The sequence below is a fragment of the Suncus etruscus genome, chromosome 1, assembly GCF_024139225.1.
Source record: "Suncus etruscus isolate mSunEtr1 chromosome 1, mSunEtr1.pri.cur, whole genome shotgun sequence".
Classification (NCBI taxonomy): domain Eukaryota; kingdom Metazoa; phylum Chordata; class Mammalia; order Eulipotyphla; family Soricidae; genus Suncus; species Suncus etruscus.
Genome location: NC_064848.1, coordinates 147,385,010 through 147,529,188, shown reverse-complemented (window position 1 = coordinate 147,529,188; position 144,179 = coordinate 147,385,010). Strand labels below are relative to the sequence as shown.

General features: G+C 38.9%; 1 protein-coding gene and 2 pseudogenes across 1 annotated transcript; 1 reads left to right on the top strand and 2 right to left on the bottom strand.

Annotated features, from left to right (window-relative positions):
• Window positions 1-48,020: 48,020 nt before the first annotated feature.
• AKR1D1 (aldo-keto reductase family 1 member D1) lies at window positions 48,021-136,004 on the bottom strand. The gene is given in 10 exon segments (XM_049776044.1): window positions 48,021-48,383; window positions 49,708-49,790; window positions 62,275-62,440; window positions 63,362-63,471; window positions 80,618-80,689; window positions 80,691-80,741; window positions 86,150-86,227; window positions 110,033-110,149; window positions 115,878-116,045; window positions 135,842-136,004. Coding segments are annotated over 10 exon segments (981 nt in total). The 5' UTR covers window positions 135,935-136,004; the 3' UTR covers window positions 48,021-48,340.
• Window positions 59,641-59,971, bottom strand: LOC126012947 (HAUS augmin-like complex subunit 2; annotated as a pseudogene).
• LOC126012931 (ubiquitin carboxyl-terminal hydrolase 16-like) lies at window positions 65,764-67,152 on the top strand (annotated as a pseudogene).
• Window positions 136,005-144,179: the final 8,175 nt, after the last annotated feature.

Below are 144,179 nucleotides of genomic sequence, written 5' to 3'. Positions count from 1 at the left end.
TTATTCTGGGCATGTTTTTCTTCTCTCTCACTATCTTTCTCTCTTCTCCTTTTTTTAGGGTCTTCAGTGTATATCATCATGGCATTTACAAATAGAGACAGTTTGATTTTCTCTTTTCCAATTTAAATTCCTTTAATTTCCTTCTCTTTTTTGATTGCTATCATAGAACTTTGTTTTTGGTTTTGTTTTTTGGCCTACACTGGTGATACTTAGGGGTTACTCCTGGCTATGCACTCAGAAATCGCTCCTGGCTTGGGGGACCACATGAGACACCAGGGGATCACACTGCAGTTTGTCCTAGGCTAGCGTGGGCAAGGCAGATGCCTTATCACTTATGCCACCACTCCAGCCCCTATTGCTAGAACTTTTTTTTTTTTTTTTTTTTTTTTTTTTTGGTTTTTGGGCCACACCCGGTAACGCTCAGGGGTTACTCCTGGCTATGGGCTCAGAAGTTGCTCCTGGCTTGGGGGACCATATGGGACACGGGGGGATCGAACCGCGGTCCGTCCAAGGCCAGCGAAGGCAAGGCAGGCACCTTACCTCTAGCGCCACCGCCCGGCCCATCTAGAACTTTTAATAATATGTTAAATAAAAATGGAGACAATGACATAATTGCATTGAACCTGATCTCAGTGGGAATGTTTTCAATTTTTCACTATTAATAATAATATTGGCTATGGAATTTTCATAGCTGTTACTATCTTGAAGTTTTCTTCCACACCTATTTTGCTGAGGGGTTTAATCATAAATAGGTGTTGGATCTTGTCAAGTGTTTTCTCTGCACCAATTGAGATGATCATATGATTTTTATCTTCCCTTTTACCAATGTAGAATCTGATGTTGATTAATTTGCATATATTAAATCATTTTTGCATTCCTGTGATGAAACCCACTTGATAATGATGCATAATTCTTTTTGATGTGCTGTTTGTTGGATTCAGTTTGCTAAGGTTTTGTTGAGTATTTCTCAATCAATGCACATCAGTGTGATTAATCTGCAATTTTCTTCCTTGGCAGTATCTGTCAACTTTAGGAATCAATGTAATATTAGCTTCATAGAGGGCATTAAGGAAGGTTCCCATTGTTAAGGCCTGAATTCTGAATAAGGAGGGATGCCATTTTGTAAAGGCTACATGGCTGGCTTCTTCTCAGGTTCTGAGCAGTGAGAAAAGCCATTTTGTAAAGACCACATGGTTTAAGCCATATATTAGTTTTTCACAAGCCTATTTCCAGAGACCTCACCCCAAGCTACCTGGCCATACCAGGCAGCTTATCAGGGAAGGATAAGAGATCAGTAGGAAGTTACCCCTAGACAATCATTTTAGAGCCAATCATTTTAAGGATCATCAGAAAGCTGGAACCTCCCTATATCCCTTCTCTATATAATCTTCATCATGACCTTGGGTGGGGCTCACCTCCTTCGGGGGATGTATTCCTTCTCTATATAATCTTCATCATGACCTTGGGCAGGGCTCACCTCCTTTGGGGTTTGGCCCTGGCTGGCCAGTCTGGGGTGGGGTGGGTTCTTGTTGGCAGATAGATTAAGTATTAAACTTAATTCCAGTTGTGTGGTCTTGTCCTTCTACTCTGGAACCCTAACACCATCTCTTCAATATTTTGGAAGAGTTTAAGGATTAATGGTGGTAATTCTCTGAATGTTTGATAAAATTCAACAATAAATCCATCTGGCCCAGAACTTATATTCTTGGGAGGATTCTTAATTGCTGTTTCAATTTCCTTGCTGTGATTAACCTGTTTAGGCTTTCTACTTCCTCCTCATTCAGTATTGGGAGACAATATGTTTTCCATTTCTTCTAGGTTCCTAACTTAACTGAGTACAGTCGTTCATAATAAGCTCTCATGATGTCTTGGATTTGGGGGTTTCTGATGTAATTTATCCCCTTTCATTTCTGATCTGATTTGTGCACTTTTTCTTTTTTTTCTTTGTGAGTTTTGACAGTGGTTTGTCTATTCAGTTTATTCTTTCAGAAAATGACCTCCTAGTTTCATTGACTGTACTGTATTCTTTGTATCTAAATCCTTTATTTTTGCTTTGTTTTTTATTCTCCTTTCTTCTTCTTGTTTTTTGTTTGGTTTTGTTTTTTGAGCCACTGGGGGATCGAACCATGGTCCATCCTAGGTTAGCATGTGAAGGCAAACGCCCTACCGTTTGCACCAAAACTTCCACCCCTCTTCTGCTTGTTTTTGAGCTCCTTTACTGTTGGTTTTCCAGATGGTTGGGTTTTTTTTTTTCTTTCTTCTTATTTATTTATTTAGTTTTTTTTTCTTTTACCACTTGGCTTCTGGGTCCTATCCACTTCAATTTTTTTTCTCAATTTGTAGAAATATGAGGTAAAGCAAAGTAATTCATGTCCCAATGTTCTGTGAAAAAGGCAGGAGCCCCTATCTAGAAGATACCAATTAAATTAAATGTAAAGGGGGGGTTCAGATGTTTAAAGTGTGCCTTTTTGTGGCTAATTTTATTTTTTTTCTTCTTTTCTTATGTAGACTGTTACCACTATGAGTTTCACCCTAATTACTGCTTTTTCTGTGTCCATAGATTTGGTAATTTGTTTCTTCATTATTATTAGTCTCCAGAATCTCTTTAGTTCTTCTTAGATTTCCTCTTTGATCCAGCTGTTATTGAGCAGCATGTTGTTTAGTCTTCAGGTGTTAGATTTTTTTCCACATTGTCTTTTTACAGTCAATCCCAATCTCTGAATCATTAATAAAATGCTTGGTATGATTCTTACGTTCGTGAATTTCTGTAAGTTCGTCTTATGCCCTATTATGTGATCTATCCTAGAGAATGTTCTTTGGGCACGTGTGAAGAATGTATATTCAGCTTTTTGAGGATGGAAAGCACTGTATAAATCTGTTAGTCTTAGCTCTTCCAGCTTCTTATTTAGGACTCTAGTGGATCTATACAGTGGTAAGAGTGAAATGTTGAGATCTCCTACTACTACCACTTTTCCATCTATAATTTTTTCTAGGTTTGTGAGCAACAGCCTTTGCTGACTCTACATTTGGTGTGTACATATTGAATAGAGTTAGTACTTCTTGTCTATTTTCCCCCTGATCGATAAATACTATCTATCCTTGTCTCTAATTACTTTCTTGAGGTTGGATGCAATTTGTTTTGATATAAATATAGTTGTACCAGCTATTTTTTTCCATAAAAGATTGTATAAATGTTTTCTACTCTTTACTCTAAACCTGTGTCAATCCTAAAATTTTAGATGCATTTTCTATAAATAACAAATGAATGGTTTTTGTTTCTGATCCAATTCTATTCTGTTCCTTTTAATGGTAAGTTTGGTCATTAATATTCAAGAAAACTATTTGACAGAAAGAGCTGTCATGCCATTATATTGTGTAGGTTTGTTGCTGTTACAATTGATTATTTGGTTTATATAAGTGACCTTTAAGTAGTTCATTTGGAGATCATTTAGTTCTCTCAAATTTTGCAAGTTCTTTTTTTGTCTAAAAATGTTTTATCCCTCCTTTTCATATAAATGAGAGGTTTGCTGGGTAGAGGCTTCTAGATTAAAAATTTTTTTCATTCAGTAATTTGAATATGTCATTACACTCTTTCCTTGCTTGGACAGTTTTGTATGGGAGATCTGGTGTGATTTTTATGTTCTTCTCTTTATAGTTAAGATTTTTCTTCTCTGTTACTGGGTTAAGAAGTCCTTTTCACTCTTACTTTTTTCTGTTTTGATTACTATATATTTTGGTCTAGTTCTATTTTGGTTTATTTTGTTTGGCACTCTTTTTGCCTGTTGGATTTGTTCAGCAGCCTATTTCCAGAGAATGGAGAAGTATCCTGTTAATCTCTCTCCCACGACTTATTCTTCCTCTTTCCCTATTTCCTTTCTTGTGGTATTTCTAGTTCAGAACTTATTTTGCTTGTCTTTGTTCATTATTACCTTACATTTTCTTCTATTCTGTTATCTCTATTTTATTTTTTGATTTCTTTATTAATGCAGGCTTGTAATTTGACTTCAAGTTTATCTATACATTTCTCTGCCTATGTGATTCTGCTACTATGGGTTGCTAGTATGTTCCTTAGTTCCTTCAATTTTATTTGTATTGATTCTCACATCTTCTGAAAGAATTCTTTGAATTGCTCACTTATTGATTGCTAAATTTCAATGGCTAATTCCTTCTTGATTTTTGTTGCTAATGCTTAAGTATTGATTCTAGGTCCTCACCTACAGGGCTTAGATGTTTTGATGGGTTTGGAGATTTGCCTATGTTTCTCTCCCTGTCTGCGACTACAGTTGACCTAGTTAGACACATAGATTTCATACTTTAGCTATTTTACTAAATGTAGCAATGATGATTCATTTTATGAGTAGTATGGTATTCATACCTTTTTTGTTTGATTTTTGGGCCACATGCCGTGACACTCAAGGGTTACTACTGGCTATGTGCTCAGAAATCGCTCCTGACTTGGGGAACCATATGGGACGCTGAGGGATTGAACCATGGTCTGCCCTCCTACAAGGCAAATGCCCTGCTGCTGTGCTATCGCTCCAGCCCCTGCATACTATTTTTTTTTCTTTTTCTTTTGGTTTTTGGGTCACACCCGGCAGCGCTCAGGGTCCACTCCTGGCTCTATGCTCAGAAATCGCTCCTGTCAGGCTCATGGGACTTACTATATGGGATGCCAGGATTTGAACCACCATCCTTCTGCATGCAAGGCAAACACCTTACCTCCATGCCATCTCTCTGGCCTTACATACTATTATTTTTATAATAGAGTGCACATCCTCTATTTTTTTTGGAATGATTATTTTTAAGTCCTTGGAGTGATATCCAAAGGTGGAATTGTTGGGTTATAAGGCAACTCAACTCTAAGTTTACTGAAGTCTCTCCATACTATTTATCAGAAGGGCTGAACCAAACAACATTCTCACTGCCGTGATTGAGATGAACTTGTTTATCTTTTAAGTATAGGTAGGTCCCCTATTATTGACTGGTGGGTTGTGCTTTCCAAAACCCTCAGAGAGGGAAAGGGATTCCCATGCCCCCTATCTGGGCCAGATAAGAAATGCAGGTCTGGCAACAATTCTGACACAGGAAATAATCAATACACAGTTGGGAAGGTATAGCAGGCCAGTAACTCACATTGCAAGCTGTTCACCCACAAGCTAGTTGCTCCACCACGTGGAACCACAAGCCTAGATGGCAACTTTTCCTCCTGGCCTCCTGAGTAGCCATTATTAGGATAAACAAAGCCCAACCCCAAGGGTAGGGTGAAAAGTCAGATGAAGAGGCAATGGGGAAACATCTTTTTAACAGGAAAACCAAAGGAACCAATTGAGCGATATCTAATAGAAGGCAATTTAATGACCAATCTAAAGGCCTCTACCAACACCCTGCAAGCAGCACAATTTTGGGTTTTATTTACTGATATATTCAGCAACTCTCTGACTTTTGATTGAGGAGGTGCAAGCTATTGACAATTAGGGAAGTTATTGTCATAAAATAACTTACTACCTATTTTCTATACGAATGAGTGATTTTATAATTTGCCTTTGATTTTTGGGCCTTCCCTAGTTTTCTCTGATTGTATTTTTTGTTTGTTTGTTTGTTTTGTTTTTGGGTCACACCTGGCATCACTCAGGGGTTATTCCTGGCTCTACGCTCAGAAATCGCCCCCAGCAGGCTCGGGGGACCATATGGGATGCCAGGATTCAAACCACCATCCTTCTGCATGCAAGGCAAATGCCTTACCTTCATGCTATCTCTCCAGCCCCTCTGCTTGTATTTTTATTTCTTCCTCCTTGTAGTGATGGCCTTTATCATCTCTCTTTGTTTTCTTCCAAGTATTTTTGTCTTGAGTTTTCCACGTGGTTTAAATGTAAAGTCCTATTCTTTATCATTTTATATGTGGTGCAGGCAAGACTCAAGTTCATTCTGGAAGGCCCCATATATGCTTTTTCTCTTTCCTCATTTAATATTTCTTATTTATTTTACTACTCTCAAGTTGAATTTTTTGCCTACTATAGAAAATCACTTATGTTTCTCAGAGTTGGCTTAGTGGTCATAAATTCCTTTTGCTGTTGTTCATTTGAAATTTTTTAAATTATTTTTCAAATCTTAGAGATAGCCTACTTGGGTAAAGACTTCTATGTTGAATGGTTTTGGATATATATAAAATGTGATTTGACTTCTGTGTAGATTTTTATTTGACAAATTTTCTGTAAGTGTTATGGGAGTTTATATGTGAGTCTTTGCTTTTTTTCTGCTTTTAATATTCTTCTCTCTTGGACTCTTTCCATTTTAATTACAGCATGCCTTGATGTAGTTCTGGTGGATTTATTTGTTTTCAAGAGGGGTATTATCTTTTTATCTTCTTGAATCAGAGAATATGTTTTTTTCCTCAGAATGGGTTATTTTTGGTTATTATTTCTTCTACCACTCTTTCTTCCCCTTTATCTTGTTCTAGAGTAAAAATTTTGTTTCTCTTAATTTTGTCTCACAAATATCTTTACTTTCTCTATTGTTAGGGCTTTGTTTGCTTTGGAGGTATACCCAACAGTGCTTTAAGCTTACTTCTGGCTCTACACTCAGAGATCACTCATAGTGGGTTTTAGGGCACAAATTGGGCACTGGAGATAGGATCTAGGCCAGCTGTTTGCAAGGCAAATGTCCTGCTCAATGTACTATCTCTTCAGCTTCTTTAATTTTAAATTCTTTGCTTTTCTTTTGCTGGGAATTTCCAGTCATAAGTGCTTTATAGCTACTACAGCTTTGAGGCCTAGTGGTCTGAACTGTGAATATGGTTTATAGTTGCTGAAACCTGGAAGTAAATGTGGTGTCACAGTCTAGTACTCTAAGCAATTACTAGATATCACATACAAGAGCATACAGGAACACCCAGAACTGGGTAACAAAATAATAGCTGCTTGGCGAGCTCTTGACATCACTAGGAGATTTGCATTTGCCAGCACCCAGCAATAATTTTAGTGCCAAAGTTCAGCAAATCTAAGTATTGTTCTGTTGTGTGACATTGTGTGTTTGCCAAGGTATATGGCACCTAATCTAAGTGAAGTCTGTGTGGCTGCCAGGGTATGCTATGAATATGACTGAATAGACTTGGATCATAGCCACAACTGTACTTTGATGGGTGTTTGTCACATTCAAACAGGTATGAAATAGAAGATTTCAAGTGTTTAGGTTGAAACATTATGCCAATTTTTAAGGAAAATGACAGCAGTGTCCTGGGAATTTGGAACTTGAAGTTTCCAGGAATAGATATGTGCCATATGTCAAATTCATTCAACTTGGGGGCCTGGGCTTCAGATTGCAAATGCATCATGACACCTGAGCACTTGTACAGAGAGGACCCTAGTGACAAGAATTCTAGATGGCCAGACCCTGGCAAAACCCTGCTGTCCTGATAAGGAGTTTAGTCCTATGTGAAAATGGGTTATCTGTGTTAGAAAGTAGATGAGGTTTAAGAGGAAGCAAGAGCCTTAGTTATGGAGCCTGTCATCCAGAGCTGAAAGTCCACAACAGGCAAGGATTTCTTACTAGCTAGTAATGTTTTGCCTGCTTCCAGTACTTATCTGTGGACTGAGTCTGTTGGTTGATTTAAGCATGTGTCACTTAGCCTCTAGTTTGATACTCTAGCCTCCAGAATGGTGTCTCCTAATGAGTTTTCACCATAAACTAAATTGGTTTCTGATCCCCTTCTTCCATACTTTACATTTCTAAGACTCACCTAGGCTAGATAGGCCCATTGTCTTCACTGGTCCCATTTTGGGGTGGTCTTGTTACCTAATAAAAACTACAGGTTTGTCAGGTCACTCTCTCTCATGTGCTCCATGAAGTGGAAGTCTCTCAGACCACATGTGTTTCACCTTCCTCAGTTTGGTTTGGATTATTTCCAGCAGCAACTTTTGCTCCATACCCACTTTCTCTGGGGTGAGATTATGGTGTGTGGAGCCTTCCAGTCTCCCAGCCATATTGTTGGAAATTGCCTCTTACTGCCCATTGTTGGCAGAAGCCCTTTTGTCTAATTCACCACCTCCTGCCTCCCATTCAGACAGTGCAAAAAACAGTATGGCAAAATGGCAATACAGGGGTTCAGTGTAATCCCTCTGTTTTCCAGAACAGTCATTCAGTGTCTTAGAAGCTTGTTACTTGCCCAAGACTTGTTTCTCACATCTAGTTCTAATCTTCTTGTGCAGCCAACCATTGTTCCTGAGGAACTCTCTCCTGAGAAGAATCTCCAGCTCATTCTCTAATCTGAGGGTTCCTTCTTGTTCTGTGTGATGGTCCTTGGCAAGACTATGTATGTATTCAAGCCATTTTGGGTATATAATATTGCTATTTTCATTAGAGAACAATGACTAATGATCTGCCTCTTCAATGATCTTGACCATAATCTTGTACCTGTGACTTCTGAATGACAATTTTAGTTATGGAGGAAATGAAATGAAAGGAGCCAGACTTCTGATGGATCATCCTCTGATTAGTTATGCTGTTAGCATATTGTGGTTACCCTAGCTGCCATCTAACCCTGTTTGCATAAGAATATATGAGATCATTTTAGATAGCTATCTGAGGGCATGTGCAATTTAATTGGTCCTCTTATAGTTACCTCACACCCGCATTTGTGTATTTGGTCAAATTTGTTCTCAACCAATTACCTCATAAGGCACAACCAATCAGATAGAACAACTAAGGAACAAGGACTCATAGTGTATCCAAACTTAATGTATTGTATATCAGGATGCTAAGAAGTGGTAAAAGAGAGGGAAGAGTGTGGTAATGTGATGTGAAAGAACAGAAAAGTAGCAGGGAGTAATTAGCAATGAACAGTGAACACAATGCAAAGAGAAGCGGACGTAATTGGAATTTCTGTTCAGGGTAGGGTGGTTTCTATTTCTGCAACTGCTGCAGTATGCAAAGACGTACATATACAATCTGTTATGTAGAGTTAATAAATAGAAAAACTATAACACAGAAAACATCTATTAATATTTGTAACCATTTTTAGGTGCTGAGAATTACAATACCGACAATTTTCATTTTTGCATCATTCTAACATCACAGCTTTCACCAGAGAAATAGTTTCCCTTCACCAGAGTCCCAAGGTTTCCTTATAACCCATCATCTACCATGTGAGTCTAGTTCTATAGACAAAATCTACAGATCTGATGACTTTGACTATTTGTCTTTCTTTTTAAGCACTTTGATTGACAAAGTTATTTAAAACTGAGTTTCAGGTATACAATTTTCTAGCACCTATCCCATCGTTAGTGTCAACTTCCCTTGACCAATATCCTGATTTTCCTTCCCATCCCTTTTCTTGCCTCTTTGACAAGCATATTTTTTTAAGTTTGGTTATTGTAGTTTTGGTCTCATGCTTTCAGTTTTGTTGATTCTATGGTTCCAGTATATATTAAATAACATCCCTTTACCACCAGTGTGTGCAATCCCTTCTTTCCTTTATCCCTGTTCACCTTCCATCTGCCTACTATACCTATCACCCCTTCAGTTTTTTCCTTCCTTATCCAAAGTTTTATAGTTCTCCACGTTTGGGAGAATCTAGGTATCCTTACTTTGAAATCTTGCTTTGGTTTTTCTTTGTCTTTACAAGAAACTTTTTAAAACACTCTTTATTCCATATCTTACAGATAACCAAGTTCTTCCCATATTTGTCTTTCTTCTTCTGACATACTAGTTTCTTCCAAGTTGTGAAAACTGCATGACTTCATCCTTCCTTACAACTATAGCTTTATAGTCTTCCATTCCCTATATATGCACATATATGCATACATATATATCACACCTTCATTACCGACTTACCTGTTGTTGGACACCTGTTTTGATTCTATATCCTAACTATAGTGCTAATTACTGCAATGACTAATAGTGTGCATATATCATTTTGAATAAATAACTGTGTTCTGATAGTATATAGCAAAGAGTGGATTACTGGGTTGTAAGGTAGCTAGCTATTCTTTCTGAGCCATCTCCAGACTGTTTTCACAGGTGTTGAACTGAAAGCATTTCTACCAGCAGTGGATGAGATTTCCTATTTCTCCACATTACCTCCAACATAGATCACTCTTTATTTGCTTGTTTGTTTGTTATGTGCCATTATACTGGTGTAAGATGATTTATCCCATTATTGTGTTGGCTAGTCTTTCCCTGATGGTAGTAATGATGTGTGCTTTTTCACATGCCTGTTTTCTTCAGAGAAGTGTCTGTACATTTCCTCTCCCAACTTTTTGATAGTGTTTTGGGATTTTTTGTTTGTTGTCTTTGAGTCTTATATATTATGGACATTAACTATTTGTTTGACATGTTGAAAGATATATATTCTCCCATTGAGTTGACTGTTTTTTAGTTTTAGTTCATGTTTATTTGCATGCAGAAACTCTTTAATTTGATGTAGTCCCATTTATTTTGTTTGTTTCCTTTTGTATGGAATTCTAGCTTGAAAACACCATTGAAGTGTTCTACAATGTTCTTCAGTAGACTTTAGGATTCTTGTTTGATCTCAAGTCTTTAATCTACTTTGAATTGACTTTTATATATTTTATATGTTGTATATATATTTTATATATTATATAAAATATGGATCAAGCTTCATTCTTTTACTTGTTGTTATCCAGTTTTTCCAACGCCATTTGTTGAAGATGAAATGCTTATGATCTGGTTCTCTTGTCAAAAATTTGTTCACCAGAGATTAGAGGGTTTGTCTTTGGGTGCTCAATTCTATCTTATTTGTCAAAGTTTTTTTCTTATTCCAGTACCTTGCTATTTTGATCACTATAACTTTATAATAAAGATTCATAATAGGTAACAAGATACCTGCCTACTTCCTATTTCTAAGAATGTTTTGGGTATTTGACATGTTTGATTTCATAGACTTTTATTATTAATTAAAGAATGTCTTCTGACTTTAGATAGGGGTTGCATTAAATCTAAATAATAATTTAATTCTTACAATTTATGAAGGTGAGGGCCGGCGAGGTGGCTCTAGAGGTAAGGTGTCTGCCTTGCAAGCACTAGCCAAAGAAGGACTGCGGTTCGATCCTCTGGCGTCCCATATGGTCCCCCCAAGCTGGGGTAATTTCTGAGTGCTTAGCCAGGAGTAACCCCTGAACATCAAAATGGGTGTGGCCTGAAGAAGAAAACAAAAAATAAATGTGCTAAACAAAAACAAAAAAGAAGAAGAAATAAATATTAACAATTTATGAAGGTTAAATATTTTTCATTATTAAGATAATTAATATATTTCTCATTTTTATTTTTTATAATTTACATATTTCTTATGTGATATAGTCTTCAAAGTATAGATATCTCACATTTTTGTTAACTTGATTCCCAAGTACTCGATGTTTTTGGACATTATTTTTAATGAAATAGAAAATTTTTTATCTCTTTTCCTTCCAATTTATGTATTTCTTTTTTATTTAACATATGCAAGAGGTAATCATACCCTTACATATATAAATAGAGTTAAAATTTCAAAGATTTATAAGTCAATGGTAAGTTTATAAAAGAAAATTTTTCTAAAACTACATATATTTCTTTTTTACAGATATATATATTATTTGGGGGTCATGATCAGTCATGATCAGTCAGAGCTGACTCTTAGTTTCTTCACTCAGAGATTATTTCTGGCAGGATTTGAGGACCATATGGGATTCTTGGGATCTACTCCACATTGACTCTTTGCAAGGTAAGCACCCTGTTCACTCTACTATTGCTCTGGTCCTGACAGCTTTATTAATTTTAAAAATCAATGTGAATAATTATGTGCTAATGCATATTAAAATTTACATAAAATACTTAATTCTACAAATGAAAATTTTACTAGAGTGAAGATAATTAAGAGAATTTTAAGAGAAAAAATATGAGTAGATCTATAAAAGTGTGTTTTGTCCTAAAAAATGAATACTGTAATTATGTTAGAAAATACTATATTAAAGGGGCCAGAATTGTGGCGCGCAGCTGACCTAGGATGAACAGCGATTTGATCCCCTGGCATCCCATATGGTCCCCAAGCCAGGAGTAATTTCTTTTTTTTTTTTTTTTTTTTTTTTTGGTTTTTGGACCACACCTGGTAACGCTCAGGGGTTACTCCTGGCTATGTGCTCAGAAGTTGCTCCTGGCTTGGGGGACCATATGGGACACCAGGGGATTGAACCGCAGTCCATCCAAGGCTAGCGCAGGCAAGGCAGGCACCTTACCTTTAGCGCCACCGCCCGGCCCCCAGGAGTAATTTCTAAGCGCATAGCTAGGAGTAACTCCTGAGCATCACCGGGTGTGGTCCAAAAACAAAACAAGACAAAACAAAATACTATATTATAGATAATGCTTAAGTATCTACATTAATGCTATAGTAAAATCTCTATAGTTATAAAAATCACTTAATCCGATATAGGACATTCAAATTAAATTAAATGTTAATTATTGAAAACATGTAAAAATTTCTTAGTAAACAAGGATTAAGCAAACTTTTCTTAATCTAGTAGAGGGCAGCATAAGCACTGAGTGAATACTATTCTCAATGCCAAGTGTTGAGAAGTTTGTCATCTTTACAAGAAACTTTTTTAAACACTCTTTACAACACTTGTTTCAAGGCTATGAATTCCCTTAATTGTTACCTTTTCCCAAAGCTTTATATTAACCCTTCAAGTTGGAATGATAATCTGGATAAAGTGTTCTTGATAATGTCATTTCATTTACATTCTGTGTTCTATTTCTACAGATCTATCCCCTTTGGTAGATATGCTATGAATTTTATGGTCTTTCCCTCACATGTAAGTTCCTTTTTAATCATTTTGCTTTCAATATTCTATTTCTGTCTTTGACTGATGTCAGTCTTAGTGCAATGTGTCTTGGAGTTTTTCTATTTGGTTCTCTTTTATTTATTTATTTTTTGCTAGGACCCATCAGGCCTCAATTCTGGGAAATTCTTGTATGTGATTTATTTATATATTTGTTCTCCTTTAAATTCCCCTTCCTGTTCTCAGGGACTCTAATTTTTATATTGCTACTCTTGAAGTCATCACATATAGTTTTCTGGTGTGTTGTTCATTTAATTTTTTCTTAAATTATTTTCTGGAGGCTTCCTACATCTCATGCCGGAACTCCTCAATCCTTAATTTAAATACTTTTATTCTACTTCCCAGTACAGCTATTGAGGTTTTCCAAATATCATACATCATACTCGACATTATGTCACTTCTAAATGTAGTTTGTCACTTGGGCTTTCATACTTCATTGACTATGTCATTTTTGTTTTAAGCTCATCAGTGTACTACTAATCTTATGTGCTGTCTCCAGAAGTCTAGTGCTGGTTGGTATCCCTTATAACATTTCCACGATTTGTAATATGAATTACTTTGCCTCTTCCCAGGTAGATAAAAAGAGGATAATATTAGTTTATAGATATCATAGTTGTGTAGTGGAGGGCAGTTGTCTTACTACATCTATCATATTTTCTCTTGCTGGCTTATATAAATTGTAGTGACAAATATTAACATGGGAAAGTAAATAAATGCTTATTTACATGAAATGATGATATAAGTAACTCAAAGTCCTGATTACATTTTGAGTTTTTATTATTTCTTAGCAAAACTACAGTACAGTTTTTAAAAAGTACTAAAACAAAGGAAGTGGACTATATATGAGTCTTCATGAATAACAAATTGTGGGAGTGCCAACACTGAAAGTCTAATGAGAAACAATCAGTAAGATTTGTTCTAGTGTTATGATGTGAGTCTAGAACTGTCTCCAGGGAATAATCTTTGTCTTTCTGGTAGTGTAAGGAGAAAAACAATACTTTTATGCATTTTTGTCTGACTTTCAGATCAATGGAAAGAAGGCAGAGATGTTTTCTTCTTTCTGTCTTCTCAGTTGCCTTTATCTTTATTCTTATACCAAAGTGGTATGTTCTAGGGTAGCTAATTCTGGTTTCCTTCAGTCACAAGGCATTTATCTTTACATGACCAATGTGTTACAGTGGAAATGGCTAGTTTCCAGTTTCTTGTGAGTGATGAATAAGAATAGTACATTGACCATCATATGCCTTCAGTGGTAAAGTTCTTTATAAACAGCTCACAAGATTTCAACAGCACCCTCCAATCCATAAACTTAAGGAATTCAATCAGCCATCCCATGATCTGTATGTATACTTTTTGCTCATTTTAAAGTTGTTTCTATTATTGTTTGATTACACCCTATGCATGTGAATTAGGTTTTGTAAAAACAGTCTGATTGGTTACACCTTATATAAATGAGATTTTGTACAATTATCAAAATGATTATTTATTCAAAAAAGGGATAACATATTAATGACCAATAAGACATTTGGATTATTTGAACCTTCCTTCATTTTCTCTGCAAGATATCCTTCTCTAGAAGTTGGTGCCCTAAACTGGTTAGCCATTTGCAAAAAATCGAACTCAGACCCCCAGCTAACACCATGTACAAAGGTAAAATCCAAATGGATTAAAGATTTTTATAGCAGATCTGAAACCATAAGGTATATATAACAACATGTAGGTAAAACACTCCATGACATTGAGACTAAAGGCATCTTTTAAGGAGGAAACAGCACTCTCCAAAAAAGTGGAAACAGACATAAACAGATGGGAATATATTAAGCTGAGAAGCTTCTGCTCCTCAAAGGAAATAGTGTCCAGGATACAAGAACCATCCACTGAGTGAGAGAAACTATTCACCCAATACCTGTGCTGGCCTGCAGCTCCAGTTTATTCATGGTCGTGGAAAGGGTCTTCACCTGCAAGAGAATAGGGTGGAAAAAGAGGAGCACCAAGATAGAAGTCTGATCAAGGTGTCAATTTATTTTCAAAGCAACTAAAGCTTATATAGGTTTTACACAATAGGGGGTGGGAACAAGGCAAACGTTTGCTGAGCATACATTCCAGTGAGTTTTGCATGAACTCATTAATTTGTTACAAGTTTAGAACATCTTGTTGCTACAGACAATGCTCTATATATAGATTAGAACTTCCTGAGCCAGAAGAATATGGTCTTGTGGCTTTTGATCTGCGTCAACTCATGGCCAACTGGCACGCACAATATGTACAGTTCAACTAGGGGACAGGTCTGCTACAAAATGGCAGTTAGCTGCAAAATGGCTGTGCTTAAGCTAAGACTATGAGGGAGAGTCTGGCTCCCCACAGTTCCCTCTCTGTAATATAGTAAAGTGGAAAGGCAACACAAAATTATGGGCGATGCACCTGTCTTAGGCTACCTGAGAGAGGGGCAGGTGTCTCACCCGCCTTGTGACCCAAGCTAATCCCGTCGTGGGCAACACCGCTGCCGAAACCACCAAGGAGAGGCCTGTTCCGCGAGGTTATGAAATTCCTCAAAATCTAAAGAGTCAGGTGGAACAACAGCCAGTTGTTGATAATGTACTGGAGCATGCTTTTTTGTGGCACTTTCCACTTGATGTTTAACAAAATCTGTTAGCTTTTTAAAAGCCCATGGACCAAATGAAATGAGGCAGAGGAAGCCCAACAAGGGCCCCACAATGGTAGGGAGCAGGGTGGTGAGCCAGGGGGAGGTTGAAAACCAATTTTTATACCAAGACTCACTTTGCTTGGTGGCTTGGTTCCATTCCTCAAGGCTTTTTTTCTAGCTCTTTAACACTGTTTCTAACAATTCCCGTTTTGTCCTTATAAAAACAACATTCCTCCTTAAGGGCTGCACAGACTCCCCCCTCCTTAAAAAAGGCAAGGTTGAGACCACGGCGGTTTTGCAAAACCATTTCAGCAAGGGAGGACAGAGATTGTTCAAGAGCATCAAGACCAGTTTGAACTGTTTTGATATCCTGCTGAACCTTATGGGAAAGAAAGTGATAATTTTATTGAGAAGTAACTAGGGCAGCAATGCCAGTACTAGTGCCCACGGCGCCAAGGCCGAGAACAACAGCGAGAGTAATGGCTGTAACAGGTTCCTTACGGGCCGAGGAAAGGGCACGAGGGAAGTGATACCAGTGAAGGTCATTAAGGGAATGAATAGTGAAACGGGGGAGAAGGAGAACAAGGACACAGTAATCATGATCCTTAAGGAAAGCAGGGACAATTATATAGGGAGTAAGACCAGAGAAACAAGCAAAGAACAAAGGGTCAGGGGCCACGAGATACAATGCCTGGGGAGAAACAAGAATTGAGGAATTATATACAGCGTCAAGTTCAAGAGGGGGAGCATATGAGGGCCAAGAAGACAAAGGCCGGAGCCAACAACCTGGCCAAGAGTTATGGAGGTGGGATGGTCAAAATCCCAATGAAGGGAAGAAGAGTCATTGGAGAAGAGCAAGTCATCGGAAAAGGAGGCCACCCCTTCATAAAAGGGCGGTTGGCCCAAGAAACAAATCCAACAATGATCATAATGGTGGTCAGGCAAGGCAACGGCAGAAGCATTAACCAAATCAAATAGCATCTGTGCAGAGGAAGGGGGGGGCCAGGGCTCATAGTGGGGTGAAAATAAGGGGAAGGAGGAGAGGGCGGGGGCAGAATATGGGGAAGGGAGGGGGAAGAAGAGAGGAAAGGAGAAAGAGGGGGTGGCAAAGGCCAGGCCAAGAAGGGGGGAAGGGGGTGAAACAAAGGATTGGGGCCAACAGCGACACGGCAGTATTGGGGAAAGGAATGTTGAAGGTGAATGGTGAAAAAAAGTCCAGCTGTAGAAGGCTTTTTGTAAAGCCTGAGTCCCCACATGAGTCCCATAAAAAACTTTTTCCAGTTGTAGTCAGCCCGAGTTTGGGAAGTGAACGTGATAACCAGGAGATTGCACTACCAGGAGGCACATAGAGCTCGTGATTGAGGTCCAAGGGTTCCTTTTTGACAGTGATATAGTCCCAAGAGGACATGGGGTCCCAGTATCCATCACCAGTAGTCTCACAGCCCCAGAAGGTGCAGTAAAAGCTAGAGGTGTCACCACATTTATAATCAAGAGTTTGGGGTCGATGAGTTGAAGAAGGGCAGACATAGATGGCAGTTTTGCTGATGTTGGAGCGGTTGTCTGCATTGCCACAGCCAGGCACATTGGAAGCAAAGGCAAAGGCAGAGGCAACATGAGCCGAGGGGTGGTATTTGGGATCGCCCATGACAACGGCAGTATTAATGGGGCGAGGTTGAGGCCAGAAGTGAGACGGAGTGCCTCACCAGGGTCTGGCGCCTAGGGCAAGTGCACAAAGGTCAACTTCAAAAGTGGGAAACAGAGAAATCGCAGCAATATTTGTGGAGGAGTTGACAACATCTCCAGCCTGGTTGATGACTTGCCAGGTATAGTTGTAAATTTGATATTTGCCGGGAACCTTAGCGGCAGTGGCAGCCATCGGGAGGTGGAGGAGAAGCAGACTGGGAAGAAGCAGGAGAGCCAGAAGAAAAGAGGTGACATTAGCAGCAGTGACTTGAGGATCAGGGTTGGGTGGAGAGCTTGCCTCAGCATCTGAAATAGAATTAACTTCAGGGCTGGAGGCTCTGGGTGGGTTAAAGAGCTTAATAAGTCGACCTGGAAGCCAAGAGTATTGTTGGAAATGGGGTCATGGATGCAAGCATGTCCTTTACCCCAAATTAGGACTGGGTGAGGCCCCTGCCAGGATCCCACCATAGGATCTTTCCAAAGGACTTGTTTGAAGGAGGTGGCTGTGGCAGGATCCAAAGTCTGTCCGCAGCAGACTGACCATCTTGGTCATAAGAAAGAAAATTAAGAACAAAAAGAGCATGACTGAGTAAGGGGCGAGGGTTGCCTTTGTGAGAATAAAAGGTAAATTGATTGGAAGAAAGTTTAATTAACATGGTTTTGAGAGTTTGATTGGCACGTTCAACAGTAGCTTGGCCAGTGGGATTGTGTGGGACGCCAAAGATTTGATTAATGTGCATGGCAGCACAAAAGAATCAAAATTTGGAGCTGGCATACCCAGGGCCATTGTCTGTTTTAATGGCTGAGGGCTTGGGCAAAACAGAGAGTCAATGCAAAACATGAGAAATAATATGTGCAGCACTTTTGCCAGTTTGAAGAGACGCACAAAGAAAACCACTGTAGGTATTCACTGTAACATGAATATACTTGAGGGACCAAAAGAGGTGAGGTGAGTAACATCCATTTGCCATAGTTCACCAGGTGTGAGACCACGGGGGTTAACTCTGAGGTGTGGTTTAGGCAAAAGGGTGAGACAGGTTTTTCACTGTTTAACAATGTGTCTGGCCTGCTCACTTTAATTTTAAAGTGGAGGCGTAAAGTTTGGGCATTAAGGTGATGAAGAGAATGTTCCTGTGTGGCTAGCATGACAGGATCAAATTGAACAGTAACTGGAAAAACCTGAGTGGTAGCATCAACAAAAGAATTGCCTTTGGTGAGAGGTCCAGGGAGAGTGGAATGTGCCCTAATATGTGCAATAAAAAAGGGGAGGTTTGGGAAAGGATGAGTTGCTGTAAGAGGGAAAATAAAGGGGAGGCATTGGTGGAAGGTTTAATGAAAGGGACCATTTCCAAAAGGGGAACTGAGGTGGCTATATAGGAACTGTCTGTATAAAGATTAAATGGGTTATGAGCCGTGGAGAAAACTTGAACAAGTGCAGCAAGCTCAACCAATTGTGCTGAGGAATAAGAGGATAAAAAGGAAAAAAATTTTCCATTGACACTATAGGCAGCTTTGCCAGTAGAGAAACCGTCTGTAAATACAAGAGCTGCAGCTAAAAGGGGTTGGGATTTAGTGATAGTGGGGAAAACCACAGGCGTGAGCGTAAAAACCTGGACAAGCTTGTTAGGGGGGTAATGAGTGTCCAGTTTTCCAGGGAAACCGCAGACAAAGGCAGCCCAATCATCCACTGTTTCTGTGAGCCACTGTACTTGGGCAGCCGTGTATGGAGTAACTGCAATATCAGGAAAGCGGCCAAAAAGCCGAATGGTATATTGGCATCCAGCTTGCAGTAATGAAACCACAAGGGAGGGATAAGAGGAGAGCACTTTAGGTGGAGCTGCAGGCAGATACACCCCAAAAAAGAGGACGTTCCTGCCACAAGAGGCCTGTGGGAGAGAAAGAGGAAGAAAAAACAAAAACAAAAACAAGGGTTTGTCAGGGGAAAAAATATGAAACATGCTGTTGAGCAATGGCTCGGTCAACCAGGCGAAGAGCCTGTTGAGCAGCTGGTGTTAGCTGTCTTGGAGAATTAGGGTCTGAGGGCCCTTGAGAATGTCAAAAAGAGGTTTAAGTTGTCCAGTGGAAAGGCACAGGTAAGGTCTAAGCCAGTTAATATCTCCCAGCAGCCGCTGGAAATCATTAAGCGTTGACAAATACTGCAACCAAATAGTAGCCTTTTGGGTGGAAATGCTATGGGGAAGAAGTTCAAACCCTAAAAAGAGCTCAGGAGGAAACTGCTGAAGTTTTTCAGGGGCAATAGTAAATCCTGAAGAATGGAGGGTGGAAACAAGTGAGGAGGAAAGGGAAGAAAGCTCCGCATCTGAGGAGGCAGCTAAAAGGATATCATCCATATAATGAATGATATAAGCATGAGGGAAAGTACGACGAAAAGGGTCAATGAAAGTGGCAACAAATTTTTGACACAAGGTAGGACTATTGGCATGCCCTGGGGCAAGACCGTCCACTGAAATCCAGGAGAAGGGCCTGCATAGTTAGTAACCGGGAGACTGAAAGCAAAATGCTTACAATCATCTGGGTGAAGGGGAAATGTAAAAAAATAATCCTTAAGATCAATAACAAGTTTTAAAAAATGAGAGGGAATAGCAACTGCAGAAGGCAATCCTGGTTGAAGGGCTCCCATTGGAACCATGGTGGAATTAATAACTCTAGCATCATGTAAAAGCCTCCATTTACCAGAGTGTTTTTTAATAACAAAAATGGGGGTATTCCAAGAAGAAGTAGAAGGGTGAAGATGTCCAGCAGCCAACTGCTCCTGCACAGTGAGGCTGCTTCTCACTTCTCCGAGGTTAGTGGCCACTGGTTCACCCAAATGGGCTTGTTGTCAAGCCAAGTGATTTTATCAGCTGTGGAAGTTAGGGGTGTAGGAAGAACCGTGACCATCAGGGAAAAGGTGGGGGTTTATAAACTAAACCAGCCTGATCATGTTTGGGCCTGGGGGTAAGTGCCTCAGTCATACCTCGTCCAGTTTTACCAAGGCCTTTGCCAGGGACATAACCCTGGTCAAACATCTGTTGGAGGACAGCTTTATTTTTACACTTAACAAGATAGACCTGCATTTGTTCAAGAATGTCTTGGCCCCAGAGATTGATGGGGAGATTGGAAATGATGTAGGGTTGTAGTGCCAATGTCACCATCAGAATCCTCCCAAGTTAAGACTTTTGCACTTTGAATGAACTTTTTGGGGCGTGTAATGATGTCCCAGTGGGGGCCAAGGCCAAGAGGAAGGCCAGGTAGATGGGGACATGCAGGATGTTTCTACACCAGTATCCAGGAGCCACAAAAACTCTGGCCCTCAATTTTGAGTGAAAGAGGGGGGTCGGATGTTGGTGAGCACCTGGATCCAATAGATATTAGAGGAGCCAGGGAGAGAATCGCCATGTCGGTGTTGGTGGGCAGGAAATGAAGTATCAAGGGGAAGTGGCAACACTTGAGCCAAACGTTGTCCCTGAAAAAAGGTGACTGAGCCATGCAAGGCGGGTGGCGAGAACTTTTATTTCCCTAGTGTAATCTGCATCAACAATGGAGGGGAGGACTATGAGGCCCGCAATGATTGTAGAGGCTCTGCCAAGAATGAAAAAGTAGATGGGGGGCGGGGGAGGCAGGCCAAAGAAGCCGGTGGGAATGACCTGGACGCCATCCTGGGGCGAGATGGTGAGGGAGACAGTGGAATAAAGATCAAGGCCAGCATTGCCGGGGGAAGCCCAGGTGAGCAAAGAAAAATCAGGGAGCGGCTTGGATGGAGAAGTTAATACTGGGTGGGAGGAGGGACTGCATTCCACTGAGTTTGAGTTTGAGGGGGATTTGAGGGGGATGCTTGGAATGTGGGAGATGGTTGTAAGGGGTATAAAGGTGTGGCATTTGAGAGCCCCATAGCCGGATGGAAAGACTGAGACAGTGGAGCCTGGGGCTGGCTCCGCTGCCCGTTTCCTGACCGTGGCTGGAGAGGGTGACCTGTAATATCAGTCTTAGAGTGGCAAAGATTATACCAATGGAAACCCTTTTTGCATCGGAGACACACCGTGGAGGGAACAGCGGGGCGTGTAGAGGAGGGGCCGGCAGCGGGGAGAGACTCATGCTGACCAGGGCAGTTTCGGGCAAAGTGACCTGGGTCCTTGCAAAGGAAGCAGGAGCGCCCTTGTTGTGGTGTGGTTTTGTTTAGGACAGCTCCAGCCGCAACTCCAATGGCTTGAGATAAGCGAGTGGCAATGGGGTCAGCATCTTGACAAAGCCTAATCATATCATTTAAAGTTTTATTTTTATATTTGCATTGGAGAATGTCTCTACAGGCAGAGTTAGCATTTTCATATGCAAGCTGTTTTACCAGATCATTATCACAAGCCTGCTTGCCCAGGGTGCACTTGGTGGTCTCCAGGAGATACCTAATGAATTCAGTGTAGTCCTCCTGAGCACCCTGAACCACTTGAGAAATGGGTATTAAAGGGGATTCCTTAAAAGGGACATCCCTCCAGGCAGCCATGGTGGTAGAATGTGTGAGCCCCAAAAGGCTGTTAGGGAGTCATGGCTGTTCTACATCCGTGGCATAAGGACCCACACCACATATTTGTTCATAAATTTCCTGAGAGGAGTGTGGGGGCATAGGATTAACATCAGCCAAGGAGCGGTGGTTTTCGAAGCGTGCTTGCCATCCCAAATATTGCAGGGGAGTGAGAACTGCCTCAGCTATTTTGCGCCACTCTGAGGGCAAGCTTTGGGCAAGGCTGTCCAAAATGCATTGTGTAAAGGGAGAATTGGGTACATACTTTTCCACAGCAGCATGGAGATCTGCCAGAGTTTTATGCTATAAGGCACGGTACTCTCTGAGAAGTTGACTGGCACAGCACTCATTGCCAGGCAAGGGGCCAGCCAGAGCAGGGGCAGGAGCCGGGGTGGGGGCAGGGCCAGCCGCCTCGGCTCCCCCCCATTCCGTCCTCAGGGACCGGTGGCAGTCCAGCCTGACACAGGCTGGAACAGCGACCCTGAGGTGCAGGATCAGCCAAGGCAGGAACTCCCTCCGGGACAGGACCGGGTAAATGGGTAATGATGGGGAAGGTGAAGGCAGAATTAGAAACAGACAGTTGCTGTGTAAGAGCTTGAGCCTCAGCCTATAACTCAGCGAGACAGCTAAGACACGAAATATGGTCCTTAAGGGCGGACTCCTGAGACTGCAGAGAATTTACTGCAGGAATAGTAAGGGGAGGATTTGTGGAGTAGGAAGGTGGAGGAAACAGTGGGGAAGCAGAGGCAAGGGAGCGTGGGGGCCACTTGGGTGATCATAACGAGCCGCCTTCTCCTCCAGAGTGGCTGCATCACCAGGATTGAGGGTTTTGAGGAGTATCAGAAAGGACAGGATAGATCTTTTTTGGAGGGGGGAGTGAAAAGAATTCCAATAATGGAGAGACTTGACAGGATCGATTAAAAAGAGAGGCAGCAGGGACAGAAGAAAGAAGCGGAACAGGGAAGGGAGAGGAGGAAGGGGAAAAATGGCGGAGAGCCACTGAAAGGAGATGTTTGTGCTTAAGATCTGTTTCTGTGGCCTCAAGAATATCTCGGATAAGGCCCCAGTAGGAAAAAAGAATATTAGAAATGTTTTCATCCTGTAGACCCTCCTCCACGAGGAGAAGGTTGATTTTGCGGCCAACCTTCTGTCAAACCTGGTGACTGATCTGGGCTTCTTTCCCAGGGCCACCAATGGAAAACCAAAGGCACTTCTAATGAATAAAGAGAAAGAATTCTAAGAGACTTTTCTTTTTAACTCTAATACCCTTTTCCCTGATAGTTTGTTTGATGCCTGCAATAAACTGCACCTCTATCGGACACAATGAACAATATGTGAGATCTTACCTCCTCCAAGCTTTCTGGAGAGGCTCCTAGGATACTTTCGGTGTCCAGTGGAGAACCATTTTCCACGCCCCACGTTGGGCGCCAACTGTGCCGTCCTGCAACTCCAGTTAATTTGTGGTCGTGGAAAGGGTCTTCACCTGCAAGAGAATAGGGTGGGAAAAGGAGGAGCAAAAAGACAGGAATCTGATCAAGGTGTCAATTTATTTTCAAGCAGCTAAAGCTTATATAGGTTTTACACAATAGGGGGTGGGAACAAGGCAAACATTTGCTGAGCATACATTCCAGTGGGTTTTGCATGAACTCATTAATTTGTTACAAGTTTAGAACATCTTGTTGCTACACACAATGCTCTATCTATAGACCAGAACTTCCTGAGCCAGAAGAATGTGGTCTTGTGGCTTTTTCCCCTTTTTTCCCTTTATTTAAACATCTTGATGACATATATGATTGTGATTAGGTTTCAGTTATGTAAAGAACAACCCCTTCACCAGTTCAACATTCCCACCACCAATGTCCCAAATCTCCCTCCATCCCACTCCACCCCCACTTGTACTCTAGACAGGCTTTCCAGTTCCCTCATTCGTTCACATGATTGTGGTAGTTCTCTGTGTAGTTATTTCTATAACTGCACTCAACATTCTTTGTGGTGAGCTTCATAAAGTGAGCTGGAAGTTCCAGCCCTCCTCTCATTGTCTCTGAGGATTGTTGCAAAAGTGACTTTTATTTTTCTTAAAACCCATAGATGAGTGAGACTATTCTGCGTCTCTCTCTCCCTCCGACTTATTTCACTCAGCATGATAGATTCCATGTACATCCATGTATAGGAAAATTTCATGACTTTATCTCTCCTGACGGCTGCATAATATTCCATTGTGTATATGCACCACAGTTTCTTTAGCCATTCATCTGTTGAAGGGCATCTTGGTTGTTTCCAGAGCCTGACTATTGTGAATAGTGCTGCAATAAATATAGGTTTTTGTATTGTGTTCTTGTGTTCTTAGGGTATATCCCTAGGAGTGGAATAGCTGGGTCGAATGGGAGCTCAATTTCCAGATTTTGGAGGAATCTCCATATCGCTTTCCATAGAGGTTTGACTAGACGACATTCCCACCAGCAGTGGATAAGAGTTCCTTTCTCTCCACATCCCCGCCAGCACTGATTGTTCTCATTCTTTGTGATGTGTGCCAGTCTCTGTGGTGTGAGGTGGTATCTCATCTTTGTTTTGATCTGCATCTCCCTGATGATTAGTGATGAGGAGCATTTTTTCATGTGCCTTTTGGCCATTTGTATTTCTTTTTTATCAAATCATCTGTTCATTTCTTCTCCCCATTTTTTGATGGGATTAGATGTTTTTTCTTGTAAAGTTCTGTCAGTGCCCTGTATATTTTGGATATTAGCCCCTTATCTGATGGGTGTTGGTGAATAGTTTCTCCCACTCGGTTGGTGACTATCCTGGGCACTATTTCTTTTGAGGTGCAGAAGCTTCTCAGTTTAATGTATTCCCATCTGTTGATCTCTGCTTCCACTTGTTTGGAAAGTACAGTTTCCTCCTTGAAGATGCCTTTAGTCTCAATGTCATGGAGTGTTTTACCAATGTGTTGTTCTATATACCTTATGGTATCAGGTCTGATAGCAAGGTCTTTAATCCATTTACCTTTGTACATGATGTTAACTGGGGGTTTATGTTCGCTTTTTTTTGCAAGTGGCTAACCAGTTCTGCCAGCACCACTTGTTGAAGAGGTTTTCCCTGCTCCACTTAGGATTTCTTGCTCCTCTGTCAAAAATTAGGTAATTGTATGTCTGGGGGTCAATGTCTGATAACTCAAGCCTATTCCACTGATCTGAGGGTCTGTCTTTATTCCAATACCATGCTGTTTTGATAACTATTGCTTTGGGGAAAGTAATGCCTCTCATTTTTCTTTTCCCTAGGAGTGCCTTAGTTATTCAAGGGTGTTTATTGTTCTAGATAAACTTCATAAGTGTTTGATCCACTTCTTTTTTTTTTTTTTTTTTGGTTTTTGGGCCACACCTGGCATTGCTCAGGGGTTACTCCTGGCTGTCTGCTCAGAAATAGCTCCTGGCAGGCATGGAGGACCATATGGAACACCGGGATTCGAACCAACCACCTTTGGTCCTGGATCGGCTGCTTGCAAGGCAAACACCTCTGTGCTATTTCTCCAGGCCCTTGATCCACTTCTTTGAAGAATGTATTTTTAAGGGGATCACATTAAATCTGTATAATGCTTTGGGGAGTATTGCCATTTAAATGATGTTAATCCTGCCAATCCATGAGCAGTGTATGTGTTTCAATTTCTGTGTGTCCTCTCTTATTTCTTGGAGCAGGGCTTTATAGTTTTCTTTGTATAGGTCCTTCACATCTTTGGTCAAGTTGACTCCAAGATATTTGAGTTTGTGTGGCACTAATGTGAATGGGATTTCCTTCTTGACTTCCTTCTCTTCCATTTTATTATTGGTGTATAAAAAAACCATTTATTTCTGTGTGTTAATTTTGTAGCCTGCCACCTTGCTATATGAGTCTATTGTTTCTAGAAACTTTTTGGTAGAGTCTTTAGGGTGTTCTAAGTAGAGTATCATGTCATATGCAAACGATGAGAGCTTGACTTCTTCCTTTCCTATCTGGATTCCCTTGATATATTTTTCTTGCCTGATCGCTATAGCAAGAACTTACAGTACTATATTGAAGAGGAGTGGGGAGAGCGGACAGCCTTGTCTTGTACCAGAATTTAGAGGAAAGGCTTTCAGTTTTTCTCCATTGAGGATATTTTCCATTGGCTTGTGGTAGATGGCTTCAACTAGATTGAGAAAGGTTCCTTCCATTCCCATCTTGCTGAGAGTTTTGATCAAGAATGGGTGTTGGACCTTATCAAATGCTTTCTCTGAATCTATCTGTGTCAACTCATGGCCAACTGGCACATACAATATGTACAGTTCAACTAGGGGACATACCTGCTGCAAAATGGCAGTTAGCTGCAAAATGGTTGTGCTTAAGCTAAGACTGTGAGGGAGAGTCTGGCTCCCCACAAATGCTCATCAGATAAGAGGCTAATATCCAAAATATACAAGGCACTGATGGAACTTTACAAGAAAAAACATCTAAACCCATCAAAAATGTAGAGAAAAATGAACAGGTACTTTGTCAAAGAAGAAATACCAAAAGGCCAAAAGGCACATGAAAAATGCTCCACAAGGGCCCGGAGAGATAGCACAGTGGCGTTTGCCTTGCAAGCAGCCGATCCAGGACCAAAGGTGGTTGGTTCGAATCCCGGTGTCCCATATGGTCCCCTGTGCCTGCCAGGAGCTATTTCTGAGCAGACAGCCAGGAGTAACCCCTGAGCACCACTGGGTGTGACCCAAAAAAAAAAAAAAAGAAAGAAAAATGCTCCACAAATCAAAAGAACTGTGAGGTACCATCTCACACCACAGAGATTGGCATACATCACAAAGAATGAGAACAAGCAGTGCTGGCAGGGATGTAGAGAGAAAGGATCTCTTTTTTACTGCTGGTGGGAATACCATCTAGTCCAACCTTTATGCAAAGCGATATGGAGATTCCTCCCAAAACTGGAAATTGAGCTTCCATATGATCCAGCTATACCACTTCTAGGGATATATCCTAGGAACACAGAAATACAATACAAAAATACCTTCCTCACACCTATATTCATTGCAGTGCTATTTACACTAGGCAGACTCTGGAAACAACCAAGATGCCCTTCAACAAATGAATGAAACTAAAGAAATGGTGGTACATATACACAATGGAATATCATGCAGCTGTCAGGAGAGATGAAGTCATGAAATTTTCTTATACACGGATGTACATGGAATCTATTATGCTAAGTGAAATAAGTCAGAGGGAGAAAGATAGACACAGAATAGTCTCACTCATTTATGGGTTTTAAGAAAAATAAAAGGCATTTTTGCTATACTCAGAGACAAAAGAGAAGGCTGGAAGGTTCAGCTCACTACATAAAGCTTACCACAAAGAGTGATGAGTGTATTTAAAGAAATAACTACATTGAGAATTATCATAACAAAGTGAATGAATGAGGGGAGTAAAAAGCCTGTCTAGAGTACAGGTGGGTGTGGGGCATATGGAAGAGGGAGATTTGGGACATTGGTAGTGGGAATGTTGCACTGTTGAAGGGGGTGTTTTTTACATGACTGAAACTCAACTACAATCAGATTTGTAATCAAGGTATTTAAATAAAGATATTAATAAAAAAGTTGGTACTTTAATGCTCTCAGGGTCTGGGGTGAAGTTTTGTCTTTAAAGCTACATCCTGATGGAAAGGGAGGCTGTATTAGAGCGTCTCTCCTTATTCTCTATCAGAAGTGGTAGTGGAAGGTGAGTCCTATTCCTAAAGGGCGATAGAGTGTTATGGCAGAATATTTTTAGGAAGGTACTATCTTTAGTAGTCCTTGTATCCTGGGGAGACAAATATTAATGTATTTCAAGAATGGTAGAAAAATTTTGGAAGATATACCCCCAAAATATATGGAGTTTTACATGTAAGTTCAAATAGATTGAAAATGGGGACAAACTTATAAGTTATAAAATACGTTACCTGGCCGGAGAGATAGCATGGAGGTAAGGTGTTTGCCTTGCATGCAGAAGGACGGTGGCTCGAATCCCAGCATCCCATATGGTCCCCCAAGCGAGCCTGCTGGGAGCAATTTCTGAGTGTAGATCTAGGAGGAACCCCTGAGTGCTGCTGGGTGTGAACCCCCCCCCCGCAAAAAAAGGAAAGAAAAGAAAATAGGTTGCTGATATATACATATGAAGTTCTACATACTTAACCAGAGGTTTTGAAAAAATAATTTAGTGCTTCCAGACATTAGAATTCTCATTCTCTGTCCCTACTGGAATTTGGGTTTTTGATCCTCAATATTGAATGCCAACTGATTTCTTTTTGGCTTCTGGGTGTGATGAACCAATCTATCTTTTTACCCAAGTGTGATGAGTTCAGTTTTGGATTTCAGAAACCTTAATGGCTGTGGGAGTAGAGAAAAGGCTAAAAAAGGACCCTTCCAGAGAGTTAGTAATTATGGTAGATGTGATTTGTGTAGGTAATTTTTGACTAAGACAGAGAAACCTAGAGATAAAGAAATTCTAAGGAAGATATTTTGGGCACTGGGAACACCTGCTGACCAAACTATCCTAATTACTGTTGGAAAAAATGTATGGAAAGAATATATATTCCTTTGTAGCAAAAACTAGTTGGTGCCTAAAAATAGATTTGTGCTGATGATGTGTACCCCATATTGAACTTCTAAGTGGCTAACATTCAGACTAGTGAATGGGATGGTGGATGTTCAAAGTAAAGCCAGAGGGAGAAACTTGTCAGTTGTGAGAGAATTTAGGTTGAGCTTTTAGAACTGTGTTTTTCAAGTTTGATCAGTTCATTCTACTTTTCATAATAATTAAGGCCTCCTGGCACAATGTAGAGGACAATTAATTCTCAGGTCTTGGACTACCTGTTGTCTTATCTCTGAAGTAAAATAGAGCCACTGTCATTTTGTATGCTAAGAGGTAGCAACTCTATGAATTATTTCTGGAGAAGTGCCTTAAACATGTTGTGTGTCTTCTCAATCTTAGTGGGAATGCCTCCAAATATATGGGAAATGTGTCCACTGAAACTAGCAATCCACCTTCAAATGGGGTGACGAGTTAAATCTAGTTACTAATTGTCTATGGAATATGGGTCATAGTCTTGTTCCAGTGATTACTTAGGAGGTTAAATTCCCTGTGGTTTTTTATGAGCACAGATTTTACAACTCAAGTAAAACTGTTCCAAAATTTTATATAGATTTTTTTTAACTAGGAAGATAAATTGACTGAGGATACAGGCTGTCTCTCCCCAAATGACAGGTGACAGTCAGGTCCTTGATGATCCACCACAGAAGAGGGTGAGAAATTTAGAGACCGTTTTTCTCTCTACATATTCTTTGTTTAATGCCCAATACTGGTCTTGCTTCATATTGGAGGGGCATATGTCTCTGAGATCTGGTTGAAGGACTAAAATCAATACTAAGCTGTCTTTGTTTGCTATTTTTTATTGGTTTGTGTGTAGGTATTTGATTTTTTTTTTTGTGGGGAGTTGGTGTGGGACAATACCCAGTAGTACTTGAGGACTCCTCATGATTCTGTGATCCGGAGTTTCTGCTGGCAGAGCTAGAGGGACCAAAACTGGGCAGGCAAAGCATGTACTCAGTCTATTCAACTATAACTCTACCCCCTATATTGACATTTGGCTTCTTGATTTTGCTATTAAATCACTCTGCTATTGTTTCCCAACTCACTTTGCTATTTCTGTCTTGTCTGTCACATCCTATGTCATCTTAGGATTCCCTTCTAAAATACTGACTTTGGGTGGAGGCAAGCTACCAGTAGCCCAATCATTACAGATCACCTAAATTGTGACTATCCTACCCAGTATTTTTTGGTGCCATGGACAGTCTGGCACCCAGTAATCCTTTCCATGCCTTAGATAGGGTCTCAATGGGAGTCTTTTATTATTTGGACACTTACTTCCCAGTGCCCTCTGGTGACAGTAGTAATGTTTTTCCTTTGAGATAGACAAAAAGAAAGAGATGACTGGTGAAATTTTAAGAGGTTAATTCTCCTTTTCTTTTTCTTTCAGATTCTTTGATCTTTTTGTTCTCAATTGTAATATACTTGAGGAAGCCAATTTTAATAGCTCACTCATGCTTATCCTAGAACTAATGAGTTGTTTTTTGAAGCTTTTTATTGATACTAAGGCAGCCTGCATTATGAATTAATAAATAAATTAGCATAAGAGTATGGTGGAAAGTTATCCCACTTCTCACTAAACCTGAGACTTATTGAGTGAGAACCCATTGACAAGTCATCCCTTTTCCCCATAGAACAAGCTGCCACTGAGTAGATCAAAATACATAGTCCTATGAGCCAAAGGGACAATACTTTATGGGTGAGAAACCATGGACCTGGTACAGAGAACCTTTGTCCTCTAGGTAAAAACTCACTGACATGAGGCAGAGAACCACCACTCAGTGCTAATGGTGTTTAGACAAGCATGATCATAGAAAATGTCTCTGGGAGAGAGGACCAGATTCCAGGGAGAGTGTCTTCCACTCTTCAGGCAGTAGCTCCAAGTAGATACAAAGAACCACCACTAAGTCTGCATATATAGATTCACAAGTAGAAAAGATATCTTTGAATTGTGGTGTTCCACTATTTTTACCAGACCTAGAGTAATGATAAATAGCAGATATTATTTCTTAACCATTATGTGCTTTTAATCCAAGGACTAGCTGAATATTGTTGTTTTCACATGGATTAATCTTTAAAAGGGATGTACAAAGTTTATACCCCATGAATAAGCATCTGGAGACAAGGTTTGAGAAAAATATTCCGTGGATATACACCAGTGCTATGAAATTGCTATGATAGTTGTAGTAAAACTGAACAATAGTGTATGAGAGTAAAACTGGGAACAGCTATCTTATAAATAATGGAGGAGTCAGGGGTTGCCTCCTTGTGAATGAAAGTAGAGCCAAAGGTTGTCACCCAGTAGGCAGACACCTAAGGATAATTCTGAGATTAAATATTAGATGGTGAAGCAAATAACAGTTGCCTCATAAGTCAACTACTAGTATTCCTGTAGCTTAAAATTCCAGGACATACCTCAGATTTATTGTTCGATAGGTAAATATCTAGCAGTGGAGAAGGCAGGTATAACTGGCCTAGGCCTGGGAATTGGCACAAAACTTTTGCACAGTGCATGAACATCCAAGTGTAGGACACAGAGGGTATAAATGAATATCTCTGACCAGAACCAACATAACAAACAATGGCATAAACCAGTCTAGAACAGCTAAGATGAAAGTGTTAAATTACTCAAACACTGCTTTAAATTCTATAGGGTTCCCATATCAGCTTCACCAATTCACTTAAAACTTGATCAAGTTTTACTGACCCATGGACTAAAAGTCAAATTCTGTCCCCTGAGAAATATAAACAGATATTGCCTTTTCAAGACAGTGTCCTGAAGATTTAGGAAAGTGCTTAGAGAATATAGGCAGACATATATGAAGAAAGGTTGTGAAGACCAGGACATCCTCAATCCCGAGGTCTTTCTGACTGTATTATGAATTTCAGAAGGGACTAAGTCTCATGTTCAGGCATGTTCGGGACCAAATATGTGGATCCACAAACTCAACATCCATCATGAAGAATCAGACCACAAAGGGTCTCTAATATAGTCTAGGGAGAAGGATTTCTATTCTACTTACTTCTGAGATGTTGTTGTGACATTAGTTATGATGGCCAATGCATATTTCTTTGGGCTCACTGTAGAGCTTTTGATTGTCCCACATTGGGCACCAAATTTGTTATTCGAGGTGCTTGTGAATTGAAAGTAGCATACCAATCTTCTAATATCTTCTGATATCGCAGACCTGGTATTTACAAATATTTATTTATAGCCCTCAAGAGTTGAAAAGCAACCTCTGGATCCAGAACAGCTACTCAACTCAATTGTACTGTGATTTTTACTTAAATATATGTAAGGTATCTCTGTCCCACAGCTGTTTCTGCTATCTGACTGGTTATACCCTTTGTAAATGAGGTTTTGTAAAATGAATCAATCTAATTGATTAAACCCTATGTAAATGAGGTTTTGTAAAATGATCAATCTAATTAGTTATTCAACACAATCAATCTGATTACACATATAATGACCAATTGACATATAATAACTGATCAGAGCACATGCATAAGATCAAGAAAAAGTATCTTACCCCTCTGATTTCCTCTGTAACAAAAGGACCCTTTGAGACCTGATATGTCCATTTTATTATTTCTTTGTCATATTTATAGCCTCATCTTGAATATAGGATGTTGCAGCATAATAGTCTATGTTCAGGTGCTTTTAAGATCTCTCTCTTTTGTCTCCTGTCTTTTGTGCAGCTTTTTGAAATTCTTTCAGGTCCCAACCTGCTTCTCTCTCCAGTCTCAATATTGTAATCAATTTAACTCTTTTCTGGAATTGTACTTACGTTGATTAGAAATGAGTGAGTTTCAGCCTGCAGCACAAATACAATTGTCAGTTCCTTAGAATTGTGTGTGTGTGGAGGAAGTATCCTGGAGGATATACAGATCACTTTTTTATTTTTAACTTATACTAATTTTAAAGTGTATCTAAAAATTACTCTTTTATTTGCGGCAGTTGTTTTCTGCAGGTACTTGGGGCTATCGTACCAGTTCCCTATTCTAATATCTTTGCCAGCCCAATTACATTTTCTTTTTTTATTATTATAGGTTTTGGTTCATGAGTGATATCTTTTATTCTAGAGGTGTAACAGATTTGGTCATTTAATTGGTTCTTTGCTTAGTTATTTTAAGAAATTTGGGGCAGCACCTTGAAAATATGTCACGTGGACCCAACTTAGACCCCAGGTGATTAGACACCATCCGTCCAGCCTTGAATATTGGATCCCAGACATAGAAACGACACAGTTCTTCACGACAGCTACAGGAAACAAATCCCAAATGGGACATCCTCAATACTGCTCAGACACCAACAAGTGCCAGCTCTAATACAATATTCTGACAACAAGGAAAATGGGAACCTGACCTTAGAGCAGGTTATCCTACCCCTCCAGCTGACGATAAGACAAAATCAGAAGACTTGTCACCCTTTGGTCAGTCCAAAAGCCAAGAGCGCGATTTACAGATGACTGGCTGATAGAACCATGACCGGACTGTTTGTATCCTGGGACCAATAAAAAAGCCCTAGTCTAGGGTTTGAGCTACGACCTGCACAACAACCATGATCTCCAATTCCAAAGATCCGTCTGAGACAATTGCAACGAATGGGTCTTCTGGAAACACAAAGAAAGACGCTATTATAGGCTCCATCCTAAGATCAGCACAAAGACCAAGACTACCAAACACAGAAGACATATTAAAATAACACTGAGAGAACAGAACTTCTAGAACCACAAAGAAAAGCTTCAGCATAAGTTCCACCTCTTGACCTGTGCAGATACCAAGATCTCTAGATACAGAGATCTGATCTTATCACCCAGGACAAAGCAGAAGTCTTCCAAACACCACGAAAGCACCAAGGGGAGAGTAAATGAACCTGAACGGAGTCTATAGTTAATCCCATGACAGTATACTCCAAGGGTGGAGAAATCCCGTATCTCTTAGGCCAAGGGAATTCCTTTTCGAATGACCCCAATATTTACTGTGCCTGTGCAGGAGAAAAAAGAAAAAAAAGAGCACAAAACAATTTTTATATCTATCTAGGTTTTGTCGATTTCTTCGTTTTGGTATGGTTACTCAAATTGTTGTCTCCATTTATATTTATTTATTTATTTATTTTTTTCTTTTCATTTTCTTTAGGTGCTATGCCATGTTTTTTATCTCAAGACCATGGCTTTTATGTGGTGCTTATCTTTATTTTGAGATGTTTCACCTTCTTTTTCCCCTTCATCTCTCAAACCGATGATGAGAGCCTCTAGAAGGACTTCGCCCACTTTTGACGTATTTGATTTTTACCGCAATTTATCACTTTTCTCTTCTTCAAACAAATCCACATAACTGGAACTATCTAGTACCGCCTCCCAGTTAGAGAAGAAAACAAAGGAGGTACCAAGACCAAAACAGGTTTAGGACCACTAAGTAGTAAGCTAGGCTCAGAGGGGACCACGTATTCTAGCAGCCCGGGGGATGAGGGAGGAGGATATGAGAGGTAGAATGGGAATGGAGGTGTAGGGAAGATAATTCGGTGATGGGAATCCCCCTGATATTATGTTAATATGTAACTAAAATATTATTGTCAACAATATGTAAGCCACTATGATCAAAATAAAAATTATATTAAAAAATGATGGACATGGAAAAAAAGAAATTTGGGGCAGAAAGAAAATTAGAACAATTTAATCTCTCAGGTAGCTTTCATTTAATAGCAGGCTGTTTATCAGAGAAATTTTTTCTTGATTCCTACTGAGAAAATGGTTTCGAATTTTTTGCTTTTGTTATTTTTACATTAACTTATTGCTATTTGAACTTATTTACCTACATATTCCAAACTCAGATACCAAAAGCAAAATATTGTGATTCATTTAACAATATCAGAAAAAAAAGATTAAAGCACCCAAGAAAAACAATGCAAATGATAAGTAATGGGTAATTTATTTTAAGTACTTTAAGATGAGCCTAAATGGATTATTTATATTTATGTGCATAAATTGAAATTATACATTATAAGTCAACATAATGCATATTATCTATTAAGAAATTCTCTTTTGCTAGTAGGGTTTCTCAATCTTGGTACCAGTGACATTTTAACCCACATAATTCTTTGTCATGGGGGATGTCTATAAATTATACTATGTTTAGCAACATCCATGGCTTCTACTTAGTAAATGCAGTTTTTCCAATAATTGTGACAATCAAAAATGCCTCCAGATAATTGCCAAATGCCCTTGGAGAGTAGGGGAATTGAACAAAATTGTGTACAGTGAAGAAGTATTATGCTAAAAGACTTACTCAAAATAGCTTTTCAAATACTTGATGACAAAAATGTGTAACATTTATACATCCATTAGATCCAACTCAATATTTTGAAATAGAATGTATCTTATCACAGTCCTATGAAATATTAAAATCATTGATATATCTGAGCTCAGCATGATTAAAATTGGAATACAAAAGTTAGAAAATAAAGTTCTAGCCCTAGAAATTAAAAATTTAATTATGTTTATAATTATTTATCAAAGAAATAAGCAAAGCCAAATTCAAGGTTATCTAGATATTAAAAATTGATATGTGAAATTTGAACCAAAACAATGCTAGAAAAAATTCATTAACTCAGTGTTTCTTTTTTTACTAGACAAGGAAAAAGGAAAAGAAACAAAAATCAATGAAGTAGGCATTCAACCTGAGAAGTTAGACATTTATAGGCAAACTAAGAAAAACAGACATGACATAAGAAAAATGAAAATGAGATATTAATATAGGAGGAAAAAATTAAAGTAGTTTAAAATCAATGTCTTTTTTTTTTTCCAAAAGAAAAAATTTCAAAACTGAAATCCAAGAAAAAAAAGTAAATGATAAACTACTGAGTGCTGCAATGAATAGTGGTGAACATACATCCCCTTGGATGAATGTTTTTCTGTTATGGGGATAGATATTACCCAAAAGTGTGATTGCTGAGTTATATGGCAGATCAGTTTAAGTTTATTGAGAAATCACCAAACCATTTTCCACAGTAGTTGAATCAGGCAGTATTGCCATCTGCAGTGGATGAGAGTTCATTTCTCACCACTGCACTGCCAACAGAGATTATTCCCAGTATTTTTGATATGTGCCATCCTTACTGGTGTAAGGATATGTCACTGTTGTCTTGATTTTTGTCTTCCTTAGTGATAAGTGCTGAGAAGCATTTTTTTCATGTGCCTGTTGGCTATCTGTTGGTTTTTCTCTGAAAAGTGCCTGTTCATTTTCTCTCCCATTTTTGATGGGGTATTTAGGTTTTGTGGTGTTAACTTTTGTGAGTACTTTATATGTCCTGGATAAAAAACCTTTATCTGAGCTGTTGAGTGCAAAAAATTTTTCCCACTCAGTTAGCTGTCTTCTGGTTTTAGCCCGTGTTTCTTTTGCCATACAGAAACTTTATTTTGTTGTAATTTCATTTATTCAGGTTTGATGCTATAGCTCTTGCCATTGGTATCCTATCACTGAAGACTTTTTTGAAGTCTAAGACTTGGAGTGTTCTGCCTATGATTTCCTCAATAAACTTTATGAATTCGGGTTTAATTTCAAGGTCTTTAATTCGCTTTAAATTGACTTTTATGTAAAGTGTGAGACATAGATCAATCTTTAATTTCTTACATGTGGCTATCCAATTGTTCCAAAACCATTTGTTGAAGAGATTGTCTTTTTTTTATTTCAAATTCTTGGTTCCTTTGTTAAAGATTAATTGACCTTGTACTTGGGGGTTTGTCACTGAATATTCTATTCTGAACCATTGGACTGAAAGTCTTTTTTTCCATAGTGTTTTGATCACTATGGCTTTGTAGTAGAGCTTCAAATTAGATAATGAAGTGCCTCCCAATTTTTTTATATTCAATATAAAATTGGGTCTCCTAGGTCTTTTATGGTTCCACACAAACTTTATAATTGATTGTTCTAATTCCTTGAAGAATGTTGTCTGAATTTAAATCTATGAATTTGAATCTATGTAGTAGTTTAAGTAAGATGGTCATGTTAATGATAATGATTCTTCCAATCCATGCACATGGAATGTTCTATTTCCATAGGTCTTCAATTTATTTTTGAAGTATTTTGAAGTTTTCATGGTATAGGTCTCTAACCCCTCTTGTTAGGTTGATTCCTAGGTACCTGATAGTTTTGGACACTATTTTAAATGGAAAATACTCTCTGATCTCTTTCTCCTTTGAGCCATTTTATTTGTATAAAGTCATTATTTGTATAAAGGAATGTAATTGTCTTTTGTGTATTGACTTTGTTTCTGGCCAATTGGCTATATTAGCTTATTGTTTCTAGGAGCGTGTGTGTGTGTGTGTGTGTGTGTGTGTGTGTGTGTGTGTGTGTGTGAGTGTGTGTGTACTCTTTAGGGTCTTCTATGTATATCATCATGTCATCTGCAAGTAGTTTGATTTTTTCCTTTTTTGATTTGAATTCCTTTTATTTCCTTCTCTTTTCTGATTGCTATTGCTAGGATTCTAATATTATATTGAATAAGAGTGCTTGATTCTAGTGGAAATGCTTTCAGATTTTTACCATTAATAATAATGTTGACTGTGGGCTTTTTATAGAAAGCTGTTACTATCTTGAGGAAGGTTCCTTCCACACTTGTTTTGCTGAGGGTTTTAATCATGAATGGGTGTTGTATATTGTCAAATACTTTCTCTGCATCAAATATTTTATCATATGATTTTTATTCTTTCTTTTACTGATGTGGTGTATGATGTTAATTAACTTGCATGTATGGAACCATTTTTGCATCCCTGGGATGAAACCTACTTTGTCATGGTGTATAATTTTTTGATGTGTTGATGGATTTGGCATGCTAATATTTTGTTAAGGATTTTTGCATCAATGTTAATCATTGAGATTGATTTGTAGTTTTCTTTCTTGATAGTATCTGTCAGATTTGAGAATGAGCTTAATGTTAGCTCTATAGACAATATTAGAAAGGATTCTCATCTCTTCAATATTTTGGGAGAGCCTAAGGATTAGTGGTAGTAACTCTTCTCTGAATGTTTGATAAAACTTACCTGTAAATCTGTCCTGAACTTTTATCATTTTCTTTGTCTTGTTTTTGGGTCACACCCGGTAGCGCTCAGGGTTTACTCCTGGCTCTACACTCAGAAATCGGTCCTGGCAGACACGGGGGACCATATGGAATGCCGGGATTTGAACCAATGTCCGTCCTGGATGGGCTGCTTGCAAAGCAAACGCCTTACCGCTGTGCTATCTCTCCGGCCTTGAATTTTTATTCTTGAGGAGTGTCTTAATTACTGTTTCAATTTCCTTACTTGTGATTGTCCTATTTAGATTTTCTACATCATCCTCTTTCAGTATTGGGAGATTAATCTGTCCATTTCTGCTAGGTTCTCTAGTTTAATAGAGTACATTGTTCATAATAAGCTCTCCTGATGTCTTGTTTCTTGGAGTTTTGTTGTAATCGCTCTTCTTTCATTTCTGATATGATTTGAGTATTTCCCTCTCTATTTTTTTTCTTGTGAGTCTTCCAATGATTTGTCTAACTTGTTTATTCGTTCAAAAAATATCCTGGTTTTTTCAATTCTTTGTATTGTTTTCTTTGTTTTATATTGTTGATTTCTGCTCTGGTTTTTTTTTTATTTTTTCCTTCTGTTTGTGTTTGGTTCCTTTGTTGTTCGTTTTCCCATTGTCTAAGGTGTTCCTTTAGGTTGTTGATTTTGTATTTTTCTTACTTCCTAATGTAGACCTGTATTGCTGTGAGTTTCCCCTTAATTACTTTTTCTGTGTCCCATAGAATTTGGCAACTTTTTTCTTAATTATCATTAGTCTCAAGGAATTTCATTATTTCTTCCTTGATTTTCTCTTTGATCCGGCTGTAATTGAGCAGCATGTTATTTAGTCTCCAGGAGTTAGATTTTCTCTACAGCTTCTTTTTACAATCAATCTTGACTTCTGTGGCATCTGAAAGGATGCTTGTTATGATTCTTATATTTGTGAATTTATGTAAATTAGACTTGTGTCCTAAAATGTGGTATATTCTAGGGAAGGTTCCATGTACATTTAATAAGAATGTCTATTCAGCTTTTTCAGAATAAAATCCTGTATAAATCCATTAATCCCATTTTTTTCTAGTTGCTCACTTAGGGCTCTTATATCTTTGCTAATGTTCTAACTTTTTGAACTGTCCAGTAGTTACAGTGTCATGTTGGCACAGTTCTTAGTGTGAGTTTTTCTTCTTGTTGCGATGGTGTTCTTTTCTTAGAAAGAGTGCACGGGTCCCCTGTTTGTGACATCAGGCTGGGAAAATCCACGAAACTACACCTGGCCAGTGGGGCCCAACTGTGAAAATCTGTGAGTGTTACCTGTGTATGTCTGTCTACTGTCATCTTGCGTAAAACTCTTGGGAGTGGGGCGAAAAGAGACTCCAGCAGAGCACGGCAGCTTTGCTTCGCTATGGGGCTGTGCGCTCTTTCTAAGAAAAGAACTCCATTGCAACAAGAAGAAAAAATCACACTAAGAACTGTGCTATATCACAGAAGCAAGCATTTCTCTCCAGACTGTCTTCTCTGTTGCATGCTCGGGCCTAAGATTTGATCCAGTGTGAGGCTTCATCCACGGAGGACTCCCCTCCCTTAGAAGCAAGTCAGCCCATCCAGAAAGGGCGGAGCCAGAGGAGTGTGCTTCCTGCATCATATAGCCAATGAATACCACCACAACACGTAGAAAAACCCACAATACAAGTGTGACAATGGGGAAACAATGCAGGCCAGCATCAGACATAGAGAATGAAGATGACAATTCTGATGACCAGATAATGACCAACCAACTAATCAACCTCTCAGATAAGGACTTTAGACTAGCAATATGGAAGATGCTCAAATAACTCAAAGAAACCATGGATCGAGTTGAACAGAATACTAATAAGAACCAAGAAAATATGAAGACAGAAATCACAAAACTCCAAACTGAAATAACATGTCAACTAACAGGCCTGAAAAAGTCAGTAAATGAAGTGAATGACAAAATGGATAAGCTCTGGGACAGGGTATCAGAAGCTGAGAATAGACTTGGTGCTGTGGAAGATGAGATACATAACAATTCCATACAGCAGGAGAGATTGGAAAAACATATATAGAACAGCACATAGGCAAAACACTCCAGGACATTACAGGCATCTTCAAGGAGGAAACTGCACTCTCCAAGCAAGTAAGTGAAAGCAGAGATTAACAGATGGGAATATAATAAGCTGAGAAGCTTCTGCACCTCAAAGGAAATAGTGCCCAGGATACAAGAGCCACCCACTGAGTGGGAGACACTATTCACCCAATACCCATCAGATAAGGGGCTAATCTCCAAAATATACAAGGCACTGACAGAACTTTACAAGAAAAAAAACATCTAATCCCATCAAAAAATGGGGAGAAGAAATGAACAGACACTTTGACAAAGAAGAAATACAAATGGCCAAAAGACACATGAAAAAATGCTCCACATCACTAATCATCAGGGAGATTCAAATCAAAGCAACAATGAGATACCATCTCACACCACAGAGAATGGCACACATCACAAAGAATGAGAATAAACAGTGTTGGCGGCGGGGATGTGGAGAGAAAGGAACTCTTATCCACTGCTGGTGGGAATGCCGTCTAGTTCAACCTTTATGGAAAGCGATATGGAGATTCCTCCAAAAACTGGAAATCGAGCTCCCATACGATCCAGCTATACCACTCATAGGAATATACCCTAGGAACACAAAAATACAATACAAAACCCCCTTCCTTACACCTATATTCATTGCAGCACTATTTACCATAGCAAGACTCTGGAAACAACCAAGATGCCCTTCAACAGACGAATGGCTAAAGAAACTGTGGTACATATACACAATGGAATATTATGCAGCTGTCAGGAGAGATGAAGTCATGAAATTTTCCTATACATGCATGTACACGGAATCTATTATGCTGAGTGAAATAAGTCAGAGAGAGAGAGAGAGAGAGAGAGAAACGCAGAATGGTCTCACTCATCTATGGGTTTTAAGAAAAATGAAAGACATTCTTGCAATAATAATTTTCAGACACAAAAGAGAAAAGAGCTGGAAGTTCCAGCTCACCTCAGGAAGCTCACCACAAGGAGTGATGAGTTTAGTTAGAGAAATAACTACATTTTGAACTTTCCTAATAATGAGAATGTATGAGGGAAATGGAGAGCCTGTTTAGAGTACAGGCAGGGGTCGGGTGGGGAGAAGGGAGACTTGGGACATTGGTGATGGGAATGTTGCACTGGTGATGGGTGGTGTTCTTTACATGACTGAAACTCAAACACAATCATGTATGTAATCAAGGTGTTTAAATAAAAAAAAAAAGAAACATAAAAAAAAAAGAAAGAAAGAAAGAGCCCACAGACCTGGCTTCTGCAAAATACAGCTTATAGCCGGTTTTCATGTTATGGAGCAGTTCCTTGGCATTCCCGCCCTAGAATGGGCCTCTGGGAGAGTGAGTTTTCTGGAGCCTCTTTTCGGCCCACTCCCAAGAGGTTCACGCAACAGGACAGTAGACAGACACACACAGGCAGCACTCACAATTTTTCACAGCCGGTCCCCACTGGGCAGGCGTAGTTTTGTACTACTCTGTGCCTTTTGATGAAAAAGTTTAGTCCATTGACATAAAAAAAAAAAAAACTATTGATAGAAAGGGCTGTTGTGCCATTATATTGTGTAGGTTTGTTGTGTTTGTTGTTGTTTTATGTAATTGATATTTGAGTAGCTCATTTAGAATCAGTTTGTTTAGCAAGAATGTTGAAAGTTCTTTTCTGTCTGAGAATGTTTTTATGCCTTCCTCTATATAAATGAGAGGTTTTCTGGGTAGTGAATTCTAGGTTGAATGTTTCTTTCATTCAGTAGTTTGAATATGTCATTTCACACTTTGCTTGCCTGGATTGTTTCAAATGAAAAATGTGGTTTGATTCTTATGTTCTTTACTTATTACTTATGGTTTTTCTTCTCTCTTACTTCTTTAAAGAATGCAGTTAGTGGGTTGTTAACTGGGGATATAGTGGGTTGCATTTAGTCAGTTGTAATGCTGGAGTTTTCAGTTGTTTAAGAAAGTGATCTATATAATTGGTTGTATAAAAGATGTTCATAACTATATCTACTCTAGATGTTATTTTCCTAAGTGCTAGGTCCAATCTATTTAGAAATAACTGATATAAATGGAAATATATTTGTGTGGATGCACTAGCATGGTTTGCATGGTTTAAGAAGAGGACGACTGATGGAAGGGACTATCGAGTGCCTCTCCCTGTAGTCAAAACTGAGATGTTATGATAGACAGCAGGGAGATCAATACCAATGGTGAGACACAGAAGCAGGTTGGGGAAGACTTTGGAGGATACACTGGCTGAGTTTGAGGGGAGTGACCAAAGGGTTCCTTTCTCTGCATACTAACCTGGGCCTAACAAGATAGCAGAGAGATCAGGACTGATGGTGGGACATGGAAGCTACATTAATATTTTAAGAAACATAACCTTCCCCCTTTGTTGTTGTAATTACCAAGTTCGGTTTGGGGGAATCATAATTGTGTAATCATAATAGCTGTGGCATAACATGACATAATTGCTGGTTCTCACACTCTCTTAGTTGTTGTGTTCTAGCATATTCTGATTGCAGAAATTGCTGGGGGCTGTTCATTTTATCTGTGATGCTCACACATATGTTTACTCACATTTCTGGCTGTGATGCTTATACAAGTTCAGCTGTGGTTCTTGTGTGTGTGTATGTATGTGTGAGTGTGTTGGTAGGAGTGTCTCACACATTTAATAGAGCTGCTAGCAAAAACATGGCTGTGGTGTTCTGGAGATTGTCTATTTTTGTAGTACTTGTGATGGTAGTGAAGGTGGTGGATTTCCATATAGAGAGCTACCAGGGATCAAGCTTGGCATATGAGGGTAGAGGCAAGGATCAAATCTGTGGTTTCATACCAATAAGGGAGCCTGTTTATGACTCTGAGCTCTTCCTTAAGTCCCCTAGAATAGATAATTTGTGCTTGTTTTGCAGGGAGTGTGAATAAAAAAACCAGCTTTTTCTTCATAATGAAATGGTCATAATATCAAAAAGAATATTATGTGTAAGAATAATCAGATATGAGAATACAAAAATGCTCAATAATAAATTGTCAGACAACAGTATATTTTTAAAAATATATATATATATGTTCAATTATATTGGTATGGTCTACCAGACCATACATCTTGTCTCTCACAGTGATTGAAAAACTAGTGCCCAAGGAAGATCATAATGACAAATCATTATCAATCCTATCTCACCTGCACTCACCAATAAAATAAATAAATAAATAAATAAATAAATAAATAAATAAATAAATAAAAAATGGGCCTCTGGTATCTGGCAGCAGAAACAGAAAGTGAACACTGCTTAGATTCAGGTAGGAATCCCATTCAGAAAGGAGAGTGCCCCCAAGATATCCAGGTTCAGCAACCAGCCAGTCATAGGGAGAAATGGAAGTCAATATGGGAGTTCTAGAGCAACACCAGTCCCAGACAATTTCTGCTCCTTCTTTTAAATTTAGGCATGCTCAAAAGGGTTGAAGGTTTCAGACATGGGCCTATTGCCTAGGTCCTTCCTATGATCTCTTGTTCTATGCTGGGGTGGGGAATGTCCTCCAGCATAGTCAGAGACAGAAAGATTAAATATCTGTCTATAGGCTGGGACAGGAAGTCCTTGAGGTCCCTGTCCTGTAGGTTTTATGGACCTGTGAATGGAGTATGATATTGGCCTCCCTTTCTTTACTAGGCAGGCACATCACTGATGGGGTTTACTTTATGTTGGATGCACAGACATCCAGGAAATAAATACACTTAGCTAGAAAGATGATAGTTTGAGGAGAGGGGCTGAAAAGATGTTTTAGAGATCCTTATTTACTAATTACCAGAATAACTGCCCAACATTTTAGGGAAAGCCCTATTGATGGGAATCATGTATTCACTCTTTTACCTGCCACCTCTTTCAGAGGACAATCCAGAGACTTTTGCATTAGCTGCCCCAGGACCCTTTAACATGTAAAAGTTTAGCCTGGTTATATTAGTATAGATAGGTAATTGCCTGTTTTGTCTGTTACCATTTGCTTTTCTTCCTTTATTTACTGGTTTTAAACAATAAATACTATGCTTGAAGGACAGTCAAGGTTCTCGGTCCACAAAGCTATGAGTCCTCTGACCCAATGTCTTGTTTTCTTAATCCTCATGGTGCCCCTGCTTTAGGCTCATTTACCCTGGGGCTAGTAACCAGCACTTTAGAGGTGATTGGTTTGGATTAACAAACATTTATTTGGGGTTTATATTTCATAATTATATATGTGTATCTGTATACATATGCTTATATATATATATATATATTTCTACCAATATTTATAATGGCAGGACCATGATCAATAGATTGAGCCAATTGGATCAATGCTCAGATCTGGCCATGAGCTGCTACTTAGGGTCTACTTAGATGGGGAACGCCTAGGTCTCAGTGAAACTAGGATGCTTGTGCTGTGTTAGAGTGTTAGGGAATGTACTCAAGGCCCTATGCATGCAAGTCATGTTTCCCTATCCTTTTAAGCTCTCTCCCTGGAGCTCAATATTAAATATTAGTGATCAATATCTAGACTCAGCAAAGTATTGAATTAGTAAGGTAACTTTTATTCTTGCTAATAGCTGGAAAGATAGGTAATTGTCTTTTCAGTATTAAGGAACAGGGCATCTCACTGTGAGGGAGGAGCTCTTCTTTGTCTAGGACTAGAAATCTTGACTAAGTTATGGTATAGGAATTTACTAGGATTGTGCCAATAAAAGGTGTGTGTGTGTGTGTGTGTGTGTGTGTGTGTGTGTGTGAGAGAGAGAGAGAGAGAGAGAGAGAGTGTCAGGGTCAGAGACAGAGACAGAGAGAGAGAGAGACAGAGATTTTTTTTTTGGATCACTCAAAGATTATTCCTGGTATGGCTCAGTGGAACTAGTTGATGCTGGGGGTCAAACCCAAGTCAGCTGTGTATAAGGTGGTCCCGACTCATTTTCCAGCCACACAATGCCCATCTTTCAAAAATGGTTCACTGTGCCTGATTCCTCTTTCATGCCAGCCCCCTTGAAATATTTAAGAGTATTAATAGGGATCAGGACTCAATTTTCTGTTCTCTCTTTATAGTAAACATATTCTTCCCTTTCTTTCTAAAGCTAAAGAAACTATTGAATGGAATTTAACCAAAGGTTTTTTATTGATTTGTCTTTGGTTTTATTGATTTATCTTTGGGGCCATATTTAACAGTTCTCAAAAGCCACATTGAGATCTATTTTCAGAGTCCACTTCTGGTGTTCATAGGGAACCACATGAGGTGCTTAGATTCATACCAGTGTCATGATTATAACTATAGGCTAGGCATATGCCTTACCTATCCTTTGTTCTATTTCTTCAGTCTGACCAATGTTTTTCTTTTTTTTTTTTTTTAATTTTTTTTTTTTTTTTTTTTTTTTGGTTTTTGGGCCACACCCGGTGACGCTCAGGGGTTACTCCTGGCTATGCGCTCAGAAGTCGCTCCTGGCTTGGGGGACCATATGGGAAACCAGGGGATCGAACCGCGGTCCATCCAAGGCTAGCGCAGGCAAGGCAGGCACCTTACCTCTAGCGCCACCGCCCGGCCCCTGACCAATGTTTTTTTTTTTTTAACTTTTTTTTTTATTATGAATTATGAGAACAAAAGATGCAAAGAAAGAGGATAAGGTAAAGTTACAGTGGAAGGACAATCACCCATAACATAATTATCAGAAGAAGTCCCCTTGCTGATATCTTAACTTTGAACTTTCACCAAAGAAAGTTAAGATAAATAAAACAGAATCCATGTGCAATTACTTTGTCCCTCAAGTTCCCAGATTGTAGCACATTATATTTCTTAACAGCACACAAGGCAATCTAAAGCCATCAAACTTACGTTACTCCTTAAACATTAGAGGCATAGTATTTTTTACATTTCCATGTACATGCATATTAGCTTAAGTTAACCTCAAATTTTAAGTGGGTGTGTTTTAAGGATTAGAGTCAAAGGAGCACAGTAAAAACGGTGTTAGAGTGGCAATTGTTGTTTGCATAGGCCCACCAAAATATGAGAGGCATGGAAAGGAATAGCCTTGGCCTAAATACAAAGAGATCCTACCCCTGAAGTTTCCTGGCATAAGACCAGCTCTAGGCCTCAGGAAAGTTATCGTTCGCTCCAAGATATTGTCCATAGCGCCAACACACTTATCACACAGTCTCTGTTGTTGGTCTCATGTTTCTGTATTAAAGATTCTGGAATCTGCATGTCCTACATTGAAGTCATGATGTGGAGTGCCTTCTCGTTTCACCTCACCATGAAAGGGGAATGCAGGAAGCCCTGTCCTGTAAGCAGGTTGTTGTTGTTAAGTCTTCTCAGTGTTAAGGGAAGTCTCTTTTGAGCAGGACAATGTCTGACCAGTGGTAGGGTCTTCCGTGGTAGAGGATTGCTTCCAGGTGATGTTATAGACAAACCTCACCATAAAGGGGCAATACAGCAAGCCCTGTCCAGTAAGCAGGTCATTGTTCTTGTTGTCTTCTCAGTGTTAAGGGATGTCTCCTCTGAGCAGATCGATGTCAGAGCAGCTGTAGGGTCGTCCCTGGCACAGGAATGCCTCCGGGTGATGTTATATACAACCCTGGATGTTTTGCAAATGTCTTCTGTAGATCAAGGGGTAAATGGAGAATGCCCACTCTTCTGAGGCCCGTGCCAGGTCTTTATGTCAATGTTCAGGGTGTAAGGTCTCATTGCACTACAAGACCTGTGTGTTCCCATTTCTATTAGATAAGAACTTATTGGTATGTATAGTATTTTCCCATGTTAGTGTGCCTACGCAAACAAGATATAAAGCCACGTGGTGCTATCAGATATATGGGGGCATAAGAACATTTTCAACAAGACCCATGAATTGGTTCAAACATAAGTATTAAACTGAGGGATTCTTTCACAGCAAATTCCATATTGAGCAGTTCACAAAGAGAAGATAAAAAACATGGCGGGGGGGATCATCACTGTATAAGAAAGTATTTAGCAAAAGTTATAGCCGTCAAAGAAAACACCCATAAAATGTTGAAAAGATATGTGTCCTTTTTGTGCCTTTTAAAATAGTTGGGTGGGTGTTAACTCTAGGGCACCACTTTGGTCTGTGAATTAGGACTCAACAGTACTTAAGTTAGAAAGGGTAAAAAAGGAGTAATGATGATAGGAGATAAAGAAGTTAAAGAGAAATATGAACTTATGAAGGGGTATGCAAAAGGGCAGAGTACAAAATGGACATTCTGCATACATAAAAACATAATTCAATGATAGTGAGTACTATTAATGTTTCTTGTGAGAGTACTATTAATGTTTCTAGTGCGCGCGGGGGCGATAGCCCCCGCGCGATTTTGAAAATGTAGACTGGACAGAGATTACCAGTGCCAGCCAAACCTCCTCCTGCTAGACTCCCGGCTCCCAGGAAGGAGAGATCCTTCAAGAAGCTGGGAGACCAGAAGTTCAGAGCCCCACCCAGACCCTCCCTAAGGAGCCGCATGGATAGTGGGGGAAGGCCTAGGGTACCTTCAAGCTCCACCAAGGGACCCAACTCACCGGCTTGCCCAGGCGTGTGGCCCGGGGAAGCTCTGGAGATCTGGAGCAAGGCGGCAGAGGGGTGCTGGGGTTACCCAAGTCCCGCACCCCCCCTACGCCTGGCCAAGCAGGCCTCCGGCAAAGATTTATATGGCAGAACAAATCAGCACATTTTATTTTTTGTGACCAAAATATCTTTCTGAGAACAGCATTATGTGTATTAATATTGAAATTAGTGAAAACAATAAATATAGTTTATATTTTCTTATGTGATAATTTCTTAATACATGTGTGTTTTCAAGCTATTAAAAATGATCTGAAAGCAATTGGTATAGGACAAATAGAAATTCTGAGTCACTCTCTTGGTCCTAGAAAGAGCTCTAATAGAAATGGATAAAGTATATTTTTATTTTTTTAATTGAGAATAGGTATGTATCTGTCATAAAATTCAAGTAATCTTCTTAGTCACCTAAAATTTCCATAAGATAAAAATTGCTAGTGTTATTTCAGCTTACTACTTTTTCAAAATTTACAGTTATCCCAATTATATTGTTAAGGTGTTAAGTATACTGATTTGAGAAAGATGTTCCTTCCATAGTGTTTTCCAAAGTCTTTTTTAAAATCCTATTTCAAAAATAGTCATGCTTATGCTCTAGGGTTTTATTTGCCTGTGTTGGTTGCCTGCTACTCTTAATTAATGATGGTTGTATGATGAATGGGGCAAGAACAGGCAGTGGAAATATGAATCACTGGTTATGTTGGAACTCAGGCCCTTTGATGCATGAGAGACTATAATTTATGCAGCCCTCAAGAAGGACAAAAGGTAAACACATCAGATGGCAACAAATAACAAAGTCATTATAACTTTCCTGGCCAGTAAGGTGTTTAATTAGCTATATTTTGACTTTTCTAGAATTTCTCTCAACTCAAGGCACAGAAACTCAATTACTTGTTAAAAATGTAAGGGTGGCTCTTTGCCTTTGCTGAATCTATAAAAGAGTCAATGTACAAACTGTCCAGTACCCATGCCATGTGCCAGCTCTCAACCTTTTTGTTGCCCTGTTAATTCCTGAACAAAGAAGATGACATTGTCAGTACCCAGATTCATGATTTATTCACCTCAAATGTTGTCCTTGAAGTCTTTTCTGAAGCGTTATGGTTTTCTGTCTGGAACCAGAAGAAGTTGAGCTAATGATTTATAAACAATTAATTCATGCATTGTTAATAAAATACATTTCTTCAGTAGCATTGCTGAATCAAAGTTACATACAGCATACAATAATTCTTTCATTACCACATCTAAAGATTTAGGAGTTTGACCTCAACCCTTGATCTGGCAGAGGTGAGAGGGAAATTCAATAGTTCTCTGAGAATTATTCAGAGTAATTCATCCAGTAGTTCTTCTGGGTCAGTATTCATCTATAAATGGATATTCGGGATGATCTTTCCACCTGTAAAAACAAAGGAAAAATTTTCACTGCACAAGATGCGCAATTGTTGAGTATCCTTGAGCTACTATCTACCTGACATAACCCCCCACCATTTATCACCTATTCTACACTTCTATGAAAAAGCTGTCTCTTCTTAATGATATTCAATAGAAATTTATTTTTAAGAACTATAATTTCTAGTGTGGTAAGTCAATTAATAGAAGCCGGAGTTCCAAATATGATAAGTAGACACTGATTTAAAACTATATCTTCTCTTATCACAAAGAGTGGTAAGTGCAGTTAGAGAAATAACTATACTAACAACTACATGACAATGATAAAGAGAGAATGCCTGTCACAAAGACAGGCAAGGGATGGAGGAGGAGGGAAATGGAGGACATTGGTGGTAGGAAAGTTGCATTAGTGAAGGGAGTATGCATTTTATGGCTGAAACATAATTACAAACATGCTTGTAACCATGATGCTTAAATAAAGAAAAAAAATTTTTAAAAAAAACCTGTACCTTCTGGAGAGACAGTATAGTGAGAGGGTACTGTAGTGTACTATTGACCAATTGCTTTGCATGTGGTCAAGTTGGGTTCAATCCCCATCACCTTATATGGTCCCTTGAGCTACCAGGAGTCCCCTGAGCACTGCTGAGTATTGCCCAAGTACAAAACAAAAAATTTAAAATCTTTTAAAATAAAATAAAGTTGTACTCTCTTTATTCCTTACCATATGCTCTTTCTATTATGCCTATATTCTTCTCTTGGGTTTCATTTGGTGGATACTTGTGATATAATTTATGTATTGTTTTATTTTTTAGGAAGACATTAAATATATTATTTGAATATTTGTGGGGCTCTGCTGTGTTAACAGATGTATACGATGACTTTATGCTTCTCAAGGACATTGAGCTGCCATGCCTTTTTCTTAGTGTTGGAATGCCAATGCCAGAAACCTTTTTGTTTTGTTTTGTTTTGTTTTTGTTTTTAGGTCACTCTCAGGGGTTACTCCTGGCTTTGCACTCAGAATTCGCTCCTGGCTGGCTTGGAGGACCATCTGGGGTGTCTGGATTTAATTCACTGTCTGTCCTGGGTCGGCTGCATGCAAGGCAAACTCCCTACTGCAGTGCTAGCTCTTTGTTCTGCCAGAAATCTACAAAGTAAAAAAATATACCCTCAGTAGATCTCTTTTGCCCAGATCCATTTCACCTAGTTTAATACTAAGAATGTGCTGCCCAGCAGTCTTTACTCTGGTGCTCTCTATGAAGTAAGTCCAGGCTCATAAGGGCCATGGGAGTTCAAATTCTGGGCAGTCCTGATTACAGATCTCCCAAACTCACATGAGTAGTTCCACAAAGCGAACATTTCTGTTCAATGCTTCGATGCTCTTCATGTCTTCTTCACTGAGACAAAAGTCAAAGACCTGGAAAAGAGAAAGCAAAAGGTAGACAATCTTTAAGGGAGAGAATGCTTCTGTTGAGGACGAGGAGTGGGTTAACAATAAGAGCTATTCAGAGATTCATGAACTTGTGAAATGTCTGAGAGCAATGAATATAACACTGGGGATAGGGTAAGGAAAAGTGTTATCCCTTCAATGTGAAGATGAAAGTTTGTTTTGCTTGATGCCTTTGAGATAACAATCCTATGGGGACAACTTATAATAAATTCCAAATGCTGAAGCAAAAGAGATAGTTCAATGGGCTAGGGGTCCTCAAACTTTTTAAACAGGGGGCCAGTTCACTGTCCCTCAAACCATTGGAGGGTCTGACTATAGTAAAAACAAAACTTATAAATGAATTCTTATGCACACTGCATATATCTTATTTTGCAATGAAGAAACAAAACAGATACAAATACAATATGTGGCCCGAGGGCCACTGGTAGACTAACTCTTTGTTTGCAGGAGGCCAAGTTATATCAACAACCCTGCATATTTCCCCCATGTACCTCTCAAAATGACATCTAACCACAGAGCCAGGAGTAGCTCCTGGGTGTACCTTCCTCCTCAAAATAGTTTTTTTTTAACGTGCTCTAAAATTATATATATCTGGACAACTGAAATTCCAAGCATTGAAAATTCTTTCTAAGAGCCAGAGCGGTGTTGCCTTGCACGTGTTGCATTGCCTAGGATGGACCACCGTTCAATTCCCCATCGTCATCCCATATGGTTCCCCAAGCCAGGAGCGATTTCTGAGCTTATAGCCAGGAGTAACTCCTGAGCGTCACCAGGTGTGGCCCAAAAACCAAAAAAAAAAAAAAGAAAAAGAAAAAGAAAAAAAGAAAAAAAAAGAGAAAATTCTTTCTATAGACAATGCTGAACTTTTGATTCTGGTCTAAACTATGGCCCTCCTGAGAAAAACAAAAACAAACAAAAAAACAAACCCTCAGGGTCTGGGGATGTGACTCAAGTGGTAGAGCAGTACATATATTTCTGGCTTTGTGCTCAGGAATTATTCCTGGTAATTGGTTTCATGCTGGGCCGAGGGCTTTACCTGCTGTACTACCTTCAGTGCTCCATCAATTTTTTAAATGAATAATTATTCATGCTATAAATTTGTTTACATCGTTTTTCCCCTTATCTTCCCTTTTATTTTTGTTGCAATGTCCAGGAATCACACATGATTGACATACGTGTTTTTCTTGCTGGGATTGTTTCAATTTTTTTCAGTGCTTGCATATGTCTGGTTGCATGGTGGAGATCTTATTTGTGGTGTCCCAGGCAACAGAATGGCAGGGACATCAGTAGCACCAGAGAGCAAACTCATGGTTGAAGCTTTTAGCCACTAAGTTGTCTTACTAGACTTACTCATCTATATTTAAGGTATACGAATACATTCAAATATGTAAGTAAATGGGTCACACCTGGTTTTGCTAAAATCTTACACCTGGCTCTGTACACAGGGATTACTCCTGACTGGGCTCAGGGACCATATGTGGTCCTGGGAATTGAATCTAATTTGACTGTGTACAAAGCAGCCAATGTTACTCATAGCATTATCTCTTTATCCCCCAATTTCATTATTTTTTAATTTGTTTCATTTTAGTTTTTTAATTCTTTCATTATTTTATATCTCTTTCCCTGCTTTTTAATCAGAATTACATTTTCACTGTTATATTTTTTCTTATGTGCTTTACACTCTGCTTTAATCATTGTTCTTTTTTGTTTGTTTGTTTTTGGTCCACACCTGGTGAGGCTCAGGAGTTTCTCCTGATGCACAAAAATAACGCCTGGCTTGGGGGACCATATGGGATGCTGAGGTTCAAAATGAGGTCAGTCCTGGGTCAGCCACATGCAAGGCAAATGCCTTACTGATGCATTAGTGCTCTGGCCCCTAATCATTGTTCTTTATAAACATTTCATTAGCCAAAATAAATAAGTAAAAGCCAGAAACTGAACAAGAATTTAATGTATAAGATCTTTTTTGTAAACATAACAAGAGTATGATTTGGAAAAAATAATCAAACAATAACAAACAATAAATTACTCAACAAATTTAACAAAATTATACATTTTATAATGACCTTATAAAAATTTTGTCAAATATAAGATATCATGTTGTGAATGTTATGGGAAAATTTATAAAAATAGATGTTAGATGATTATAGTAGCTCAGATAGGTGATCAGATATAAATGCCTGTTAAGCCTTTCTCCACTCCCACCTTGACATATTTGGGCAAAAGAATGGACTTTTGCAAAAAGAAAAATAATGAACTTCTCACCCCTCCTAAGGTTCTCACCTTATTTAGAAAATGACAAGTTCACCATCTGATTAGACATTGTGTTTGAACCTGAACATGGAATTGGTGCATTCTACAAACCCTACTTTCGACCCTCCTCCTAAGGTTCCTTAAACCTATAAAAAGACACTTCTCTAAATTGCGAGGGGCCTTCAGTTTTAGTACATATGACAGAGCTAGGCATCCCAGCTAGCTGGAATCAATAAACCTGTTTGCTATTGCATTCTTTGAAGATTCGTGGTCTTTATTTGAGGCAGTGGGCTTTCTCAGAACCTTAACAGTGAATAGGGTAATATTTAAAGTGAATTTAAAAAATTTAATACTAATTTGCTCAGTTTCTTCTAGGATTTTTGCACACATAAACAATTAAACCTATGTTTTATTGTACATAAAATAAGTAGAATGTGTGTGTGTGTGTGTGTGTTTGGTTTTTGGGGCCACACCTGCAGATGCACATAGGTTACTCCTGGCTATGCGCTCAGAAATTGCCCCTGGCTTGGAGTATCATATGGGATGCCGGAGGATCGAACTGTGGTTCCTCTGTGGTCAGCACATGCAAGGCAAACACCCTACCACCAGTGCCACTTCTTTGCCCCCCCCCCTTATATAATTATTTAATTGAAAGTTTCTGGTTTGGCTTTGAACCACACCAATACTGCACCTACTTTGATGCATGTGGGTCATTCCTGGTGGGCTCAGGGTACTATTAACATTAGGGATAAAACTTGAACCTTCTACATGCAAAAAAATGCTAAGTCAGTTCATTGAATTATTTTCCTGACCCTAGAAATTCAATATTAAGGTAAACTTCTAAATTTTCCCTTTTCCATTATTTCTAAGCAGTGTTTTTTCTTACATTATATGGGCTGATTTTCAGATATTATTTTAATAATACAAATTATACTAAGTAAATGAGATATATTATAAAACTGAGCTCTTGACATTCCTCCCTAAACCTGCTAATCTTCAAATAAATATTTCAAGAATTCTTAACTATATTAAGCGTTACTGAAAGCCCTAGCAGGGAAAGAATGGAAAATGAATTACTGGATCTAGCAATGTGGAGGTCATCCTGACCTTGAGAAGAGTCATGTTGGTAGGATAATAGAGTGAGAGCTTGGTTTCAGTGGAGAAAAGGGACTGAGAATCAATAACAATAAACCACATTTTGAAAGGATTTTGTTTAAGAAAAAAGATACTGCATTTATTGAAGTGGATCATATATTTTGAGTGGATTTTACTTCTCAGGATTGGAGGACACTCCATATTTGGCTGTTATAGGAGGTCTGCAGTATGGAACAATGGATAATATAGAAAAAAGGGAGAGAGGTTTGAGATTATGAGAGTTCTTTGTAACCATTTAGATAGTTTTCAAGGAATAGCTATGAGAGTTGTTGACAAAAATATATAGAATAAGATTATTGAAGAAGTCAAGGCCATGCCAGGTATTACCTGGTGAATTTTGTGGATTACATGTACATAAAAATGGATACTGAGTTCATTGAGACATATGAGAGGAGTGTTGAAAGTGAGTCAAGAGAAAAACATTTCTAAGGACTAAAGGATTTGCAGATAATAGTAAGGGTGGATGATGACGCTATAATTTGACATGTTTCTTTGTTTTTGGGCCACACCTTGTGACACTCCAGGGTTACTCCTAGCTATGTCCTCAAAAATCACTCCTGGTTTGGAGAACTATATGGGAAGCAGGGGGATCGAACCATGGTCCATCCTAGGCTAGCACGGGCCAGGCATATGCCTTACCTCTTGTGCCACTGCTCCAATCCCTTTTATTATTTTTATTTTAACTTTATTTACAGTTATTTTAGGCACATCAGATTTCTATTTAATTTGGGAGGGTTAGGTCACAGTTGGGGGTATGGGAGGGGTGGCCACTCAGTTCTCAGGCGATTGCTCCCAGTTGAATTGGGATCAATGAAATTCAAGATAAGTGCCTTAAGCTCTGTCCTATCTCTCCAACCTGGTTTGAATTTTTTAATGAGCGTACACATTAGCCCTGCAATGAACCTTTTACTCTTTAAAGAGTAACCAGATTATTGTATCAGGTATTCTGAGAAGTGTTAAAATACTGTTGGTTGCTGAAATTCCTATGGAGTAATCTTTCCCCTTGATGCTACCAACAGCATACCATTTTCAAGGTATGAGTCTTCCTTCCCTTACTTAATAAGCTATTTGTCAGTTTACCCCCTCCAGCACAGAAGTAAGGAAGCAGCCAAGACACCAATCTAGATACCTTAACAGATAACAGATCACTGGACATAGTGATTAGTATGGGAGTAGCTAATGACACACAAAAGAATAATGAGAGATTGATCGAGAGCTTGACAAAAGCCACCTCACTCAGCCTGGGCAGTAATTTAGGTTACTATCAGGGATTGTTAGTGCCACCTCGTGGAGTGAGAGGGGAAGGGGGCTGAGGAGAAGGGAGGAAAAGAAGAGAACAAGAGAGTACTGTTTCCTTGCATATAAATAATTGGTGTACCATGTCCGCTAAGCTGATCTATCTAGGAATTCTTTTTGATCATTGAATCAAATGCTATCTCTCTTTCTTTGTTGGTTATCAATTGTATCCTGCCACACAGTAATAAAAAATAAAGAAACGAAAAAGACACTGAACTGTCTAATATGGACATCTTCCCATGTCAATTCTTACATGATTTTTTATTTTTAAAATAATTCTTACATATTTTTATTTTAAAATATCTATAAAATTTTATTGTACACTAATATATCATTAATAAAACTTTTTAAATGACATTATTCTGTAACACATATTTCTGTGTGTCATGTCTGAGAAGATTGTTGGGTCAAAGGATAAATACATTTGAATTTTGAAAGGTCTATAAAATGATATCCTCCTCTCATAAATATTATACTATTAATAGCCATATATGAAAGTGCCTATTCCCCCACACATCATTAACATTCTGATTATTTTCCTATCTAGGAGATAGATATCATTTTTATCTTCTTTTTAATTGAGGTATAATGATTTATAGTAGGACTAATACAAATATTTTATTCACACAATGTTATTGTACCTGCCACCACAGCACAATATATCTCTACTACTTTCTCTAAATCCCCTTTCACAGCACCCATTAATCTCCCACTTATTAGACTCAGTTCTGTAGGCAGAATCTCAGGACTATTTTCATCATCCATTGTCTATTCCAGGGGACCTCAAACTTTTTAAACAGGGGGCCAGTTCACTGTCCCTCAGACCATTGGAGGGTCTGACTATAGTAAAAACAAAACTTATGAACAAATTCTTATGCACACTGCATATATCTTATTTTGCAATGAAGAAACAAAACAGATACAAATACAATAAGTGGCCCGCGGGCCATAGTTTGAGGACCACTGCTACTGTGTTTTTTTTATATGCCAAATATGAACAAAATCATCTGATATTTATCCTTTTCCTTCTGACTACTTTTGATACCCTCCAGTTTCATCCAAGTTGCAGCAAATTGCAATAGTTCATCTTTTCTTATAGCTGAGTATTGTAAATTATATCTTTCTTATCCACAATTTGTTGTTGGGCACTAGACTTATTTCCAGATCTTGACTATTCTTAATAACCAGGAACATGAAATAAACATAGGTATAAACATATATTAAACCTTTTAGAATTAATGTTATTATGCTTTTGAGATAGATGTCAAGAAGTAGGATCACTGGGTTATATGGAAAAAGTTCTGTTTTTAACTATTGGAAAAGTCTCAATACTTTTCTCCATAAAGGATGAACCATATGGGCCCGGAGAGATGGCACAGCGGCGTTTGCCTTGCAAGCAGCCCATCCAGGACCAAAGGTGGTTGGTTCGAATCCCGGTGTCCCATATGGTCCCCTGTGCCTGCCAGGAGCTATTTCTGAGCAAACAGCCAGGAGTAACCCCTGAGCATCGCCGGGTGTGGCCCAAAAACAAAAACAAAAACAAAAGGATGAACCATATGACATTCACTAACAGTGAATGAAGGTTTCCATTTCACCGCATCCCTACCAGAAATGATTATTTTGTGGGGGCTGGGAGGTATTTTAGTTTTTTTTCTAATCTTATTTAAACATTGTGGTTTACAAAGTTATTCATAACATAATAGTTTTGGACATGCAGTGTTCCAATACCAATCTTATCACCAGGGTGACCTTTCCTCATTGTCCCCAGTTTCCCATCCATTCCCCAAATCTGCACTCTTAGCAGGCACAAAATAATTTGCTTTCAATTACTTGTTATAACAAAATGGTAAATAAAATGAACAAAAATACGTCATTAAGAGAAAATTTATGAAAATTATTATATCCCATATGGTATAATTAAAGTCATTATTTGAGGATTTACTGAACTGTTGTTGGTTGAGCCTTCTGTGTTATGGTTATCACTTATGAACTTAGTGTGCATCTATTCTATCTTTCCATCTAATTTAATGTGGTCCTACTGGGCTGTCAGTATTGCGGAACTCAGAGGTATATGAAGTCTCAAATGCAACCGTGTGCTTCAGAAACTATAGAGCTGGAATGATTCTTTTAATTGGTGTCTCTTGATATTAGTTGCGAAGCTATGAAGCTGGGTTGCTTAAATGCTGGTGGCAGTGAGGTGTGGGTTGGGCTGCTGGAGCTATTCTCATTGGTGTGAGAATTGTCATTCTCACTGGTGTGAGAATTGTCAAAATTGTCGTTTTAATTTTCATTTACATAATGATCAATGAAAACAATCACTTTTTCATATCATTTGATCATCTGTATGTTTTCTTTGACAGAGTGTTTATTCAGCAACTTACCAGTTTTTAATGGGGTTGTTTGTTTTTGTTGTAAAATTTTGTGTGTACTTTATATATGACTTGGAAATTTGTATGTCAGATGTATAGTGAGTGAATATTTTTTCTCATTCAGTGGGGTATCTTTTATTTAATGTTGGGATCTAGGTTCTGAACAAGAATGGATGTCATTTTGTAAAGGCCACACGGCAGACTTCGCTTTTGTTTGGAACAAGAGGGGACACCATTTTGTAAGGATCATATGGTGTAAGCAACATGCTATATTTCCACAAACTTATTTCCATTAACACCACTCCAAGCTACCTGGCCATACCAGGTAGCCTATCAGAGAAGGACACAAGGAAGCAGTAGGAAAATACCCTAGCCAATCATTTTAAAGGTCACCAGAAAGCTAGAACCTCCCTATATGTCTTCCCTATATAATTCTCTTCATGATCTTGGGCAGGGTTCATCTCCTTCTGGAGATGGCCCTGACTGGCTAGCATGGGGGTTGTAGGCAGACAAATTAAAGTATTCAGCTTTACTCCAGTTGTGTGATCTTCTCCTTGGACTCTAGACTCTAACAACTCAGTGGGGGTATCTTTTAATTTTAGTCATCACTTATTTCACGATGCAGAAGTTTTTGCCTTGAAGTAGTACCATTTATTTATTGTTTCTGTTTTCTTACAATGTAGTCAGATCATTGAAGACACCTCTGAAGGCGATTTTATGAAGACTTCTGCCTATGGCTTTTTCAATGGATTTTATGAATTTGGGTTAATATAAAGGTCTTAGATCCATAAAATTACATATGGTGGGAATTAGGAAACCAAATTCTTTTCTTTTTCTTTTTACTTTTGCCTCTGGCATATCAATTTCCCTAACACCATTTAAGAGCTTTTCTTAATGTGTTATCAAAAAACAAACATCTAAGAGTTTAATCTCTATACTCTCAATTTTATTCTGTTGGTCTGAGAGACAGTCTTTATTCTAGTACCATATAGTTTATTACTATATCTTTGCATTAAATTTAAAATGGGAAAATTCAATGCCTCTTCAGGATTGCTTTGGCTATTGGGGCAGTTTTATTACTTCATGTAAATTTCAACTGTATTTGTTCTATACTATGTCATGGTTTGTTTTTGTTTTTGTTTTTGATAGGGATTCTTTTTTTCAAATTTGCATAGTATTTTGGTAGGAATATTTAAACTATGCTATTCTTACAAGGTTAAACTATGCTATTTTTTGAAGGTTTGGAAGAATTCACTAGTAAACCCATGTGTACCTAGGTTTTGGGGGGAAGACTTTTGATTACTGTTTAAATGTTAACACTTACTGGCCTGTTCAAGTGTTTTGGCTCACCCTGATTCTGTGATGGAAGATTATATGATTACGAAATTTTATCTATTTCTTTTATATTTTCTAGTTATAAAGCTATTGATCATTTTGTCATATGCTTTTTTGTATTTCTGGCATCTCCTATAAATTCTTCCTTTGCATATGTTTTTTGTTTGTTTTTTGGGGGGGAGCCACACCCAATGGCACTCAGGAGTCACTTCTGGCAGGCTTGGGGGACCATAAGGGATACCGGGGTCAAACACGTGTTTGTTCCAGGTCAGCAGCTGGCAAGGCAGAAGCCCTACCACTGTGTTATCAGTCCCCTCCCTTTTCATTTGTAATTTATGGTAATTTATGGATCAAAATTCTCTCTTTTTCTTCCTTCATGAGTTCAACAAATTGGTGGTGTGAATGTTGCAGTGGTAAAGGAGAGTGTTCTTTTTCTGACTAAAACCCAAGTTTGTAATCACTGTGTTTAAATAAAGATTAAAATAAAGGTTTGTTTACTTGCTGACTCTTTAAAAATTTTTTCTCTTGAATTATTTTGATTGTTGTTGAGCTTGTTTTATTTGTTTATTTCAGTGTCATTTATTTCTACTCTAATTTTTATTATTTCCTTATTTCTACTTATTGTGTGCTTTGTTGTTATATTTCTAGTTTCTTAAAACTTGAGGTGAGCTTATTTACTTGAATCTTTTCTTATTGCCTGATTATTTATTTGCATTGTATCTGGTGTGATGTAAGAGCCAAAGGTGAAGGATCGGTTTTGTGCAAACCTGGTGGAAGTGTGTTGCTTCCAACTCAAACTGAAATTTGCAGTACAGAACAGTGCTGCCTCCCAGTGTTTACAATTGCTGGTGTCTCACCAAAGCCTTATCACAGTTCTTAAACTTGGACCAAAGTACACAATAGGATCAGAACTACTTAGTTTTGGAGAAAACATCCTTTTTGACTCTGGGCAAAAGCCCGTCCTCAGTCAGATGCAATGGGGCAGGAGGACAGAGATGGCTTTGTTTTGACCCAAGTAGTGTTTGTCTCCTATTCTCTGACCCCAGCTCAGACTGGAAGCAGATAGGCCCCTCTTGTGACAGCCTTCCCCTAGATTCCTTACGTGGCTTATTTCTGTCTTCTCAATCAAATCTGATGAGAATCAAGCTTTAGAAGACTGGAGGAAGGGGCATATTTTCTTCCCACTGCTTCCTTTTTCTGGCTGCATCCTGTTTTCACTTGTTTCTGCTCTGCTCCTCCCCCTCTCCCTGGGGCCGCAATCTTTATTCATTTTACTGTTGCTCCTTTAACTATGAAGAATCTACCAGAGCTCTCTGTTGGATGATGGCTTGTATGCCCTGTGGGTCAGTTTGCTGGATCTTATAGATTATTTCTTTTTTTCTCTTTTAGAAATGAGTTTTACTATTATTCTAATTCAGCAAAAACAGTTGATGATACCCATCATTAATATTTTGAACATGAACTTCAGTAAATGTTAAAGGAGGCATTGTAACATATTGATAAGGGTGATTTACTTGAGTTAATATGTTGTGATTGATTACAAGAAGAAATTTCATTTTGTTGTTCTGGCCACTTGACTATATTCTCTCCTAGTTCTTTTGTCTTAGTCACCAAAATATCCATCTTTGCTAATGCCTTGCTCATTTTCTTTAGATTTCTATTAAAATGAGGATTATTTCTAATAGTATCAAGATGAGATTTCAATCACTCAATAAAAGTTACTGCTAGGGACCAGAGAGATAGCAAAGCAGTAGGGCATTTGCCTTGCATGCAGCAGACCAGGACAGAAGTAGTTCAAATCCTGGCATCCCATATGGTCCCCCCATACCTGCCAGGAGTGATCTCTGAGCACAGACCCAGGAGTAATCCCTGAGTGCAGCCAGATGTGACAAATGAAAGAAAGGAAGGAAGGAAAGAGAAGAAAGAGAAAGAAAGAAAGAAAGAAAGAAAGAAAGGAAGGAAGGAAGGAAGGAAGGAAGGAAGGAAGGAAGGAAGGAAGGAAGGAAGGAAGGAAGGAAGGAAGGAAGGAAGGAAGGAAGGAAGGAAGGAAGGAAGAAAGAAAGAAAAAGAAAAGATAGTTACTGCCATTTCCAACAAATGGATCATGTCTCTGATAAACAGCTTCAATAGGCAAGTTTTCCTGACACATGGATTTTAAGTCTTTGCTGAGAGACTGCTTATTTCAGTACTGCTTCCAGATTCATACTTTGTAGATTATGACACTTCTGACCTGGGCCATGGTAGTCCCGAATCCCTGGAATTCTGTCTTGGAAGCCAAACACAGGTAGGCTGCTACTGAGCCATCTTGTGGCTTTGGGAATTGTCACTCAGGTTTGTTCCCTGACACCACCAGGTCCACTGAATGGCATCAGAAGCAACCCCAATTCCAGAGACAAAAAGAGCCCTGAGCACCAGGAGCTGTGAGATATATTGAAAATACCAGTTGCTTGCTTTAAGAATTTCTTCAAACAACAGCAAATTGCAGATATTGAAACTGAAATCGACCAGAAAACTTGAAATTGAACTACTAAGACTAGAAAAAGATACCATCGACGTTGTTCATCTTTTTATGTTTGTTTGTTTGTTTGTTTGTTGGGGGCCACACCCCGTGATGCTCAGGGGTTACTCCTGGCTATGTGCTCAGAAATCGCTCCTGGCTTGGGAGACCATATGGGACCTAGGGGATTGAACTGCAGTCCCTCCTAGGTCAGCCACGTGCAAGGCAAATGCCCTACCACTGTGCCACTGCTCTGGTCCCTCATCCTTATTTTTTTTTTTTTGGCCCTATAAATTATTTCTGTTTCTTTGCTGTAGGTTTAATTTTAGCATTCAAGACCATCTCAAATGACTCTCTTCCCTATCATCTTGGCCCTGCCTTCTTCTCAACTTTATATTTAATTGTGAATAAGATAAAATGATCTTTTGAAGTTTAACTTGCTAGCTTATGGCTAACTAATTTGACATAGCACTCTTTTGTTTTATTTTATTTTATTTTATTTTATTATTTTGGTGTTTTTTTTCTTTTCTTTTTTTTTTTTTTTTTTGCCAAAACCCAGCAATGCTCAGGTCTTACTCTTGACTGCACTCAGAATCACTACCTGAAGGTCAGGAATTCTCTATGATGTCAGGATTTGAACGTCATCGATCTCATATAAGGAAAGTGTCCTATCTTCTGTGCTATGGCTCTGATCCTCTACTCAGGAGTCTTGTGCGTGTCTTTTGCAGGGAATTAATCTTAGAATCTTGTCCACACAGGACAAGTCTCACCCACTGAGTCACATTCCCAGGCCCCATGCTTCTTTACCATGGCTTTATTCATCTAGTCTCTAGTGAGAGCAGAGTAAGTGAATCACTCCTTTCATAGCCTTTTTTCTCACCTGTAAATTATAATGTGGCCACAGATGACTTACTTATACATTGGATACAGTCAATTAGCATTCCTGGAGTCTTAATTAGTGGTTTTCAAACTTTTAAATCTGTGGAACAGTGGCTAAAAGCCACTGGAGGTGATCCTTTGCAATACTTTTCTAATTTAATTTTAAATTTCTAAGCCTTTAAGAAGATGAATAGCAGTCTATTACTAATTTCAATTTTTAAGTATTGTATTCCTGCTGAGCAGGTAGAGAAGTAAATAGATATTTCGAAGAGCCATTAGATCAGGAAACAAAATAAGGAAGCTTGAAAATATATAAGCAACAAGGCAGTTCACAGTATATACTAAGGACTGTCTCAAATTCAGCTAAAATTATATTCAGAGATTGGCAAAGTTACTTCAGGAGCTGATTCAAAAATAAGGTTGAGGGCTAGAATACAGCAGGTAGGTGTTTGTTTTGTCAATTCCCAGTATCCCATCTGATCCCCTGAACACAGTCAGGAGAGATCCCCGATTTCAGAGCCAGGAGCAAGCCTTGAGATCAGTATTAGTGGCCCCAAACAAGCAAACAAACAAACAAACATAAATAGTAAGATTAGGGCTATAGTTTATTAATAATATAATTTAACAATTAAATATAAATATATAATTTTGCATAGAATAATATTACCTGGAAGTTTTCTTTGATCCTGTCAGGGTTGAAACTTTTAGGAATGACAACCACTCCTCTCTGAATGTTAAAACGTAGAGCAATCTGGGCTGAAGTCTTACTGTACTTTTTCCCCAAGGAGACTAGAAGTGCATCCTCTAACAGAGGAGGAGAAGAAGTATTCACCCTTCAAAAAAAATTGAAGCATTCATCATAGTTAGGTGAGAAGTGATTAACCAAGAATAACCAATCATTCTTTATTGTCTGCCAGTCACCGCAGACTACCTATAAACAGTTTCTCATTGGATTATTCAAATAGAATAATCAAGAGAAATCTGATAGAAAAATCAAGAGAAAAACATTTTCAAAACTGACTCTTCCAATGGGTAAATAATACTTCCTTTGATGCATCTTCTAGAAAGAACTACGTAGAAAAGGCATAGTGGTGAAAATAAGATTGGAATGGAAGATTGAACGGTACTACTCTTGGAAACAATTAAAAAGAAAAATATTTAAAGAAATTTCTAAAGAAATCATCAGACTGCAGTTTAAGTATCACTGTTGAATAAAAAATGAAAAATTAAGACTAGAAATTTCTAAGTAGACATTTAGACTTATAGTTCGAGACTCTGTAAATAATAACTACACTACCGTTTATTGAGAATTTCCTATAATTTGGCACCATTAGGACTAGTGAAGCATTCTTCTTATCATTCTTATAACAGCTCAGTGTTAGTTCCAATTTATAAATATGGAGAATGACATGACATTTCTTCCTTTTTTTCTTTTTTCTTTTTGGTTTTTGGGTCATACCCTGGCAGCACTCAGGGGTTACTCCTGTCTCTGTGCTCAGAAATTGCCCCCTGGCAGGCACGGGGGGCCATATGGGATGCCGGAATTTGAACCACCATTCTTCTGCATGCAATGCAAACTCCCTACCTTCTTTCTATCTCTCTAGCTCGACATTCCTTTCTTAATCAAAGTCTTGATCAAATGGTCTTGATCAAAGTAGTCATTCCACTCAATTTATTTATGAGTGGATTCATTAATTACATTTAATCTACATTAAAGGATGTAGATTAGTGTAGAGACATACAATATTACTCACCATGTTGGATCCCTAGAAGTTCCCAAAGGACTATATGCAACAATGACAATTTCATGTTGTTGGCAAAAATTCAGGAGTTTGGGCTGAGTGAAATATGGATGACATTCCACCTATAAGGTTGGATTGAAGAGCAAAGCATAAGATTAAGACCTATAGGTGAATTCAGTTTTGCATACTTAAAAAGAATTGTTCAATTATAGTCCATTGGCAGAATGGGAAAATAACTTAAGTAATTGGAGCACATAATAAAACATATGCCAGATCCTGAGTTTGATCTCTGCGACCTCATGGCCCCCAGCATCACCAGGTTGCATAGTACTGCACTGCAGATATTGAGCATCTAACTGTTAAACCAGATATAGACACTTGAGTATCATTAGAAGCAGTTCCTAGGCTCCGAAGCACTGTTTATGATTTGCAGAAAAGGTTGATACAACTTTACACAAAACAAACATATATATGTATATCAATTATGTGACCAAACAAATTTAAAACTTCTCAGAAAGTGATATTGGATAATAAAAACAAGGAGGCACTTAAAAACTTTTGAGTTAATATAATAATAAAATTATTATGTGTAATAATAAAAATTATGGTAGAGTTTATAACATAATTATATTAACTCAAAAGTTTTTAAGTGCCTCCTTGTTTTTTGCTCAACAAAACTTAGGGTAAGATAAAGAAACAAAGTTGTAGGCAATATAAGGAATGAAACATAACCAGTATAGCTATACATGATGGCATAACATCACATCTTTGCATAGATACATCATAAATAAAAATCATAGGACATATCACTAAAGGAACATCAATGAAGGATGTTCTAGGTATGGAAGTAGCTAAGCCAATATGATCTGACTGCTTATGACCTTAGATAAACATGTTATTTTTCTTATAACATTTATGTTTCTTTCCTATTTTTTAAATTTATTTTTGAACAACACTCCAGCAATACTCAGGGTTTACTCCTGGTTTAGTGCTCATTCCTGGCATGCTAGGGGACCATATGTGGTGCCAGAGATCCAAATAAAGGCAGCTGCATACAATAAAGTGTCTGAAGCACCTTCCTTACACCTTCAATGACTTCTTCAGCCCTTATCTGTTTCTAATTACTAATAGCTTTGTGATTGATTAATTTGCATAGTCCCAATTACAGAGTTTAATTTACATATAGTTTTTTTGGGTTTTGTTTTGTTTTGTTTTGTCACTAGTGCATGCCTATAACCTCTCAAAGTGATACAGTAAAAGGCAGGTGATCATGGCCTTTTGCAGAATGAATGACAAAAATAATTCTAAGAGAGGATAGCCAGAATTTTGGAAAACGTCACTAGGACACCAGAGACTTGCAAATTGGATTTCTTACAGTCTGTGCTTGATAGGGTCATTCCAGACAGAAAAAGATTCTTGATAGATAAAATATGACCAGATGTTCTGTTTTAAGTAGAAGGTGCTAATGATTGGGATATACCGGACTGTGATATCATCATTGCCTTGGAATATTCTCATTTCCAGTAGAAGTTAGGTCTAATCTTTTTGCCTTTCTTCTTTCCTAATGGTTGGTTAATAGATAAGTGTAAATGCAATATTTTTTCTCTTCTTGATAAACAGACTGATGAATTTTGTCAGTATGTATGACCTATGTGCAGTTTTTGCAGACACTATTTAGTAATGCTGAACTTTAGATAGAAAAATTTTAAATAGTAAAGTTAAGAGCCTGAGCAGAACTTATTTATGTTAATGAGAATAGACAGATATTATATTGGGTTAAATGATTAAAATTTATTTACTTACATAGGTTAAATCATATAGCAATCTATCATTGTAAATGAACTTTTACTGATTTATTTATAATAATTCCATCTTCCTTCCCTTTAAGTTTTTCTGGAGCAAGAAATATGAAGTCAATTTGTTATATACCTACTAAAATGCAATATTGGAGGTGGAAGGGAACCTGAGAACATAGGTGGAGAGAAGGGGACACTGGTGTCGCTTCAATAAAAATAAATATAAAATAAAACATGTCATTATTAAAAAATATTTGATCAGGAGGCAGGAATATGATTGCAAGTAATGAAGTACATACCAAGCATATTAAAGGTACCAGTCCAAACAAAGCACTGCTCATCCAGAACACTGAATCCAATGTACCTATTAGCACTGGGTTTGTCTTCAGTTTAATAAAGGGGAAGGATCTGTCAATTTATTAATGAACCTCAGTGTCTTTTGCCTTTAGACAAACTGATCAATATTCTTGTGTCGAGTTACCGCTTTCACAGCAGTCACGCTGATTTCAGGCTCTGTCGCCTGTCTACTCGTCCCCTGGAGAAAGACAGAAGCTGGCTCTCCAGCTCCAACGCCAAATGGAGGGGGATGCAGTTATGGGCGCTGTCGCCATGGGTAGTTATTTCATATCAGTAATTAGTCCATAAAGTGCCAACATGGGAAAGAAACGGACAAAGGGAAAAACTGTTTCAACTAATGATTCTTCTAAAATTTTAGAACCTATATGCAAGCATCTTAGAAAAGGACTGGAACAAAGTAATCTGAAAAAGAATTTAGTGAATGTGGAATGCCAAGATTGTAAGACGAACAATAAAGTAAAAGATAAATCTGAAGAAGAATCGGAAGAAAAGCCTTCAGTTAGACTTTGTCTTAAGTGTGGCCATCAGGGCTGTGGGAGAAATTCTCAGGAGCAACATGCCTTGAAGCACTAGATGACACCAAGATCAGAACATCATTGTTTGGTCCTTAATTTGGACAACTGGAGTGTATGGTGTTACATATGTGATGAAGAAGTACAGTACTGTAATTCAAATCATTTGGGTCAGGTGGTTGATTATCTTAGAAAACAAGCTGGTATTGCCACTTCAAAACCAGCAGCAAAAGATACTGGGAATATGGAACTTGAAAATAAAAAATTAGAAAAGGAGAGTAAAAATGAACAAGAGAGAGAAAAAAGGAAAACATGAGTAAAGACAATCATTCCATAAATTCTCCTCAAATAACTGTTAAAGGACTCAGTAATTTGGGAAACACTTGTTTCTTCAATGCAGTTATGCAGAATTTGTCACAAACACCAGTGCTACTAAAAGTCACTACTAAAAGAAGTGAAAATGTCTGGAACAATTGTAAAAATTGAACCTCCTGATTTGGCACTAACAGAACCATTAGAAATAAACCTTGAGTCTCCTGGCCCTCTTACTTTAGCTATGAGCCAATTTCTTAATGAGATGCAAGAGACCAAAAAGGGAATGTGAACTGTGCTTTAAGGTCTATCAACAGCAGGACAGCCAGGAGTTACTTCGTTACTTGTTGGATGGAATGAGAGTGGAAGAACACCAAAGAGTGAGTAAAGGTATTCTCAAAGCATTTGGTAATTGTGCTGAAAAGTTGGATGAAGAGCTTAAAAATAAAGTTAAAAATTATGAAAAGAAAAAATCAGTACCAAGTTTTGTAGACCGGATTTTTGGTGGTGAACTAACCGGTACAATCATGTGTGATGAATGCAGAAGTGTCTCCTTGGTTCATAAATCTTTCCTTGTTTTGTCTCTACCAGTTTTAGATAATCAGAGTGGTAAGAAAAGTATATGTGATAAAAATCTGAAAAAGACAATGGAGGATGAAGATAAAGACAGTGAGGATGAAAAAGATAATGATAGTTATATAAAAGAGAGAAATGATACTCCTCAGGACCAAGTAAACATTTACAGAAAAAAGCAAAGAAACAAGCCAAAAAACTAGCCAAGAATCAACGAAGGCAACAAAAAATTCAAGGTGCTTTTTCCTGCTGAGCCAGTCTAGAGACACCAAGGACCATAATCCCTCCAGGACCCACACCCGGTAAGATGTCCCCACCTAACAAATGTGGGGCCGATTCCTGCTGTGTGACTGGGCTCCCAGAGACTTAAAAGGGAAGGCAGTCATACTCTCTGCCTTTTTCCTGCTGAGCCAGCCTAGCAGGAATCGGCTCCACATTCATTGAGTGGGGACATCTTACCAGGGGAGGTGCATGGGGAGGAGGTTGGGCAGATATCTGGCTTCCGGTTTCCTTTTTGATTCTGGAAACCAGTTCTTGCCAGGTATGGGGTTTGGGGAAGCCCCATGCCGGAGGCCCTATCTCTAGCCTGGAAAGTAATGGGAGGCTTGGCAGGCCCCCAGATGTCCTTGCCTTTTCCCTCTGACTCCAGGCCTTCCCTGGGTGCCAGCTCAGATGGCCAGAAGTGGGTTCAGGTGGACTCTTAGGGGTCCTCAGGCTTCCCCCCTCCCTCCATACTCCAGGGGGAAGTGCATGAGGAGGTGGCTGGGCAGATATCTGGCTTCCGGTTTTCTCTTTGATTCTGGAGGCCAGCTCTGGCCAGGTATGGGGTTTGGGGAGTCCCCATGCCGAAGGCCTTCTCCCTAGCCTGGGGAGTGCTGGGATGCTTGGCAGGCCTCCATCCGTCTCTCTCTTTTTCCCATTCCATAAATCTTAGATTTGGCTCCCTTTTGTATCCTAAAATGTAAGAACGTCACTGAAGAAAACACAAGCGTTTTGTATTCTTTGTATGGAGTTGTGGAGCACAGTGGTACCATGAGGTTGGGGCATTATACTGTCAGCAGAACAGGGTTTTTTCTCTTTAATATGAAAGCATACAGGGCCGGAAAGATAACATGAAGGTAGGGCATTTGCCTTGCATGCAGAAGGATGGTGGTTCGAATCCTGGCATCCCATATGGTACACTGAACCCGCCAGGAGCGATTTCTGATCATAGAGCCCAGAGTAACCCTTAGTGCTGCCAGGTGTGACCCAAAAGCAAAAAAATAAATAAATAAATAAATAAATAAATAAATAAATAAATAAATAAATAAATAAATAAATAAAAAAAAAAGACAGTCAGGATTTTTACTTTATGTTTTATTCCAAGACAAAAATACCACATCAAAAAATATACCACATCACCCTTTTCTGTATATTTAATTTTTATTTTGGGGGGACACACTCAGCAGAGCATAGGTCTTTCTCTTGGCTCTTCACTCAGGGATGACTCCAGCAGGGGACTATACGTGGTGCCAAGGATTAAACCTGAGTTAGCTGTATGCAAGGCAATCACCCTTCTTGCTATAATATTCCTCCAGCATGTCTCTGTTTAAAAGGGGGACTTTGTCAATACAACTTTCTTATAACAAGTTATTGTCTTTTGATACTTTCTTGGTGGGGGGAACACAGAGGTACTCAGGGGTAACTCCTGGCTCTGCACTCAGAATTCATTCCTGGCAGGCTCAGGGGGAACATATGGGATGCTGGGGATTGAACCTGGGTCGGCTACTTGTAAGACAAACACCCTCTCTGAGAATTATTGCAAAAAAATGTCTTTTTTTAAACAAACTTTATTTTTCATAAAGATGAGTGAGACTATTCTGCAACTCTCTCCCTCTGACTTATTTCACTCAGCATAATTAATTCCATGTACATCCATGTATAGGAAACTTCATGACTTCATCTCCCCTGATGGCTGCATAATATTCCATTGTGTATATGTACCAGAGTTTCTTTAGCCATTCATCTGTTGAAGGGCATCGTGGTTGTTTCCAGAGTCTGACAAGTGTAAATAGTGCTACAATGAATTTGGTGTGAGGAAAGGATTTTTTAATTGTATTTTTGTGTTCCTAGGGCATATCCCTAGGAGTGCTATAGCTGAATGATATGGGAGTTCAATTTCCAGCTTTTGGAAGAATCTCCATATCACTTTCCATAAAGGTTGGACTAGATGGCATTCCTACCAGCAGTGAATAAGAGTTCCTTTCTCTCCACATCCCCACAAGCACTGTTTGTTCTCATTCTATGATGTGTGCCAATTTGTGTGGTGTGAAATGGTACCTCGTAATTGTTTCGATTTGCATCTCCCTGATGATTAGTGATATGGAGCATTTTTCACGTGCCTTTTGGTCATTTATATTTCTTCTTTGACAACGTGTCTGTTCCTTTCTTCTCCCCATTTTTTAATGGGATTAGTTTTATTTTTTTCTTGTAAAGTTCTGTCAGTGACTTGGGGGTTTCAATTTGGTTGACCTATCAAGCATTGACAGGGCCGTGTTGAGGTCTCCCACAAACATTGTGTTATTATTGATGTCCTCTTTCAAATTTGTCACTTGCCCAGTGTGTTGATATATATATTAATATATGCATAACTTACCTTACCTTTAGCGCCACCACCCGGCCCCTACATTTACTTCTATATATCTTATGGTTTCAGGTCTAATATCAAGGTCTGCAATCCATTTTGAAATGACCTTTGCACATGATGTTAAATGGAGATCTGAGTTTGATTTTTTTGCATGTTACTGACCAGTTGGTGTTGGGACAATTTAAAGTTGGGGAAAGTGATGCCTCCCTTCTTTAGCTATTTGTGAGTATTTATGTTCCAAATGATTTAATAATGATCCACTTCTTAAAGGAATTGCATTGAATTTGTACAATGCTTTGGGGAGTATTGCCATTTTAATGGTGCTAATCCTCCTATTCCATGAACAGGGTATGGGTCTCCATTTCCTTGTGTCCTCTTTTATTTCTTTTTTTTTTTTTTTTTTTTTTGGTTTTTGGGTCACACCCAGCAGCCCTCAGGGGTTACTTTTGGCTCTCTGCTCAGAAATCGCTCCTGGCAGGCTCGGTGTACCATATGAGATGCAGGGATTTGAACCACTGTCCTTCTGCATGCAAGGCTAACTCCCTACCTCCATGCTATCTCTCCAGCCCCTGTCCTCTTTTATTTCTTAAAGCAGGGTTTTGTAGTATGTTTTGTAATCATCCTTCACCTCTTTAGTTGGCTCCGAGGTATTCGAGTTTGTGTGTCATTAATGTGAATGTGATTGTTTTTATAATGTCCATTTCTTCTCTGCCATTATTTGTATATAAGAAGGCCATTGATTTTTGTGTGCTAATGTTGTAGCCTAAGACTTTGCTATATGAATTTATTGTTTCTAGAAGCTTTCTAGTAGAGTCTTCAAGGTTTTCTAAATATAGTATGTCAACTGCAAAGAATGAGAATTTGACTTCTTTCTTTCCTATCTGGATGCCCTTGATATCTTTTTCTTGTCTAATTGCTATGACAAATACTTCCCGTACTACATTGAATAGGAGTGGTGAGAGAGTATAGCCTTGTCTTGAACCAGATTTTAGAGGAAAGGCTTTTGGCTTATCTCCATTGAGAATAATATTTGCTATTGGCTTGTGGTAAATGGCCTGGACTATATTATATTGAGAAACATTCCTTCCATTCTCATTTTGTGTTTTTTTTTTAATTAAGAATGGGTATTGGATCTTATCAAATACTTTGTCTTCTCTGTTTCTATTGATGACCATATGTTTTTATTTTTCCTTTTATTGATATGGTGTATTATGTTGATTGTTTTCTGTATGCTAAACCATCCTTGTATTCCTAGAATGAAACCTATTTGGTCATGGTGTATGACCTTTTTGATAAGGCGTTGGATCCTATTTGCTAGGATTTTGTTGAGGACCTTTGATCTGTGTTCATTAGGGATATTGGTATGTAACATTCTTTTCTTTTCTTTTTTCCTTTCTTTTTTTTTCAGCATATCTGTCTGGTTTTGGTGATGTTAGCTTCATAAAAAATATTTGGGAGTGTTTCTATTTCTTCAATTTCTTGAAACAGCTTGAAAAGGATTGTTATTAGTTCCTCTTGAAAGGTTTGAAAGAATTTGTTAGTGAATCCATCTGGGCCTGGGCTTTTATTTTTGGTAAGACTTTTGATTACCATTTTCATTTCCTCAATAGTAATGAGTCTGTTTAGATATTCTAGATCATCCTTGTTTAAACTGTGGCGAATTATATTTATCCATTTCTTCCAGGTTCTTATGTTTTGTGGCATAGAGTTTCTCAAAGTAGTCTCTGATTACTCTTTGAATTTCTATACTATCTCTGTACTATCTGTAGTGATCTTCTCCTTTTCATTTCTAATCTGGTTGATTAAATTTCTCTCTACTTTCTGAGTTTTGCTAGTGGTTTATCAATCTTATTTATTTTTTCAAAGAACCAACTTTTTCTTTCATTGATCTTTCGAATTATTTTTTGGATTTCCACTTCATTTTTTTTTCTGCTCTAAGCTTTGGTATTTCCTTCTGTCTACCTATTTTTGGTTCATTTTTTAATCACTTTGTAACTTTATAATCCGTGTCATTAATTTATATATGCAGGGTCCTTTTTTCTTCCTGACGAGTGCTTGCAAAGCTATAAATTTTGCTCTTAGTGCCGCTTTTGCTGTGTCCCACAAATTCTAATAATATATGTCTTCATTCACATGTGTTTAAAGGAATCTTTTGATTTTCTTTTTGATTTAATATCTGACCCACTGGTTGTTTAGTAGTGAGCTGTTTAATTTCAAGGTGTTAAAGTTTGTCCTCTGTGTCTGTTTGTATTCACTTCTAATTTCAGTGCATTATGATCTGAGAAGGTAGTTCGTACAATTTCTACTCTCTTGATTTTACGGAGATATGTTTTATGAGCCAGCATGTGGTTTATCCTTTAGATTGACCCACATATATTGGAAAAGAATGTGTATCCAGCTTTAGGGGGGGGTGGAGACCCCTTTCTTTCATTTCTCCTTTCAGAGCTAGAATATTCTTGTCAGGTTTCAGCCTGGGTGACTTATCAAGGGTTGACAGAGGGGTATTGAGGTCAACCACCATTACTGTGTTGCTATTGGTTGTTTTCTTTCTCATTGTCAACAATTGTTTTAAATAGTTTTCTGGTCCCTAATTGGGTGTGTATATTTTTAGGAGTGTGATTTATTCCTGTTTTACATATAGCTTGATTATTATAAAATGTCCACCTTTGTCTCATAACTTTTTTAAGCCTAAAGTTCGTGTCATTTGATATGAATATGGACACTCCAGCTTTTTTAAGGGAGTTGTTTGCTTGGATGATTGTTCTCCAACTTTGATTTTTGAGACTATTTTTGTTATGACTATTCAAATGTATTTCTTGTAGGCAGTAAATTATTGGATTTTTTTTCTTTTGATCCATTTTGCCACTCTGTGTCTCTTAACTGTTACATTTAGTCTATTGGCATTGAGAGAGATCATTGTCATGGGATTTAGTGTCATCTTTATATAGACTTTGGTGTGTCTCTTGGTCTGTCTATATTAAAGTAGACCTTTCAGCTTTTCTTTTAAGACTGGTTTTGAGTCTGAAAAGTTTCTGAGCTAATGTCTATCTGTGAAGCTATGTGTGCTTCCTTCAAACCTGAACGTGAGTCTGGCTGCTATACAAAAGCAATTATTTTGTTGAGTTTTGTCACTATATTCCACCAATGCCCCTGGCCTTGAGGGTTTCTTGTGACAGGTCTGCTGTAAATCTTAGTATGCTCCTTTGTATGTAATTTCCCTTTTTGATCTTGCTGCTTTCAGGATTTTATCCCTATCGGTGGAATTTGTCATTGTGAGTAGGATGTATCTTGGGGTGCTTTCTTTCTGGTCTCTTTTAGCTAGTATTCTTTGGGCATGCAGAATTTGGTTGCATTCAGTTTTTAGTTCTGGGAGTTTCTCTGCAATGATGTCCTTGCTGGTTGATTCTTCCTGGGTCTCTGGGACTCCAATGATTCTAATGTTGTTTCTGTTGAGTTTATCGAAGACTTTTATTTTCATCTGTTCACATTCTTTGAGTATTTTTTCCATTGTCTAATAGTTTGCTTTAAGGCTCTTTTCCAATCTCTCGTGTTGTATAGAGTTATTATACATCTCATCTTCCAACACACTGATTCTGTCCTCTATTCAAGAGGCTTTCCAGTGAGGTTTTCATTTTGCCTACCAGGCTTTTCAGTTCTATTATTTCAGTTTGGAATTTTCTCATTTTTATTTTCATATTCTCCTGTTTCTTATTTATGGTTTTTTCAGTTAGTTCCATGCCTTTTTTGAGTCTATGAGGATCCTCCATATTTCTTCTCTAAACTCCTTATCTGAGAAATTAAATAGCTATTGGCACTTTTTGAGTCATCAGAGCTGCCATCTTCATTCTCTATGCATGGTGGAAGCCTTTGTTGTTTCCCCATTGTCATGTTTGTAGTGTACATGTTGTGCTGGGGTTTATTAGGAGATGTGCATGGCCGCAAAGTGGAGCATTCAAACTCCTCTGGCTTGTTCTTCGGGGCAGGGTCAACTCACCTCCATTGATATGCAGTATGTGCACTCTTAGGCAAGGGGTGGTTCTGCTACTGTTGCCATGTTGGATAACACCCACGTTAAAGTATGCATGGCTGGTGGGGATCAGGCACAATCTTTGATGGGTAGGATCAGCTCACTTCCATTGAACTACCCTCTGTGGGCTCTTGTGGTAGGGTGGGTCCTATCACCAGCATCAAATCAGTATATCACCTGGGTTGAAGTGCCTGTGGCTGGTAGGGCTGCTTGGTAATCACAAATTTGTAATCAAGGGAAGGGGTTGCCACTATTTTATATGACTTCTTCCTTGTTTTTTCTATACATCATAAATACTTGTATCTTTCCTTCTTGTATATCTTGTATCTTTCCTTCTTCCTTTGACTTATTTCACTTAACATGAGGCCCAGCAATTCCATCCAAGTTGCAATAAGCCATAAAATCTTATCTTTGGTGAGTGTATTCTCTCCTAAAACTATATGATAAAGTGTTACAATAGGTGTGAAGTACTTCTAAATATAGAAACACTTCTAATTTTGCTGTGGGTTATTGCCTTGATATTGGTAATAATACTTCTTGCTCACAATGAATTCATACCAGACACATTTAAGTTACAAAAACAACAACAACAAAGACTCAAGCTAATAAGTCAGCCATATGTGAATATCTTTTCAATCTAAGAGCATTCTGGGGATAGCATCTTAATGTATGAGTTAGGGCAAATAGGGTCTCATTGGAATTTAATAATTTAATAGTACTTTACCATAGTAAAAATAATATATGCTCACTATCAAAAACTTGGAAAATATAGAATACATAAAGAAAACACAATTTATCTATAAATTCAGAGCTAGAGCTAACCATTAGTATTTTGAATGGTGCTTTCTATATTTTCTAATGCATAGTTTTATAAGATAGTTGTTTTTTATTTATGTGTTTGGGTCATACCAGAAGATACTTTAGAGTTATTCCTAATTCTACACTCAGGAATAACTCCCAACATACTCAGGGGACAATATGGGATGCTGAGGATCAAACCTGATCAGTCACATGCAAGATAGTTGTCTTAAACTGTGTGCATCACTTAAAAAACTTTTTTTGGTGCCAGGAATTGAACTCAAAGACTCCAGCAAACATGGTATCTGTTCCATTGCTGTCTTTTTTGGTATAGTAGTGCTTCTTTTTTTTCCTTTTTGTACTACTTGCTTTATTTAAGCATCATAGTTACAATAGTTACAAAAATTTTTATTGTTGGGTTTTAGTCATTGAATATACATCACTGTTCACTAGTGTACCATTCTTGAGTACAGAGCCAGGAGTAATCCCTGAGCTGCACTGGGTGTGAACTCAACAAAACAAAACAAAAAACAAGTAAAGACGCCCACTACCTAGCAAAGCTCTCATTTATATGGGAGGGAGGCATAAAAACATTCTCAGAAAAAAAAAAACTTGCAATATCCACACTAATCAAACCAACTCTGAATGAATTACTCAGATAAATTATATAATCAAATGCTTAATTGCGGCAGAAATAACTTTACATAATATAATGGCACAATAGCCCTCTATGTCAATAGTTTTCTTAAATGTCAATGGACTAAACTCTCATCTAAAGCACAGACTAGCCTGTTGGATCACAAAACAAATAAACAAACAAAAATCCCAACCATTTGCTGCTTGCAGGGAATACACTTAAAATCTTAGGACAGACGCAGGTTTAGTGTAAAGATAGAAAACAATTATACAAGCTAATGGGTAACAAAAAAAATATATGGAACAGTAATACTTTTAGACCAAATTGTATTCAACCTCAAGAAAGTCTTAGAGATAAGGATAGATATTACTTATTGATCAGGGGAGCAACAGAACAAGAAGTACTAACTCTGATCAACATATACACACCACATTAAGAGTCAGCAAAGTAAGGAAGGATTTTGCTAACAAACTTAGAGAAATTTCACATTAATGGAAATGTAATAGTAGTTGGATATTTCAACATGCCATCCTCTCCACTGGATAGATCCACTAGGCCAGTGGTGGGCAACCTTTTTTTTTTTTCAACTGAGCCAAATCTCGCCAAAACCATGATTGAAATTTATTTTGAAAGCCACATTTGGGGGGGGGGGTCACATCCGGCAGCGCTCAGGGGTTATTCCTGGCTCTACACTCAGAAATCGCTCCTGGCAGGCTCAGGGGATCATTTGGGATGCCGGAATTCAAATCATTGACCTTCTGCATGCAAGGCAAACGCTCCACCTCCATGCGATCTCTCCGGCCCCGAGAGCCACATTTTTAAAACTGAAAAATACATAGGATGGTACACTGTTTTTAGTTTCAATAAGTTTTTATTGAGAATATTCTGCATGCAAGTATCCACATAGGTTGGGAGGATACAAATAACACAACTAATAGAACAAAAACTTTAGAATGATATTATTTATCAATAATATTAAATTCCATAAAATTTGCCTTACAATGTAGAGGAAATTACATCCTGACAATGACTGACAAAGTCACAAACACTAATATGAACATTGGCCTTGCATTTCCTTGGATAGTTTGAGTCAGTCAGGTTTTTATGTTGTTGTTTTTTAATTTTAGGCACGATTTCAGGTTCTCATCGATGAGACGATTTCTCAATGTACTCTTATTAAGATTCATGCTTGAAAATGACTGTTTGTATAAATATGTAGGCCCAAACAAGGAAAGAACAGCAAATGCTAGCTTTTTTAGTTGATTATATAAGTCAAGAATACTATTCCATGTGTTAAAAATCAACATATCTTCTTTCTTCAGTCTTTCAAAGCAGACCACTTGTGCTGTGAACTAAGTTCACATTTGTATTTCTCCAATCTTTCTAAATTAGCACAAAGATGTTCAATTTTCGAGCTCCACAGTTTTTGTTTTTTTAAATCCAGCAATTGCATTTCAAAGTTGTCAATGTCGCTATTAAAAGAAGAAAAATTTAATTTCGTTACAGTGGCATCCAGAGGTTTTTAACAAAGGCCAACATCACTTTGCTGTTTCTGAAATCCTGAAACCTCTTGAGAAAAGCTTTCCTCATATTTAAAAGTGCTGTTTTAAAATAGGCAATGTCAATATCAGAATTATTTTCTTGGTGATGTTTCAACAGGCTTGAAAAGTGAATCAAAGTTTCTCTATCAAAATCTTGAGCAAAAACAGATAATTCATTTTCAAATGAAATAACGTCTAACATCAAAAAATTGTTATTTCCTTTCCCCTGTAGTTTATGATTAAGCTGATTTAGATGTGAAGTAATATCCACCATGAAATACAGTTTTTGAATCCACTGATTGTAAATTCTGGATAGTGAACACCCTTCTCGAGGAAACTGCTTTGATTTTTCATAATAAGGAAGCAAAAAGTTTCAAAACGTTTCCTCTTGATAACCAATGTACCTTGTTACGCAGCAGAAGATCTACATACTCACTCTCCATTTCAACTAAAAATTCTTTAAACTGGCAATGATGAAGAGCTATAGCTACAATGGAGTTGATCATCTTAATCACCAATTCCATAACTTTGCACATTTCTTCTGGAAATGCCTGTGCACGAAGTGCTTCTTGATGTATGATGCAATGGTATGTAAATATCTCATGACTACTTTTTTCTTTCATAATAGCAACAACTCCATTTCTTAAGCTGGTCATACTTTTTGCCCTGTCTGTTGCAATTGATATGATTTTATCAAGTGGAATATAATATTTTTCAATGCAATAAATTACAGCATTTGTTATATCCTCTCCACGTGTTTGACCTTTTAGTGGCAATAATCCTAAAAGTTCTTCTTTAGGACCTTAGCTGACATAAATCTTACAAAAAGTGAAATTTGAGCGGTATCATTTAAGTCACAAGACTCGTCAACTGTTATTGATAAAGCTGAAACTACTTTAAGATCATCAACTTGTTGTTTGGTTATATTGGAAGAAATTTTGGCTGTCCTGTCCTTCACTGTTTTAGCAGAAATGGCAATTCTTTAATTTTTTTTTAGAATTTCTTTTTTGTTCTTAAAATCCCTGAATAACTCTTCTGGTGCACTTATAAAACATTGTTTTATGTATTTGCCATCTGTATATGGTTTGCCTCTCTTAGCAATCTCCTGACTAACCGCAAAACTTGCAAAATTACATAGTTGGAAGATTGCACCCAGTGATTAAACACAGAACTGGAGCTGTGTGGAACCAGCTGCTGGGGCTGTACACAGGGCATGCACTGACAGAGACTAGGAGCAGAGTCCTGACTCCTGGAGCGGCCGCCCGGCACACAGAAGAGACACATTAAAAAGTGTAAAGAGGGGCCGGGCGGTGGCGCTCGAGGTAAGGTGCCTGCCTTACCTGCGCTAGCCTAGGAGACGGACCGCGGTTCGATCCCCCGGCGTCCCATATGGTCCCCCAAGCCAGGAGCGACTTCTGAGCGCATAGCCAGGAGTAACCCCTGAGCGTCACCCGGGTTCACCCAAAAACCAAAAAAAAAAAAAAAAAAAAAAAAAAAAAAGTGTAAAGAGCTGCATGTGGCTCGCAAGCTGTGACTTGCCGACCACTGCACTAGGCAGACCATTAGCAAGGACATAAAACACCTAAAATGAGAAACTAACAGAGCTGGGATTAATGGGTTTATACAGGGCCTTTTATCCTCAGAAAGCTGAACATACTTTCTTCTCAAAATGCACATAGAACGTTCTTTTTTTTTCCCCTTGGTTTTTGGGCCACACCCAGAGACTCTCGGTCCACTCCTGACCATGTACTCAGAAGTTGCTTCTGGCTTGGGGGACCATATGGGACACTGGGAATTGAACCGTGGTCCATCCTAAGCTAGCACGCACAAGGCAGATGCTTTACTGCCTGTGCCACCACTTTGGCCCCCAAGAACATTTTTTCTCTAGGATATAGCATATTTTAGGACATAAGTTAGCTTACAAAAATTCCCAAGCATAAGAATCATACCAAATATCTTATCAGACTACAAAGCCACAGAAATAAAGATTGACTGTAAAAAGAGGATGTGGAGGGGCCGGAGAGACAGCATGGAGGTAAGGCATTTGCCTTTCATGCAGAAGAATGGTGGTTCGAATCTCTCATCCCATATGGTCCCCTGTGCTTGCCAGCAGCGATTTCTGAGCATAGAGCCAGGAGTAATCCCTGAGTGCTGCCGGGTGTGACCCAAAACAAACAAACAAACAAAAAAGAGAATGCGGAGAAAATCTAGTATCTGGAGATTAAACAGCATGCTGCTCAATAACAGCTGGATCAAAGAGGAAATCAAGGAAGAAATAAATAGGTTTCTTGAGATTAATGATGATGAAGAAACAAATGACCAAAATTTATGGGACACAGTAAAAGCAGTAATTAAAGGAAACTAGAAATAGCGACCTATATGAGGAAAGAAGGAAAAGATAAAATCAAGAGCCTAAAGGCACACCTTAATACCTGGAAAATCAACAACAAAGGAACTAAAACACAAAAAAGAAATAGTAACAACCAGAGCAGAAGGGCCAGAGTGATAGCATAGTGGTAGGGCATTTGTCTTGCACTTGGCAGACCTGGGATGGACAGGTATTTGATTCCCAACATCTCATATGTTCCCCCGGGCCTGCCAGGTGTGATTTCTGAATGCAGAGCCAGAAATAACCTCTGAGCGCAGCTGGGTGTGGCCCCCCCCCAAAAAAACAAAACAAAAAAGTAAATAAAAACCAGAGCAGAAATAAATGATATAGGCACAAAGAATACAGCACAAACACACACACACACACACACACACACACACACACACATCAATGAAGCCAGGAGCGGTTGAGGGAGATTGACACTGGTGGTGGGATTTGCCCTGATACATTGTATGTCTAAAACCCAACTATGAAGGCCTTTGTAAATCACAAAGGTTTTATTGAAATATTAAAATAAAGAAATATGTAAATGTGTATAAATGAGGTATAATTTCTTTAAGAACAGAAAGACTAAGAAGATAATGCCATTAGCATTGTGCACATCAGTGTAGTTAAGTGTAGTTAAGAAAAACGTAATATGATGGGTTTTTCTCACTGATAGAAGAAATGTTAGTCTAAACTTGAATATGCTTCCCATAGTTTTTATAGAGGCTTCTTTTCTTCTGCCCTTTATTCTTTTATTCTTTTTTTAATATCAAAATATTGGCATCGTCTTTAAAACTTTGTTATCAGGAGTAAATCCAGTCTGGTGAATCTTCTCAAAAGGCTTTCTAAACTATCATGTAAGCTGGCAGTATTATTATCATGAAAGAATACTTCAGCCATGACTAGGACAAGAACAAGAGACATAGTACAGTGGATAAGGTACCTTCCTTTCATGTGGTCAACCACAGTTTGAGTTTACATGATCTAGTTAACTACATGGTCCCTTGGACAGAGGGCTGTCCATGCAGTAATTAGCTCCATGCACTAATTTCAAAGCCAAGACCCCAAAATCTCAATAGGACACAAACAAACCAATACACAAAAGTAGGAACCCATTGATTCATATATATTTGGCACATGTGGTTTTTGTCTAGGTTTATGTAACCCAAGCCTTCCATTGTAAACAGAGGCTCACTAGAAATGCTTGAATATTTCCTTTGAATCTGTAAGCCAAAAAATCTGCTGGTCTTCAATGCTCAACTTATCAGTCATAGAGCCCACAATGACACTTATCACTTATCAGTCATAGAGCCAACTTCAACAATAACATTAATTATTTCTCAGAAGTGAGGAAATAGTACTCTATCTTTAGAGCAAGCACCATCACGACCAGTGGCATGTGTATCCATAGAGGCTTCTTCAGCTTCAGGTTGGGATTTGGTGCTTGAAAGCACCAACAAAAGGACATGACAATTTGTAAGTTGATGATGGCCCAAAAACTCTTTTCTTATGAAGTATAAGCTGAGAGAAGCAAAATACTTGCCCAGTGTGTTGATATATATATATTAATATATGTATAACTTATGTTAATATGTATATATATATATAAAACAAACACAAGATCTGATTCCTAGACCAGGGTTATTCATATTAAATAGTTACTGGATTCCCATTCCACTTCACCTTCTTACTTCCCACACCCCATTATGCTGTACCTGGTTGACCACAGGTTTGTGTTTGAGTCCTGGCTTGTTCAGGATGAGTTCCAGCTGTCTGCGGTTAAAATTGGGAAACTCCGAGGGGATTTCACCAGCCAGCATCCTTGCAAGCTTCTAAAGCCTATAGAGGATATGCTAATTAATCAAGAAAGAAACATCAAATCATGCCCCCCCAAAAAGTTTATAAGCTAACTATGAATCATTTGATGAGAAAAGTGCCTAATAAACATTCTGTGAAGAAAAGAAAAAGTGGGGGAGATAGGTAGAAATTCTGAATTTGGGGAAATATTGTATATTATGCCATCCCCCTTGTATCTTTTAATTATCTAGAAGCCAACTACTACTGCTACTTCTGCTGTTTCTACTTTAAATTTCTGGAGATCTTATTTTATTTTATTTTATTACAATTTTATTTGCGGGGATTACCCTCAGGGCCACATATAAATGGAAACATAGCTCTACCAATGAGCCATATTTCTAGTGCCAACATTGTTTTTATTTATAGTTTATATCTAATAAATTTTTTAAATGTCTGGTGTTTGTAAAAACTTATTTTGAGGGAACACACATGGATATACTCTGTGGGTATTAGTCTTGACAGAGTGCTTGGGGATCATGCAGTGCCTCAATTAAACCTTCCAAGAAAGCATGCATTCTAGGTGCTTGAGCCATCTTCCTGACCTCTTTTTTGGGAATTAAATCTCTCATACCTATGCATAAAATCATACATATATGTTATATATAAAAAACAAGATCTAACTTTATTTGGTTTTCTTTCTTCAAAGAAATATGTCAGAAATTCCTGTATCTATCCATTTTACTGCTTTGTATATTATATATATATATACATACATATATATTTTTTAGTTCACATGCGTTAAGAATTGCTAATTCTTGCTGATAATTAAATCTTTTTTTTTGTTTTTTTTTTTGGGCCACACCTGTTTGATGCTTAGGGGTTACTCCTGGCTAAGCGCTCAGAAATTGCCCCTCTCTTGAGGGGACCATATGGATGCAGGGGGATCGAACCGCAGTCCTTCCTTAGCTAGCGCTTGCAAAGCAAACACCTTACTCGAGCACCACCTCTCCAGCCCCTGATAATTAAATCTTTCATTACTATGTTATTTTCACTTTTCTATGTATTTTTTGAATCAGCTTTTCAATTTGTTTATGGATTCTAATTGGAATTATATGGAATTTACAAATTGTGAGATGTTATATATATAAAATGCAGCACCTGTATGTTTCAAGAGCACTGAGGCCAAAAATTTTAGCTTCAGGACCAGAGTGATAGCACAGCAGTAGGGTGTTTGCTTTGTGGAAGACCTGGGACAGACCCAGGTTCAATCCCTGGCATCCCATATGGTTCCCTGAGCCTACGAGGAGTAATTTCTGAGTTTAGAGCCAGGAGTAACTCTTAAACACTAACTGGTGTGGCCAAAAAAAACAAACAAAAAAAAATAGAGATAATGATTGTAGAACTGATTTTGTGTAGGCCTGTTGGACCACCAAGTGCCCATCGCAGTTACAGCACTGATGCCTACCAGATTGGACTATCATTCAGAGTTTAGAATTTTTGGTGTTTGGTAGCAGAAGTAGTGTCAAAGTTCTGTTTGCCTGAACAGTGACAGAAATTCATAGGGATATGAACCAAATACTAGCACTTCTTCAAGTGGACTTAGATAGCTACTGAGAACTGGAAACAATTCCAGTACCAAAGTTCATCAGATCTAATATATGACACATAGCCTTTGTGTTGTGACATTGTGTGTTTGCCAAACCCTATGGCACCTAATCTGAGTGAAGCCTGTGTTGCCATCAAATCCTCACTATCATGAGTGGCCAGCATGCATGTGTGCTATGGCTGAGTTGGCTTAAATCATAAACAGGGATATGTAGACACAGTTATCCTGTGATGGGTCTGTGCCAAGTTCAAACAGGACTGAGATAAGAGTCATCAAGTGTTAGGGTTGAAATGTTATACCAATCTTCAGGAGTAAGGAAGCAGTGACCTGTGAATTTGGACCCAGGGTTCCAAACAACAGATGTGTGCCATGCATCAAATTTCTTGGGCCTTGGAGACCTGGGCTTCAGATTACAAATACCTATGGCACCTGAATACTTGTCCTGAGATGACCTGAGTGACAGGATTTTAGATGACCCAGAACCTAGCAGCCTTAACCTGTCCTGTTGAAGAATTCAATTGGCAAATGGGCAGGGTTTAAAAGGAACTGAAACCTCATTTACATAGCCTGCCTTCCAGAGCTAGGTACCTACAGAGTAGGACCCTTTGCTAGCTAGAAATACTTTAGGAAAAGGATCCTTGCCTGCTTGTCAGGTACAGAGTCTTTTGATTGACTTATGCAAGCATCACTCAGCTCTAGTTTGCTACAGAGGAGGAATGGTTTGCCTCATAAATGGTGTCTCCCGGCCAGATGATTGGAGTCTACTTGAAAATGCAAATTCACTGCTCGAAGGGCTCAAGCCCCTGTATCCAACTCACCATATCCAGCTTCCTGTTCAGATTTTACAAAAACAGGATTGTAGAGCTGGGGACCTATGGGCTCTATTTCCCAAGATGGCCATTCAGTGCCTTGTTACCAATGACCTCTGTTTTCCATGGCCAGGTCCTCAGTCTCCTGTTCTGTGAAACAGCTTTTTGTCCAAGAAAGCTCTCATTCTGGCAAGAACTCAGGAAGTTTCCTGATCCCTGTGGAAGGGTTGCTCTGCATCTCAAATTGTTCTTGCCTCAGGTAACATCTGTAATAAATCTGAATTTCAGGTGTATACCGTATTTTTTGTACCATAAGACACACTCCCCTCCCCCAAAGGATTCATTTTATGGAGCAAATGCTGCCTGAAGCTGAAGCCTGTGTGCTGGGGAGGAGAGCATCTAAAACTGATCTGCGTCTTATGGTCAGGTATTTGCCACATTTTAGATAATATTATGGTGAATCTAATTTATTAGCCATCTCTGTGCAGTCTCTCTAGTTGTTGGATGATGCTCACACATTTTGTGGTGGTGTTTATTGGTGCTGGTGCCAGTACACTAGGTTGTGGTGCTTATGGGGGTGGCACCTGGTTTTGATCTTGTGCCCTCTGGTAACAGTGCTGGTGAATTCTCACACCCTTTGCTATGCTGCTCACACACATGCTTTCAAGAGGCCAGATTTCTGGCCAGTGTACTTGCACATTTTTTTATTGTGGTACTCAATGGTGCTCCCACGCTCTCAGTGTGTGCTCTCCCACACCTGGCTATGGTACAGCTGGAAATTTCTTGTGGTACTAGGAACCACAGACAGCAGGCTGGTGCTTTGCACCTGGGATAGCAACATGGGTTTGAACATGTAGCTTCTCACGCATAATTTGGGATGTCTAAATTACTTAGTTTTCTTCCAGACACCTTTAGAAATCCTTTGCTTTCATCTCATTTGTGTACTTTTGCTTGAAGTGAGTTCTGGTATATACCGTATTTTTTGTACCATAAAGATGCCCTCCAAAGTGTGTCTTATGGAGTGAATGCTACCTGTACCTGAAGCCTGAGTACAGGGGAGGAAAGCATCTAAAAACTGTCTCTTATGGTTGGTTCGTCTTATAGAGAGAAAAATACAGTTTTGCTCTCTCCCCATTTCAACAACTTCTAATTTTATTCAGTCTATTTATATATATATATATTCTGATTATTAAGGTTTGGGGGGGAGGTTGGGCCATACCCAATGATCTTCAGGGGTTACTCCTGGCTATGCACTCAGAAATCGCTCCTGGCTCGAAGGACCATGTGGGATGCTGGAGATTTCTGAGTCAATCGCGTGGAAGGCAAAGGCCCTATCTCTGTGCTATCGCTCCAGCCCCTGATTATTGGGTTTTATAAATGGATTTTAATCTCCATTTTTGCTATCTGTTTGCTTTCTTCCCATATATGAATTTTAAATGATTTTCTTGTTCTTGCCTCCCATGGATTAATTAATTTTTATTATTTTACTTTATATTCTGTGTTGGCTTATTTGCTGTACTCTGGAAGTTTTTAACACTTTTCCTTTATGTTAAATAGTCTATCATTTTATTTAATGCATCTATTTGTGGTTCCTGATAGCTTCCTTTTAATACTTCACTTCAAATACTACCTTTTTTTTGCTGAGTATCATGTAGGTACTGCAAATTCTAATTTTATTTTTTATATCTATTAACTTTCTTTTCCAATTTTAATTTTTTAGATTCTTTCGTAGACTCATTCTGGTCTGTGACATGGGTTTTACTTTTTTATTAATTTTTATTTTTGCTAATTAAAGGAATACATGCTCTTGGGACTAGAGAACTAAGATAGCCAGTAGGGTATTTGCTTTACACTCAGCTGGCCCAAAACCAAGCCTTAATTCTCAACTAATTTCATGTCTTAATTAAGACACCATGTCTTTAATTCCTATGCTATCTCTCTTCAGCTATATATTTTTGGTTTTGGGGCCACAATCAGTTATTTCTGGTTATGCACTCAGAAATCACTCCTGGCTTGGTGGACCATATGAGATACTAGGGTACTGAACTGCATTCCATCCTAGGTCAGCCACATGCAAGGCAAATGCCCTACCAATGTGTCACTGCTCCGGCCCCTTCAGCCCCATATTATTGACTTTTTCTATTCTGTTTGAGAAAGAAAAATATGTGTTTGTCTGTTATATACTTTCATTTACTATTAGAATAGAACCTATTTCCTTGGCTTTTTCTTTCCACAGCTTTCTCTTTTCATTGGCATTATTTTCTTTCTTCAATATAAAATCAAAAAGTATTCAACATGCATATTGAGGTTTAACTCCCTGAGCACAGAGCAAGAAGTAAGCAATGTATGATAATTCCAACCAAGAAAAGAGTTGGTGGTTTCCTCCATCCCTGTGTATGGTCAGAAATGCCTGTTTTGACTTAAATTTCCCTACATTGTTGTGATATATGGAGATTCCACCTGTGCTTGTTCTGCAGGGGCTCTGCAGAAGTAGTTATGTTGTTGGAAATCACATATCAAGGTTGCAATACTTGATTTGATGGTGCTTGGCTCAATCACAGTTCTTCAGTAGGTGCACACACACACACACACACACACCCCACATGTTTGTGAGCGTCACAGTCTTTAGTTGAGCTGGTCACACAGGTGTCCATTAGGAGTCTCACTTCCTGGCTCACCTGTGTGATCATATCAACTATTCATCTTTTAGTTGTATTGTTTTTCAAGGGTTATACCCCTTTAGTTAGTGCTCACACACATTGGCCATGGTACATCCAGAAATTATGACTTCAGAGATTACAACACAAGCTAGCAAGATTACACTTGGTTGTGTAGCAGCACCAGAGATCAAACTCACAGCCTTATTCTTGCAATGCAGGTATTCAAAACAGAGTTAACATTAAGCCCTCCCAAATGGCTACTTTTCCTCTTTTATAGGGAGTAAAGTCTGTAATTTTCCTTACATCAGATGGAAATGATCAGATCACAGTTATTTTAAAATAGTTATTTGAAATAAAAGGTACACTTGAACTTACTTCCCAAGTTTCACAGAGATCAACATTATGATATGCCCATTTGCCATTTCCATCTAGAGGGAAGAAATTATTTCCAGGCTGAAAGACAAAAGAAGTGTAATTTATTCCATTTTATCTGTAAAATAAAATGATGAAATGAGTTGTCAATGTACCTGAAAAAGTAATTCAGGTTTAATTATATCATTTCTCCATTTTCATATAATTATTCAGTCATCCTTTAATTTATTTTGTTTTTTGTTTTTGGGCCACACCTTGTGATGCTCAGGGATTACTCCTGGCTTGGGGGACCATATGGGACACTGGAGGGTCAAATTACGGTCCATTGTAGGCTAGCATGTGCAACGCAGATGAGCTACTGTTTGTACCACTGCTCTGGCCCCATTCCTTGATTTTTTTTTTTTTTTTTTTTTTTTTTTTTTTTTTTTTTTTTGTTTTTGGGCCACACCCGGTAACGCTCAGGGGTTACTCCTGGCTATGTGCTCAGAAGTTGCTCCTGGCTTGGGGGACCATATGGGACACCGGGGGATCGAACCGTGGTCCGTCCAAGGCTAGCGCAGGCAAGGCAGGCACCTTACCTTTAGCGCCACCACCCGGCCCCATTCCTTGATTTTTGATCATTCTGACACATCAGTAACATGACCCCACACTCTGGCATTGATCTTTATTTACCAACAGATAATGTTGTTCTTAAGCCATAAAATTACCTTATTTTGTTGTTAGGAATTTTGGGGGGTTTGAGGGGTGGGAAGGCATCAAGTTTCAAATTCATCCTCTTCACATACATTCTGTCTCCTGACCTGACCTGAGAACTTCTTTAATGACATTTTTACTTATTACAGAAACAAGTAGGAAATTGGAACTTTTGGACTTAGTGTTTTGATTTCTATCTTAGGCAAAGTCAAAGACAGAGTATTTATTATTATTATCTTTATGACTATATTTCTATAGTCCAATATTCATCCAAAATTATTTAATTATTTAAGGAGGTATTGGGGATCAAGCACCGGTCTTGAACTATATTTCAGCCTTGAAATTTTCTTGCTATCAAAGGTACCTAAGGATAAAAATTATTCTACTAAGAAAAGTGTAGTTGATAATTGGAATGCTCCCTGAGTACAATAGAAACTGCTTTCTACTTCTCAATTCTACAAACCTGTAGAGTGCTTCTTTTCTTCCCCTTTCTAATTCTTCAGAAACTCAACATCTATTTTTCTCCCTTGTTCTTTCTTATTTCCCTTATGCCTTTGGTTTTTTGGTGATACTTTTTAGAGTCCAAACATTGTCTTTGAGATTTCACTCTTATCCTCACCCATTTTTCCCTATATCTGAAGATAGAACCTATCTATGAAAGGTATAGAAATGTAGCAGAGAGGCTGTAAAAATCTGCACCTGTGGGGCCAGTGAGGTGGCACTAAAGGTAAGGTGTCTGCCTTGCAAGAGCTAGCCAAGGAAGGACCGCGGTTTGATTCCCCGGCATCCCATATGGTCCCCCACAAGCCAGGGGCAATTTCTGAGCGCTTAGCCAGGAGTAACCCCTGAGCATTAAACGGGTGTGGCCCAAAAAAACAAACAAACAAAAAAAAGATCTGCGCCTGCCCGACTGGTTCTCAACTGCAAGAGACTGTGAGTTTTGACTTTGCTTGTTTTTCTACTGTCCTGTGTCCTGAACCTCTCATGAGTGGGCCAAAAAGGGCCCAGCAAAATTGCTCTCCTAGGGGCTCCAGAAGAGCAATGCAATGCGCAGAAATAAATCACAATAGTAACTGTGCTGGATCTCTGAAGCCCAGCATATCTCTCTGGACTGTTTTCTCTGCTGCGTGCTCAGGACTAAGATTTGATCCTCTGTGTGGCTTCACCCACAGAGGGCTCCCCTTCCTTGGAGGCGTGTTGACCCGCCCAGAAAGGGTGGAGCCAGAGGAGCTTGGCTGCACACATCATTTAGCCAATGAATACCACCACAACACATAGAAAAACCCACAATACAAATGTGACAATGGGGAAACAACGCAGGCCAGCACCAGGCATAGAGAATGAAGATGGCAACTCTGATGACCAGAAAACGACCAACCAACTAGTCAGTCTCTCAGATATGGAGTTTAGAGAAGAAATATGGAGGATGCTCACAGAACTCAAAGAAAGCATAGATCAAGTTGAACAGAACACTAATAAGAACCAAAAAAATATGAAGATAGAAATCAGAAAACTCCAAGCTGAAATAACAGACCAAATAACCAGTCTGAAAAACTCAATAGACAAATTGACAGACAAAATGGATAAGCTCTCCATCAGAGTAACAGAAGCTGAGGATAGAATTAGTGTTCTGGAAGATAAGATACATAGCAGAAGAGAATGGTAAAAAGCCTTAAAGCAAATGATCAGACAATGGAAAAATTAGTCAAAGAATGTGAACAGATGAAAATAGAAGTCTATAATAAGCTCAACAGAAACAACTTAAGAATCATTTGAGTCCCAGAGACCCAGGAAGAAAATCTACAGGAAGAATTAATGGTCAAGAACATCATTAAAGAGAAACTACCAGAACTAAAGAATACATGCCATCACATCCTGCATGCCCGAAGAGTACCAACTAAAAGAGACCCCAGAAAAACCACCCCAAGACACATCCTAGTCACAATGACGAATCCCACAGATAGAGACAGAATTCTGAAAGCAACAAGATCAAAAAGGGAAATTACATTCAAGGGAGCATCCTTGAGATTTACAGCAGATCTGTCACAAGAAACACTCAAGGCCAGAAGGCAGTGGTGGGGCATAGTGACAAAACTCAATGAAATAAATACTTTGCCTAGAATACTGCACCCAGCAAAACTCACTTTCAGGTTTGAAGGAAGAATACATGGCTTCACATATAAACAACAGCTCAGAAACTTTACAGACTCAAAACCATTATTTTTTTTAATTATTTTTCAATTTTTGGGCCACATCCGGCGGTGCTCAGAAATTACTCCTGGCTGTCTGCTCAGAAATAGCTCCTGGCAGGCACAGGGGACCATATGGGACACCAGGATTCGATCCAACCACCTTTGGTCCTAGATCGGCTGCTTGTAAGGCAAATGCTGCTGTGCTATCTTTCTGGGCCCTCAAAACCATTCTTTTTTTTTTTTTTTTTACACCACCCATCACCAGTGCAACATTCCCATCACCAATGTCCCAAGTCTCCCTCCTCCCCACCCGACCCCTGCCTGTACTCTAAACAGGTTCTCAATTTCCCTCATACATTCTCATTATTAGGACAGTTCAAAATGTAGTTATTTATCCAACTAAACTCATCACTCTTTGTGATGAGCTTCCTGAGGTGAGCTGGAACTTCCAGCTGTTTTCTCTTTTGTGTCTGAAAGTTATTATTGCAAGAATGTCTTTCATTTTTCTTAAAACCCATAAATGTGTGAGACCATTCTGCGTTTTTCTCTCTCTCTCTGACTTATTTCACTCAGAATAATAGATTCCATGTACATCCATGTATAGGAAAATTTCATGACTTCATCTCTCCTGACAGCTGCATAATATTCCATTGTGTATATGTACCACAGTTTCTTAGCCATTCGTCTGTTGAAGGGTATCTTGGTTGTTTCCAGAGTCTTGCTATGGTAAATAGAGCTGCAATGAATATAGGTGTAAGGAAGGGGTTTTTGTATTGTATTTTTGTGTTCCTAGGGTATATTCCTAGGAGTGGTATAGCTGGATCGTATGGGAGCTCGATTTCCAGTTTTTGGAGGAATCTCCATATCGCTTTCCATAAAGGTTGAACTAGACGGCATTCCCACCAGCAGTGGATAAGAGTTCCTTTCTCCCCACATCCCTGCCAACACTGTTTATTCTCATTCTTTGTGATGTGTGCCATTCTCTGTGGTGTGAGGTGGTATCTCATCGTTGTTTTGATTTGCATCTCCCTGATGATTAGTGATGTGGAGCACTTTTTCATGTGTCTTTTGGCCATCTGTATTTCTTCTTTGTCAAAGTGTCTGTTCATTTCTTCTCCCCATTTTTTGATGGGATTAGATGTTTTTTCTTGTAAAGTTCTGTCAGTGCCTTGTATATTTTGGAGATTAGCCCCTTATCTGATGGGTATTGGGTGAATAGTTTCTCCCACTCAGTGGGTGGCTCTTGTATCTTGGGCACTATTTCCTTTGAGGTGCAGAAGCTTCTCAACTTAATATATTCCCATCTGTTAATTTCTGCTTTCACTTGCTTGGAGAGTGCAGTTTCTTCCTTGAAGATGCCTTTAGCCTCAATGTCCTGGAGTGTTTTACCTACGTATTGTTCTATATATCTTATGGTTTTGGGGCTGATATCGAGGTCTTTAATCCATTTGGATTTTACCTTCGTACATGATGTTAGCTGGGGGTCTAAGTTCAATTTTTTGCAAGTGGCTACTTGCAAATTTAAGAATCATTGGAGTCCCAGAGACTCAGGAAGAAAATCTCCGGGAAGAATCAACAGTCAAGAACATCATTAAAGAGAAACTACCAGAGATAATGAATACATGTGATCAAATCCTGCATGCCCGAAGAGTGCCAACTAAAAGAGACCCCAGAAAAAACACCCCAAGACACATCCTAGTCACAATGACGAATCCCATAGATAGAGACAGAATTCTGAAAGCAGCAAGATCGAAAAGAGAAATTACATTTAAGGGAACATCCTTGAGATTTACTGCAGACCTGTCACCAGAAACACTCAAGGCCAGAAGGCAGTGGTGGGACATAGTGACAAAACTCAATGAAATAAATGCTTCGCCTAGAATACTGCACCCAGCAAAACTCACTTTCAGGTTTGAAGGAACAATACATAGTTTCACAGACAAACAACAGCTCAAAAACTTCACAGACTCAAAACCATTCTTAAAAGAAAAACTGAATGGCATACTTTAAGACAAGGCTTACCAACAGACACACCAAACTTTAATATAAAGATGGCACTAACTCCCAGGACAATTCTTTCTCTCAATGTCAATGGACTAAATGCACCAGTTAAGAGACACAGAGTGGCTAAATGGATCAAAAAACTCAATCCAACCCTTCTGCTGCCTACAAGAAACGCACCTGAATAGTCAGAACAAACATAGACTCAAAATAAAAGGCTGGAGGAAAATCATCCAAGCAAACAACACCCAAAAAAAAGCTGGAGTGGCCATATTAATATCAGATGATGCAAACTTTATACTTAGGAAAGTTGTAAGGGACGAAGATGGACATTTTGTATTAATCAAGGATATGTACAGCAGGAAGAAATCACCCTCCTAAACATATATGCACCGAATGAGGGGCCAGCAAATATTTAATACAACTGTTGACAAATCTGAAAAATAATATCAATAACAACACAATAATTGTGGGAGACCTCAACACGCATTGTCAACACTAGACAGGTCAACCAGACTGAAACCCAACAAGAATATACTAGACCTGAGGAGAGAAATGGAAGTAAGAGGCCTAGTAGATATATACAGGACACTCCACCCCCAGAGGCCTGGATACACATTTTTCTCTAATGTACATGGGACATTCTCTAGGATAGACTACATGTTAGCACACAAAACATATCTCCATAATATCAAGAGGATAGAAATTTTGCAGGCTGCCTTTGCTGACCACAAAGCCCTGAAATTATATATAAACTACAAAGGGACACAGAAGAAAAATTTTAACACCTGGAAGTTAAATAGCCTCATACTGAATAATCAGTGGGTCCGAGATGAAATCAAAGAGGAAATCAAAACCTTCCTGAAAACAAATGACAATGGAGACACAATTTATCAGAACCTATGGGACACAGCAAAAGCAGTACTGAGAGGAAAATTTATAGCTTTGCAAGCACACATCAGGAAAGAAGAAGGGGCATACCTGAATAGCTTAATGACTCAGCTCATAGAATTAGAAAGTGCTCAACAAAAGGATCCAAAAATAGGGAGGCAGAAGGAAATAACAAAGCTGAGAGCAGAAATCAATGAAGTGGAAACCAGAAAAACCATCCAAAAGATCAACGAAAGCAGAAGTTGGTTCTTTGAAAAAATAAACAAGATTGATAGACCACTGGCAAAACTAACAAAGAAAGAAAGAGAGAGAAACTTGATAACTCGTATTAGGAATGAAAAAGGAGAGATCACTACTGATATGGTAGAGATTCAAAGGGTAATCAGAAACTACTTTGAGAAACTCTATGCCACTAAAAATGAAAACCTGGAAGAAATGGATAAATTTTTGGAATCTTATAATCTTCCACGATTGAATGAAGAGGATGTAGCATATCTAAACACACCCATTACTATTGAGGAAATTAAGAAAGTAATCAAATGTCTGCCCAAAAACAAAAGCCCAGGCCCAGATGGATTTACTAATGAATTCTTTCAAACCTTTCAAGAGGAACTACTACCAATCCTGGCAAGACTCTTTCATGAAATTGAAAAAACAGGAAAACTTCCAAATAGCTTTTATGAAGCCAACATTACCTTGATACCTAAACCAGACAGAGATGCTACGAAAAAAGAAAATTATAGACCAATATCGCTGATGAATGCAGATGCAAAGATCTTCAACAAAATCCTGGCAAATAGGATTCAATGCCTCATTAAGAAGATCGTCCACTACGATCAAGTAGGTTTCATTCCAGGAATGCAAGGCTGGTTTAACATCCGTAAATCTATCAACATAATACACAACATCAACAGCAAGAAAAATAAAAATCACATGATCATATCAATCGACGCAGAGAAAGCATTTGACAAGGTCCAACACCCATTCTTGATCAAAACTCTCAGCAAGATGGGAATGGAGGGAACCTTTCTCAATATAGTTAAGGCCATCTACCACAAGCCAGAGGCAAATATTGTCCTCAATGGAGAAAAACTGAAAGCCTTTCCTCAAAACCATTCTTAAAAGAAAAACTGAAAGCCCTACTTTAAGGCAAGACTGACCAATAGACACACCAAACTTCAACACAAAGATGGCACTAAATCCTATGACAACCTTTCTCTCAATGTCAATGGACTAAATGCACCAGTTAAGAGACACAGAGTGGGAGTAAAAAATGGCTGACTGTGGGGACTGCCAGGTGAAGTGCTGATTGACTAACTTGCAGAGTCCCCGCCTGGCCGTGCTTCTTCTGAGGAAACTGAGGACCTGAAGGGAGCCCTGCCCTGTGCTTCTCTGTCTTTTCTGAATCCTTGGGGCTCTCCTCAGAGCCCTGGGAAGCGAACCCCCCAAAACTGCATTCTGAACCTACCCAGCGAGCAGGTGAGTAAGAGGTGGCTGACCTTGGGGACTGCCAGGTGAAGTGCTGATTGACTCACTTGCAGAGTCCCCGCCTGGCTGTGCTTCTTCTGAGGAAACTGAGGACCTGAAGGGAGCCCTATTCTGTGCTTCTCTGTCTTTTCTGAATCCTGAGACTCTCCTCAGAGCCCTGGGAAGCAAACCCCCAAAAACTGCATTCTGAAGCTACCCAGCGAGCAGCTCTCCTCAGAGCCCTGGGAAGTGAACCCCCAAAAAAACTGCATTCTGAAGCTATCCTGTGAGCAAGCGAAAAAGAACACCATCGGAACAAGAAGAAAAAATCACACTAAGAACCGATCACAGAAGCAAGCACTTCTCTCCGGACTGTCTTCTCTGCTGCGTGCTCAGGCCTAAGATTTGATCCTGTGTGAGGCTTCATCCACGGAGGACTCCCCTCCCTTCGAGGCAAGTCGGCCCATCCAGAAAGGGCGGAGCCAGAGGAGAGTGGTGCCTGCATCATAGAGCCAATGAATTCCACCACAACACGTAGAAAAACCCACAATACAAGTGGGAAAATGGGGAAACAATGCAGGCCAGCATCAGACATACAGAATGAAGATGACAATTCTGAGGACCAGATAATGACCAAACAACTAATCAACCTCTCAGATAAGGACTTTAGACTAGCAATATGGAAGATGCACAAAGAATTCAAAGAAACGATGGATCGAGTTGAACAGAACACTAATAAGAACCAAGAAAATATGAAGACAGAAATCACAATACTCCAAACTGAAATAACATGTCAACTAACAGGTCTGAAAAAGTCAGTAAACGAAGTGAATGACAAAATGGATAAGCTCTGGGACAGGGTATCAGAAGCTGAGAATAGACTTGGTGCTGTGGAAGATGGGATACATAACAATTCCATACAGCAGGAGAGATTGGAAAAAAACTTAAAGCAAATGAACAGGCAATGGAAAAATTAGTCAAAGAATGGGAACAGATGAAGATAGAAGTCTATGATAAGATCAACAAAAACAACTTAAGAATCACTGGAGTCCCAGAGACCCAGGAAGAAAATTTCCAGGAAGAATCAATGGTCAAGAACATCATTAAAGAGAAACTTCCAGAGCTAAAGAATATATGTGATCAAATCCTGCATGCTCGAAGAGTACCAACCAAAAGAGACCCCAGAAAAACCACCCCAAGACACATCCTAGTCACAATGACAAATCCCACAGATAGAGACAGAATTCTGAAAACAGCAAGATCAAAAGGGGAAATTACATTCAAGCAAGCATCCTTGAGATTTACAGCAGACCTGTCAACAGAAACACTCAAGGCCAGAAAGCAGTGGTGGGATACTGTGACAAGACTTAATGAAATGAATGCTTCACCTAGAATACTGTACCCAGCAAAACTCACTTTCCAGTTTGATGGAAGAAAAAATGGTTTCACAGACAAAAAACAGCTCAGAAACTTTACAGACTCAAAACCAGTCTTAAGAGAAAAACTGAAAGACCTAATTTAAGACAAGACTAACCAAAAGACACACCAAATTTCGATATAAAGATGACATTAAATCTCAGGACAATTCTTTCTCTCAACGTCAATGGACTAAATGCACCAGTCAAGAGACACAGAGTGGCTAAATGGATCAAAAAACTCAATCCAACCTTCTGCTGCCTACAAGAAACGCACCTGAATAGCCAGAACAAACATAGACTCAAAATAAAAGGCTGGAGAAAAATTATCCAAGTAAACAACACCCATAAAAAAGCTGGAGTGGCCATACTAATATCAGATAATGCAAACTTTATACTCAGGAAGGGACAAAGATGGACATTTTATATTAATCAAGGGGTATGTAGAGCAGGAAGAAATAACTCTCCTAAACATATATGCACCGAATGAGGGGCAAGCAAAGTATTTAATACAACAGTTGACAAATCTGAAAAATAATATCAATAACAACACAATAATTGTGGGGGACCTCAACACAGCTTTGTCAACACTGGATAGGTCCACCAGACTGAAACCCAACAAGAATATACTAGACTTGAGGAGAGAAATGGGAGAAAGAGGCCTAGTGGATATATATAGGACACTCCATCCCCAGAAACCTGGGTACACATTCTTCTCCAATGTACATGGGACATTCTCCAGGATAGACTACATGCTGGCACATAAAACATACCTCCATAATATCAAGAGGATAGAAATTTTGCAGACTACCTTCGCTGACCACAAGGCTCTGAAATTATTTGTGAATTCCAAAGAGACTCAGAAGAAAAACTTTAACACCTGGAAGTTAAAGGTCCTCATACTGAATAACCAGTGGGTCCGAGATGAAATCAAGGAGGAAATCAAAAGGTTCCTGGAAACAAATGACAATAAAGACACAAACTATCAGAACTTATGGGACACAGCAAAAGCAGTACTGAGAGGAAAATTTATAGCTTTGCAAGCACACATCAGGAAGGAAGAAGGAGCTTACCTAAGTAGCTTAATAATACAGCTAATAGAACTAGAAAGTGCTCAACAAAAGGACCCAAAAATAGAGAGACAGAAGGAAATAACAAAGCTGAGAGCAGAAATCAATGAAGTGGAAACCAAAAAAACAATCCGAAAGATCAACGAAAGCAGAAGTTGGTTCTTTGAAAAAATAAACAAGATTGATAGACCACTGGCAAACTTAACAAGGAAAGACAGAGAGAGAAACTTGATAACTCGTATTAGGAATAAAAAAGGAGAGATCACTACTGATATGACAGAGATTCAAAGGGTAATCAGAAACTACTTTGAGAAACTCTACGCCACTAAAAATGAGAACCTGGAAGAAATGGATAAATTCTTGGACTCTTATAATCTTCCACGGTTGAAGGAAGAGGATGTAGCATATCTAAACATCCCCATCTCCATCGATGAAATTAAAATGGTAATCAAATGTCTGCCCAAAAACAAAAGCCCAGGCCCAGATGGATTCACTAATGAATTCTTTCAAACTTTCCAAGAGGAACTACTATCAATCCTGGCAAGACTCTTTCATGAAATTGAACAAACAGAAACACCTCCAAATAGCTTTTATGAAGCCAACATCACCTTGATACCTAAACCAGACAGAGATGCTACGAAAAAAGAAAATTACAGACCAATATCGCTGATGAATGCAGATGCAAAGATCCTCAATAAAATCCTGGCAAATAGGATTCAATGCCTCATTAAGAAGATTATCAACTACAATCAAGTAGGTTTCATCCCAGGAATGCAAGGATGGTTTAACATCCATAAATCTATCAATGTAATACACAACATAAACAACAAGAAAAATGAAAACCACATGATCATATCAATAGTTGCAGAGAAAGCATTTGATAAGGTCCAACACCCATTCTTGATCAAAACTCTCAGCAAGATGAGAATGGAAGGAACCTTGCTCAATATAGTTAAGGCCATCTACCACAAGCCAGTCGCAAACATTATCCTCAATGGAGAAAAACTAAAAGCCTTCCCTCTAAATTCTGGCACAAGACAGGGCTGTCCTCTCTCACCAATCCTATTCAACATAGCACTGGAAGTACTTGCTATAGCGATTAGGCAAGAAAAATATATCAAGGGAATCCAGATAGGAAAGGAAGAAGTCAAGCTCTCACTGTTTGCAGATGACATGATACTCTACTTAGAAAATCCTAAAGACTCTACCAAAAAGCTTCTAGAAACAATAGACTCATAGCAAGGTGGCAGGCTACAAAATTAACACACAAAAATCAATGGCCTTTCTATACACCAATAGTAATAAGGAAGAAATGGACATTAAGAAAACAACCCCATTCACAATAATGCCACACAAACTCAAATATCTTGGAATCAACTTGACTAAAAAAGTGAAGGACCTATACAAAGAAAACTATAAAACTCTGCTCCAAGAAATAAGAGAGGACACGTGGACATGGAAACGCATACCCTGCTCATGGATTGGCAGGACTAACATCATGAAAATGGCAATACTCCCCAAGGCATTATACAGATTTAATGCTATCCCTCTAAAGATACCCATGAAATTTTTCAAAGAAGTGGATCAGGCACTTTTGAAATTCGTTTGGAACAATAAACACCCTAGAATAGCTAAAGCAATCATTGGGAAAAAGAGTATGGGAGGAATTACTTTCTCCAACTTTAAACTTTACTACAAAGCAATAGTTATCAAAACAGCATGGTATTGGAATAAGGACAGGCCCTCAGATCAGTGGAATAGGCTTGAATATTCAGAAAATGTTCCCCAGACATACAATCACCTAATTTTTGATAAAGGAGCAGGAAATCCTAAATGGAGCAGGGAAAGCCTCTTCAACAAGGGTGTTGGCACAACTGGATAGCCACTTGCAAAATATTGAACTTAGACCCCCAGCTAACCTCATGTACGAAGGTAAAATCCAAATGGATTAAAGACCTCGATATCAGACCCAAAACCATAAGATATATTGAACAACACATAGGCAAAACACTCCAGGACATTGAGACTACAGGCATCTTCAAGGAGGAAACTGCACTCTCCAAGCAAGTGAAAGCAGAGATTAACAGATGGGAATATATTAAACTGAGAAGCTTCTGCACTTCAAAGGAAATAGTGCCCAGGATACAAGAGCCACCCACTGAGTGGGAGAAACGATTCACCCAATACCCATCAGATAAGGGACTCATCTCCAAAATATACAAGGCACTGACAGAACTTTACAAGAAAAAAAAAAACATCTAATCCAAATGGATTAAAGACCTCGATATCAGACCCAAAACCATAAGATACATTGAACAACACATAGGCAAAACACTCCAGGACATTGAGACTACAGGCATCTTCAAGGAGGAAACTGCACTCTCCAAGCAAGTGAAAGCAGAGATTAACAGATGGGAATATATTAAACTGAGAAGCTTCTGCACTTCAAAGGAAATAGTGCCCAGGATACAAGAGCCACCCACTGAGTGGGAGAAACTATTCACCCAATACCCATCAGATATGGGGCTCATCTCCAAAATATACAAGGCACTGACAGAACTTTACAAGAAAAAAAAAACATCTAATCCCATCAAAAAATGGGGAGAAGAAATGAACAGACACTTTAACAAAGAAGAAATACAAATAGCCAAAAGACACATGAAAAAATGCTCCACATCACTAATCATCAGGGAGATGCAAATCAAAACAACGATGAGATACCACCTCACACCCCAGAGAATGGCACACATCACAAAGAATGAGAATAAACAGTGTTGGCGGGGATGTGGAGAGAAAGGAACTCTTATCCACTGCTGGTGGGAATGCCATCTAGTTCAACCTTTATGGAAAGCAATATGGAGATTCCTGCAAAAACTGGAAATCGAGCTCCCACACGATCCAGCTATACCACTCCTAGGAATATAACCTAGGAACATAAAAATATAATACAAAAACCACTTCCTTACACCTATATTCATTGTAGCACTATTTACCATAGCAAGACTATGGAAACAGCCAAGATGCCCTTCAACAGACGAATGGCTAAAGAAACTGTGGTACATATACACAATGGAATATTATGCAGCCGTCAGGAGAGATGAAGTCATGAAATTTTCCTATACATGGATGTACATGGAATCTATTATGCTGAGTGAAATAAGTCAGAGCGAGAGAGAAAAATGCAGAATGGTCTCACTCATCTATGGGTTTTAAGAAAAATGAAAGACATTCTTGGAATAATAATTTTCAGACACAAAAGAGAAAAGAGCTGGAAGTTCCAGCTCACCTCAGGAAGCTCACCACAAATAGTGATGAGTTTAGTTAGAGAAATAACTACATTTTGAACTGTCCTAATAATGAGAATGTATGAGGGAAATGGAGAGCCTGTTTAGAGTACAGGCGTGGGTCGGGTGGGGAGGAGGGAAACTTGGGACATTGGTGATGGGAATGTTGCACTGGTGATGGGTGGTGTTGTTTACATGACTGAAACCCAAACACAATCATGTATGTAATCAAGGTGTTTAAATAAAAAAAATGATCATTAAAAAAAAAAGAAACACAGAGTGGCTAAATGGATCAAAAAACTCAATCCAATCTGCTGCCTACAAGAATACATCTAAATAGTTAGAACAAACATAGACTCAAAATAAAAGGATGGAGGAAAATTATCCAAGCAAACAACACCCATAAAAAAGCTGGAGTGGCCATACTAATAGCAGATTATGCAAACTCTTTACTCAGGAAAGTTATAAGGGACAAAGATGGACACTTTGTACTAATCAAGGGATATGTACAGCAGGAAGAGATCACTCTCCTAAACATATATGCACCAAATGAGGGGCCAGCAAAATATTTAATACAATTGTTGGCAAATCTGAAAAATAATATCAATAACAACACAATAATTGTGGGAGATCTCAACATGGCTTTGTCAACACTTGATAGGTCAACTAGACTGAAAACCAACAAGAATATACTAGACCTGAAAAGAGAAATGGAAGAAAGAGGCCTAGTGGATATATATTGGACACTCTACCCTCAGAATCCTGGATACACATTCTTTTCAAATGTACATGGGACATTCTCCAAAATAGATTACATGCTGGCACATAAAACATACCTCCATAATACCAAGAGGATAGAAATTTTGTAGGCTACCTTCACTGACCACAAGGCTCTGAAATTATATGTCAATTCCAAAGGGACACCGAAGAAAAACTTTAACACCTGGAAGTTAAAGGTCCTCATACTGAATAACCAGTGGGTCTGAGATAAAATCAAAGAGAAAATCAAAACTTTCCTGGAAACAAATGACAATAAAGACGCAAACTATCAGAATTTATGGGACACAGCAAAAGCAGTACTGAGAGGAAAATTTATAGTTTTGCAAGCACACATCAGGAAGGAAAAAGGGGCATACGCAGCTCATCGAATTAGAAAGTGCTCAGCAGGGGCCGGGTAGGTGGCGCTGGAGGTAAGGTGTCTGCCTTGCAAGCGCTAGCCAAGGAAGGACCTTGGTTCGATCCCCCGGCGTCCCATATGGTCCACCCAAGCCAGGGGCGATTTCTGAGCACATAGCCAGGAGTAACCCCTGAGCGTCAAACGGGTGTGGCCCAAAAACCAAAAAAAAAAAAAAAAAAAAAAAGAAAGTGCTCAGCAAAAGGAACCAAAAATAGGGAGACAGAAGGAAATAACAAAGCTGAGAGCAGAAATCAACGAAGTGGTAACCCAAAAAACAATTTGAAAGATCAACGAAAGTAGAAGTTGGTTCTTTGGGCCCAGAGTGATAGCACAGTGGCGTTGCCTTGCAAGCAGCCGTTCCAGGACCAAAGGTGGTTGGTTCGAATCCCGGTGTCCCATGTGGTCCCCCGTGCCTGCCAGGAGCCATTTTGAGCAGACAGCCAGGAGTAACCCCTGAGCACTGCTGGGTGTGGCCCAAAACCAAAAAAAAAAAAAAAAAGAAGTTGGTTCTTTGAAAAAATAAACAAGATTGATAGACCATTAGCAAAACTAAAAAAGAAAGAGAGAGAAACTTAATAATTCATATTAGAAATGAAAAAGAGGAGATCATTATTGATATTGCAGAGATTCAAAGGGTAATCAGAAACTACTTTGAGAAACTCTATGCCACTAAAAATGAGAACCTGGAAGAAATGGATAAATTCTTGGACTCTTATAGTCTTCCACAGTTGAAAAAAGAGGATGTAGCATATCTAAACACCCCCATCACTATTGATGAAATTAAAACGGTAATTAAATGTCTGCCCAAAAACAAAAGCCCAGGCCCAGATGGATTCACTAATGAATTCTTTCAAACATTTCAAGAGGAACTAGTACCAATCCTGGTAAGACTCTCTCATGAAATCGAAAAAACAGAAACACTTCCAAATAGCTTTTATGAAGCCAACATCACCTTGATACCTAAACCAGACAGAGATGCTACCAAAAAAGAAAATTACAGACCAATATTCCTGATGAACACAGATGCAAAGATCCTCAACAAAATCCTGGCAAATAGGATTCAATGCCTCATCAAGAAGATCATTCATTATGATCAAGTAGGTTTCATCCCAGGAATGCAAGGATGGTTTAACATCCGTAAATCTATCAACATAATACACAACATCAATAACAAGAAAAATAAAAATCACATATTTATATATGTATATCATATATCAATAGATGCAGAGAAAGCATTTGATAAGGTCCAACACCCATTCTTGATCAAAACTCTCAGCAAGATGGGAATGAAAGGAACCTTTCTCAATATAGTTAAGGCCATTTCCACAAGCCAGTGGCTAATATTATCTTCAATGGAGAAAAACTAAAAGCCTTTCCTCTTAATTCTGGCATAAGGCAAGGCTGACTCTCTCACCACTCCTATTCAACATAGCACTGGAAGTACTTGCTATAGCGATTAGGCAAGAAAAAGATATCAAGGGAATCCCGATAGGAAAGAAAGAAGTCAAGCTCTCACTATTTGCAGATGACATGATACTCTACTTAGAAAACCCTAAAGACTCTACCAAAAAGCTTCTAGAAACAATAGACTCAGATAGCAAGGTAGCAGGCTACAAAATTAACACACAAAAATCAATGGCCTTTCTATACACTAATAATAATAGAGAAGAAATGGAGATTAAGAAAACAACCCCATTCACATTAGTGCCACACAAACACTAATATCTAGGAATCAACTTGACTAAAGATGTGAAGGATCTATACAAAGAAAACTATAAAGTCATGAACACCCTATTAAAATATATATTATATAATATATAATATTCATATTATATAAAAATATAATATATAAGTATATATATCTCCCAGATAGCCAAAATAGTTATGAGAAAAAAGTTGATGTTATAAGATGATACTCAGCTATTAACCCCAAAGACATTCCCCATCTTCCTCTTTTCTATAAATCTTTCCTTTGATATATAAAAGCCCAGTGCTTTTGTCTCTGTCTCTCTTGACCTCCCTTCTGGTGAATTGGGAATTGGTTTAATAAAGAAAGAGTGAATTCTGCTGGGTCCTCAGAGATACCATGAGGAGCAGAACAGACTCCATGATTGTTTCCTTACTGGCATGGTAAATTTATTTTTCACCTCTACCCTGCTTCTTCAGACTCATCCACCTGGGGTTGGAGATTTGGTGCCTGAGGTGATCTCACAACTCATGGAATTTATTTTACGTGATGTGAGGTTTGTCTCTCCCAAAATTTAAAATATATTATAAGGTTATAATAATCAAAATGAAATAGAATTAGAGCCCAAAGACAGACCTGAAGATAAATGGATAGTTAATCTTCAACAAAAGAACTAGGTGCATGAAGTGGAGCAAGGTATTGAAGAAACTGGTTAGCCATATATATATATATATATATATATATATATATATATATATACATATATATAGAGAGAGACTATATATTCATATATGAATCTATATTCTATCATTTAAAAGGTTAATTCAAAATAGATCAAAGACCACTATAATAGACATGAGTCCATAAAATAAGTTGAGAAATATTTAGCAGAACTGTACATGATAATGACTTTAATGATATCTCAATGATTCTATGCCACTGGCCAAGGAAACAAAAGCAAAAAATACATACATGAGACCACATCAGATTAAAAAGTTTCTGCCCTGAAAGATATGACTGAAATATACTACAGAGTAGAATAAAATATTTTATTATTACACATTTGACAATAGGCTAATATTTAAGGTATTAAATTTATAAAGTACTTACAAAAATTAACAACAACAAAATCAAGCAACACCACTAATAAATGGGGAGAGGATTTGATTGGCAGCAGGTTTATATTAGCTGTGGTGTCAGAAGGTGAACTGGTTTTCCTCTAACTATAGAAAAGAAGAGAGGGAACCAATAAGCTAATAAGAGGTAGTGACTGATTCTATCTCTGATATCAAAGTTGTCCTTTTTGTGGTCACAGAAAATTGCTCTTAATTGGTCACCTATCCCCTGGGTTCAGATTGCACCCTAGAATAGACCTCAAGTGTATTATTACATAGGAAACATTATAAATTCACAATGGGGTTCTGGCACTCCTGGTTGTAAATATGAGTTCTGAACAGGCACACCTACATTCCCTTCTAGTTCTGGGAATCCCTGTCCTATGTGGAGACTTATTGTGTATAAAGGGAGGAATGAGGGAGGGGCCAAAAAAGCATAGCATTGAAGAGACATAAAGGGACATCCCTGAGAATTAATAATGGTGATCCTCCCCCAGACACTTACAGTGAGTGTTTTATTTTTATCTTTTTTTATCAAATAAAACCTCAGTATCTTCTTTTGTACCTTGTCAGAGGTCCTTTTTCATTCTTTTTTGAAAATATATAAGAATGGATTAGTTTCAGGTGATAGCAGTTGTGAACATATACTTTATTAAAGCAGTCATGCAGATAGTTAATAGGCATATTAAAAGTGCTTTCTAGCTATCCTTTATCATCAGAGAAATTTAAATCAATACAATAATGATTATTACCTTACACCAATTTTCTTTCATCAAAAAATGTAGAAGGGCTAAAGAAGTAGTACAAGGGTTAAGGAATATTCTTTTCATACAGACAGCTCTGGTTGAATTCCCAATCACGTGGTACTCTAAGTAGCACTGGGTACTAGCCCAGAGAAAACCCTGAGCACTTCTAGGTCAGACCCTAGAGATCCACAAACACCACAGGGTCTGAATAGCCGTGCCTCTTTGTGCCCTCACACTAAACTGCTGACCCACTTGAGCGATAATTTTAGGGAGAAACTCCTGGGAAGAGTCTCCTAAGCACAAATCGAAATCCTCTAAAAATAAGACAATTGGATAAGAGTTCCTTTCTCTCCACATCCCCGCCAACACTGTTTGTTCTCATTCTTTGTGATGTGTGCCATTCTCTGGGGTGTGAGGTGGTATCTCATCGTTGTTTTGATTTGCATCTCCCTGATGATTAGTGATGTGGAACATTTTTTCATGTGTCTTTTGGCCATGTGTATTTCTTCTTTGTCAAAGTGTCTGTTCATTTCTTCTCCCCATTTTTTAATGGGGTTAGATGTTTTTTTCTTGTAAAGTTCTGTCAGTGCCTTGTATATTTTGGAGATGAGCCCCTTATCTGATGGGTATTGGGTGAATAGTTTCTCCCACTCAGTGGGTGGCTCTTGTATCCTGGGCACTATTTCCTTTGAGGTGCAGAAGCTTCTCAGCTTAATATATTCCCATCTGTTAATCTCTGCTTTCACTTACTTGCTTGGAGAGTGCAGTTTCCTCCTTGAAGATGCCTGTAATGTCCTGGAGTGTTTTGCCTATGTGCTGTTCTATATATCTTAAGGTTTTGGGGCTGATATCAAGGTCTTTAATACATTTGGATTTTACCTTCGTACATGATGTTAGCTGGTGGGAATGCCGTCTAGTTTAACCTTTATGGAAAGCGATATGGAGATTCCTCCAAAAACTGGAAATCGAGCTCCCATACGATCCAGCTATACCACTCCTAGGAATATACCCTAGGAACACAAAAATACAATACAAAAACCCCTTCCTTACACCTATATTCATTGCAGCACTATTTACCATAGCAAGACTCTGGAAACAACCAAGATGCCCTTCAACAGACGAATGGCTAAAGAAACTGTGGTACATATACACAATGGAATATTATGCAGCTGTCAGGAGAGATGAAGTCATGAAATTTTCCTATACATGGTTGTACACGGAATCTATTATGCTGAGTGAAATAAGTCAGAGAGAGAGAGAAAAATGCAGAATGGTCTCACTCATCTATGGGTTTTAAGAAAAATGAAAGACACCCTTGTAATAATAATTTTCAGACACAAAAGAGAAAAGAGCTGGAAGTTCCAGCTCACCTCAGGAAGCTCACCACAAAGAGTGATGAGTTTAGTTAGGGAAATAACTACATTTTGAACTGTCCTAATAACGAGAATGTATGAGGAAAATGGAGAGCCTGTCTAGAGTACAGGCGGGGGTCGGGTGGGGAGAAGGGAGACTTGGGACATTGGTGATGGGAATGTTGCACTGGTGATGGGTAGTGTTCTTTACATGACTGAAACCTAAACACAATTATGTATGTAATTAAGGTGTTTAAATAAATTTTAAAAAAACAGTGGGTGCCCCTGCTGAGCCCGGAGCCTGGCAAGCACTTTGGAGCACACATTATTTCTGTCAGCTATTCCTGTCAGCGCCACATCTGGGGATAAAGGCTCAAACCCCAACACATTTAATTAAGGCTCATCACGCAGATGAAATTGAGACGCTCAACTAGCCAATTTGTAATGGTTAGAAAATGCTTCCTATAATGCCATGGCTTTTTGGCACCATCCAGAGAATGCTCTCACCAGATACACCCCAGAGAGATGACACCTTTGAGAGGTTCAGGGACCATATAAAGGTTTGTGATGGATGTTTTCCTCAGGGATGATTATGGCTCTTTACTCTAATATTCTCTCTATTCATGCCATATTAAGAGCTTAATAAGAACTGAAAAGATGCTGGTAGCTTTAAAAGCTGACAAAACCTCCAGGGCTCTGTAGAAAACATAATATCCCTGGGAAAATACATGGCATAAGACCATAAACAAAACACAGCTCACCGATGCATTGATTAAGGCCAAACTGATATTACAGCCTGCTGGGAAAGGAGGTTAATTCCTGGTAGTGAGGTAGTGACACTTGTACATTTTAGGGGTAGGTCAGAAAGTGGGAGAGGGAGAATGCCTTCTTGTTGGGACTTGCTGAGAGAACGTATGTAGGGCATGCCAATTCCTTCCCTCATTAACTATTTGCTTCTTCCTACAGGCTCAAACATATTACCTGGGCAGTTGTGAAATGAGAACAGTTGTGGGACAAAGAACACATTGTTAAATTGCAGAGTTGCACAGTTATTGCCTGGAGCAACAGGTTAAAGGAAACTGAACTAGGGTATTGGCTGACACTGTCAGTAAACACAGCCTGCTCAAGGTCCTTCTCCTGAGAAACTTGCTGGGTTCCTGCCCTTTGATTCAGAGAAAGCAGCTGGGACAGACACCCTCCCTCACAGAAAATAAAATAAAGTCAATAGCACATAAAAAAATAAAAATAAATAAAAATAAAAATAAGACAATTGAAAATAGAAGGAATAGCCTGAACTGATGGAGGTGTGGATAAAAGGGAGCTTTCATCTACTGTTGGTGGGACTGTCATCTGGGTTAGTCTCTGTAGAAAACATTATTAAGAACGACAACTCAAAAGCTGAAAATTGAATTTTTTATGTTCTATTGCTTCTACTTGGCATATACGCCAAAATTACTATTTCATAAAGATATTTGGGCATTAATGCTGATTGTGTTGCAGAAATTCTTACCATGAGCCATCAGAACTAGTGGCATGCTTTGAGAATTGAGAGGAATTAGGCTTATTACTCCCACAGACCCAGATAATCTCATGCTTGAAAGACTGGGATCCAAATAAGAACAAGGGTTCCATTTTATAGCATATATTATAAACATATATTATTATATATTTATATTATATAAACATGTAACTCCTGCTCTCTCATGTTATCCAGTTTGAAATGTGGGCAAGGTCTATTTTCCTCATCAATTACAGTACTCTTCACAATAGCAAAGCCCTGAAAACAACCCAAATCCTCTTAAAAACAAATGACAGGGTTATAATACTCTTGTATCTATATACATTAGAATACATGAGTGAGTAAAGGAAGTAGAAAGCCTTTCTCGAACACAGGCCGAGGGTGGGGGAGGAGGATGATGGGGCATTGGTGATGAAAGGTTGCACTGGGGAAGGGGGGTGTTTTTTTTATGACTGAAACCCAACTACAATCATGTTTATAATCACGGTGTTTAAATAAAGATATTATAAAAAATTTTTTAAAGAATACTATTAGACAAGATCAAATCTTGCATTTCATTGCTACATGAATGAACCTGGGTATCATGTTGAGTGATGTTAGTCAGAGGGAGAAGGACAAATTCAGAATGATCTCTCTCATTTGCATACTATAAAGAAACATATTATGGGAATACAAATGACAAATGATAAAAACCCTGAGAGTTGGCCTACAGAACTGAGTTTGTGGAGAAATAGTGGGGATAGTGGGAAAGGATCATTAAACAATGAGTTTAGCAGGATGAATTGATTAGCAAAGTGGGCATAAGGGATCATCAGAAGAATATCTAACACAAATTCAAGCTTGATAAGGACTAAATTAAAATCTGAGAAAATAAAAATTACTTGAAAGTTCATGAAGGAGTTATAAAGACATTCCAGAACATAATTAAATTTAAAAATTTCAACAGGCATATGGAAGTAAACTGGAGTGTATCAATGGGATGTATCTATGTATGTTCTAAATTAAAAGTTTTAAGACTGAAGACACTGGTGGTTGATGTGCTATTCTTAATTTCCTTTCCACAAGAACCTAAAGTTAGTTTGATTCTCTGCAGCACCATTATCTTTTACTGACTATCACATATTCTAGTTCATATGTGAACAACTTTGTGTACATATTTAATAATTTCTTATAATACTTGAAATTTTTTTATATTCTTTATTTTACTGGCAATTTATATCCACAAAGTTCAAAGTGTCTATACTAGTAAATAATAAAGTTGAAAGATTTCATTTTCTGTGTTAATCCAAGGCTTTTTATTAAAACATTTTTATTTGATGTGAAAAGAATCAAGTAATAACTTGATAAATCATCTGTCTTCTTTCTAGCAGAACTGGATTAAAAGTAGGCAGCCTGACTTTGCAGTCCTTCCTTATAAACACTAGACTCTAAGATTTCTAATGAAAGAGTAGAATAGAAGTCTATTATTTTGCTTTTTTACCATCCCTATTCTCTAGAGGAACTCATTTTATGCTGCTAAGATGGGCTGATTTAGCTCCAACCCTTAGTCATATATAACTTTCAAAAGATTAATCAATAATAGGTCCATGACCCAAACAAGGCAAGTCATCATTTTCCTATGAGGTCTAGAAAGTGGTCTTTTTTCCTCTGATATTTTTTTTGCTTTTGTTTTGGGGATACACACACAGATACTCAGAGCTTACTCCTGACTCTGTGCTCAGGGATCACTCCTAGAGGTGCTCAGGAATCTTATGGGGTTCCAGGGATTGGAATTGAACCAGGGTTAACCATATGCAAGGCAAGTGCCCCACATATTGTGCTCTCTCCCTATCCCCTCTATTAATTCTTAAATTACATTAATGATATAGGTTTAGAAGGTAAATAGCCATTTCACCATCATATGAAGAGGTTGTTTTGAGAATGGATTCAACCAACATAGGAATAGAAAGAAAAGACCAGAATTATATGAATGTGTTTAATTTTTGAATTTACCTGTGAAAAAACTATATATCTTTTGGAATTCTTAGTTTTCATTTTTAGCTAGTATCATTTTGAGTTGGAGTTATTCCATTTATAACAGACTTGATTAATACAGAGGTATTGGGGTAGCATATAATGAATGGGTGGTATATGGTTAAAATGTTGCTTTTATTTGTCTATAGACCCAGACAATAAGTCTAACTTAAGTGTATAACAGAAAACCATTGTTTGTTTGAATTAATATTACATAGATACCCTGATCTTGGTACTGATTCCCCAAACCATTTTTGGGTATTCTTCCTTTGAAGGGGATAAGTAAATTTTTAGTTATTCACATTCATTTGAATTGTGTTGTACATTTTGATGATTATATAATAGAAAGAAGTGTGGACCTGGATGTTTGGCAGCTAAAAAGAAGACCACAGTTGGGGAATTGCATGTTGACTTAATAGACTTTAAACAACAGTTATAAAAACATATGAAGCATATTGGATTAGTAATGAAAACACTTGGAATCATGCAATCTTGATTATACTATAAATAATCTTCTTGTGTGGTCAATATTCTGTGATCTATGTTTAAAGAAAACACATTCTAGGGTATTATGTAATGAACTACATTTATAAACATAGCTAGTGACAAAGATCAGAAGTTTAGCAATAGTTTAGCAAACAGAAGTTGTCTCGATCCCCTTTGGCCCAGAGTATAGCAAGGAGAAGGAATGCAACTAAGTGGAAAAGGAAAACCACAAATATAAAAAGATGGGGCTAGGGGCCAAGCGATTTTAGGTGTATTGGTAGTGTTAAAAAAAAAAAAAGAGCATTGGGGCCTGAGTGGTGGTGCTAGAGGTAAGGCATCTGCCTTGCAAGCGCTAGCCTAGGACAGACCGTGGTTCAATCCCCTGGCATTCCATATGGTCTCCCCAAGCCAGGATTGATTTCTGAGTGCATAGCCAGGTAACCCCTGAGCAGCCCAAAAACAAAAACAAACAAAAGAACATAATTAAGTATCCAAGCCAAAAGCAGCAACAATAGAATCAAAAGATTCAAAATTTAGCAATCTAAACTTAAAATAGGCCTGACATGCTAAGGGGTAGGGGGAAAGTATGAGATGATCTTGGGAACATTGGTAGAGGAAGATAGACACTGGTGGTGGTATTAGCTATGATTCCTTGTATGTCTGAAACACAACTATGATGAACTTTGTAAATTACAATGCTTTCAATAAAATAAAATGTAATAACTAAATAACTAAAATAAAAGGCTCAGAGGTTTAGTCTTAAGGCATTGGAACTCACCTGAAAAGCCATGGGTAATTCTATGATATAAAGATCTACATAATCCAGTTGGAGGCTGTTGAGTGTCTTCTCTAGATAGGGACGTACCAAGTGTGGATCAAAATTTGTAGACCATAACTGAAAAAATAAAAATAAACAAATATTCATACTTCTTGTTACAAGTATGTAGTTCTTTATTATTTGTAAAACATTCATAAATATTTGATGCACTCATTAAATTTCCAAAAATATAGGGTTTCTTTTCTGATTTTCTTTCCTTTATTTTCTTTCTCCCTTCCTTATTTTCTCCCTCCCTCCATTCATTCTTTTCTCCCTCCCTTCCTCTCTCTCTTCCTTCCTCCATCCCTTCCTCCCTCCCTCCCCTCCTTCCTTTTCCTTCCTTCTTTCCTTCCTTCCTCCCTTCCTCCCTTTCTTTCTTCCTCCATTCCTTTCTTCCTCTCTCCCTTTCTTCCTCCCTTAATCCCTTCCTTCCATCCTCCCTCTCTCCCTTTCTTTCTCCATTCCTTTCTTCCTCCCTCCCTTTCTTCCTCCCTTAATGCCTTCCTTCCATCCTCTCTCTCCCTTTCTTTCTCCATTGCTTTCTTCCTCCCTCCCTTTCTTCCTCCCTTAATCCCTTCCTTCCATCCTCCCTCTCTCCCTTTCTTTCTCCATTCCTTTCTTCCTCCCTCTCTTTCTTCCTCCCTTAATCCCTTCCTTCCATCCTCCCTCTCTCCTTCTTCCTCCATTCCTTTCTTCCTCCCTCCCTTTCTTCCTCCCTTAATCCCTTCCTTCCATCCTCCCTCTCTCCCTTTCTTCCTCCCTCCCTTTCTCCCTCCTTTTCTTTCTTCCTCCTTCTCTCCCTTCCTTCCTTCCTCCCTTTCTTTCTTCCTCCATTCCTTCCTTCCTCCCTCCCTTTCTTTCTCCCTTAATCCCTTCCTTCCATCCTCCCTCTCTCCCTATCTTATCCCTCCCTTACTCCCTCCTTTCCTTATTCCCTCCCTCCCTTTCTTATTCTTTCCCTTACTTCCTCCCTTTTCCTCCTTGCCTCCCTTCCTCCCTTCTTTCCTCCCTCCCTTCCTTCTTTTCCTTCCTTCCTCCCTTTTCTTCCCTCCCTCCCTTCCTCCCTTCTTTCCTCCCTCCTTTCCTTCCTCCCTTTCTTCCTTCATTCCTCCTTTCCTTCCTCCCTCCCTCCCTTCCATTCTTCTTTCCTCCCTTCCTTTCTTCTTTTCTTCCTTCCTCCCTTACTTCCCCCCTTTCTTCCTCCATCTCTTCCTTCCTTTCTTCATCTCTTCCTTCCTCCCTTCCTCTTGCCCTTCCTCCTTTCCTTCTTCCCCTTCTTCCTCCTTTCCTTCCTCTCTTTCTTCCCCTTCCTTCCTCCCTTCCTTTCTTTCTCCCTCCCTTCCTTCCTTCCTTTCTTCCTTCCTTTCTCTCTTCCTTATCCCCTTCCTCCCTTTCTTCCTCCCTTACTCCTTTCTTTTCTCCCTCCTTCCTTCTTCTCTGCCTTCCTTCCTTCCTTCCTCCCTCCCTCCCTTCATCTCTCCTTTTCTCCCTCCTTTCCTTCCTTTCTCCCTTTCTTTCTTCCTTCTTCCCTTTCTTCCTCCCTTTCTTCCCTCCTCCCTCACTTCTTTCCTTATTTCTTTTCTTTTTTTCTATGTCACTTTGGTATAGTATAAACTGACATAACCATTAGCACAGTATAGTTTTATTAAGACATTATAATATTCATTTAAAGTGTATGACCCAAAAAGCACCTAATGCAATGACAGTCTCTTTCTGCTCAGTGTTAATTTTATTATTGAACTTCTCCATTTCCATTTATCCTCTTTCTGTCACTAGAAAACATGTGTCTACCTAATTGTTCTGGACTTCCCTGGTGCTGCTTGATTTTTATATTAGCTTGAGAAAACAGGGTTTCACCTGAGCAAGAAATCTAGTTGTGTATCCAACTTCAGTGGATTTTTCCTATTGTCACAAGTGGTGCAGATGCTGGACATGTTTGTTTTGGTTTAGCTTGGGGATGTGCCCTGCTGTAGTCAGGGTTTACTCCTGACTCTGTTCTCATGAATCATGCCTGATGCATCTCAGGGCACCTGGAGTGATGAAAATAAGAACCCAAGTTGACTGCATGCAAGGTAGTGTCCTGTCCGCTATACACTCTCAGCCTTCTCTCTGTCTCTCTCTCTCATTGACATGAAAGACATGTTTTAAATTATTCCAAAAATTTAGATTCCCTTTTACTTTTTTCTTTCTTTGTATTCAATTCTGCTCAGACTACAGGGAAATTCTAACAATTCTCTCTCTCTCTTTTTTTTTTCTTTTTTGGTCACACTCGGCAGTGCTCAGGTGTTACTCCTGGCTCTATACTCAGAAATCGCTCTTGGCAGGCTTGGGGGACCATAATGGGATGCTGGGATTTGAACCACCAACCTTCTGCATGTAAGGCAAATGCATTACCTCCATGCTATCTCTCCAGCCCCAATTCTAACAATTCTTAATTAGAAATTACTTCATCTCCAACATAACAGATAGCAGCACTGAAATGACAGCATTTGCTTTGTCTCCCCAAAAAAGGTCAATGACTATACAGTTATCCTAAAATAAAAACAGCTCAGAAAAGCTTTGGACTTAGCTTAAGAGAACTTGAGCTCCATAGTGGAATGATTAGTAACTAGTAGAACATTCAGGGCCTACCAGCAGCCACCACAGTAGGACCCATTGTGGTTCACAACAAATTGCTTTGTAGATAAACCCAACAGCTTTCTCCACTGAAGAAACCAAATGTCAGAGCAGTTCTGGGAACTTTCTTTAGAAGTCACCTGATTTCATACTGCAAAACTTTCTATTTTCTAAAATTAGCCAACCAAGTCTCTCCTTATTTTTCTCCTTTCACTCTTTTTTTAATTAATTTTTTTATTTTTAATTATGAGAACAATGATGCAAAGAGGACAAGGTAAAGTTACAGTGAAAAGACAATCACCCATAAACAGAGTTCTCAGAAGAAATCCCCTTGCTGATGCCTAAATATTGAACTTACAGTCAAAGAATATTAAAAAAAATAAGGCAGAACCCATGTACAATTACTTTGTCCGCAAGTTCCCAGATTGTAGTACATTATAATATTTCTTAGCAGTACACAAAGCAATCTAAAGCCAAGAGATTTATGTGACTCCTTAAACATTGAAGGCATAGTTTTTTTATATGTTCATGCACATGCATATTAGTTTACGTTAACATCAAAAGTTTAAGAGGTTTTTTTTTTAAGGGTTAGTCAAAAGAGCACAGTAAAAACGGTGTTAGAGTGGCAAATATTGTTTGCATAGGCCTACCAAAATATGGGGAACATGGAAAGAAAAAGACTTGGTCTAAATACAAGGAGACCCTACCCTTGAAGTTTCCTGGCATAAAACCAACTCTAGGCTCCAGGCAAACTAGTTTATTCAATCCAAGTCATTGTCTGTAGTACCAATACAAATTTATTTTTCATGCAGTCTCTATTGTTGGCATCAGGTTTCTGTATTAAAGATCCTGGAATCTGCATATCCTACATTGAAGTCAGGCTGGTGTGGAGTATCCTCTAGTTTCACCTCACAATTAAGGGGCAATACAGAAAGCCCTGTCCAGTAAGCAGGTCATTGTTGTTGTTAAGTTTCTCAGTGATTAGGGAAGTCTCTTTTGAGTAGGTCGATGTCAGAGCAGCAGTAGGGTCTTCCCTGGTAGAGGCCTCCAGGTGATGTTATAGACAACCTTGGATGTTTTGTAGATGTCTTCCCTAGATCAGTGGTGAATGGAGAATACCCATTCTTCTGAGACCTGTGCCAGGTCTTTATGTCAATGTTCAGGGTGTAAGGTCCCATTGCACTACAAGATTTGTGTGTTCCCATCTCTATTAGATAAGAACTTATTTGTATGTATAGTATTTTCCCGTTTTAGTGTGCCTATGCAAACAAGAAATAAAGCCACGTGGCATTATCAGAGTATATGGGGGCATAAGAACACGTCCAACAATACCCATGACTTGGTTCAAACATAAGCATTGAACTGAGGAACTTTTTCACCAAATTCCCTATTGAACAGTTCACAAAGAGAAGAAAAGATAAAAAAAAGGGGGGGGGGAATAGTCACTGTATAAGAAAATATTCAGCAAAAGTTATAGCCATCAAAGAAAACACACATAAAATGTTGAAAAGACATACATGTCCTTTTTATGCCTTTTGGAATAGTTCGGGGGGTGTTAACTCCAGAGCACCACTTTGGTCTGTGACTTAGAACTCTACAGTACTTAAGTTAAAAAGGGTAAATATGGAGTAATGATGGTAGGGGGTAAGAGAGTTAAAGAGAAAAATGATATTTTGTAGGGGTGTGCAAAAGGGCAGAGTACAAAATGGACATTCTGCATACATAAAAACATAATTCAATGATAGTGAGTACTATTAATGTATCTTGTGTGCGTGGGTGCCCTAGCCCCCACGCGATTTTGAAAATATAGACTGGCAAGAAATTACCAGTGACTGCCTCAAGAAGCTGGGAGGCCAGAAGTTCAGAGCCCCTGATGAGGAAAAGATTTCTTAAATGTTTTTAGGATATATATTTTTTAACTTCTCTTTTTCAAAGGACTGCTCCATTTTAGAATTCTAGCCTGCTAACAGAAATTTGCCAGAAGAGTGGGGGAGCTACAAAAACAAAGAGGCCTCAGACAGCTAGAAAGAGGTTTCAGACAGCTAGCTTGAACTAAGATAAGCAAATTCTGCTTTCACAGCTCCCAAGGACAGCAAGCCTGGAAGATAAGACCAGTCTTGGGCATGTGAGATCAATACCCATTTATGCTCACTGTTAGTTTATAACTGCCACTTTAAGTTTTGAGCTTTATAGGATATATCAATAAGTTAAGTTAATTGATAAGTACTCATTTACTATTACTAATTATTATAAGCCTAGAGTGATTCGAGCAGTACCAGCCAGACGGGGCTCTTGGCGCCAGAAAGCCCAACTCCCATGCTTCTAAGGCTGACATATGTGCCACTCTGTGCCAAGAGCTCTAACCATTAGCTACATTTGAACCTTGAGTTTTAATAATCCCCTTTCTTCTCTACAACTAACTAGGCCAGGGTCCTGGCCCACTGTGATAAGCTGACACCTGCAATATGTAACACTAGGATTGATAAGTTTTAATGGTCATCTTTTTGTTCATTGTTCAAAGTTATGTAGTTTTTTAAGATAAGCCTTTGTTCATAGCTGCATCTATGACTGATAAGAAAAAGTGCTGTACTTGCTTGAAAAATTCCTATATAAACTCTGCAGAAAAGAGCCTCTGGGTCTCTGCTCAGAGATCTCTCTCTCAGCAGACGACCCTGGCCGATCAGATTAAATCTCACCTTTTGCTCGTGCATGGTCTGTGTCTCTTTGAAACCCTCAAGGCGCCGAAAGGACGGAGGGGCACATTGCCCCAGACCCCAACACCCGCACCCAGACCCTCCCTAAGGAGCCCAGTGGGAAATGGGGGAAAGCCTAGGCTACCTTCAAGCTCCACCAAGGGACCCCCCTCGCTGGCTTGCCCAGGCATGTGGCCCGGGGAAGCCCTGGAGATCTGGAGCAAGGCGGTAGAGGGGTGCTGGGGTCACCCAAGTCCCGCACCCTACCCCTAGGCCTGGTTAAGAAGGCCTCTAGCATGGCAGAAGACTGCCGAACCCCATGCTGCTAGAGACTCCTGGCTCCCAGGAAGGAAAGAGATCCTTCAAGAAGCTGGGAGGCCGTAAGTTCAGAGCCCCCACCCAAACCCTTCCTAAGGAGCTGAGTGGGAAATGGAGTTCCTTTAACTCTTTTAACCCACTCCAGAGCTACCCAAAAACAGATGTAGGGAAGTGCTCACCTTTCCACAATAGAAAAGATCCTCTCTCCGAAGCTTTCCTTCTAATATTTTCTCCCTGCAGGCCTCGCCTACTTCATGTTCATTCTGATAGACGAAGGCCCCATCAATGTGCCTGTATCCTGCATCAAGAGCTGCCTTCACTGCTATCAAGCAGGATCCTTTAGGGGTCTAAAACAATAAGAAAGGTTAAAAGAAGAGAAATAGGTCTTTGCTTCAGCTTAATTATTCATTTGTTATTGTTGATTTTTTTTTGGAGGGGGACAGTACACATCATTTTTTCCTGGCTCTATTCTCAGGCATCCTCTTGCTCAGAGGACCATACATGATGACTGGGATCAAACTCTAGGTCATCCCCCTGTGAGGTAAGTGTCACTGTACAATCCCAATGGCCCATAATCATTCTTAACCAGGTCACTCTGAATTTACATTATTTTATTAAGAAAAAAAATCAGCGGGGCCGGGCGGTGGCGCTGGAGGTAAGGTGCCTGCCTTGCCTGCGCTAGCCTAGGACAGACCGCGGTTCAATCCCCCGGCGTCCCATATGGTCCCCCAAGAAGCCAGGAGCAACTTCTGAGCGCATAGCCAGGAGTAACCCCTGAGCATCACAGGGTGTGGCCCAAAAACCAAAAAAAAAAAAAAAAGAAAGAAAAAAAATCAATTCCAGATTTCACACAGTGGTGATTAGAAGCTGGTGTTCAGAGTGTAGAGAAATGTCCTCTTGGAGAGCTCTAAACCATTAGTGAGAAAGTTCTATCCACCCCATGCAGCCCTTGACTATGTGGTATCATAAAAAGGAACATTAGTTTTACTAATGTTACTAATGATAGAAATTTCCTGGTGGCCATTTTGTAAGGAGATACAAATTCACTGAAGAAAGCTCAATTATACATCAGAAATGGAGATGAGCCGGAGAGATAGTATGGAGGTAGAGCATTTGTCTTGCATGCAAAAGGACAGTGGTTCAAATCCCGGCATCCCATATGGTCCCCTGAGCCTGTCAGGAACTATTTCTGAGTGAAGAGCCAAAAGTAATCCCCCAAAATCTAAAAATAAAAAAAAAATTGGGTAAACTCCTTGGCTCCAGAGTATAGCAAGAAAAAGGAAAGAAACTGAGTATAAGAGAGGAAACACAAATATGAAAGGATGCGGGACAGGGGCCAAGCAATATCATGTGCATTGGTAGTATTAAAAAAGGACAGAACTCGGAGAGATAGCACAGCAACGTTTGCCTTGCAAGCAGCTGAACCAGGACCAAAGGTGGTTGGTTCGAATCGGTGTCCCATATGGTCCCCCGTGCCTGCCAGAAGCTATTTCTGAACAAACAGCCAGGAGTAACCCCTGAGCACCACCGGGTGTGGCCCAAAAAACAACAACATAAAAGGACAGAACTAGGCTAGGGTGGTAGCACAGTGGTAGGGCATTTGCCTTGCATGCAGCTGAACCAGAAGACACGAAATAATAAAAACCAGAGCAGAAATAAACAACATATAAACTAAGAAAACAATACAGAAAATCAATGAGACCAGGAGTTGGTTTTTGAAAGAATAAACAAGATAGACAAACTACTGGCAAGACTCACCAAAAAAAAGAGGGAAAACACCCAAATAAGCAGGATCACAAATGAAAGGGGAGAGATTACAACAGAACCCCAAGAAATCCAACACATCATAAGGACATATTATAAACTATACTTAGTTAGGTTAGAGAACCCAGAAGAAAATGATAAATTCTTGGAAAAATGCCAGCTTCCAAGACTAGAAAAGGAGGATTTAGAAAGCCTAAACCAGCCAATCACGTCGAAAGAAATTGAAACAGTAATTAAGAAACTCCCCAAGAACAAAAGTCCAGGCTCAGATGGTTTTACAGGTAAATTCTATCAAACATTCCAAAAAGAATTACTTCCACTGATCCACAGGCTCTTCTAAACCATTGAAAAGACAAGAATCCTCCCCAATTCCTTTAACAAGGCTAATATTACTCTGATTCCCAAAGAGGCCAAAGATACCACCAAGAAAGAAAACTAAAGACCAATCTTACTAATGAACATAGATGCAAAAATACTCAACAAAATCTTAGCGAACCAAATCCAGCACTACATCAAAAAGATTATACATCATGACCAAGTGGGTTTCATCCTAGGGATGCAAGGCTGGCTCAACATACACAAATCAATCAACATCATACACCACATCAATAATAAAAAAGACAAAAACCACATGATCATATCAATCAATGCAGAGAAGGCATTTGACGAAATCCAACACTCATTCATGTTGAAAACACTAAGCAAAATAGGTCTGGAAGGAACCTTTCTCAAGATAGTTACAGCTGTCTATGAAAAGCCCACAGCTAACATTATCCTTAATGGTGAAAAACTGAAAGCATTCCCTCTAAGGTCAGGAACTAGGCAAGGATGTCCACTCTCCATTCTTATTCAACATAGTCTTAGAAGTCCTAGCAATAGCAATCAGACAAGAGAAGGAAGTCAAAGGAATTCAAATAGGGAAAGAGGAATTAAAGCTCTCTCTTTTTGCAGATGACATGATGATATAAATGGAAAAGCCTAAAGAGTCCACAGCAAAACTCCTAGAAACAATAAACCAATACAGCAAAGTGGCTGGTTACAAAGTCGATACACAAAATACAGTAGCATTTCTCTATACAAATAACGAAGTAGAGGAGAGAGAGATTAAGAATACAACTCCATTTAAAATAGTATCAAAAACATCAAGTACCTAGGAATCAACCTTACAAGGGAAGTGAAGGACTTATACCAGGCAAACTTCAAAACACTTCAGAAAGAAATTGAAGAGGATCTAAAGAAATGGAAGAACATCCCATGCTTATGGGTAGGTAGAATCAACATAGTCAAAATGACTATCCTACCCAAACTCCTATATAGATTCAACGCAGTCCCCATCCAAATTCAAACATCATTCTTTAAAGCAGGGGTCCTCAAACTTTTTAAACAGGGGGCCAGTTCACTGTCCCTCAGATCATTGGAGGGACTGACTATAGTAAAAACAAAACTTATGAACAAATTCTTATGCACACTGCATATATCTTATTTTGAAATGAAGAAACAAAGCAGATACAAATATAATATGTGGCCCGCGGGCCATAGTTTGAGGACCACTGCTTTAAAGACTTAGAATAATCAATCGTAAAATTCATCTGGAACCACAAAAGACCCAGAATAGCCAAACACATACTAAAAAACAGGAGCTGGGTGGCATCTCTTTACCTAACCTGAAGCTATACTATAAAGCCATAGTGATCAAAACAGCATGGTACTGGTACAAGGACAGAGCCTCAGACCAGTGGGTTAGAACAGAATTTTCAGACATAAGCCCCCAGATATACAGTCTACTAATATTTGACAAAAGAGCCAAGAACTTGAAATGGGACAAAGAAAGCCTTTTCAACAAATGGTGTTGGTACGACTGGAAAACCATTTGTAATAAATTGAAAATTGACCCATACTTCACCCCATGTACAAAAGTCAAGTCAAAATGGATTAATGACCTTGAAATCAGATCCGAATCTATAAAGTTTATTGAGAGTAAAAATAGGCAGAACACTAGAAGAACTATATATTAAAAAAGTCTTTGATGATAGAATGCCAATGGCAAGAACTTTAGCATCAAACATAAACAAATGGGACTACACCAAATTAAAAAGCTTCTGCATGGCAAAAGAAACCCCACTTAACACAAGAAGACAGTTAACTGAATGGGAAAAAATTTTCGCACTCAACATGTCAGATAAAGAGCTGATATCCAGAATATACAAAGCACTCAGAAAGCTGAGACCCCCAAAACCAAATAAAGCTATATAAAAATGGGGAAATGAAATGAATAGACACTTCTCTGAGGAAGACTGAAAGATGGCCAACAAACACATGAAAACATGCTCACCTTCACTCATCATTAGGGAAATCCAAATCAAGAAAACAATGAGGTACCAACTTACACCAGTGAGGATGGCTCACATCAAAAATAATGGGAACAATCTGTGTTGGTGGGAATGCAGTATGAAAGGCACTCTCATCCACTGCTGGTGGGAATGCCCCCTAGTCCAACACCTATGGAGAACAGTCTGGAGAGTCCTCAAAGATCTCAGAATTGAGTTGCCATTTGACCCAGCAATTGCTCTCCTAGGTATCTACCCCCAAGTTGGAAGGACATTCATTCCAAAGTATGTGTGCAACCCACTATTTATCGCAGCACTCAGTATAATAGCCAAGTCTTGGAACCAACCTCGATGTCCAACAACAGATGAATGGGTCATTAAGATGTGGTATCTATACACAATAGAATACTACATGGCAGTCAGAAATGATACATTCACAGACTTTGCGGCAACGGGGATGGACCTAGAACATATTATGTTAAATGAAGTAAGCCAGAAGATGAAAGACAAACACAGAATGATAGCACTATTCTGAATCACCTAGAACATACACCTTATATACAACTAATACTCAACAATCAAATAATAGGGTTTAACAGGGTAGAAACTCCAAACACTGTAACAGTCAACATATACCGGAGAGCAATGCCCAAAACACATGAAAGAGGTACAACTATTGACTACACATTATACCACAAAGAAACCAGCAAAAACAGAAACAGCAGCATAGAGAGAACAGGTATGTAATCAGCCTTCTACTACAAAGGCCCATAATAATCCCTTAGGGATCTTATACAGGATTACAGGTAAAGAATACTATGGGAAATCACTGACTCCAATGGAAGCATTTCATAACTATTTGTTTTAATGCCTTAATCTTACTATATTTAAAATAACCTCTCAGCTTTTCTGTCCACAGGCATTCTTGGATACAAAGGGTGGACAAACTAAGATGGCATCTCGGAAATCACTCACATGAGATACCATACCCAGCTTGCACTATGAGAATGTCCTGATAAAACTCTTTAACATACCCTTTATCTCTAGCTTATAGCTTCTTTTAGGACCTGAAACACGTGACCAGCCAGACCACCGAAGCAGCAACTGTGACCTACAGACTTATACTACAGGCCCTACTCATCAAACACAGTCAAGCAAACTAGCATTCCCATGCTCTTTTCTCCTTTCTTCTCACTTTCTTTTTTTTATTTCTCTTTTTCTTTTTAATTGATTTTCTCTTTTCTTCTCTCCTGCCCCTTCCATATACTTTCCCCTTTCCCCCCTATGGAAATCTGACTATCCCTTCACCCCTCAATCCCACCCAGATTTCCCACCTCATTAAAACTCTTCACCCTCAGTTCTTAACCCATTAGGCATCAAGACTTACCTCCTACCCCAACGAACCAGTACCCAGCACCCAAGCAAAGAGACAACCAGTCAAACCCACACCTCATCCCCTGCAAGAAAAGGTAACCAACTCCTCTGCTGGCTCTTGCTGCGCGGTCCTCCTTACCAACCCTTCCTAACGTTGACTGTCACTTGAAACCGGACTTAGCTATAAAAGTATCCCCAATGCAAGAACTCTTCCCAGGACCTCCCTGCCGCAAATCTTTTGCCATTCTCAAGAGGGTCAGGTTGTGTGATGAAAAGGCGCCCGGGAACTCACACACCACAAGAAAATCTCAAAAGACAATGGGGAAACCTATACTTCCATCATAAGTATAAGACCTGTATTACACCACCTCTTTACCTGCGTTTCCCCAAAAGTAAGGTAGTCTCTTGCATCATTCTGTTCCTTTAATCACTTTTTTATTTCATTCTTTTAAATCTGTTTTATATATATATATATATATATATATGAACACATATATTTTATTTCTATTTTTATCTTTTTTGGGTGCGTGACCCATTTCTGTTTTCTTCTCTTTCCACCCTCAAATGCACCGGCAATATAATGTAGCACCATTTCTCCCTGCAAAGGCACACTAAAAAATGGGGAAATCTTACATATAAAAACGAGCTCTTATCTACTAGAGATAAGAACTAATACTTCTTTACAATACAGGGGCATCTCCCACCTTGAAAATATGTCACGTGAACCCAACTTAGACCCCAGGTGATTAGACACCAACCGTCCAGCCTTGAACACTGGATCCCAGGCATAGAAATGACATAGTTCTTCACAACAGCCACAGGAAACAAATCCCATCCGGGACATCCTTAATACTGCTCGGGCATCAATAAGTGCTCTAATATGATATCTTGACAACGAGGAAACTGGGAATAACTTGACGTAAGAGCAGGTTATCCTACCTCACCAGCTAACAATAAGACAAAATCAGAAGACTTGTCACCCTTTGGTCTGTCCAAATGCCAAGATCATGATTTACAGATGACTGGCTTATAGAACCATGACCAGACTGTATGTATCCTGGAACCAATAAAAAAGCCCTAGTCTAGGGTTTGAGCTACGACCTGCACAACAACCATGATCTCTAGTTCCAGAGGTCTATCTGAGACAATTGCAACGGAAAGGGTCTTCTGGAAACATAACGAGAAACGCTATCCCAGGCCCCATCCTAGGATCAGCGCAAAGACCAAGGCCACCAACCACAGAAAACAAATTAAAATGTCACGGAGGGAAAAGAACTTCTAGAACCACAAAGAAAGACTTCATCATATGTTCCACTCCCTGACCTGTGCAGATAGAGATCTCTAGATACAGAGGTCTGATTTTATCACCCAGGACGGAGCAGAAGTCTTCCATACACCACAAAAGCACCAAGGGGAGAGTAAATGAACCTGAAAGGAGTCTATAGTTAATCCCATGACAATATACTTCAAGGCTGGAGAAACCCTGTTTCTCTTAGGCCAAGGGAATTTCTTTTCGAATGACTCCAATATTTACTGTGCCTGTGCAGGAGGGAAGAAAAAAAAAAAAGGCAAAAAGCACAACTTTTTTTTTATTTATTTATCTAGTTTTTGCTGATTTATTTGTTTTGGTGTGGTTATTGAAGTTGTCTCCATTCATATTTTTTTCTTCTTTTCTTTTCTTCCTTTACGTGCTCTGCCATTTTTTTTTTTATCTCAAGACCATGGCCTTTATGTGGTGCTTATCTTTATTGTTGGAGTGTTCACTGGATGTTTTATTTGACAGTTCTTTTTGTACTATCATGGTGTTCCACCTCCTTTTCCCCCTTCATGGTGTTCCACCTCCTTTTCCCCCTTCATCTTTCAAAATTAGGATGAGAGCTTCCAGAAAAACTCTGCCCATTTTCAGCATATTTGATTTTCCCCCAGTTTATTACTTTTCTCTTCTTCAAACAAAACCACATAACTTTTTTTTCTGCTTGTTTGCTTGTTTTGGTTTTGGGGCCACACCCGGCGGTGCTCAGGGGTTACTCCTGGCTGTCTGCTCAGAAATAGCTCCTGGCAGGCCCGGGGGACCATATGGGACACTGGGATTTGAACCAACCACTTTTGGTCCTGGATCAGCTGCTTGCAAGGCAAACACCGCTGTGCTATCTCTTAAACTATCTAGTCCCACCTCCCAAAACTAGAGCAGGAAATAAGGGAGGTACCAAGACCAAACAGGTGTAGGACTACTAAGTAGTTAGCTAGGCACAGAGGGGACCACTTATTTTGGCAGTCCCGGGGGTGAGGGAGGAGGATATGGGAGGTAGAATGGGAACGGAGGTAGAGGGAGGACAATTCGGTGATGGTAATTCCCCTGATTTTATGTTAATATGTTCCTAAACTATTATTGTCATTGATATGTAGGCCACTATGATTAAAATAAAAATTATATTAAAAAATACATTGTGACTACAGAGGCAGGGGCTGGGCTCAGAAGACTCAACATGCCAGGACTTCTGGGTGTCTTCGACTGGTATGTTGGGGCCACTGAGCAGGACAGCTAGCCATAGGGCCCCTGGGCTGACCACTTAGTACAGGGGACTGAGATCCCCCCACATCAGACAGGTCTTCAGGGCCATGCCTGGTAAATCGGGCCCTGGGGGGAGGGTGGGGAAAGAAATTCCTCTCGTATGCATACTGGACCCCATTCAGGGGTTCTTTTCTAACTAGTATTCATTTTCAAAAGTGCGCGGGTGCATATATACTTTTTAACATCATCCAAAAATGTTCTTAATTCTTGACTGTTTCTAAGAAAAAAAAAATGAAATGCCCTATATTTGGAGGATTACATTCAAATAGGTCTCTAAAATCAGTGTATATGTAGACGTGACTTTCTATACAGTGGTCCTCTCTGACTGCCAAGCCTAATCCATAAACAATTCATTTATACAATGTATAGAACCCCTCTGATATATTGCCCATCCCCCACACCAGAGTCCCTTCTACTCCCTCATCTCCTAATCTGGATTCATTATCTTCCCCTTAATTATCTCTTTACCCTCAGCTCATTATTACTCCTTAACTCTCTCACCCCAACCATCAGAACCCCACATTTACCCTTTTTAACTTCAGTACTGCACAGTCCTAATCACAGAACAAAATCATGTGTTGGATTTAACAACCCCCAACTATTTCAAAAGACATAAAATGAACACATATGTCTTTTTAAAATTTTATGTGTATTTTCTTTGGCAGCTATAACCCTTACTAAATATTCTTTTTTTTGTTTGTTTGTTTTTGTTTTTGGGCCACACCCATTTGACGCTCAGGGGTTACTCCTGGCTATGCGCTCAGAAGTCGCTCCTGGCTTGGGAGACCATATGGGATGCCAGGGGATCGAACCGCGGTCCATCCTAGGCTAGTGCAGGCAAGGCAGGCACCTTACCTCTAGCGCCACTGCCCGGCCCCACTAAATATTCTTTTACAGTGACAATTCTACCCACTTTTTATCTTTTCTTTTCTTTGTGAGCTTTTCACTAAGAAATTTTAGTGAAAGAGTCCCTCAGTTTAATGCTTATGATTGAGCCATGTCATGGGGATTGTTGGACTTGTTCTTACAGTCCCCATATGCGCAGATAACGCCACATGGCATTGTTCCTTGTTTGCATAGGCACATTATATTGGGAAAATACTATACATACAAATAAGTTCTTATCTAAGAGAGATTGTAACAGACAAATCTTGTAGTGCAATGAGACCTTACACCCTGAACATTGATATAATGACCTGGCACAGGCCTCAAAGAATGGGCATCCTCCAATCACCCCTGAACCAGGGAAGATATCTACGAATCATCCAAGGTTCTTTTTATAACAACACCTGGAAGCAATCCTCTACCAGGGAAGACCCTACTACTGCTCTGACATCGACCTGCTCAAAAGAGACTTCCCTTAGCACTAAGAAGACTTGACAACAACAATGACTTGCTTACGGGACAGGACTCTCTGCATTGCCCTTTAAATTGTGAGGTGAAATGAGAGGACGCTCCGCACCATTCTGACTGCAGTGTAGGATATGCAGCTTCCAGGATCTTTAATACAGAAACATGAGACCAACAACAGAGACTGTGTGAAAAATAAAGCTGTATTGGCACTACAGACAATGACTAGGATTGGACAAACTAGTTTGCCTGGAGCCTAGAGTTGGTCTTATGCCAGGAAACTTCAGGGGTAGGGTCTCCTTGTATTTAGTCTAAGGCTTTTCCTTTCAATGTCCCTCATATTTTGGTGGGCTGATGCAAACAATAATTGCTACTCTAACACCGTTTTTACTCTTCTCCTTTGACTCTAATCCTTAAGAAAAACTGTTGGAGACAGTGTACTGTCAGAGATCAATTTTTCGGGTTTTTTTTTTTTTGAGCCACACCCGTTTGACGCTCAGGGGTTACTCCTGGCTATGCGCTCAGAAATCGCCCCTGGCTTGGGGGGACCATATGGGACACCGGGGGATCGAACCGAGGTCCTTCCTTGGCTAGCGCTTGCAAGGCAGACACCTTACCTCCAGCGCCACCTACCCGGCCCCGAGATCAATTTTTCTGTCTTCTGTCTTTTATGCAGCCTTTTACCTAAGGCTGCCTACCTGCAGACTTTGCTGTAAGCTTTTGAGCTAACAGGAAAGGTATTTCGCAGCTGAAGGAGATTTTCTTTGAAGCCAAAGAGAAAAGTAAACACCCCAATGCCAGTTCCAGATTTAGGCCATTCCCTTTAGCTTCTTTCTGGAGTTAATAGCTACGCTTCAAAAACCTGCCCCTTCACAGACTGTTGTTAGCTCCAGATAAACGAGCTGCAGAACCCACTTTGGAGACATAAGGTCTCCCTCCCCTCTGGAATGTTTTACTGTCTTTGTTCCATAGCCTTCGCGCCAAAAAGTATGATTGACATGTCTTTTTTCCTGCCCATTTCTTCTCCTCTATATAAGAGATGCTGGACCCAATAAAGGTGCCTCTGACCGGATATTTCGCCTGAGGTCTTCATTACTAACCTCTCTCAGATTTTTTACAGGTGTGGTTGTTCTTTTAACCCAGCCAAATAAAGGTGCGGACGTCCAAGAGCCTCTCAGCCGCTTCCCCGCTGGCCGGGCCCCTCCGGGGGGCTTTAGGACCCCGCAAAAAACAACTCATGTAAACTTTTGAGGTTAACTTAAACTAATATGCATGTGCATGGAAGTGTAAAAAAGTACTTTGTCTTCAATGTTGAAGGAGTTACATAAGTTTTATGGCTTTACATTGCTTTGTGTGCTGCTAAGAATTATTATGTATTACAATCTGGGGACTTGAGGGACAAAGTAATTGTACATGGGTTTTGCTTTATTTTTCTTAATGTTCTTTGGCTGAAAGTTCAAAGTTAAGATATCAGCAAGGGGACTTCTGAGAATTCTGTTTATGGGTGACTGTTCTTCCACTGTAACTTTACCTTGTTCTCTTTCTTTGCATCTTTGTTCTCATAATTAAAAATAAAATAAAAAAAACATTGTGCTCAAAATAAAAATAAATGAATTTATTTTTCCACATTTAAAAAAAGGACATTCTTACGCACAGAAAATAAGAAGAATACCCTTTTACTGGGCACTGAGAGGACAAGATTTTTACATTTTCTTTGTGTTTGGGTTATATCTGAGGGTGATCAAGAACTATTACTGGCTTGGTCCATGAGGGTCACCCCAGGCAGTGCTCTAAATACAGTGTTGGGAATTAAACCCATACCTCTAATATGCAGTCTTTGCTCAGTCCCTTGAATTATTTCCCCAATACATTAGATTTTTGTTTTTGGTTTTGGTTTTTGGTCACACCCGGCAGCACTCAGGGGTTACTCCTGGCTCTACTCTCAGAAATCGCTCCTGGCAGGCTTGGGGGACCAGATGAGATGCCGGGATTTGAACCACCATCCTTCTGTATGCAAGGGAAATGCCTTACCCCCATGCTATCTCTCCAGTCCCCCAATAAATTCTTTATTTCCCAATAAATTCTTAATATTAGAGGCATAACTTTTCTACTTTTCAGATTGCATGTAACTTACTATTTTTTTAGCTATGATGACCTTTGAAACATATAAAAGTTCATCTCATTTTATAGTTTTTTTCTCATAAGAAACAAATCAAGGCAAATGGTTTAGTTGTAGGAAATAAAATTTTCAAATCAGGAGCAAGAGAAATAGAATAGTGTTCCTATTTAAAATTATTCCTATTGAGAAGATTAGAGAATATTGTTGTTACCAGAGTTTGATTAATCAAGCACACTAAAACAGAGTCTATGGTAAGAGAACAAAGAGGTTTTATTCTCCAATGGACTGAGTCTGGACAATAGGGTGTTTAAACAATAGCTAATCATTGGGGGAGGGGGTTGGGGTCACACTTGGCTGAGTTCTGGGGTTACTCCTGGCTCTGAGTTCAGAAATCGCTCCTGGCAGGCTCAGGGGACCATATAGGATGCCATGAATTGAACCAGGGTTTATCCTGTGTTGGCCACATGCAAGGCAAACACCCTACTGCTGTGCTAACCTCCAGCTCCTATCCAATCATTTTAAGGGTCATCAGAAAGCTAGAATCTCTATCCCTATATCCCTTATATACCTATATCCCTTCCCTATAAAATCCTCTTCATGATCTTAGGAGGGGTTCATCTCCAGAAGGAGATGGCCCTGGCCTGCCAATGTGGGATTTTTTGGCAGACTGATTAAAGTTTTATTCAGTTTTGTTCCAGTTGTCTCATCCTTTGACTCTGGACTCAAACACTCTTACATCCCTCTTATTAGGTGCCTCATTCATGACAGGCCTACAACCTGTGGTCTCTGTGTGTGTCATCTCTTATCTCAAAAATCCCTGTTTAACATTGGCCAGCTAATATTTTTGAAATAGAAACCTAATTTTTTCCTCCTATTATTTTTGTTGTTGTTATTCATGTTTCTCTCTACCTCTCTCCCTCATTATCATTGTTATGGTAGTTGTCATTGTGTTTAGTGCTCTAGATACACTCACTGTTCTTTGTGGCAAGATTCGTGTCATGACCTAGTTCTCCTGGCATTCATCTCTATTATTTCTAGATATTATTGTTATACTGTCTTTTATTTTTCTTATATCCTGCAGATGAGTGAGACTTTTTTATGTCTCTCTTTCTGGCTCATTTCACTTAGCATAATAGTCTCCATATCCATCCATGTATAGGCAAATTTTATGATTTTATTTTTTTCTAATAGCTGCATAGTATTTCATTGTGTAAATGTACCACAGTTTCTTTAGCCACTCTACTGTTGTTGGACATAGAGGTTGTTTCCAGATTTTGGCTATTGTAAATAGTGCTGCAATAAACATTATTTTTATTGTTTATTGTTTTTATTGAGGGCATTTTTGTATTGTGTTTTTGGGCCCTGGGGTATCCCTAGGAGTGGTACTGCTAGATCCTATGAGAGTTTAATTTCCAGATTTTTGAGTAATATCCATATTGTTTTCCAGAAAGGTTGGACTAGACAGCATTCCCACCAGCAGTGAATGAAAGTTCCTTTCTTCCCACATCCCCACTAGCATTTGTTCTTCTTCTTCTGGGCAGCAGTCCTTGCCTTTAGAGAGGAAAGTCATAAAATAAAGAAGTTGGTGTTTGGCATTTGCTTTCTCAAAACTAGGTTCTATGGCAAGAAGAGTGGGTGTGTAAGAGGGATGTCAAGGGTCCTAGAAAGAGGTTGGGATATACACTCTACTCAAAAAGAAAATATTACCCAAACATTTTTTGTGGCCCAGATAGCATTTCACAAAGAACAAAAGCCCAAAAAGAAAAAAAAGAAAAAAAAATTGTCTTATGGAGAAAATGCCACTGGCTGAAGCCTGAGTTCAGGGGAGGAGAACATCTAAAAACTATGTGCTTCTTATAGCTCAAAAGAATATGGTACTTAAAAGTAGAAGCTACCTAATGGTATTATCTGAAAATTAATTTTCTGTCAGGCTGAACCTAGATGCTGATTATGTCAACAGTTGTCTCCAATGTCACTGTCCTCTTTCAGAGTGGTGACTGAGGTCTTTCTGACTCACTCTATGAGTGAGTGACTCACTTCTATGAGTCTCTTGAGTGCTGGTTACATTTTACTCTTAATTGACAAACAGAGCACTTTTTTTCACTTATGTCTACTAAATTGGGAAAACCGAATTATGGATTTAGCTTCCTTCCCCAGGACTCTTTGTTTCTGCTTTTCACATGGCCCCTAATTCCTTGAAGGCAGAAATGGAGAGAACACCCTCTGTCCTGAAAAAGACTCACTGGCCAAACTCTCCTTTGGCTCCCTTACACTCTTCTCCAGTAAAGTCTGACTTTTGAACTTCCTCACTGTTCAATTTTAGCAAGAATCTTGCCAACGTAGTATAGAAATCACCTCTCTCCTATATCTATTTTAGTTGTTTTGGGATTTTTTGTTTGTTTTTTATCATACCCGATGGCACTCAGGAGTTGATCCTGGCTCTGCACTCAGAAATCGCTCCTGGCAAGCTCAGGGAACCACATGGGATGCTGGAAGTCAAACAACCATTCTGCTGCATGCAAGACAAATGCCCTACTGCTGTGCTATCTCTCCGGCCCCTCCTATATTTTATCATCCTTAAAATCTAATCAGGTTTTTCATCTTCTATCATCCAGGGTGGCACCTAGTCATTGCTCTTTGTGTTTTGTCTTCAGCAAGAACCATGGTAAGTTGGTTTAGCGAGAACCTATGTTTCCTCTTAATAATTTTCTATTTGCTAACTTCCAACATGTCTTCCCACTTGTACATACAGTATTCAAAATTGAGTTCCTTCTCTCCCTCTGAGGCGAAATTCCATCACAGAGTCCCTATTTCTCTCAGGATAGTTTTCCCCTCCTAAATAAAATTTTCCTTCTGGTACTTTAACAAGTGTCAGTGAATAATTATTTCTCTGTATTGCTTTGCTCCCAACTTAAGAAAATATTTTTAAAAAGCAATCTTAGAATGAGAGGATGGCCTTGCCTCCTCCAAGAAAAACAAATTTTCCTGGATTGTGGGACTGGGGAGTTCTGTACAGAAGGCACTTGCTTTGCACATCGTCAACCCCAAGTTCAATCTCCAACATCCCATATGGTCTTCCAAGCACTGCCAGGAGTAATTGCAGAGTGCCAAATTTATGTATGAATAAGTGAATTTATGTACAGAGTTTGGTGTTACTAAATGTTACTAAATGCTGATTCTATCTCAAATCCCCCAAGTTTTGGGGTAAATGACCTCTATACAAGAAAGTATGGAATAGAGAGAGAAAAAATATGTATGTATATCTGGAGAAATGTGGAAGCACAGCTATAAAGGAGAGCTGTAAGAATGCTGCCCAAAGCAGAAAGGAGAAGAAAATCTTCTAGGACAAAGGAATAGGCTTCATCAAAACAATGTAACTACTCCTTTCGTCTTTTCCATGCTTTTCTCCTTATCTAATGTGCCAAAAAATAACTTTATTCTTACCATATCTCATTTTATGTCAGCTGTCTTGCTAATTCCTTGAGATAGTTTAGCTTATGATGTTCCCAGCGAGAAGGAGGCATTTTAACCTAGGCATGAATCCATCATTTGTTCTGTCATATAGAAAACAAGCTGGGCCACTGATAATGTTCGTTTGTCCCATGATAGATGGCTGTCTGTATTCTTATTCAGGGGGTCCCAGGCAACAACTCTTACAAGTAACAAGACTGATGCAGTTTCTCCTGCCACCTTTTTTTTTTTTTTAAAAAAACTTTCTCTGAAGATGTTTAAATCCTCCCCAGGTGCCTTTTCTAACTTCTGTGTCAAAACTGAACAGATATACCTGGACTTACTTTACTATATAGGTGAAACATAAAGAACTTTCAGTTAAAGAGCTACCTTAGACTAGCATTCACCTTTGTACTCTTTTCAAGAAAAAGAAGGAAAGGGAGGAAAGGGGAAGAGAGAAAAAGGAAGAAGGGAGGGGAGAGGAGATAAAGGAGAGTGAAGGGGAGGGAAGTGGAGGGGAGAAAAATGAGGGGAGGGAGGAGGAAAGGTCAGGGGAGAGGAGGTTAAGGAAAGGGAAGGGAAAGTAAGGGAGAGGAGAGGAGGGCAAGGGAGGGGAGAGAAGGGTAAGGAAGGGAATGGAAGAAGGAAAGGGGTGGGGAATATAAGGAGGGGAGGGTTGGGAAGGGGAGGGGAGTATAAGGAAGGGAGGGATGGGGAGGGGAGGGAAGAAAAGGAGGAAAGGTCTTGAGGAGAATCTTGGTCATGTCAGTTGGAGAAGACTAGGTTTGGCATCACTTTCAACTTCCAGAAATGATTATTTTATTGCTAAATCTAGTTTAATATGTGTTAGGGCTATTGAGTTGAGTGGGCTTTGAGTCCTGGCATCTAATTCACTGGCCCAGTCAATGAATGCCAAAGGAGATGACATTTGTGTGGCATATGTGGCATTGGCTGATTCAATAAAAAGCTGAGTCAGATTTACACACACACACACACACACACTCCATTCTTCCTACTTTATCTTAACACTTCACAACTTTACCTCATTCTTCATGATCCAAATATTCAGAAACATGCTATGTTTTAATTCATATTAGTATCTGATTTTGAGTTTCATATTGCCTTATAATTTGTAATTCTAATCACCAAAATGTTTGGTGCAGGCATGATCTTTACTTTTGATAGTATTTCTCTTTAGTCATACTTCAAATTCATATGTTTTATTTTACAAAGTGAGTTACAACATTTTTGAGAGGAAATAACTTGTGATGGAAATGTCTCTAGTTCATAGCACCTAAAATACTCTAGTATTACTTTGTAATACTTCTTAGTGGACATAACCCTTTGAGTCCCATTCAGTTTAGCATGTTTTTGACATTTTCTCTTTATTCCTTTTAATTTTATAAAGACACTCAGATTTATAAAGTTGTTCATAATATAGTTTTTTCAGGTGTATAATGTTCATCACTAGTCCCACCACCATGGTTCCTATCCATCCAGTAATGTTCCAAGATTCTTTCTCCTCCCCCCACAAGCTTATCTCCTCAGCTGAAATATAACAAATCTATTGCTTCAACAAAACTTAAAGGAATGGCAAATGAAATTAACAAAAAAAATAATGGGGCACCAGAAGAATCAAATGCTAATCATCAGATCAAAAATCAATCTCCTTGTGAGATTACTGGAGGGTAAAAAGAAAAAAAAAAACTTGAGACTGGAGAGATAGCATGGAGATAAGGCATTTTTGCCTTGCATGCAGAAGGACGGTGGTTCAAATTCCAGTATTCCATATGGTCCCCTGAACCTGCCAGCAGCGATTTCTGAGCATAGAGCCAGGAGTAGCCCCTGAGCACTGCCAGGTGTGACCCCTCCCCACAAAAGGAAAAGAACTCTACAAAACAGGGAGGCAGAGCAGCATTAAGCAACAAAGGCAGAACTGTGCACAGCTACAAGGCCATGTTCCCAAAGATAGCAGTGAGTTTGGTCATCTGATAAGGCTAGGAATTGTGAAATGCAGCATGGACTCATCTACATGGCCCAACAGGCAGGAGTGAAAAGAGAAAAAAACCAACGATTTGGCTATACAGTTGTCAGACACTGCCTATTAGAAAGCAGTTAGACCAGGAAGTGGTGTGTTCTTGCCATGCACCAGGATTTAGAGCTACAGACCTGGCTCTGCTTGTGGGCTCAAATATTAGTATGGAGGGAGGAATCAGAGGAAAGGTTGAGAGTGTCAGGGGGGCCTCACAATTTAGCCATATGGAGGGCAGCAGCACAACTGTGAAACAACAGGCCACAAGACTGCCAGCAATGAACATAAAGCCAAAAGCCTCTTTATTTGAAGACTTCACCTGTCCTAGACCAATCCTCCTGGGTGACCCAGGCATGGTCTTGAGCATATCCTACATTTTGAACTAAGGCCCTTGCACCAGAGAAAATCATGAACTCAAAGAAATCATGTAACAAGCAGAATGAATAGTCATAAGACTTGAGAAGATATGAGAGTAGAAATAAGAAAACTTCAAACTGAAATAACAGGTCTGAAAAACTTAGTAGGTGAAGTTAAAATTCATTGAAAGGCTTTACCAGCTGAGTAACAGCTTCTGAGGAATGAATCAGTGAGCTGGAAGATAAACTGCATAGCAACTCCAGACAACAGAAGTTGGAAAAAAGCCTTAAATTAAATGAACAGAAGGTGGAAAAAAATCCTCAGAACAAGCAACAAAAAGCAATTGATAATTTTTTTCTTTTTGGGCCACACTGGTGATGCTCAGAGGTTACTCCTGGCTATGTGCTCACAAATCGCTCCTGACTTGGGGGACCATATGGGACGCTGGGGATAGAACCACAATCTGTTCTAGGTTGGTACATGCAACCTACCACTTGTGCCACCACTCCAGTCCCTCTCTACATATTTGAACATTACTGCCTCAGCCTAGAATATCCTTTATTTGTTCTACTAAAGCATCAAGACCGCTATAGGAGACTTCTTTAAATTAATCTTGTAGCCACTACAGCTTGTACTTCTTCATGCTTACATGGGGCCTTGTATTTGGCTTTACTAGGTAGCATTTCCTTCCCTCGATTTCTTCTCTCCTTTATACTCGGGGATCAGGATGATCTAGGTATTCCACTCCTTTACTACATTCTACTATTATTTTTTGAAATATTTAATTCCCTTCACTTTGTTGATCAAGATTAAACACAGGCCACACACAGTTTCTTTAGTTATGAAGCTCAGGGGTGCTTCAGAAATCAAACACTTTCCTGCTATGCTAAAAACCCTAAACAGCATAGCCTTTGGAATCCCATTCTGCATTATGGAGAGATCAAATTTGCAGTTTGCTGACCTCACACTCATCAGTAAAGGCCATAACTTCGGGATCTGTGCTCAGGGGAGTGGGTGCCAGGGATAGAACCTGAGACAATCACATGCGGGGCCGGGTGGTGGCGCTGAAGGTAAGGTGCCTGCCTTGCCTGCGCTAGCCTTGGACAGACCGCGGTTCGATCCCCCGGTGTCCCATATGGTCCCCCAAGCCAGGAGCAACTTCTGAGCACATAGCCAGGAGTAACCCCTGAGCGTTACCGGGTGTGGCCCAAAAATCCAAAAAAAAAAAAAAAAAAAAAAAAAAGAAAAGCAAGTTATAAGGCCCATAGATATGATTCCATGTAGGAAAGAAAAACAAAACTTTGGGGCTGGGCGGTGGCGCTAGAGGTAAGGTGCCTGCCTTGCCTGCGCTAGCCTTGGACGGACCGCGGTTCGATTCCCCGGCGACCCATATGGTCCCCCAAGCCAGGAGCAACCTCTGAGCGCATTGCCAGGAGTAACCCCTGAGCATTATCGGGTGTGGCCCAAAAAAAAAACAAAAAAAAAAAAAAAAAAAAAAAAAAAAAAAAAGACAATCACATGCAAGGTTTGCAATTACCTGGTGTACTTATCTCTCTGGCCATACAATTAATTGTTTAAGTCTATTAGAGTTTGAATGATCCAGTAGCATAGTTCTTCATAGTTCATGTTTTGTTCTTTTTCCATTTTGTTTTGTTTTTGAGCCACACCTGTTGATGCTTAGATTTTATTCCTGATCTGTATTCAGGAAACATTCCTGGTGGTGCTTGGAGGACTATATGGGATGCTGGGAATTTAACCCAGGTCAACCACGTAGAAGGCAAATAGCTCAGTTGCTTTACTATGTATGTGTAGCCTAATATTTTATACATTGTAGTAATAGAGTTTCATGTATAAAATGAATATGTAATATAATGTATTAACATATTAAATTATATTAATTTTAATTAATTAATATGACAATTAATATAATGTGTAATATAATGAAATGTAATATCATTTCATACATAAAATGAATAAAATACGTCACATTGTGCCTCATCCATAGTATGACCTTCAAGTATAGTATGAATAGCTCTTATAAAATGTTAGCTTGAACTAAAATTTCTCATGTCTGGACTTCTGAAACACATAGGCCAACATCATAGAAATTCTATGTATCTCACTTTAATCTAATCAGCATTCATTTGAATTTCAATAAAGGAAGCAGGTTTTTATTTTCTAACCCCATATAAATTAAAATCTTTATGATTTACTTTAACTTTTGTTAATTACTCATTCAGCCCAATAATATAAGTAATTTCAAAAGAAAAGTCAAATAGATTGATGAAGTAAACAAAGCTCTGAACATATCTCAAACAGACTAATGTCAGCGAGCAGGAGCCTGAATCTAGGTGAAATAGTATAACCAAGATACTCATAATGCATTTGGGACATCCTTAAGATGTCTTCTTTTGTTTTTTAAGTTTGGTAGTCTGGGAATATACTCCTTATGTGTTCATTTGGACCATATTGAGATAGTCTTACTTTGCAGATAATGTGCTTGAGAACTTCTGCTTTTCTACTGTCACCTCAGCTGCCTGAAAATTTCCCCCATTAGATATTCTAGATGATGGAACTCTCACTTTTGTTTAGACCCTAATTTTCTAGCAAAATCCTAACACAAATATCTAGAATCCTTTCACCTCTCAAATAAAACAGAGTCCTTTCCCCTCTCAAAATATGCCACTTGTTTTACTTTCACTGGTCTGCTGTCAGAATTGATTTCTGCCAAAAGATCAATTGAACCTGTCTTCCAGATAGGTTTTAGTAAGATTCAGTTTAGAAACAGGGACACTTACTGATTTAGGAGTTGAGTAGGTGCCAAGTCCGATGATAGGAATACTGTTCCCATCACTGAGAGGTATTCGGTGATTAGCAGCACTGAAATCCATTTGAAGAGAGTCAAAACCCTAGCTGTGTAGGAACAATTGTGATCACAACAGTAATAGACTTGAAACACTGTCCTTAGTCCTATTTATATCAGAGAAAAAAGCAACAGAGGGAGGAGTAGTGGGAGGGGAAAGAGATTAAACAGATTGTGTTTCTCAATCTTCTTTAAATAATAAATAGCTTATTCTCAACAGCCTGAGTAAGGTTGTCCTTTGAACGTTATCAGAGGAGTGAACAGCCTGAGTAAAGTCATCTTTTGAGCTTATTATAGGAACTTTATTATAGAGTTTATGGACACTTTCAGGCAAAGATAGGACAAAAGCAACCAATTTCTAGGAATCTGAATGCCTGTTGGCATCACAAACCTCTCTTGGATTCTGCCCCCACCCTAGGGTGGTACCTAATTCTGCTTCCACCATTGGGTGGTATCTGATCCCACCATTGGGTGGTATCTAATTCTGGGGGATAAAAACAAGGATCTGTGGAAGGCGAAGGGCTTTTTGGCTGGAATTGATGCTAAGACGTTGGACTTCAGTCTTGTCCACCGAATAAAGCTAATATTTCCACAAGCCTGACGGTCTGCGAGCTGTTTACCCGCCGTTTCACATCAGAACCGCTGGCAGACGCGTGCTCCGAGCTAGAGGGGAAAGACTTCATCCTCCGTCCCTCCCATCAGTCAACCTCTTCAGGGTCTGACTTGCAACAGGGAACTTTGCCAAAAAATAAAAAGCTTCAAGGTCTAGAATGAACACAGCACATTCCCAAAATCACCATAATTTTCAAGTCTAGAATACTAATATAATAATGCAAACTGTAAAGGGAATCTGCATCTCGGACTATAGTATCGTATGTTTTGAACATCCAGGTTCCTTTCCTGAAAGAAAACTGAGAACAAAAGCATATGATATAATTATTTTTTCAATTGAGCCTAAAGTTTTATTTATAGAATTTATACCAAGAAATAGGAATTCTTTCAAAACTTAATCTTACTTGGGTATCATTTATATAAACAAAAAAATTTAAACTTAAATGCTTACACTTGGGAACTACTGGATAAAGTAAAAAATCCATTAGCAGAAACTATCGAACCATCAATTTATCAAAGACTAGTAACAAAGTATACTCATCTCACATGTATATTTTAATTATTGAAGGTAGAACGAAACATCCTGGTTCAATAAGTAAAAGGGCTTGTTTTATGAATAGAGCAGTGCAATAAAAACAAGCATCCCTTTTTTCATAAGGGATAATTCCTTTGATAATCACTTAAGCTTGGGTTTTAACTCCATAGTTTTCATAGAATTCTGTAGTCTTCATAATAAAGATGAAACTTCGATTCAACCTTCAGGCCACCTAGACCTTAGAGTTGGTTCTTCACGGCGGCCATTGTAGAGCTAGAAGAGGACAAGGAGGAGACGCAGCATGGCCCAAACCCACAAGCGGCTCAGCGTGATAGATAGGTGCCTTACAGATCTTCTGGAAAAGTCTGTGTGCCCAGTCCGCCGCCAGTGTACCCTCCACTGCCGCTATTCATACGATATAATTAAAAAACTAATAAGAATTAAAAGTAAATTGCAAATAACACACTCAGTAACTGAGCACTATAGCAAAAAGTCCAGGGCATTCAGATGTATTAGCCACGAATGATGGCATCCAAACAAATGTTCTCTCCATGGATCACTGTGAACAAAAACATTAAAAGGTTATTATAAGGCTGGTCCAATGGCAGTGGTTTATCAGATCTTATTAACGTTAGTATCACAAAAGTTGGTATATAACACCCCCCCCTGCTCAATTTGACTGGCTTAAAAAAAAAAGAATAGCATTTAAGATACTAAAACATTCTAATAATGAGCACTGTCTTCCAAAGCATCCTGCAGCTTTTGTCCTGTTGTTAAAAACATTAAAACATTATCATAGACATTTCTAAAGAGCATTCAATTAAACATCAGCTAATTTAAGCAGCTGTATCCATTGTAGCAGGTCTCTTGGAAGTAGAAAAACGAAATATAAGCTGCTGAATATTTTACAGGTGAGTTGGAGAGTTCTGAAACTTCTTGATCATTAAATTTAACATTGTCTTGCTGTACTTTTGTTTTGTTTTGTTTTGGGGCCACACCCAGCAGCACTCATTGGTTACTCCTGGCCTTGGAAGAGTTAAGCAATAATAGATTCATTAGACTGTGTCTCTGTCAAGCTTATTTTATGGCTTTTGAGTAACAAGATCAATATTTTCCTCTAAATGTCTATTCTGCCTATCCACTTTGTTAAAATCCCAATGAAGACCCTCCATCACTCTGCTCAACCACTTGTTGAGCAGACTTGTAATTAGTATGTACTGTTGTGATCAGTGAAGGGCCAGTGACACCTTTTCTGATGATGACCAGTCAATGTAAAACACAGGATGGGGGGGTGTTTCAGGTATAGAGGAGGAGCAAATAATAGAGGGAATCACAAAATGTGTAAGCTTTTCCAGCAGGATAATGTTCTCTCCTGAATATTTTCTCCTGAAAATTCAGATAAAATTCATTAAAGGGGTTCACTGAGAGGTAGTAAGCATTATATTTTCTTTTTAGTAATTGGAAGCACTATTATTTCAAGATTAAAACCTAACAGGGAAACTACTCTGAAACTTGCTTTGGTGATAAGAACAGAGATCAATTCCAAAAAAGAAAAAAGTTTGCGACATTGCTTATTGTGTAAATAGACTCATTCTAGAGGCCCAGACAGCTAAGCAATAACAGTCATAGCAAAATGAGGGGTTGCAAAAATTAAAATCCACACCTTCTCTCCAGGTATGAACCTGGAGAGATAGGATTTTTGGAGCCAGTTCATGAAATATTCTAATTCTTGTTGGGTCTTTTGAGTTAAACGCCTGGGGCTATTTAAGTCCAGATTTCCTTCCAAAGTACTAAATAAGTTGCCAGGTTCTGAATTTGGAATTTCAAGGGAGAGATGGATCTAATTTATATCATGCAAAAGTTCTTTAAAGTTGTTAAGAGTCCTTAGACTTATCTGATAAATAGAAATCTTTTGGGGATACACTGAAGTACACTCCCATAAAAAGCCCAAGTATTGAAATGTAGGCAAAGCCTGAATTTTTTCTGTGATTATTCTTAAATCAGCACTCTGCAAGCAGCTGACAATAAATTCATAAATATATTGCAATTTTTTATGAATAGAGCTACGAGAATATGAGATATGAGAATGTTATCCATGCAATGAACCAAATATGTCTGAAAATATTTTACAAGTGGCAGGTATAACCACATTAACAAAATATTAACACATGATAGGTTATTTTGCCATGCCCTGAGGCAACACCATCCATTGAAATCACTGCATAGGGGCCCTATTATTGAGAGAAGAACAGAAAAGATTTTCTGTCTTTTGGGTGAATGGAAATGTTATAAAACAGATGAGCTACTATACAAACACACACAGCACATACCTATAAATATATACTGACCCATTTTTTCTATGGATAAGCTTTCTGCTCATTTCTGATCACAGAATTTTCATAACTTTATCACTTCTTTCAAATGCTGTGTTTCTATTATTTAAAGTTACCTTCTAAAAAAACAATTAATTTATTAATAGTACAATAAGCTCATTACGGAATAACATTTATTTAGCATATAATTTCTCTGTAAGTAACCTCAGCTTTTTGAGCTGAAGGAGACAATAAATACTCCAACAGTAGGCTCAGGTGACCACTTTAAACAAAAATGATTTCAAATGCAAAAAATAAACTTAAATTAACATTAAACAAAAAAACCATTTTTCTAAATCAATTACTGTCAAAAGTCAATCTTTTGGGATGGCTGCTGATGAAGTTAAGCCATTCTGTAACTTTCCCATAAAAATCATTAATGCATTTATAGCTCTTAAATCAGAGTAAAAGTTTCAGATACCTGGTTGCTTTTTTATTACAGAAATGTGAGAGTTCCTTTCAGTAAGGCAGATTATTTTTATTTGAAACTTTTTTCTTTATTTAAAAATCTTGATTACGGGCCGGGCGGTGGCGCTGGAGGTAAGGTGCCTGCCTTGCCTGCGCTAGCCTAGGACGGACCGCGGTTCGATCCCCCGGCGTCCCATATAGTCCCCCAAGAAGCCAGGAGCAACTTCTGAGCGCATAGCCAGGAGTAACCCCTGAGCGTCACAGGGTGTGGCCCAAAAAAGCCAAAAAAAAAAATCTTGATTACATATATGATTGTGATTAAGTTGCAGTCATGTAAAGAACACCCCCTTCACCAGTGCAACATTCTCAACACCAATGTCCCAAATCTCTCTCCATTCCACCCCACCCCCACCTATACTCTAGACAGGCTTTCCAGTTTCCTTATTCATTCACATGATTATGGTAGTTCTCTGTGTAGTTATTTCTATAACTGCACTCACCACTCTTTGTGGTGAGCTTCATGAAGTGAGCTGGAAGTTCCAGCCCTCCTCTCATTGTCTCTGAGAATTGTTGCAAAAATGACTTTTATTTTTCTTAAAACCCATAGATGAGTGAGAGCATTCTGTGTCTCTCTCTCCCTCTCTGACGTATTTCACTCAGCATGATAGATTCCACGTACATCCATGTATTGGAAAAGTTCATGACTTCATCTCTCCTGATGGCTGCATAATATTCCATTGTATATATGTACCACAGTTTCTTTAGCCATTCGTCTGTTGAAGGGCATCTGGGTTGTTTCCAGAGCCTGGCTATTGTGAATAGTGCTGCAATAAATATAGGTGTGAGGAAGGGGTTTTTGTATTGTGTTCTTGTGTTCTTAGGGTATATCCCTAGGAGTGGAATAGCTGGGTCGAATGGGAGCTCAATTTCCAGATTTTGAAAAAACCTCCATATCGCTTTCCATAGAGGTTGTACTAGGTGGCATTCCCACCAGCAGTGGATAAGAGTTCCTTTCTCTCCACATCCCCGCCAGTACTGATTGTTCTCATTCTTTGTGATGAGTGCCAATCTCTGTGGTGTGAGGTGGTATCTCATCATTGTTTTGATTTGCATCTCCCTGATGATTAGTGATGAGGAGCATTTTTTCATGTGCCTTTTGGCCATTTGTATTGCTTTTTTTTTTTTATCAAATTGTCTGTTCATTTCTTCTCCCCATTTTTTGATGGGATTAGATGTTTTTTTTCTTGTAAAGTTCTGTCAGTGCCCTGTATATTTTGGATATTAGCCCCTTATCTGATGGGTGTTGGGTGAATAGTTTCTCCCCCTTGGTGGGTGACTCTTGTATCCTGGGCACTATTTATTTTGAGGTGCAGAAGCTTCTCAGTTTAATGTTTTCCATCTGTTGATCTCTGCTTCCACTTGTTTGGAAAGTGCAGTTTCCTCCTTGAAGATGCCTTTAGTCTCAATGTCGTGGAGTGTTTTACCGACGTGTTGTTCTATATACCTTATGGTATCCGGTCTGATATCAAGGTCTTTAATCCATTTGGGTTTTAACTTCATACATGATGTTAACTGGGGGTCTATATTCACTTTTTTGCAAGTGGCTAACCAGTTCTGCCAGCACCACTTGTTGAAGAGATTTTCCCTGCTCCACTTAGGATTTCTTGCTCCTTTGTCAAAAATTAGGTAATTGTATGTCTGGGGAATGTTTTCTGAGAACTCAAGCCTATTCCACTGATCTGAGTGTCTGTCTTTATTCCAATACCATGCTGTTTTGATAACTATTGTTATGTAGTACAGTTTAAAGTTGGGGAAAGTAATGCCTCCCATTTTCCTTTTTCCTAGGAGTGCTTTAGCTATTCGAGGGTGTTTATTGTTCCAGATGAACTTCATAAGTGTTTGATCCACTTCTTTGAAGAATGTCATGGGTATTTTTAAGGGGATGGCATTAAATCTGTATAATGCTTTGGGGAGTATTGGCATTTTAATGATGTTAATACTGCCAATTCATGATCAGGGTATGTGTTTCCATTTCCATGTGTCCTCTCTTATTTCTTGGAGCAGGGCTTTATAGTTTTCTTTGTATAGGTCCTTCACATCTTTGGTCAAGTTGATTCCAAGATATTTGAGTTTGTGTGGCACTATTGTGAATGGAGAGAGGACACGCAGAAATGGAAACACATACCCTGCTCATGGATTGGCAGGATTAACGTCATCAAAATGGCAATACTCCCCAAGGCATTATACAGATTTAATGCAATCCCTCTAAAGATACCCATGACATTCTTCAAAGAAGTGGATCAGGCACTTTTGAAATTTGTTTGGAACAATAAACACCCTCGAATAGGTAAAGCAATCATTGGGAAAAAGAATATGGGAGGAATTACTTTCCCCAACTTTAAACTTTACTACAAAGCAATAGTTATCAAAACAGCATGGTATTGGAATAAGGACAGGCCCTCAAATCAGTGGAATAGGCTTGAATACTCAGAAAATGTTCCCCAGACATACAATCACCTAATTTTTGATAAAGGAGCAGGAAATCCTAAATGGAGCAGGGAAAGCCTCTTCAACAAGTGGTGTTGACACAACTGGATAGCCACTTGCAAAAAATTGAACTTAGATCCCCAGCTAACATCATGTACGAAGGTTAAATCCAAATGGATTAAAGACCTCGATATCAGACCCAAAATCATAAGATATATAGAACAACACATAGGCAAAACACTCCAGGACATTGAGACTACAGGCATATTCAAGGAGGAAACTGCACTCTCCAAGCAAGTGAAAACAGAGATTAACAGATGGGAATATATTAAGCTGAGAAGCTTCTGCACTTCAAAGGAAATAGTGCCCAGGATACAAGAGCCACCCACTGAATGGGAGAAACTATTCACCCAATACCCATCAGATAAGGGGCTAATCTCCAAAATATACAGGGCACTGACAGAACTTTACAAGAAAAAAACATCTAATCCCATCTAAAAATGGGGAGAAGAAATGAACAAAGAAGAAATACAAATGTCCAAAAGACACATGAAAAAATGCTCCACATCACTAATCATCAGGGAGATGCAAATCAAAACAATGATGAGATACCACCTCACACCACAGAGAATGGCACACATCACAAAGAATGAGAATAAACAGTGTTGGCGGGGATGTGGAGAGAAAGGAACTCTTATCCACTGCTGGTGGGAATGCCGTCTAGTTCAACCTTTATGGAAAGCGATATGGAGATTCCTCCAAAAACTGGAAATCGAGCTTCCATACGATCCAGCTATACCACTCCTAGGAATATACCCTAGGAACACAAAAATACAATACAAAAACCCCTTCCTTACACCTATATTCATTGCAGCACTATTTACCATAGCAAGACTCTGGAAACAACCCAGATGCCCTTCAACAGACGAATGGCTAAAGAAACTGTGGTACATATACACAATGGAATATTATGCAGCCATCAGGGGAGATGAAGTCATGAAATTTTCCTATATATGGATGTACATGGAATCTATTATGCTAAGTGAAATAAGTCAGAGAGAGAGAGAAAAACGCAGAATGGTCTCACTCATCTATGGGTTTTAAGAAAAATGAAAGACATTCTTGCAATAATAATTTTCAGACACAAGAGAAAAGAGCTGGAAGTTCCAGCTCACCTGAGGAAGCTCACCACAAAGAGTGATGAGTTTAGTTAGAGAAATAACTACATTTTGAACTGTCCTAATAATGAGAGTGTATGAGGGAAATGGAGAGACTGTTTAGAGTACAGGCGGAGGTCAGGTGGGGAGGAGGGAGATTTGGGACATTGGTGATGGGAATGTTGCACTGGTGATGGGTGGTGTTCTTTACATGACTGAAACCCAAACACAATCATGTATGTAATCAACGTGTTTAAATAAAATTAAAAAATTGAAAAAAATTGAAATAAAAAAAAAGAAAGAGTAGACAATGGATGTATGTAATAGATTATAAGGAGTTGGGTCTTGAAATGTAAGACTTTGCCAATTGGGCTGGCAAGGGAAAGAGCAGTATTAGAAAAAAAAAAAAGAAATCACTTTTGCTTGGGCGATTATATGGGACACAGGGATCGAACCAAAATCCATTTATAGCACACATGGACACACACACACAGAGAAAGAATAAATAGAATGAAAGCTGATTACTTTGATTCTCCAAATATTTGTAAGTTGTATTGATTATACCTTTTGACTCTACAAAACATTTTTGATAGTCAGTTACATTCTGCCCCCAAGTGATTGTTACAGAACTTTGTTGATTGTTAGTTAATATATCTCATTATGTTTTCCAGATCACTCTAGAATAAAAAATTGACTTTATTG